At 45.3% G+C, this 113,477-nt stretch overlaps 20 protein-coding genes, 1 long non-coding RNA gene and 1 other non-coding gene across 35 annotated transcripts; 11 read left to right on the forward strand and 11 right to left on the reverse strand.

Moving 5' to 3' along the window:
- Nucleotides 1–2,556: 2,556 nt before the first annotated feature.
- Nucleotides 2,557–4,497, forward strand: LOC100836324. The gene is made up of 2 exons (XM_003565804.4): nucleotides 2,557–3,070; nucleotides 3,165–4,497. Exons 1-2 carry the CDS (start codon nucleotides 2,646–2,648, stop codon nucleotides 4,366–4,368), a joined length of 1,629 nt encoding a protein of 542 aa, XP_003565852.1. The 5' UTR covers nucleotides 2,557–2,645; the 3' UTR covers nucleotides 4,369–4,497.
- Nucleotides 4,498–7,242: 2,745 nt separating this feature from the next.
- LOC104582582 (mitochondrial import receptor subunit TOM7-1) lies at nucleotides 7,243–8,097 on the forward strand. The gene has a single exon (XM_010232685.3). The coding sequence runs from the start codon at nucleotides 7,428–7,430 to the stop codon at nucleotides 7,674–7,676; it is 249 nt and encodes an 82-aa protein (XP_010230987.1). The 5' UTR covers nucleotides 7,243–7,427; the 3' UTR covers nucleotides 7,677–8,097.
- A 1,022-nt stretch (nucleotides 8,098–9,119) lies between these two features.
- On the forward strand, nucleotides 9,120–15,520 carry LOC100826848. 2 transcript variants are annotated; one of them, XM_010232686.3, is made up of 16 exons: nucleotides 9,120–9,319; nucleotides 9,965–10,370; nucleotides 10,466–10,643; nucleotides 11,070–11,209; nucleotides 11,285–11,505; nucleotides 11,587–12,527; nucleotides 12,607–12,707; nucleotides 12,817–12,961; nucleotides 13,211–13,279; nucleotides 13,355–13,400; nucleotides 13,487–13,851; nucleotides 14,018–14,097; nucleotides 14,224–14,359; nucleotides 14,530–14,686; nucleotides 14,855–14,937; nucleotides 15,038–15,520. In XM_010232686.3, exons 1-16 carry the CDS (start codon nucleotides 9,196–9,198, stop codon nucleotides 15,164–15,166), a joined length of 3,321 nt encoding a protein of 1,106 aa, XP_010230988.1. In that variant the 5' UTR covers nucleotides 9,120–9,195; the 3' UTR covers nucleotides 15,167–15,520. The 2 variants fall into 2 exon arrangements, with proteins under 2 accessions (XP_010230988.1, XP_003567826.1); XM_003567778.4 differs by having other exon boundaries at nucleotides 11,285–12,527.
- Nucleotides 15,521–16,031: 511 nt separating this feature from the next.
- LOC100836630 (F-box protein At2g23160) lies at nucleotides 16,032–17,790 on the reverse strand. Its single transcript, XM_003565805.4, has 2 exons — nucleotides 17,572–17,790; nucleotides 16,032–17,385 (listed from the first exon to the last, which is right to left on the reverse strand). The coding sequence occupies exon 2, from the start codon at nucleotides 17,356–17,358 to the stop codon at nucleotides 16,249–16,251; it is 1,110 nt and encodes a 369-aa protein (XP_003565853.2). The 5' UTR covers nucleotides 17,359–17,385; nucleotides 17,572–17,790; the 3' UTR covers nucleotides 16,032–16,248.
- A 2,165-nt stretch (nucleotides 17,791–19,955) lies between these two features.
- Nucleotides 19,956–21,452, forward strand: LOC100836943 (WRKY transcription factor 22). Its single transcript, XM_024460131.1, has 3 exons — nucleotides 19,956–20,467; nucleotides 20,549–20,692; nucleotides 20,923–21,452. Exons 1-3 carry the CDS (start codon nucleotides 20,052–20,054, stop codon nucleotides 21,290–21,292), a joined length of 930 nt encoding a protein of 309 aa, XP_024315899.1. The 5' UTR covers nucleotides 19,956–20,051; the 3' UTR covers nucleotides 21,293–21,452.
- Nucleotides 21,453–23,302: 1,850 nt separating this feature from the next.
- On the reverse strand, nucleotides 23,303–24,259 carry LOC100827152 (late embryogenesis abundant protein Lea14-A). The gene is made up of 2 exons (XM_003567779.4): nucleotides 23,864–24,259; nucleotides 23,303–23,770 (listed from the first exon to the last, which is right to left on the reverse strand). Exons 1-2 carry the CDS (start codon nucleotides 24,067–24,069, stop codon nucleotides 23,467–23,469), a joined length of 510 nt encoding a protein of 169 aa, XP_003567827.1. The 5' UTR covers nucleotides 24,070–24,259; the 3' UTR covers nucleotides 23,303–23,466.
- A 4,769-nt stretch (nucleotides 24,260–29,028) lies between these two features.
- LOC100837247 lies at nucleotides 29,029–30,152 on the forward strand. The gene has a single exon (XM_003565807.4). It carries the CDS (start codon nucleotides 29,127–29,129, stop codon nucleotides 29,868–29,870), a length of 744 nt encoding a protein of 247 aa, XP_003565855.1. The 5' UTR covers nucleotides 29,029–29,126; the 3' UTR covers nucleotides 29,871–30,152.
- An 8,614-nt stretch (nucleotides 30,153–38,766) lies between these two features.
- LOC100838166 lies at nucleotides 38,767–40,050 on the reverse strand. The gene has a single exon (XM_003565809.2). It carries the CDS (start codon nucleotides 39,890–39,892, stop codon nucleotides 38,894–38,896), a length of 999 nt encoding a protein of 332 aa, XP_003565857.1. The 5' UTR covers nucleotides 39,893–40,050; the 3' UTR covers nucleotides 38,767–38,893.
- Nucleotides 40,051–40,270: 220 nt separating this feature from the next.
- LOC100838462 lies at nucleotides 40,271–41,435 on the reverse strand. The gene has a single exon (XM_003565810.4). The coding sequence runs from the start codon at nucleotides 41,392–41,394 to the stop codon at nucleotides 40,417–40,419; it is 978 nt and encodes a 325-aa protein (XP_003565858.1). The 5' UTR covers nucleotides 41,395–41,435; the 3' UTR covers nucleotides 40,271–40,416.
- Nucleotides 41,436–44,965: 3,530 nt separating this feature from the next.
- Nucleotides 44,966–46,046, forward strand: LOC100838773. The gene has a single exon (XM_003565811.2). It carries the CDS (start codon nucleotides 45,016–45,018, stop codon nucleotides 45,958–45,960), a length of 945 nt encoding a protein of 314 aa, XP_003565859.1. The 5' UTR covers nucleotides 44,966–45,015; the 3' UTR covers nucleotides 45,961–46,046.
- Nucleotides 46,047–53,450: 7,404 nt separating this feature from the next.
- LOC112270927 lies at nucleotides 53,451–55,202 on the reverse strand. Its single transcript, XM_024459606.1, has one exon. The coding sequence runs from the start codon at nucleotides 54,670–54,672 to the stop codon at nucleotides 54,004–54,006; it is 669 nt and encodes a 222-aa protein (XP_024315374.1). The 5' UTR covers nucleotides 54,673–55,202; the 3' UTR covers nucleotides 53,451–54,003.
- A 1,088-nt stretch (nucleotides 55,203–56,290) lies between these two features.
- LOC100827466 (4-hydroxy-tetrahydrodipicolinate synthase 1, chloroplastic) lies at nucleotides 56,291–59,471 on the reverse strand. The gene is made up of 3 exons (XM_003567780.4): nucleotides 59,243–59,471; nucleotides 58,337–58,417; nucleotides 56,291–57,438 (listed from the first exon to the last, which is right to left on the reverse strand). Exons 1-3 carry the CDS (start codon nucleotides 59,335–59,337, stop codon nucleotides 56,511–56,513), a joined length of 1,104 nt encoding a protein of 367 aa, XP_003567828.1. The 5' UTR covers nucleotides 59,338–59,471; the 3' UTR covers nucleotides 56,291–56,510.
- Nucleotides 59,472–59,760: 289 nt separating this feature from the next.
- On the forward strand, nucleotides 59,761–60,569 carry LOC104582583. Its single transcript, XR_730371.3, has 2 exons — nucleotides 59,761–59,936; nucleotides 60,073–60,569. It is a non-coding gene; the product is annotated as an uncharacterized LOC104582583 (long non-coding RNA).
- On the forward strand, nucleotides 60,065–60,213 carry LOC112271224. The gene has a single exon (XR_002964218.1). It is a non-coding gene; the product is annotated as a small nucleolar RNA snoR145 (small nucleolar RNA).
- Nucleotides 60,570–60,647: 78 nt separating the features above from the next.
- Nucleotides 60,648–66,372, reverse strand: LOC100827769 (putative cell division cycle ATPase). 6 transcript variants are annotated; one of them, XR_002963356.1, is made up of 17 exons: nucleotides 66,061–66,372; nucleotides 65,516–65,637; nucleotides 65,256–65,344; nucleotides 65,072–65,107; nucleotides 64,686–64,779; nucleotides 64,345–64,387; nucleotides 64,155–64,255; nucleotides 63,764–63,822; nucleotides 63,193–63,689; nucleotides 63,035–63,119; nucleotides 62,862–62,957; nucleotides 62,155–62,720; nucleotides 61,916–62,054; nucleotides 61,749–61,817; nucleotides 61,432–61,638; nucleotides 61,079–61,353; nucleotides 60,648–60,925 (listed from the first exon to the last, which is right to left on the reverse strand). XR_002963356.1 is itself a non-coding variant. In XM_010232687.3 (16 exons), the coding sequence occupies exons 1-16, from the start codon at nucleotides 66,279–66,281 to the stop codon at nucleotides 61,240–61,242; spliced, it is 2,538 nt and encodes an 845-aa protein (XP_010230989.1). In that variant the 5' UTR covers nucleotides 66,282–66,372; the 3' UTR covers nucleotides 60,944–61,239. The 6 variants fall into 6 exon arrangements, 2 of the variants coding, with proteins under 2 accessions (XP_010230989.1, XP_010230990.1); XR_002963357.1 differs by having other exon boundaries at nucleotides 60,648–60,935; XR_002963354.1 differs by having other exon boundaries at nucleotides 61,015–61,353.
- A 9,260-nt stretch (nucleotides 66,373–75,632) lies between these two features.
- Nucleotides 75,633–76,382, reverse strand: LOC104583086. The gene has a single exon (XM_010234805.2). The coding sequence runs from the start codon at nucleotides 76,352–76,354 to the stop codon at nucleotides 75,779–75,781; it is 576 nt and encodes a 191-aa protein (XP_010233107.1). The 5' UTR covers nucleotides 76,355–76,382; the 3' UTR covers nucleotides 75,633–75,778.
- A 1,890-nt stretch (nucleotides 76,383–78,272) lies between these two features.
- Nucleotides 78,273–80,788, forward strand: LOC100839080 (S-type anion channel SLAH2). Of its 2 annotated transcripts, XM_024460135.1 has the most exons (3): nucleotides 78,273–78,857; nucleotides 79,030–80,224; nucleotides 80,651–80,788. In XM_024460135.1, exons 1-2 carry the CDS (start codon nucleotides 78,357–78,359, stop codon nucleotides 80,182–80,184), a joined length of 1,656 nt encoding a protein of 551 aa, XP_024315903.1. In that variant the 5' UTR covers nucleotides 78,273–78,356; the 3' UTR covers nucleotides 80,185–80,224; nucleotides 80,651–80,788. The 2 variants fall into 2 exon arrangements, with proteins under 2 accessions (XP_024315903.1, XP_003565860.1); XM_003565812.4 differs by lacking the exon at nucleotides 80,651–80,788 and having other exon boundaries at nucleotides 79,030–80,333.
- A 98-nt stretch (nucleotides 80,789–80,886) lies between these two features.
- On the forward strand, nucleotides 80,887–83,787 carry LOC100828987 (probable protein ABIL4). 2 transcript variants are annotated; one of them, XM_010232689.3, is made up of 9 exons: nucleotides 80,887–81,382; nucleotides 81,493–81,575; nucleotides 82,231–82,381; nucleotides 82,467–82,566; nucleotides 82,665–82,748; nucleotides 82,848–82,920; nucleotides 83,043–83,095; nucleotides 83,216–83,304; nucleotides 83,441–83,718. In XM_010232689.3, exons 1-9 carry the CDS (start codon nucleotides 81,245–81,247, stop codon nucleotides 83,594–83,596), a joined length of 927 nt encoding a protein of 308 aa, XP_010230991.1. In that variant the 5' UTR covers nucleotides 80,887–81,244; the 3' UTR covers nucleotides 83,597–83,718. The 2 variants fall into 2 exon arrangements, with proteins under 2 accessions (XP_010230991.1, XP_003567834.1); XM_003567786.4 differs by having other exon boundaries at nucleotides 80,894–81,382; nucleotides 83,043–83,080; nucleotides 83,441–83,787.
- A 97-nt stretch (nucleotides 83,788–83,884) lies between these two features.
- Nucleotides 83,885–87,437, reverse strand: LOC100828288 (calcium-dependent protein kinase 15). Of its 2 annotated transcripts, XM_003567783.4 has the most exons (8): nucleotides 86,579–87,433; nucleotides 86,303–86,446; nucleotides 86,059–86,211; nucleotides 85,742–85,857; nucleotides 85,481–85,648; nucleotides 84,992–85,119; nucleotides 84,794–84,893; nucleotides 83,885–84,366 (listed from the first exon to the last, which is right to left on the reverse strand). In XM_003567783.4, exons 1-8 carry the CDS (start codon nucleotides 87,327–87,329, stop codon nucleotides 84,280–84,282), a joined length of 1,647 nt encoding a protein of 548 aa, XP_003567831.1. In that variant the 5' UTR covers nucleotides 87,330–87,433; the 3' UTR covers nucleotides 83,885–84,279. The 2 variants fall into 2 exon arrangements, with proteins under 2 accessions (XP_003567831.1, XP_024315904.1); XM_024460136.1 differs by lacking the exons at nucleotides 83,885–84,366; nucleotides 84,794–84,893 and having other exon boundaries at nucleotides 85,009–85,119; nucleotides 85,446–85,648; nucleotides 86,579–87,437.
- Nucleotides 87,438–89,348: 1,911 nt separating this feature from the next.
- Nucleotides 89,349–98,317, reverse strand: LOC100829287 (zinc finger CCCH domain-containing protein 27). 2 transcript variants are annotated; one of them, XR_730372.3, is made up of 7 exons: nucleotides 98,045–98,317; nucleotides 95,921–96,806; nucleotides 94,076–95,209; nucleotides 93,638–93,958; nucleotides 91,220–91,748; nucleotides 90,930–90,986; nucleotides 89,349–89,807 (listed from the first exon to the last, which is right to left on the reverse strand). XR_730372.3 is itself a non-coding variant. In XM_010232690.3 (6 exons), the coding sequence occupies exons 2-5, from the start codon at nucleotides 96,707–96,709 to the stop codon at nucleotides 91,221–91,223; spliced, it is 2,772 nt and encodes a 923-aa protein (XP_010230992.1). In that variant the 5' UTR covers nucleotides 96,710–96,806; nucleotides 98,045–98,316; the 3' UTR covers nucleotides 89,349–89,807; nucleotide 91,220. The 2 variants fall into 2 exon arrangements, 1 of the variants encoding a protein (XP_010230992.1); XM_010232690.3 differs by lacking the exon at nucleotides 90,930–90,986 and having other exon boundaries at nucleotides 98,045–98,316.
- Nucleotides 98,318–99,796: 1,479 nt separating this feature from the next.
- On the reverse strand, nucleotides 99,797–103,073 carry LOC100839386 (peroxisomal membrane protein PEX14). 2 transcript variants are annotated; one of them, XM_010232691.3, is made up of 9 exons: nucleotides 102,815–103,073; nucleotides 102,020–102,261; nucleotides 101,867–101,912; nucleotides 101,589–101,620; nucleotides 101,442–101,481; nucleotides 101,296–101,357; nucleotides 100,571–100,615; nucleotides 100,427–100,495; nucleotides 99,797–100,220 (listed from the first exon to the last, which is right to left on the reverse strand). In XM_010232691.3, exons 1-9 carry the CDS (start codon nucleotides 102,828–102,830, stop codon nucleotides 100,008–100,010), a joined length of 765 nt encoding a protein of 254 aa, XP_010230993.1. In that variant the 5' UTR covers nucleotides 102,831–103,073; the 3' UTR covers nucleotides 99,797–100,007. The 2 variants fall into 2 exon arrangements, with proteins under 2 accessions (XP_010230993.1, XP_003565861.2); XM_003565813.4 differs by having other exon boundaries at nucleotides 101,442–101,478; nucleotides 102,815–103,069.
- Nucleotides 103,074–103,241: 168 nt separating this feature from the next.
- Nucleotides 103,242–111,089, forward strand: LOC100839992. 3 transcript variants are annotated; one of them, XM_010232692.3, is made up of 14 exons: nucleotides 103,242–103,634; nucleotides 103,909–104,075; nucleotides 104,170–104,200; nucleotides 104,312–104,362; nucleotides 104,462–104,545; nucleotides 104,727–104,818; nucleotides 104,999–105,079; nucleotides 105,858–105,988; nucleotides 106,791–106,832; nucleotides 107,900–107,967; nucleotides 108,051–108,141; nucleotides 109,794–109,875; nucleotides 110,515–110,638; nucleotides 110,731–111,089. In XM_010232692.3, the coding sequence occupies exons 1-13, from the start codon at nucleotides 103,525–103,527 to the stop codon at nucleotides 110,595–110,597; spliced, it is 1,113 nt and encodes a 370-aa protein (XP_010230994.1). In that variant the 5' UTR covers nucleotides 103,242–103,524; the 3' UTR covers nucleotides 110,598–110,638; nucleotides 110,731–111,089. The 3 variants fall into 3 exon arrangements, with proteins under 3 accessions (XP_010230994.1, XP_024315906.1, XP_010230995.1); XM_024460138.1 differs by having other exon boundaries at nucleotides 103,909–104,065; nucleotides 104,160–104,200; XM_010232693.3 differs by having other exon boundaries at nucleotides 103,909–104,053; nucleotides 104,160–104,200.
- Nucleotides 111,090–113,477: the final 2,388 nt, after the last annotated feature.

The following is a 113,477-nucleotide window of genomic DNA, read 5'->3' on the forward strand; positions in this document are numbered from 1 at the left end:
GTGTGAGTGGTGTGTTTCTTACGAAATTGTAAGGACATGCGTTTACCACGCACCATATTCATTGCAGCGCTGCTCAACCTCTCCTTTTCGCTAGAAAGTACTCCCATCGTAATTAAACCTTCTTTTTTATGTCGTCGTCATGTCAATATCTTTTGGACGGTACACCAGCGCCACGTAGTATACAGACGAGTATTTGATTTATTTATATGTTACTATCACACACGTGGATGGCTAGCTTGCCAAACTCTGTGATCCATTTTGCACATGCATGCGAGCCACGCGTGCACGTCTAGACGGCCAGCTAGCTAGCAGCCGATCAGACGCCAATGCACCGCGCCGGCCGGTCGCTTTCTCCCGTTCAGCCGGCCGGGCGAGAACAGACTACTCCATCGGCTCCATCCGTCCCCTGTCAACTCACTTTTTATCCGTGTTCTGCTACGAAATTAAGAATTTGTGTAATGCATGGGTTGTTTAAATATGTGCCGTCCATATTTTTAAATATTTCTGATAAATAAGAACTATGTTAAATATTATATTTTTTAAAATACATCTTGAAAGTCATGAAACCAATCAAGCATTGTCAAGCGATCGTGATACGTATAAATTGAGTGGCAATTATATGATTCCGTAGTTATCTCATAGATGGCAATTATAGATTGAGCTTACGAACTTTGCTACTCTTGTTGGAGTAAACTCGCGACCACCAACTTAGATTTTATAAGTGTAAAGATATTTAAACGTTTTTTAGACATAGATACATCAATATTTGGACAAATTTGAGTCACTTAATATGAAACGGAAAGATATATGCGCGTGCGCGATGAGTGAGAGCATCGCGTACACACATATACTTCCTCCCTCACATATTAAGTGACTCAAATTTGCCCAAATATGGATGTATCTATGTCTAAAATGCATCTAGATACATGTTATAAAAAGTCATTTAGGGCCTGGGACCCACGTCTGGATAGGCAACAAAAATCTACAAAACCTGAAAACAAAGAACGAATCTCGAACAAGAGAATGAACGGTCGATTAAATAGTTACCGGCTCCGGTAAATTAGAATTTTACTCAACATAGGGCAGCCTTTACTTCGATCCAGCTGCTGTTAGAATAATCTTGTTGTATGAGTCCGTTTAGGACTGGCCCGTCCTGAGTTTGAGTAGTAGCACTAGTACTAGTCTAATTAGCTTTGCACATTAAGTTCTAGTCCTATTAGGATTAGGTGATTTTGGGTGTATATATAGATGCACCAGGGTCAGCTTTTGTAACGTGGGATTTGAGATATTGAGAAGAAATAAAAAGAGAGGCACGACAGGTGCCTCTGGCCAAATAAATTCCCGATCGTGTGCGTCTTCATGTGACTGATCTTTCAAACCCAACATTTGGTATCAGAGCGAGGTCAAGATTTGAAGACGCGCTTGCTCCGGGAAGGCGATGTGCTAGCGCCTCGGGGCGGGCAATCAGCAGCGGAGCGGTGTCCGCGGATAAGAGCGGGCAAACGGTGGTAGTGCGCGAAGAGGTGTTGAGCGGATTGGATCGGGCAATCGGTGGCTGTGCAGTGGAGCGACGTTTAGCAGATCAGATAGGACTATCGTCGCAGTGGACCGATCTCCTAGTAACGGGAGATCATCCTGATTGTAGGAAAGTACTCGACATCGGGTCAAGCTGCGTATGTACGTCCAGGTCAGTGTCTGTGAGTCGTGGTTGTGTCCAAGTGCTCGTCTATGTGGGACTCTGTTGCAGTGGAAGTGCATCATGGTCGAAGGGCTGTCCGGTGAGGTGTATCAGTGAGGGCGAAGTCTGTTTGTCTCAACGAGAAGACGAAAGCTCAAGCGTATAGTGGGGCGGTGTACCAGCGAAGGTGAGTCTCTTCAATGAGGACATGTCTCTACTTGGAGCTATGGGTTTAGCTAGCATGTATTGCGCTAGGTGTGGGCGGTGTAGTCCATGCGGGAGCTAGCGTGACTGGAAGTCTGGATCATACATTGAGTGTAGTCAACAAGTCGTGAAGCTGCGGAGAGTCAAGTTCAGGGGGAGCACGAGGAGACGGCAAGTCAAGATTAGGGGGAGATTGTTAGAATAATCTTGTTGTATGACTCCGTTTAGGACTGGCCCGTCCTGAGTTCGAGTAGTAGCACTAGTATGAGTCTAATTAGTTTTGCACATTAAGTTCTAGTCCTATTAGGATTAGGTGATTTTGGGTGTATATATAGATGCACTAAGGTCAGCTTTTGTAACATGGGATTTGTGATATTGAGAAAAAATAAAAAGAGAGGCACGACAGGTGACTCTGACCAAATAAATTTCCGATCGTGTACATCTTCATGTGACTGATCTTTGGGCAAACGTATCAGCTGCCTGGCACATGCACATGCGGCACGCAGCTAGGGCGTTAGTGGCCTTTAATATATGTTTGGTACGGTAGATACTCCATATTAATTTTTTGGATTGGAGTCGTTGTCATGATCCGTTGTCTACCTACTTAATAGGAAGCGCTTTATTTCCCTTTAATAGCATATGTTAGGTACGGTAGATATATCTATAAATAGCAAAGGAAATGAATCTCGAGCAGAAGCAAGCGCAACAATAGCAAGCAAGCTAGAGCCTGTCCATCGAAGCTGCAGGGAGATCGTTCGAGAGAATGTCGTCGGAAGCAGCAGCAGAGCAGCAGCTTCCCAGTTGCATCGCCCTTCGGTCAAAAAGCAACGGTAAGTTCCTGCGGTATGTGCACGGGCACGGGGAGGAGAAATACAGGCAGCTGGAGCTCAGCGGCGAGGACGCCCTCAGCCTCTTCACCCGGTTCGACGTGGAGCCGTCCCGGCTGCACGACGGCCTCGTGCACATCCGATGTCGCTACAACCGCAAGTACTGGGTAGCTCGCCGTCACGACGACGACGGGTGGATCGTCGTTGCCGGCGCCGACGAGCCGGAGGAGGACCTGTCCAAGCCGTCTTGCACCCTGATTAAGGCTGTCCCTGTCGTCTCTTCAGATGATGGTGGCCGCGCCCGCGCTGCTGCTGACGCCGGTGATCAGCCTCGTGATCAATCCGTGACGATGACCTTCAGGTTAATTTCCGAATAGTTGGACACATATGAATGATAGAGAAGGCCGGATATATGATATACAGTAGGCACATTTAAGCTTTTTTTTGGCATGCAGGATGGTTCTCGCCGGCAGGCTGCAGCAGGCCGCAGCTGCAGGAAAGGACGACGATGGCAGCGGGCGCATGTCGTTGAGCGGCACTGGTACCGTGGGCTCGTGCTTGTGCGTTGGACGCCAGCAGCAGCAGCAGGTCGACGACGACGACGACGGCTTCATCATCTTCAACCTGTCCAACAGCAAGAGGTTGCTGCCTAGAGTCGTGGCGTTCAAGGGCAGCAACGGCAAGTACCTGGCCGCGCGCACGATCCAAGGCCGCAACCACCTCGTCTTCGCGTCCGACGACGTCGGGGACGCGGCCGTGGCGCACGAGGTCGTCTACGTCGCCAACGACATCCACGGCCGCTTCCGCGTCCGTAACAGGAACCTGTCCAGGCTCTGGATCCGACCCCTCAACATGAACTGGATTATTCTGGCCGCCGGCGCCGGCAGCAGCAACGACGATGACCTGTTCGAGCTTCTCCAGGTGGGCGACGACTCGTTCGCGCTGAGGAGCACCAGAACCATATTTACCCCTGGGGGCGGCCCCATGGCTTTCAGCGACAATTTCTGCATCAACCAGACATCGCCGGCGGCGGCCTTGATGAACGCTCTGGAGGCCGCCAGCAGCACCCTCCCCAGGGAAGCTCTGGTGAAGGTGGAGGCGGCGGTGATGCACCGCGAGATCAGCGACATGGTCTACTTCCTCGACGAGGCCAGGGTGTACGACAGGATGCCGGTGACGATGGCCATGGCCGACGCCGTCAACGACACCTCCGCACCGACCACTAAGAGGCTCACCATATCCTTCGAGGAGACGGAGACCACCCAGTGGGACGCCACCCTCGAGCTCACCCTCGGCTACACGGCCACCATGAAGGTCGGGTTCCCCAAGCTCGGCCTCGGCGCCCAAGCGGAACTCTCCGCCGAGTTCTTCGGGTCCTACAACTGGGGCGAGACCGTCGTCACCACGGTGAAGAAGGCGGTCGAGTACGAGGTCACCGTGCCTCCCAGGACAAAGGTCTCCGTCCGGGTCATGGCCACCAAGGCCACCTGCGACGTCCCCTTTGGTTACATACAGAAGGACACCTTCACCGACGGAAGAGTTGAAACACGTCGAAAGCAGGATGGCATCTTCACCGGCGTCAACAGCTACAACTTCCAGTTCCATGCCACGGAGATGCCCCTGGAGCAAAGGCTTATAATGCAGCAGCACGCCTCTTGATCGGCCGGATTAATTAATTACTGCATCGTATTTATCAATTATTGCTTAAGTACGTAATAACGGTTCTGCTATTCAGCAGCTAGCCGCCTGAGAAATAAAGTTCCAGCAGTCGATTTTGTTTTTCCGGCATATGATTCTCCTAGCTCCCGTGCTTTAAAATTAACACGCGAGATTAGCGCACACACAAGAACACACACAGACTCACGGCAACGCATGAACCTCTGCCTCTTCTCTTATTCTCTAGTAAATTCAGCTGATTACAAGTCTTAAGTAGAGAGGAAACACACTACTACTGCCCTGATCCGGACTTGTTCACGTCCCCTGTTTATTCTGCTACGTGAGTCATGTGTGTTACAAATCTATCGATCTTGTGTGCTTTGCTTGCGCGTGCGTTGCGTGGGAGAGTACTGTTCGGTGTTAAAGCAGTTCGTCCTACCTGACGATACGGATGATCCGATATACGCGTGCTGCTTGCTTGCTTTAATTTAACACGGGTAACAGTTTCTCACGTGCGTATTTTGTCTCATGCCCTTTTCATGGGGGAGGGATCATATCTATCGTATCTACGGGGGACGACGCATCACGTGGGCACACAAACGCAACTCTGCTTATCTGCGTGGATTGCATTTGGAGTAATTAAGAGGATTTTAAGTACTGTACTGTTTAGTTCGAAACTAACTACTCCCTCAGTCCCATCTCAAGTGATTTTTTATTACACTAGCATGGTGGCCACACCTGATGATAATTGTTGTATTAATTTTTTTGTATGTGTGCTGATGACTTTTTTTTCTTTATACCTTTTTAATTCCATGCCATACTGGTAGTCCCCTGTTCGGTTTAATAAGGCCCGCATGAGATTTTATGCGGGACTTTGGTGACACATTAGATATCGTTATATTCTTTTTGAAAAACTCTATTAACGGTATAAAGTTTATACACATACAATTTTTTTTTATAATTGTTTGTCAAAGTTCAGCGCAAAATTCAATGCAGTCCCTATAAATCCGGATGGAGGGAGTATAATTCACTATTGGTATGTCCAATATGAATCTGTTTGTCGTATTTTAAATTTTGAAATCAAAGACATGAGATTTGTATAACTGAGGGTCACAGCGTGCCAAAAGCCAAATTTGTCACATATGTCCAATTTAGCATTGATGCCAAAGGTTAGTAGATGATGCCAAACTTGCACGTAGATAGGACTCACAAAAGAATGAAAAAATTACTCAGTTCTCATATCTCTTCTTTCCCATTAGATCCTCCAATCCAAACTCCGCCATGCCCCACTGCACCACTTCCGCGTGCGCCCCTGCACCTCCTACGCGCGCCCTCTGCACGTCCTCCGCTCCTCCCGCGCATGCCCTACACCGCCTCTGCCAGGGCCCCTACGCCGTGCATGCCCAACAACGCCTCCGCACCCCTCTGCGCACACCCTTGCGCTGCCTCCCCTGCGCAGCGCCACTGTGGAGGCTCTAAGGGATATAGTTGTGAAATCTCTCCCGTCAGCCTCTCATTCCCCAAATCCCACCCTTCATTGTCACTCTGTTGCTGCTCTGCTTGGCGCCGTGTTTCACAGTGCCGAATAAGGTGTTAATCGATCTCCGCCCGTGGTGGGTGATAATCGATATGCTGATCAATCTGGTGTTAATCGATCTCTTCCGGAGAACTCACGTGGATCTCATATCTAACGGCTGAAAATAATTGGTTGATGTGGATCAATGTGGAGGCTCCTCTCGGAATCCCTCATATGGGAGTGTCTATTTCTCAGTCGCCTAAGAAATAGTTATTTATCCGTCGACAATCATAACCATCCAATGAAGATTTTCTTATCCATCGGAGCTACATCAATCTTACACGAATCTCAATGACTGATTCAAAAAGGTTGTTATCATCGACTGGGAAATAGTTATTTTTCAGTCGTCTAAGAAATAGCAAAACCGCCCTCATATTACTTTTAGTTTTTCATGCTCATGTATGAGTATTTATGTGACCAATGTAAATGATAGAGTGATTCTAATAGAAAAGATTAGTGTGATGGATGCTAATATGATAGATCGATTAGAATTATGGGTTTTAATTCCCTCTTTTCTCTCTCTGTTTAATCTTCAATTTCATGGTGTACGTGTATTAAAGGAAGCAGCGTTTTGCTAATTAAAAGAAAGGATCGAAGGAATGCATGCAGCAGTAGGCCTAACCACATGCACGTGATAGCCACCGCTCACAGTGGACTTGCCTGCAGCCATGCGTGATTAACAAACTCATCTAGTACGTGTATAATTGGCATGCGACGGAAGCAACCGGACGGCAGTGGAGCGACGCGCCTGTTCGCCGAAGGGATGCGTCTGCCGGCCGAAGGATGCGTCGGTCGTGTCTCGTGTGGCACTCAGTTTGTTAAGCTAACGTGCCATATTGGGAGTCGTGTTTTGTTTTAGAGATTCATCCGAACGTAACGTGAAACGAACGATTTGTATGGCTGTATCTCTCATATTGCTTTTAGTATATAATAGATGTATTTGTTCATATTTTAGTATATAGATACGTCCATATTTAAGTAAATTTGAGTCAAGAATTTAGAATCAGAAAGAGTATAAATTAATTTTATGGTGTGCTAATTCCAACTACGTTGGGAAAGAATGGCCGAAGTTGCCGCACTCGTTTACTCCTTCATTGGTAACAAAACACTCCAAAACTGGTGAATTCACAAATTAACATGCATGCACGCCGCTTAAAGAAAGAACAAAGAAACTCGTATTTTTGTTTTTGAGCGAAAGAACAAAGAAACTCAGAAACTTGACACTAGCATCTGGCACAAGCCCAGCCCATATAGTTTTCGGTTTTTGGACAGGAGCCCAACACCCACAGAAGACTACCCAGACACCCATTAGCCCACCAACACTGCACTTCCCGGCCCAAAACAACACCCGCTCGGCCGCAGCAGCGGCAGGCACAGATCAAACGCCCCAACTGCTCCTCCTCCCTTCCCCGAGAAGCTCTTCTTGCTTGCTAGCAGTAGGGTTTTGCGATTCGCGCGGCGGCGAGCGGCGACCCCAGCAAAAGCCATGGCGCAGCCACCCCGCTCGTCCCCGAGGCCGAAGACGAGGTTCACAGTCGTGAGGAGGCGCGAGGCCGCGGCGGCTCCGGAGGAGGCAGCGGAGAGGCGTTCGGCGGCGAGGAGGGAGTGGGCCGCGTGGGCGATGAAGGCGGCCAAGGTGTCGGCGCACTACGGCTTCATCCCGCTCGTCATCTTCGTCGGCGTCCGGAGCTCCAACCCCAGGCCCTCCCTCGCGCAGCTCCTCACCCCCTTCTGATCCTATCGCCTCCCGTTCCCCGTAGCGTCTGCTTTGTGGAGTAGCTTTCAGGAGTCTAGCGGCCAGACTTTGTGGATTTTGGGCTGCATCATCGGCGCACTTCGATCACTTGAAGGTTATCGCTCGCACGCACTTGGTGGTTTGGTTGCTGCTGCTAGCTCCTGTGGTAATTTCTGCGCTGTTCTGTTTTTGCTGGGGATCGATATACCTACCTACCTACCTGGACCGTCGTATGATTGATTCTCTGTTCATGATGAACGTGTGATGTCTGTGTTGTTAGATTTGTGGATTTTGTCACCGGCATGCCAAAATGTGAAATGTGTGATCTTTGCAACTCCGTGTTGATGATGTGATGCCGTTGTGGATCTTGAGCAGGACAGCGTATGTTCCGTGTCAATTTTTACTGAGCGACCGATCGATATATGACTGTTGGTAATTCCCTGAGAAATGTCGGGGGTAAAAATCTCTGTTTTCTTCCATGTTTCATGCATCCACTGTTCTTGCATTTGTTCCAGGATGTGCTCTCATCAGTGGGCAAGTATTCAGGTCGAGGCTTCACTGCCGGTGTTCCAGAATTGTAAGAAATTTGACAGTTCTATATTGCTACGGTTGGAGTGAAATTTTCGTTAGCACGCTTTGATTGATCAATAGGTCGATCTTCTGTTGCTGTTTCTGCGGCATAAACAGATTGAACAGGACATTTGCTGAACAGATTTTCCTTAATAAATCAACGAGTGTATAGTCGTGACTGGAACGTCGTCCGAATTTCCCGTATATTTCTCGTGTGTATGCGAGTTCTTCTCTGCCCAGACGATGACGACAGGTGAAATCTAATTTCATTTGGTAGAGCTGGTCTCGTTTTCCTGAACGAGACAGCGTGATCGATCCGGCGTTTCGTTTTTCAAGGACGGAATAGTGCTCCTTTCGGGGAAAATAAACCATTAAAGAATATCTGTTGGACGATGTGATGTCCTGCATATTAAACATGTAACTAAATAAAAATCTGTGAAAAAAATTAATAACATGAAAATCTATTATAGAAAATTCATAGGTGGCTTAACAAATGTGTAGATGTACTTATCTAGCTTGCCAATTGAGACTTGCTACATTTATTTCTTAGGAATAACATTAGAAAGCACCCAAACAGCCCTTAATAAGTGGCAAAAATGAGAGAGAACATTAGTGGCAAAGCTGACATCTGTTTTTTTTTGTCATTTTCTTACTGGCATATTTAATTTAGTGGCAAAGCTGTGGTTAATTTACAGCTTCCGGCAGTAGAAAATTCGAAATGAACACCGCCAGCTCACTCCAGATGGGTCCCAGAGCGCAGTGACCTGGTCGAGACTAAAATACCGCAAAAAATACTTACAGTAATAAAAACATAAAATACAGTTGCCCGGAAAAAGCCAGCGCTCGACCGGCCGTCCCCTTCACAAACAAAGAGAGGCCGCTGCCGCCGTCGAGTCCTGTCCCCTCCTCCTCTCCCGCACCTCGCCGCCGGCCGCGGCCGCGGCGGCGGATGGCGACGCCGGGAGGCGCGGCGCCGAGGGCTGCCTACACGGCCCGCGACCTCGCGGAGGAGGCGAAGAAGCGCGCCGTGCTGCTCCTCGTCTTCGCCTTCGGTCTCGCCTTCCTCATGTCCCGTGAGTCCTTCTCCCAAACCCTAGCGCCGCTACTTTCCCCACCGCTTGGCTCGCTCGCCGGTCCGGTAATTTATGTCGATGCATCGGTCGGTCGCCCGTCAGTGCTGTGATTAGGTTTTTACGCTCGCTACTCCCTGATACGGGTGCGCTAATTTTGGCATCGTTTTCTGACCCTTTGTGGACTAGTGATGCTAGTTTGTTCCATTCGTGTTGTGATTTGTTGCATTAGGCAGTTGTAGACTGGTAATTAGCTCTGAGTAGGTTGTTTGTTTCCATGTTAGATGGTTTGTGCTTTCGTTGGGACATCAGAAATTCTGCTGCTATCTCACGGTGATTGAAATTTGTAGTGGAATTGTAGAACATAGAGTATATCAATCGATTTTCATAGCTCAATCATACCCTAGACTGCTTGATGTAGTCTAGATACAAGGAAGACAGGAGCTAGGCATGTATGTTCGATGGAAAATTCACATACAGCCAGCAATTTTTTTTATGTTTCTGTGGATGTTAACAGAAGAAGAGGCTAAGTGCTGAGGCAGATTTATATCAGTCACAACATCCTTATTTTTTTGAATCCTGCATTCTATTAAAACAATGCTGTCCCACCCATGATCCTGCTAAAATGACTGATTTTCTCCATTTCAGTGACAAGCTCTTCAGTTTGGATTAACTTCCCGTTTGCCACGGCTTTGATGATTTTATTTCGCTACATGTCACTTGACTACGACTTCCGTAGAAAGAGCTCAACAACTACAGACCATGTTGTCAGTCGTCCGCTTGTCAAAACAAAAAGTATTGAATTGAATAAGCCTTCCCTTGCTCAGAAGAATGGAAGTCCAGGCTGGAAGAGCAAGGTGAACTCGCCTCCAGTAGAAGCAGCATTTGAACAGTTCACAAGGCATCTCGTCACAGAGTGGGTAACAGATCTTTGGTACTCCCGCGTAACACCTGATAAGGACGGCCCGGAGGAACTCATCAGTGTAGTAAATTCTGTCCTTGGGGAGATTTCAAATCGGGCAAGAAATGTTAACCTCATCACTCTACTAACCAGGTTTTTGAAAGTTTGTTTTATCACATGAAATGCATGAACAGCATACCTTTTTAGAACATCGGATGTCTTAGGAAGACCTTATCTACCTTATGCAGGGATCTTGTTGATCTCGTATGCAATAATTTGGAGCTTTATCATTCCTGTGAAGCTAAGATTGGAAAAGAGAAGTTTGTTAGCCTTCCAACAGAGTGTCGTGACGCTGAACTGAAACTGGCCCTTATAGCCGAAGGCAAGTTGCATCCAGCCTTATTTTCAGCCAGTGCTGAATACAAGGTAAGGCATCATTTTTTTTGCTTTTGCGAACAAAGAAAGGCATTATTGATGTTGAACTTTTTGGTTCTTGCTTAATGTTCATTTGTTATGTATGCACTTGTACCTCACCCTCTTGGATCTGAGCATGGGATGAATTAATTGCTGCTAGGTAAACACATATTTAACAATAAATATCTGAATAATAAATACTGCTTGTATAAACTGTTCGTGAGATATGGCGTTTCAACTCCTTTTGTTCCCATTGTTTATTTATAACTTTGACGACACACATTAGCTCATAATCCATGTGTTAATTTAACACTTGCATGTCATTGTTGGTGAATTGAACATCACAATAATATTTTTGGCTTCATGCATTGTATCTTCGTAACCATTAAATTTAATCTGTTCATCTGATGTATACAATATATTTATTTCTACTTCCAGGTCTTACGAAGTCTTTCAGATGGTTTGATCTCAATCACAGTAAAGCCTGAAAATCTACAGTGTTCGTTCTTCCGCTCTACCGCACGAGAGCTTCTTGCATGTGCAGTTTTGAGGCCTGTCATAAACTTAGCAAATCCAAGGTATTAACATAGTGCGCTTGTTCTACTGCAAATGGTATTTTCTATTGCAATCACATCGAGATGTATGATTCGCAGGTTTATAAATGAAAGGATTGAATCTTTGGCTCTTTCTCGTGCCAATAAGGCAGATAATGGAGTTGCTGGATCCTTGGAGGATGTTGCATTGGTTAAGCAGAGGGAGCCTCCTATGCCATCTGTGGATGAACTTTCTGCACTAGCAGATCACTCAAGTCCTGGGGTTGAACTTGTGAGATTTAGTCAGGGTCAGTCCAAGACTGCTTCAGACGTGCAACTCGGTAAAACTAAAAATCTGTCTAGTGCCAATCCAAAATCCCCCAATTATCATTTGATCAACAATTCGCATCCTCTTGAATCAGGCAGTTCAACTTCCGATTCCCACATCTATTCAGATACCAGTATTTCTGTACATCCCCAAAATCGTGACGGGATAACTACAGAGAATTACGAAGGAGAGTCGGCACAAACATTGGACATCATCTCCCACCGAAAAAGTCGAGTTGTAGCACCTGAGCACCTTGAGAATATGTGGACTAAAGGGAAGAATTACAATTTAGAAAACGCAGAACATGTTGTGAAAGCACCTGTCAGGTCTTCTCTAGTCACCACTAAATCAACACAGCAATCAGCTCCCTTCAGCACTTCAATTCGTCATCATCCTACTATTCCACAAAAGCAAACAGCCTTGTCCAATTCTGAGGACCATCATTTGAAAAGCTCAACTACTCCATATTCAAATGGCACTAATCACCTGCCAACAAGTTTTTCTGGAGAAATGGCTGAGCATGCCAGCCAAGAAGATGTTGCAATGGACAGTGAGAGTTCATATGGCACTGAGGAGGATGAAAATAACAATGTTACTGGCCTGGACTCTCCTGTAACCAGAGTTTGGGATAGCAAAAGTAAAGGAAATGGCACCTCGTCCCATATACATCATCCTCTTGAATCTTCTGGTTTCCATAGAGCAAAGACAAATAGAAGTCATTTGGGCAAGTTGAAAATGTCGAGAACTTCCTCAGGAAGGAAAAGGTCAAGGTCAAATTCCCAAAAGACCCCCTTTTGGCAAGAGGCAGATAGATCACCTTTCTTGGTGGGAGGTGATTTAGGCACACTAAGTACATCAGCAAATGGTTCAAGGACAGATGGACTGTATGATGATACTGAGGTGGAAAGCATGGCCAGGATATTTAGTGGTGCAAATGCTTCATCTTTGTCATTGGGATCAATTGACTCTTCTTATTCATCTAATTATTCTAGCACTAATGTGCTGGAAGACTCTTATCTGAAGTTAAGATGTGAGGTAACACATTTTCTATTTAATGTTCTTTGATTCTCTTAACTACTGGTGGTACAAATCTTTACTGGATTTCCTCATTCAGGTGGTAGGAGCCAGCATTGTAAAAAGTGGATCTGGCATGTTTGCTGTGTATTCTGTTTCCGTAACCGATGCCAACGGTAATAGTTGGTCTATCAAGAGGAGGTGACTACCTTTTGTGTTACTTATGTGAGCCACAGTAGAAATGATGCTTACTTATTATTCAGATGCTAATATTGCTTTCTGTTTCTCCCTGTGGTTTTGTGTACTTTAGGTTTCGTCATTTTGAAGAGCTACATCGGCGTCTGAAAGAATATCCTCAGTACAGTCTTCACTTGCCTCCAAAGCATTTCCTATCATCAGGGTTAGAGGTTCCTGTTGTTCGAGAGAGGTGCAAGTTGCTTGACATATATCTAAAGGTGTATTTTCGTTGCTATTTGTATTTGAATACACTCAAGTTAATTGTCACTCTCACCATAAGCTAGCATTAAGATGTCCAATCAAGAAACGATGTCAATGTACTTAGAGTGGTTGGAGTAATACATTTTAATATCAGTTTCACTAGAGACTAAAATAGGTTTTAAAATTTCTAAATAAAATATTCGGTACCCCAAGAAACTAACAAAACTCATATGAACATATGATAACTCTGCCTGTTAATTCTACAGAAGCTTCTTCAGATTCCCACTGTTTCAAGCTGTATCGAAGTCTGGGATTTTCTAAGTGTTGATTCACAGGTTTGTTCTTCTAAATCTTATCATGTTCAACTTTTTTGAAGATGCTAATAATAAAGTGAAATTTCCTTGTTACAGACATACACTTTCTCAGATTCTCTCTCAGTTATCCAGGCACTATCAGGTGAGCAATCCCCCTTTCTAGTCGAGTAACTAGTGCTTCTAAGTTCCTAAAGCGCTACCTAAAGCCTGCTTGCTGATATCATGCAGTCAATTTAGATGTAAGATCAAATGACAAGGGTGCAAGACCATTGAATTCTTCCAAAGCTTTGAATGGAAATTTGGCCTCTACAAGACAATTAAGTGGATGCCAACATGATACAGTGGATAAGGATAAGGACTTTGCTGTTGACGGTTTGAGATTGAGGAAAGGAAGTGCGGAACACAATTTAGGACCTAATGTTAGCAACACGAGTACCAATATTTATCAAGACGACTCTGGAAGTGATCCTGAACAAAATGATCACTCATTTACGATAAATCCAGGAAATCATAAGAAAATGTTGCCAAGTCAAACTGATTATACATCTCAAATTGAATCTGATGGGTACTCAGTGTCAGGGAATCCTAGTGAAGTAAGTCCTAAATATTTCTACAATTTTTTACCATCAAGTTGTTGTCTTCTTTAACTTTATTTCTTGTGCTGTTCTCACTCATTTTTGAACATTTTTTTTGTTTTACTTTAAATGTATGCGATGCAGCAGCTGCCTGACTAACAACTTTATACCTACTTTAATGCAGTGGATGACCCCAAATCTTAGTGCTCCAATATTTCATCTGGTTGATGTAGTTTTTCAGCTCCAAGATGGTGGCTGGATTAGGTGAGTTAATTCTACACACATGACTATCATTTCTAATATTTAGCATCTGTAACCTTAGGGACATGTAGAGTAAATCCGCGTGAAATCATCTCTAATAACCTTGATTTTTTTGTTTTTGTTTTGTAGACGGCAAGCATTTTGGGTCGCGAAGCAAATACTGCAATTGGGAATGGGAGACACATTTGATGACTGGCTTGTTGAGAAAATCCAGTTACTTAGAAAGGGGAGAATAATTGCCTTTTTAGTCAAGCGTGTTGAACAAGTAAGTCCCGGTGTCATTTTTAGCAAAGCAGGTGCCAAGTGCTAACAACAAACAAATGTACAAAGGGAACTTGATGCAATTAGCTGATTAGATAAATTCTTCTCATAAACTTTTAGGTCATGGCTGCCCCCCTAATTTAGGCTCCATGTTTTCTATTTCACCATGTACAGATACTTTGGCCAGATGGAATTTTCATGACAAAGCATCCAAATAGAAAACCAGCTGCACCTTCTGCTGCCCAGAATACTGGCATGGCAAACTATCTGACTGAAGAACAACGATTAGAAGCTGCTCACCGTGCAGATTTTGTCCGTGAATTGATAATAGGTGAACTTTGTACTTGCTTTCCCTTCTTTCTTTCTTCCTTTTGCTTATGTTCTACTAGAGGCATGATGATTCTCTGCTATCAAACTCATCACCTGTGATTTTTAGTTAGCATGGTCTTTGGAATTCTTCTTTTAGCTTTGGTTTTTACTGCTTAATTTATCTGCACAGATAAAGCTCCATCTGCGCTCGTGAGTCTGGTTGGTCGAAAGGAGTACGAAAGATGTGCTCAGGATATTTACTTCTTTCTTCAGGTATATATTCTTTGGGAATCCATTCCATATCGAATGCAAATTAACCTTAGTAGCAACTGTATGATGCTTAACTGATGTGTACAATTGGTTTTCCATGCAGTCCCCAGTTTGTTTGAAGCAGCTGGCATTTGAACTTCTAGAGCTCCTTGTCCTTGCTGGATTTCCAGAGTTGGGTGACATCGTGAGGAAGTGGCATGAAGACAAAGAGCAGTTCTCCGCTCTGGAATGAATTTTTGTGTGTGTTCTTATGAATGAGTCTTGTCGAGCCGCAGTGCTGATCCATTTCACTGTAAATAAGGCGATTTCGACTTCCAAGAGTGCTGCTGGTTTTGACATTCCAGTTTTGATTGAGACGGCGTTATGATGAAGTGTGAATAGAGTAGCTAGCAACATAGTGCAGCCTGAAAAGAAAGAGAGATTGATACAGTTCTTTTTTTCCCTGTAGTTGCTGTAGGTGTAGGATAGCTGCACCTTTTCCTACCGTTTGTAAATTTTTGGTTATATCCGACTCATACGACTATTCATGATGATGAATGAAGATATATTAAGGGTGCCATCTCATGGGTGGAGGAGTTCCTCAGTTCCCGTTTGATAGCAACACATCTGTGTACAAAATTTTGATTTTTGATGCACTGCTGCTGCCTGCCGCTGGCGAAAGAATACTTGGAGTCGGAGGAGCCGGAAGGTGATCCGAATCAGAAACGAAGTTCTGCTCATGCTTCCGCTTACATGTTTTGACAAAACATTTGAGGTTCCTAAATGTGTGTTTGGATAAAAGACGTATCAGTTCGAACGGTGTACCAAAACGAAATTAAGGAGTCTTAACAAAAATGTAAATATCCCATTTTGTTAACCACATATGTCGCAAGATTCATGGGCTTAATACTATCTTCCAGTTTCAGAAATTCGAAATGTACCTCTGAATTTCTTACAACTTCGGTTTTCAGCAAGGGCTCTACGATTATTTGACCATGGTGAAACCCTTTGACGCCTTCAACATTTGGCAAAACTGACCTAGTAGCCTATTACCCGTATGTAGCAATGGAAGACAGTTGCAGTCTATGCAATGCCATTTTGACAGTTCCGGCTAAATATGCAAACCCAACAAGACATTGTCTAGCAAAACCAGCAACATATAGAGACAAGTACTGACACCAGAAAGTTGATTGAAAACAGAAAACTGGGCAGATATCTAAGCACTCCAATTCAGAGATAACAGGATCCAAATTAAGCTGTTCCTCCATACCAATAAGTATCAACTCAAGATTCACTTTCTTATTAAAGACACCAATGTGTATTTGTATGACATTGTTATGTCTCGTTTTCCAAAGCTGGTAACTCAGAGTAGAAAGGCACACACGGCAGATATGGAGGCAGGGAGTCATGTCCAAGGTTGCGGATCACTCGAACCTGCTGACGATCCATATCATAGGACATCAACGTCCCATCCCATCCCACACTGAAGAAGAGCAGGTTACATTCTGGATGCATTGCAACCCAATCCACCAGTTGAAGGTCTGTAGTCCCAAATATGCGTGAAGCTTCAACACTATGCTTCAACACCCAGTCATCGCCGCCGTAGTCCTCGAGGATGTAAACTGCCAGCCGAGTGACAGAATCGAATTCCCTGAAGTTGACATAATGCAAGCGGCCCTGTGACTGCTGGATGAACCCATCCTGATCCTGGAGAAGACTGAGATGGATCTTCCTCCATGTCTTAAGCTCCGTGTCCACCGTGAGCACAGCAGGCTGATCGGTGAGGATATGCAGAGAGCCGTTAAGGAAGACGGTTCTTGACAGGCGAGACTCGAGCAGAGCGTCGTCGCTCCATTCGACCTCCTTGTGAACCCATTCTCTGGTTTCAGAGGAATACACCCGGACTCCGGTGATGACCGGGTCATCTTCCTCGTACTCCACGAGCTCAAACACATGGAATCTCGACGACGACACGGCCGGGTCGAAGCCCAGGCGTGCGGCGTAGAGGTTGTCGGCATTGCCCGAGGGTGGCACGGTGGTGAACTTCTCCGTGGCAGGGTTGCACAGGACGTAATGGAAATCGTCCGTGGATTCCCAGAGACGGCAGAGGAGGAGGCCGTTGCAGCAGTCCATGATCCTGATGTCTTGGAATTCCGGCAGGAAGGAGAAATTAGAGGGGAAGATCGGGTAGCGTTCCTCCTGGGGGGATGCATTGGTGAAGGCCAGAGCTGGGAGCAGGCCGCTGAGGCTGGTGTAGAGGAAGCCGGCCAGGGTCTGGGGGAGCTTCTTGCGGTGCTCCGGGTGGGAGATGAGGTTCTCCCAGGCCTTGGAGACGCACTTGAAGCGGCAAAGCGGCTTCACTGGGACGCGCGAGAGGATCTCCACGATGAGGTCCTCCGTGAGGCTTGCCGCCGAGCACCTCTGTGCCCTCTCCATCGCTGCCATCCGGTTTTTAAGGATCAGAGCAAAAATCTGCAGCACAAAGATGGAGGAGAGACGAATAGATCAGTTGATCGAGACGACATTGGATCCAGCTTTCATCTACCTAAAGAAAAGAAAAGAAACTGCTGCATGATATGAGTTCACTCAGGCATTCGGTCGAGCACCTGGTGTGCAGTGGGTGAAGCGGAGGGAGCCTCCTCCGGATCGGAGCTTTACCTGGAAAAGGCGAGGGGGTGAAGCGAAGGGCGATCGGGGAGACGAGCGCCGACCGAATTGTCCCGCCGCTTCTCTTCTCCAGCGCCGCCGAGGTTGCGCCGTTAGGTTGTTGTTGCAGATTGCAGGTCTGGCTCCCCAACAGATTTTTCCTAAAAATTCTGAGCTTTCCCAACAGATTGTACCCAGATGATCTGGAGCTTCTCACGCGCGTATGTGTACCTATAGTGCACAGCAACGGCAGAATTAGCGAACAAGTTAACCAGAGATCGATCCGTGTACCATTGGTAGATCAGATCGGTACCATTGATTTGGAGACCAACGATCTAGATTAAGCAGTGTTAAGTCGTGCATTTGAAACAAAATGTTAAACGGTGGACGGTTTCTGGCTTCGGACACGACACGACCGACTCGCGCACGGTACACGTATGTACGGAGTACATCGGTACATGCAACTTCCCGGCCGATCGACCGATGAATACATGGGCTCGGACGTACGTGTATCTCGTGTAGTACGTACGGTACGGTGGGTCTCAAGTCTCAACAACCACCTCTCTCGTTTGACATTTTGTAAAGTCAAACGATACTAGATACGATAGTAAATTAGTAGTGCTACTAACAAATTGATACAGGTCCGAGCTTAATTAATTAGATAGCTCGTTGAGAAGCTCAAACTGTCGATGGCCTTTTCTTTTCGGCTGCAGCCTGCACCTTAATTTATGTGACAAGCTACTGTTACATAAAGCACTGAAAAACTATTCTGTTCATTTCTTTTCAGATTATGAAAATACAGCTTGTTGTCTGATTTATGTATGAAAAGACTACGCTGCCTTGAAATTGAATTGTTACGTGTTTGGTTGTTAATATGCGTATATTTTGGACTGTTTTACCACATAAATGACAATTAAAATAAAACACTGAGTTGGACGGTTATTAACTTTCACTTCTTCGATGCACACGTAAGGAAAACTCTATGAGCTACAACATCCTATGTAGCTTTGCCAAAAAAATTTCTTTTTTCCTTGCTGCCTAATATAACCACAACAAGCAAAATGACCAAAAAAAAGTAGCCAAAATCTCATTCTACAGCATGCAAAACAATACACACAATTCCTATTTACCCATAAATTCATCATTCCAGATCCATCATATTATCCATATCCACCATCCCACACCATGAAAATCTCACACATACAGTGAAAGGCTAAACTATGGTAACAGTACAAAAAAACAATGGCTACTTTATCCATGAATCTATCAACCCCACCATGCAAATCCATCAATTAATTGCCAAGATTTGCTCACCTTGTCCCGGCCAACGTGGTCAAGTTTTGGAAGCAGCAATGGCCGATGATGAGCTCTAGGACGGCCTAACCTGACCTTGCTCCTAGCGGACTCGCGGCGAGATGGCGAGGTCTGCTGTTGCAGGGGAGATGGGGAAGGCGGTGGGCAGGATGGCGAGGGCGGTGGCTGCAGGGGAGATGGGGAAGCCCGTGACAGATCTCGGGGAGATGGTGCAGGTGAGATGGGGAAGACCGCCGGCGGTGGGGAGGAGGCGAGGCAGGGGAGAAGCGACAACGGCAATGGAGAGAGCCCAATCCCGTTGTTGTTGCACGCGACGGGGTCGGGTCTAGCCATTTTTTTCATGAGATCTTGGTGGTGACATTTTGGCCGTAAAAACGGTTCCCCGTGGGGGCAAGTCCGAAACTGTTCGTAGCAACTTTTTTACACGTGATTTCGGTTGGCTTCTGGTCGATGGAACCTTCTTTTCAGCTTCAGCGGCATGACACATAGAAGCTGGCCCAAAAGCTCAAAAGAAGGGGGCCAATCGGATGATGCTACCTGAGCGCTTAAACTAGTCTAACCACAACTGCACAAGGCATAATCCAAAGGTTTATTCCCTGCTCGACGCACACAACACCAGCCAGGTCTTGTACCTACAGCAGAGCTTCTCAGTTGACATTTGGCACAAAGTCAAAACCATAAAAAAAGAAGAAGAAAGCGCTGGTCAAGTGACAGTTGACAGCTAGCTAGCTGCACACCTACACATACAGATACAGCATCTGATCTGATAAAAAGCAACACGTGAAGACGGCGTTATCAAATCACATAGGAGTATCAAATTAGCCCCCGATTAGTTACGTGTAAGATCCTGATGCGATCTTGGCGTGCATATCTTTATATCCACAACTGTCCAAGTCGATCCGGGGCTAAAATCAGGGCAGTGAACTGATCAATCAATCGTCTGACGCACTTCGTGCGCACCGGCGCCGTTCTGTTTGACTTTCTGCTGCCCAGCCGCTCTGTCGATGATCAAGTGCCGCAATGCAAGCAGCACTATAAATACAACACAGAAACGCCGCAATGAAAGCCCATGCCAAAGTCAACCGCACATGCATATATGTTCTTGACAGTTGACACACGCTCTCTCAGCTAGCTAGCGCGCGCCTCGATCGATCTGCGCCTCTACCTGATATCGATCCATGGACTCCGACGATTGGGGTCTTGGGGCGATCGTGAGGAGCTGCGCCGGCGCCGGCGTCGACGCAGAGGCTACTACCCCGGCACCCGTGGCTAGCCGCGGCCGTGGTGTGGCATCCATGGAGCTCGTCGGCCGACCGGTGAGCGCGCCGGCGCCGTCCATGACCACGGCTTCGTCGTCGTCGTTGCACGACGTGCTGGAGTACCTGGACTTGCACCACGAGCAGCAGCTGCCACGGGCGCCATTCTCCATCACGCCATCCACGGCCATGTCCCGCGAGCAGCGGGCGCCGTCCGAGCTCGTCTCCTTATTCTCGGCCGCCTCGACATCGTCCGGTCAGCTGACGCCGGCGACGAAGAAGCCGCAGCAAGGCGGTGGAAGGAAGCCTGGCGGGCGCGCTCACCGGCCTAAAAGAAGGTAAGAAATGAGCTCTTGATCTAGCTAGCTTGGTTAACTTAAGTCGATTTGCGTGTTGATCCCCATGGCGTCTGGGTGCAGCAAGATTAGCAGGAAGAGCCAAGTGAAGAAGGTGGTGCGCGAGGTGCCGTTGGTGGCCGACGGCGTCATCTCCGGCGACGCCGACGACCTGTGGGCGTGGCGCAAGTACGGACAGAAGCCCATCAAGGGATCCCCGTACCCTCGGTAATTAACCCTGCTAACTTTGTCCGGTTTTCACATTGAGTTCTCCAGCAACCAAGAGAAATAACCCCCAAAAGATGATAATTTCTTGACCAGATGGCTATGTCGTCATCGTTAATCAAGAGATAACTATTTCTAAGTCAAACTAGAAATAATCGCTAGCTACCTTCTACGGTAGTATTGTAAATGTTGTGTACATGCGTATGGCTGATCGACTGCTTGCACAAACACAGAGGGTACTACAAGTGCAGCAGCCTCAAGGCGTGCGCGGCGCGGAAGCTGGTGGAGCGCAGCCCGGACAAGCCCGAGGTGCTCATCGTCACCTACATTGCTGACCACTGCCACGCCGTGCCCACGCTTGTCAACGCACTCGCCGGCACCACCGTGTGCCAATCAACGTCCGACGAGGCGACAGGGGCGGCGAGGCGTGAGGACAGCGTCGACGGCTCGTCCTCCGTGGCGGCGGACGAAGCGTCTTCGGAGCTCAGGTCACCCGTGGAGATGGAGCTGGACGATTTCTTTGGCCTCTTCGACGAAGATCTTGACAGCTTCTTCGGGGACGGCGATGGCGACGATGTGCTCGGGAGGCGGGTTTCGTTGTAGTGTTGCCAAGTTAATTAGGACATGTTCTAATTCATGGTACTTTCTCCGACCGGTATTACTTATCTTAAATTTGTCCAGATATGGATGTATGTATGTGTAAAAAACGTTTAGATACTTGTAATATTTTGACAAGTAATTTCGGCCGAAGAAAATAATAAAATTGCACTACCTAAAGTTTATTACAAGGGACTGACTACCTCTCGGTCGACTGAAAAACATTGTTTCTCAGTCGACGGGCTGAGAGAAACATTGTTTCTCAGTCGACGGCCACTCAGCCAGCCATGCGTGTGATTAAGCTCCCCCTCCCCTTTGCAGCCAGCCGTGCATGTGTGATTAAACTCCTCTCTGCTTTTAGTCAGCCATGCATTCATGTGTGTTTGTGTTTTTTGGAGTTTGAGATCACAACAAAAATCATTCGTCCTTGTAGTAACATAAAGCAAGACCCCATTCATATGCTTATCATGCGTATTGCTATAAATTTTAAAACGGTGCTAAAAACTTGAAATTTAAAAATGACCGATCCCGACAAATCAAACTTGTACAGCACAACCGACGTCACGGAGAAAGGAAAAAGGCAACAAAAATAATAACAACTAAATTTTAAAAATTGCAGGTAAAACTTTATGTGTGATTCTAAAATTGCAGGTGAAACTTTATGCGCGATTCTAAAAATTACAGGTGAAATATTTATGCGCGATTCTAAAAATTGTAGGTGAAAGTTATGCAGGATTCTAAAAATTGCAGGTGAAGGTTATGCGTGATTCGAAAAATCGCAGATGAACCTTCATGGGCGATTCTAAAAATTGCAGTGAAATTTTATCCGCGATTCTAAAAAAAAATTTACATTGTTGACATGCGAATCACCTGTGGGGTGGACGCTCAATTTTACTACTAAAAAGAAATCTATGAGAACACAAGAAACAAAAAAAAGAAACAAAAAAACGACAGAAAATGGCCATCCAAACACTCGAACTTGTGACCTATAGTTAGACCGACATGAACCGCCAAATCAACCAGCTGACATTGTATAGATTCAGTTGTTGCATTTTTTATCATGGTCAGCCTCGTTAGCTACAGAACGAATCAAACACATGATCAAACGGCCTAGACCCTCGACCGAGAAATTTCTCAAGCGACTGAGTACTAGCAAATCCGTTATTACAAACGGTTCACTCTCCCGATCGTTTGACATTTTGTAAAGTCAAATGATAGTTAATATACAAATGCATGGATGCCGGATTGATCAGAGCGAAGGAGAGGAGGAAGCATATATAGTTAACTCGTTGCGATATCATTGCATGACGATGATGCTAGCTTCTGCGCTTAACTCAAATGATAGTTAACTCGTACTCAAGGAGTATATCCCAGGTTTATTCGATCCATATACATACACTTGACTTGATGGCACCAGCCAGGTCGATCGTCATGTATACTTATAGCTAGACAGTTTCTCGGTTGACATTTCGTGCAAAGTCAAAATCAAGAATAAAAACAACTTAGTTAAGCGCCGGTCAATCAAAGTAACACCTGCCTGGCAAACATGACATCTGGATAGAAGTTTTGATTTATTTTTTAAGGCGATACATTGTCACGTGTCAAATCCTGACGCGATGTTTTGTTTAAAACCCTGACGGCATTGGGCTGGGCCAGATTATTAGCGGGCTGTTCGAGACGACCAGTTCCTATCTCTCTTTGTTTTGGAACAGTTCCGTATGCCCACCTCTTTGTTTGCCCTATGCCGGCCCATGGTCGGGCAATTTGGCCCACGGAAGGAAAGATTTGTTTTTTCTGACCAAACTCACGGAAGGAAAGCTTAGTTCCAAAAATATAAATTCCTCTCCAATTTTTTGCCCAAAAATATAAAACAAATCCTGAGGATTATTTTTCGTTTGCCTAGTTTTCCTGAATATGAATTTGCAGCTGAATTAACATGCTTCAAAAGGCAAGGAGATCGACCTCCTCCCAGCCAGATCGAGCAACACCATTCATTTCTGATCACCAGAGACCGCGTTGACAATTCGGGAAACTCAAAATCACATTCGCACGCTAATTATTATTGGTGACCATGCAGTACAGGGATCCATCCAGCTCAAAGCTGAGCAGCAGAGCAGCAATCAAGCAAAACAGAGAGATCAGCTAGGCTGGTACACGGTGCCAAACAGAGCCCGGCTGATTTACTCCTTGTCCTTGGCCTTCTTGTCGTCCTCGTCGTCCTTGCCTCCGCCGCCGAAGAAGTCGGAGAAGGTGGGCATCTTGAGCTCGCCGGCGGTGGATAGCGGGATGGTGAAGTTGCCGATGATGGGGAGGTCGATGGTGAGCCCGACCTGGAGCTCGTAGTCGATGTCCCAGTCCCTGCCCAGGTCCTTCATGATCGAGATGAGGAAGTCGTAGGGCACCTTGGCCGGCACCTCCAGCTTCGTCACCTCCCCTCCCTCCTCTATCCAACCCGGGTCCGGGATCGTCCCCGACGCCACAACCCTGCAATCAAATCAACCATGTCCAGAATTCAGAATCAGATCGAGCTTCTCTTGACCAGATCGGAGGAAGAAGAAGAGGAAGATGAGCACTTACTTGCCGCCGCACTTGAGGGTGAAGGTGATGTCGCAGATGGGGATGCGGTGGGAGTAAGGGTTGGTGACGTTGATGTTGCTGTGGACGGTGAGGGCCTCGCGGCTGACGCCCTTGAAGGAGACGCTGTCCAGCGACGCCTCCGGTTTCGGCATGTGCGCGATCTTGTCCGCCACGAACCCCTTGGCCTTGTCTATCAGGCTCGCCATGGCTTCAGCTTCAGAGCTCAAAATCGAGATATGGGGTTTTTGGTTTCAGGGGATTTTGCTGGAAGCGGACGCGGCGTGTTCTTGTGTTTATAGGAGGCAGAGAGCAGAGAGCAGCGAGCAGAGGCGCGTGCGTGGAGACGTGGGAACCACGTGCTGCGGCGCGTGGGATCCGAGTGGTTTTTCTGGAGTTTTGGTAAGTGCAAGTTGGCGATATTCGTGGGTTTCTATAAGTCAGCCACAGTGAGCTGTGCCTTTGAAGTTTCTGGATGTGGACGGCGCGTGGATTGACGGAGTAAAATAGGAAAGGGAAAGGGGAGGAAGAAGAAGCTTCGGAGCGGGGATTCCACGCGGTGCGATTCCCGGGAACGGACGGTGCGGCTGGATCGGCATCTCTTATTTCCCGTTCTTATCTTTGTGTTGTTTGCCGACGTGTAGTACGTACTCCACGACAGTCGGCGGCAGCACAGCAGCAGCGCTCTGCCGGCCGATCGCATCGCGCCGACGGACCGGGGCTCTCGTAAAATGCTCCCGGCTCTCCCGTTAGTGGATCTCGATGCTCGGCCGTACTGTATTGAAAGTGTGTCGGGCCAACGTGAGAACTTGACTTTCCGTTCCAACTTGAAACGATTCTTGTGGTAAAAAAAATGAAACCGGAAACGATTCTCAGCCAGTACGGTATTGAAAGTCTAAGGACCAGCAAGAACCCGTGCAACGTGGTCAAAAGAAGTGATTTTACAAACCGATGATCGATAAGTTTACAACGAAGTTGGCTCGATGTCAAGTGCAATTCATCTCCAAATCTGTATGTCTTGTTCCGGTAAATGTCGTGCACTCTGCGCTCTTAACCTGTATTGGTTATCCAGCAGATTGATAGGATCCCTCGAGCTTTCCTCTGGTCCGAACCTGACAAAACTCAAGGTGCCAAGTGTTTGGTCTCCTGGAAGCGGATTTGCGCCCCTGAACTTTTCCCTTGCCTCCAACTCCAAGGAACCGCACTTAGCTGGCCACGGAAGCACTGAAAAAATACTACTGGTGTGCTGCTCCTGCTTTTTCCGTTCCACGAAACATCTTGTATACATATTTCTGCACTTGATTTAGTTTTGTTGATCTGATTTGATGTCAGACATTAGAAATGACAACTCATATCGGATCAGTACTAAATGGATGTGAACTGTTATTGGTCGGTTGCAGGAGCCAAGAAAGCTATATTATGAAACAAACGAGAAAAAAATCTAAGTGAATTGTTTCGTGGAACAGACGGAGCACTAGATACTAACCTTTCTAAGACCCACCCGCAAGAACTCTCTTGAAGCCTCGTGTTGGGCGATACTAAAACAGTCCCTTTTCACCCATGGTGCGATGCCATCCCCTCAAACCCCTCAAAACCTCGCTGCCACAACTCTTCGAGCACTGCAGGGAGTGGGTTGTCAACTTGTCATGATTCATGAGGAGTTACTTCATCAGAACTATGTCTCTGCTATCAAGGATTAATGTCTTGGTTGAGTTCCTCTCTCTCTAAGGACTAGACTAAAAGGGTTCCAACTCGTCCATTGGGTTCATACACCGCTGAAAGTGCCTACCTTTAACAATTTAATGGTCGAGTCTATGCCCTCGAATTCAAGCTGATCAGGAGCTGTAAAGTCTCCATCCTCAATGAAAAGTTCAACGCGAGGAGCATCATCGTGATCGAATCCGAAGGAGAAAACAACAATCATACTAGTCATCCCTTCGGCTCCATCATCAAAGCATAAATTCTATTTTAGACAGCAAATTTGAAATGCGGCCTTTGAACATTCGAGTTTGAATTTTTGTTCAACCATATCTTGTACTTTTACTTCAAATTTGAATAGTTGTTCAATTATGCCTTATGTTTTTATTCAAATTAGAATTTGAAATGGTGCTTGATTATGTGTGCTCCAGTATGTACCTTTGAATTATAATGATGTTAAAATCATGTACTCCATGAAGGTGAAAAGATAGAATAAAAATGAAAAAAAATCTTAAATCGACAAATGGAAGGCTAAAAGAGCAAGGGAGACACCGGATAGGTGAGCAAACGAACTATGCCGGCTGCACTGTTTTTGTTTTATTTAAGCGAGATAATGTGATAATGTTGTTAGCAATGAAATCATACATGCGCCTGCCTTGATTGTTTCAGAGACTACTCTTTTTGCTTGAATGCAAAGATAATGTATGTACTGTCTGCCTACGATGACTCCATGATTCCTCTCTCATACACTGCAAACTTATTTGGTAATGTAAAAAACATTCAAAACATGATGACCGTAGGGTGTAGGCTCGCGTGATATTTATCTAATCTTTGTTCAATTGCCACGTGGGCTCAAACAGGACATGTCTCGCCACATAATTGCAGTGGTACATGATACCAATGAAATAAAAGGGAGATAGAAAAGATAACTTCGCTATCGGAAATATGTTAATCATTACAAATTTAGATCCCAGCAAATTCATCAGACACAACACATTTCCAAAATTACGAATTCTAGCAAAATGCTCAGCAGACACAACATAGATTCCAATATTACAAAATACAATAAACAAATCGTTCATCAAACAGAAAAGTTATAGAAAGAAGTTACATATATATCTTCCACATGGTAGCTTTAGTAACAAGTTTCGACGCGTGAGTGAGTGTAGGAGAATCCATGAGTACATATATTCGCTGCATGATAGCATGTTGCTTTGATAGAAGGGAGTGAGCTGATGGGCGACCTTGGTCAAAAATTCGTGAAAGCTGTTGTGTTCTTGGTTTTATTAATATGACTGTTCATATTGATGATTTTAAATTTCTAAACTTTTTTTTACCTCACTATTATTTAAAAATATTTTTTTAGTTACACAATGTTAATAAAATCATAAAACTCTAGTATGAGTTGGGATCGAAAGAATTGTTTGTCAAAAAGTGCATTAGCTAACTTTGTGTTAGCAATGATGTTAAAACATATGACGCAAGTGTTATCCGGCATGGTTGGGCATAAAGCGCATATATATGGCTTGATGTCCGCTGTCAAATCCTAGGGGTCAGCCTTATAGGTGGTGGAAACTACAAATTTGAGTAAATGGAGGCTAAATTTTCCAGTAAAGTGATGAAATGCGTTAAGATCGGAAATAACACCAATAGTGAAAGCACTTTACTGGACTGAAACTGACGCCAATAAATAAAGCTATGGATCAACAAATGGGATTAAAGACCTCATTAGTCCTAGTCGTAAAAGATGGATAAAATTGCCGCGTGACTCGACGTATGCAGTGTTGTAGCTAACACGTTAACTATCTTGCTTGGCGAGTACGTTCTCAAGAATGAACCTGAAAGGCCTTAAGCTTCACTTATAAAGGTGTCAGACTATGATCCGTTTACCTTTGGCTACACCATATGTTTGATTTGGCAAAGATGGTTGCGACGAGAACAAACACGAATAGTATGTTGTGGCACCAATAGAAGATCTTTGGAATACATAGAAGATTTTTTAAACAAAATGTATCCTTCTTTTCTTTCTTAAAAAATTACACATCATTATTTGATCCAAATTGTGCTTCTGTCACTCAAATATCTAAAGAGGTGATTCTAGAGTACGTATACATGATCTAGCTGATTGAGCCAACGGCGGAGGCAGGGGGCCAGCAGGTGCCCTGACCCCCCTAAGATTCAGAAATTGCTTATAAGCCCCTAATTTATTATTACCACTAGTTGTGTGTTTTAATGTTTTGGCCCCCTTAATAATTCCATTTTTCGCTCTGTCCCCTCTTAATTGACATTGTAATATACTTCCGCTGATCCATAATAAGTGCCTTGAACTTATTACAATTTTGTGCTAAGTTAGCACAAAATCTGAGACATTGTTAATGGATCGTAAGGAGTACAGTCTTTCTCTTGAATGGATCCCAAGAAAGCTTTCAAATAAACTAGTTCTGGCATATTAGAAGTTTTAGAAATTTTTTTTGACAAGTATATCCATTAACTTTCCCTGCTTGCAGTGCCAAAAACTAAAACACAATCAAATCTTACTCCGAAGACTCGAGTAAAAGTTATTACTAATATTTTATCGTCCACTTGTCAATCATGTCCTAATCATCCAATTATATTTATATCTTAAAAAGAATGTGAAAGGGATACCAAAATGCTAGTTATCCTATTTGATAAATCATATACTCAATTGATGAGTCTAAGGGTGTGTTTGGTTGAAGATCCAATTTAGATATTTTTTAGGGAAAAGGCAAACTTTATTCAACTCTCGTCTGTAAAGGAATACATACAATATTCCGGACATCTAAAAGCCAAATATGATGGCCAAACGAGAGCGGAGAAGCCGCTTTAGCTAAGTTATGAGCATCAAAATTAAATGTTCTATTTTCATGAATAAACGCCACCTCCTGAAAATGCTCATTTCTTGTCCCAATGTCCCTGATAATTGCAGCGTAGTAGCCCAGATCCTCCGTCCGAAGGTTCTTGATAACAGAGAGGCAATCCGACGCCACACATACCTTAGTAAGATTCAGGCCCGCAGCCAAAGATAGAGCCTCACCACACGCCATTGCTTCTAGCGTCGTTGGGTCCGTCAAGCGTGGAACGGTAACCGCCGAAGCCCCAAATCCAATTTAGGCAGGTTGGCCCCAACCTGATTTTGTGGTGCAGCCAACCAAATTTCACGTTTGGTTAGGAGGTAACGTGCCAATGATAGGCCTAAAAAAAAACGTGCCAATGATAAAGCTCCCGCTACGCATTTGGGCTGGGCTGACCGCTACTAAAACATCTTGCCTGGCAATTTCGGCCCGAAGGTGCTAGCGTCACTTCAACCCGTCGACCATGAGCCGAGTGGCTGCCCACCGCGCACTGACCGAATTTAAGCTCGACGTACGAAAATGGCGTTCCGACCGCGACCTCCAACTCCCCAACAACCAGATTGGCGCCAAATCAATCTGGCCGCGCGCGACTGACAGAGACCCGCCATAAATACCCACAGCACCCCAACCGCCGCTCGTGCTCTGCAATTGCCAAATGCCATGCCAACTCCCGCACGCCAACACACCCCATCACCATGGCCGATTCCACGCCCAAGAAATCCAGCAGCAAAGCTTCCGATCCCGAGCCCAAGACCAAGAGCAAAGCCAAGACTATCAACGCCGATGACGCGCGCGCAGGCGATTTGATCGCGAAGCCGGCCGGGCAACACCGGCGCCGTGTGCTGCTGCGGCGCGCGTGCTGCGCCCTGGCCGCGGTCACCGCGACGGGCGCCGTGGCGATTCTGGCGCTGTCTCTCACGGTGCTCAAGGTCCGCGACCCGAGCCTGACCATGTCGTCCCTCGCCGTGGACCGCTTCCGCGTCTCCTTCCTCCCGCAGCTGCGGATCAACGCCACGCTCTCCGCGGCGCTCCTCATCGGCAACCCCAACTACGAGTCCATGCGCTTCGGCGCCAGCACCACCGAGATCTTCCTCCTCGACGCCCATGCCGATGCCGATGGCGTCGTGGTCGGCGTGGGCAGCGCGCCCCCGGGGCTGGCATCGGCGCGGGGCGAGAGCGAGGTGCGAGCCGCCGTGGACGTGTTCGTGGACAGGGTGCTCGCGCCAGAGGTGGTCCGAGAGGTCTTGCTGGGCGGCCGCGGCGAGGTGCGGCTGGCGAGCCGCACGGCGGTGGACGGCAGAATCAGCGTGCTCGGCGGGCTCTACGGAAGGCGCACCGTGCGCGTCGCCATGCGCTGCCGCGTCGTGCTGCGCGTGTCGCTGGCCGCCGTCGTCGTCGCCGACGGCTCGCCGTCCTGCGTCGCCGAGTTTGGGCGCTGAGCTTCGTGTTGCGCGATGTGTTGCTGCTGATTAATCTGCTCGTATTTTTTTTAACCATCCATGCCTCCCTCTGGCCTCTGCCTTGCAAGACAACTCTGACGACATCTTCGTTTCACTATTTTACCACATGTTTTATGAAGAATTTTCAGCTGAGTAATGATGAAATTGTGATCCTAGTTTGGAGCGGATTCTTTTAATTTCCTGATTTTGGAAGATGGAAGATGTTAAATGTACACTCCTTTTGACTAAGAGCCAAAGATATCAACGTGGCCGTTGAAACAAGCTAGCCGCCGCAGCGAGATTGACCTGCTTAGCTGACAACTCCACAACAGTGTTTGGTTTGGAAATGAAATCATTTCGTGCTCTCACAATCACCCATAAATCTTAATGGGTCGCCCTGCTGCTCCGTACGTCGTCGACACACATCTTTTGTTAGAATTTTTGGGCTGATCAGCCAAGTCCAAGTTTTAATAAATTCTAAAAAATCTCAAAATCCCGTTCATGAAGTGGGATGAGAGGAATGGGAAGAGAATAGTCACACCTTGCTAGTTTAGAGTGAGTGAGAACAACATATAAGGGATGTTGTTTCTCAACTGTTGAGCAACTGAGCAATCGAAATCCCCACGCACGCTCCTCCTCCGCTCGCCTCGCCACGCCACTCGTTTCGTTGATCGAGTTCGAGCCGGACCTCTTATCTTTTTGTCACGCGCGCGAGGTATTTTTGGAATCTGTTACGGACGCGTGCAGATTTTGTGAAGTCGGTTCAGGTTTCCTAAACCGAACCGACTTATACCTGCGTGACTATATATACAGCCGTCCGTCCCTCCGATCAGTACGTAACACAACCGCGCTAGGGTTTCGCCTGTCTCTCGCTTTTGCGCCGTCGTCGTAGTCTACTCCATCCCGAGCAGGTCTCTGGAACCTTTCGCCTTTGTGATCCTGTACGGGAGAGGGCGAATAAGGTTTTTGGGAAGCACTCCGCGCGAATGCTCGCTTTCCTGCAACCACGAGTCGTCTGCCTTCTCGATTCGGCGGGTCCGCGACGCGCCGCCGTCTTCTTCGTCAACAACTTCGTCAAGCGAATGTAACAGCAACGGCTTTCTCTCCACCGCAACAGTACGTACATTGTGATTCGATTTGTCGTTTAGTTATGATCTGCGAGTTCATATTGCTGTTCGTTGTGCTGTTTAATACTTCTAGTATTTTCGAGATGCATCTGCTAGTTGCTACTGTCATCATGATCTATATTCTGGAATTATTCATTGAATTGTTATTCTCGAAATTGCTTAATTTTCCAACAATCCAAAAATCTTATTGTAAGTAATTTTCTGATTTAACTATGGGTTTAGCCGATGCATTGAAGCCGGATAAATTTTCCGAGATGTACTTCAAGAGATGGCAATTAAAGGCCATGCTCTGGTTGCAGACTCTGAAAGTATTCTGGGTGACAGACGGCAAACCAGAGGGAGATTTATCTGAGGAAACTCAGAAAAAATTTCAAGATGCCAATGTTGCCTTTAGACGATGCATTCTGAGTGTTCTTTCTGTCCGTCTTTATGATGTGTATATGCACATAGAAGACGGGAAGGAGCTGTGGGATGCACGGGATGCTAAATTCGGTGCAACCGATGCAGCCAGTGAATTGTATACCATGGAGTCGCTGAACGAGTACAAGATGGATAACCGTTCTATAGTTGAACATGCGCATGAGATACAGATCATTGTGAGAGATCTCAAACTTCTCAAGTGTGATTTACCCGACAAGTACGTGGCTGGGTGATTTATTGCAAAGTTACCTCCCGCGTGGAGGAACTTCGCCACGTCTCTAAAACACAAGAGACAAGAGATATCAGTTGAACAACTGATAGCGTCCCTTGTTGTTGAAGAGAAAGCTCGGGCTAAGGACACCACTGAGAAGTCTGTTGATTTTCCGTCTAACGCCAGTATGGTACAGAGGAACTTTCACGGCAACGAAAAGAACAAAGGGAAGAAGTCCGCTGTTGTTAACAACAAGCCTGCGCAAACTACTACCTTCAAGAAGAAGAAGAAAGTAAACAAAGGCGAGATGAATTGTTTCACCTGTGGACAGCTCGGCCACTTTTCCAGAGACTGTTCTGATCGTGCAGATCGGAGAGGGAAAACGGGGCAGAAGACTGTCAACAAGTCGTGACCGCTAGCGACACTGACACGTACGGTATTTTACCTACTGTAATTTCAGTGTTTCAATCTCCATGTTGGTGGATTGATACGGGTGCTAATGTTCATGTATGTTCTCACATCTCTTTGTTTAATTATTACCAGCATGGAAGGGATTCAACCGTCTTGATGGGGAACGGGTCGCATGCAGCTGTTCGTGCTGTTGGTACGGTCGATCTGAAGTTTATTTCGGGAAAGATCGTGCGGCTAAGGAACGTAATGCATGTCCCCTCCATGAACAAGAATCTCGTTAGCGGTTCCCTTTTATGTAGAGATGGTTTTAAGGTAGTTTTAGAGTCTAATAAAGTGGTTGTGTCCAAACATGGACAATTTATTGGTAAAGGCTATGAGTGCGGAGACTTGTTCCGTTTTTCCCTTTCTGATTTTAGTGACATGTCAGTAAACCATATGTTTGTTTGGCACTCTCGTTTATGTCATGTTAATTTTGGTTTAATGTCTCGGCTATCCACTATGAGTTTAATTCCTACTTTCACCATTGCCAAAGGTTCTAAGTGCCATAGTTGTGTGCAATCAAAGCAACCTCGAAAGCCCCACACGGCGGCCGAGAAGAGAAATCTGGCACCTCTAGAACTCATGCATTCTGATCTTTGTGAGATGAGTGGTGTGTTGACAAAAGGTGGAAAGATATATTTCATGACGTTAATTGATGATGCTACTAGATTCTGCTATGTTTATTTGTTGCGAACTAAAGATGAGGCTTTAGACTACTTTAAAATCTATAAGGCTGAAGTTGAAAATCAATTGGAGAGAAAGATCAAACGTGTTAGGTCGGATCGTGGTGGCGAGTATTTTTCCAATGTATTTGATAAATTTTGTGCGGAACATGGTATTATTCATGAGAGGACGCCTCCCTATTCTCCCCAATCAAACGGGGTCGCCGAGAGGAAAACCCGCACACTGACTGACTTGATGAATTCCATGTTAGCCACTGCCGGTTTATCTAAGGCATGTGGAGGGGGGGGGGGCGCTACTGACTTCATGTCATGTCCTGAATAAAGTCCCAAACAAAAATAAAGAGAATACTCCCTACGAGGAGTGGATTGGAAGAAAGCCATCATTTTCTTACTTGCGCACTTTGGGATGTTTGGCTAAAGTCAACGTTCCAATTCCCAAGAAACGCAAGCTCGGACCGAAGACAATGGATTGTATCTTTCTAGGCTATGCTCAGCGGAGCGTGGGCTATAGATTCTTAGTAGTTAAATCCGAGGTACCTGATATGCATGTTGATACTATTATGAAATCTCGTGATGCAACATTTTTTGAGAACATTTTTCCTATGAAAGATATGCATAGCATTGCTAGAATTTCTTCTGAAATATTACCTGAGTCTAGCATACCTGAATCTAATACATCTGATAATGAATCTGAACATCCAGAGGATGACGTTGAGAAGGATGACAATGAAGCTCCTTCCAGGAGTAAGAGACGAAGGATTGCAAAATCCTTCGGTGATGACTTCATTGTGTACCTTGTGGAGGATAGTCCCAAAACCATTGCAGAGGCATATGCATCTCCGGATGCAGATGACTGGAAAGAAGCTGTCCAGAGTGAGATGGACTCCATTCTTTCTAATGGGGGTTGGGAGCTATCTGAACGACCCCACGGTTGTAAGCCAGTAGGCTGCAAGTGGGTGTTCAAGAAGAAGCTAAGGCCTGACGGTACTATTGAAAAGTATAAGGCACGGCTTGTGGCGAAAGGCTACACTCAGAAAGAAGGCGAAGATTACTTCGACACCTATTCACCCATTGCTAGACTTACCATCATTCGAGTACTACTATCCCTGGCTGCCTCCTATGGTCTTGTCGTTCATCAAATGGACGTAAAGACAGATTTCCTTAACGGAGAGTTGGAAGAGAAATTTACATGGAACAACCAGATGGATTTGTGGTAAAGGGTGAAGAGAGAAAAGTGTGCAAGTTACTAAAATCTTTGTATGGACTAAAACAAGCACCTAAGCAATGGCACGAGAAGTTTGACAGAACTTTAACTTCTGCAGGCTTTGTCATTAATGAGGCTGATAGATGTGTGTACTATCGCCATGGTGGGGGCGAAAGTGTTATTTTGTGTTTCTACGTGGATGATATTCTGATTTTTGGTACAAACATAAAAGTGATAAATGAGGTCAAGTCGTTTCTATCAAATTGCTTTGATATGAAAAATCTGAGAGAGGCTGATGTTATTCTTAACATTAAGCTGGTTAAGGATGAGAGTGGAATTACTTTGTTGCAATCCCACTATGTTGAGAAGGTCTTGAGTCCCTTCGGTTTTACTGACAGCAAACCTTCACCAACACCTTATGACCCCAGCGTGATACTCAGAAAGAACAATAGAGAAGGGAAAGATCAATTGAGATACTCTCAAATAATCGGTTCCGTTATGTACTTAGCTAGTGCCACGAGGCCTGATATCTCTTTTGCTGTGAGCAAATTTTAAAGTAGTTTCACGTCAAACCCGGCTATAGATCATTGGTGTGCACTAGAAAGGATATTGCGCTATCTAAAAGGTACGATGAGTTATGTAATACATTATTCAGGGCATCCAGCTGTGCTTGAGTGATATTGTGATTCAAACTGGATCTCTGAAGCAGATGATCTCTACACCACAACCGAGTATGCCTTCATACTTGGTGGCGGTGTAGTATCATGGAGATCTTGCAAACAGACCATATTGACGAGGTCAACTATGGAAGCAGAGCTTGCTGCTTTAGATACAGCCACCTTTGAGGCAGAGTGGCTTAGAGATCTTTTGATGGACTTGCAGGTGGTTGAAAAACCAGTGCCGGCTATTCTAATGAACTGTGATAATCAAACGGTTATTACTAAAGTAAACAGTTCAAAGGATAACGCGAAGTCATCAAAACACGTGAGGAGACGTGCGCAGTCTGTCAGGAAATTGAAAAACTTCGGAGTGATAACTGTTACATATATTCAAATAGAGAAAAACCTGGCAGATCCCTTTACCAAGAGACTATCACGTAATGTGATAGAGAGTGCATCGAGGGAGATGGGGTTGAGACCCATGAATGTTGTGCCATAGTGGTAACCCAACCTATGTGATCGGAGATCCCGTGAAGTAGGATCTGAGAAGAACGAAGCTATCGGTATACAGAGGAGAGTATGTTATAACCCTCTCTATGTGAAGATGTGCGACTCTCAAATTACTGTAAGGCACGTTGGCGACATGCCTTAATGTGTTCATTGCGGCTATGAGTAGCGAAAGATGTTGTCCTACAGAGTATTCTTGAAAAAACACACATATATGAGTCAGACTGTCTAACGTCGCAGTCTATGAGATTTGGGTGATTTCTAGTAACTCATGAAGAGACCACGGAGTATGACGCATATGCTCCACCCGCGGGGTAGACTACTGTTAGCCCAGTACTGGTTGACTTTGAGTGAAACTATTTCACGCCAGCTTGCAATTCAAGGCTTAGTCCATTGTGAGTGATGGATGTAACTTAAAGTTCTAGGCAGAAGTTCAACTTAACAGTCTCTGCCGAAACACTAGTATATAAACAAGTAGCGAGAACAGGTAAATCTCTAAATGGGTATTTGAGATCTGGTGGGGGATTGTTACAATTTGGTGGGCCTGATCAGCCCAAGCCCAAGTTTTAATAAATTCTGAAAAATCTCAAAGGCCCATTCATGAAGTGGGATGAGGGGAGTGGGAAGAGAATAGTCCCACCTTGCTAGTTTAGAGTGAGTGAGACCAACATATAAGGAATGTTGTTTCTCACCTATTGAGCAACTGAGCAAGGGAAATCACCACGCACGCTCCTCCTCCTCCTCCTCCGCCTGCCTCGTCACGACGCGCGCGCGCCGCGTTTCGTGGATCGAGCCCGAGCCCGAGCCGTGCCGTTGCGGTGCGGTGCGGTGCCGGGCCTCTTATCACGCGCGCGAGGTATTTTTACAAATCAGTTACGGACGCGTGATCGGTTCAGGTTTCCTAAACCGAACCGACCTATACATGCGTGACTATATATACAGCCGCCCGTCCCTCGGGGGAGCAGGTCTCCGGAACCTTTCACCTTTGCGATCCTGTACGGGAGAGGGCGAATAAGGTTTTTGGGAAGCGCTCCGCACGACTGCTCGCTTCCCTGTAACCACGGGTCGTCTGCCTTCTCAATTCGGCGGGTGCGCGACCGCCGCCATCTTCTTCGTCATCAACTTCGTCAAGCGAACGTAACAGCAACGGCTTCCTCTCCACCGTAACAGTACGTACATTGTGATTCGATCTGTTGTTTAGTTATGATCTGCGAGTTCATATTGCTGTTCGTTGTGCCGTTTAATACTTCTAGTATTTTCGAGATGCATCTGCTAGTTGCTACTGTCGTCATGATCTATATTCTGGAATTATTCATTGAATTGTTATTCTCGAAATTGCTTAATTTTCTATCATCCTTGTGGACCTGCAGGTGTCGGAGGCCATCCTTCACCGACGCGGCCTCCGGCAGGGTGATCCCCTCTCTTCCTTGCTATTCATAATTGTGATGGACTGCCTCAGAGCTTTGATCAATGCTGCGGAGAGGACTACTCTTTTGCTTCCGATTGGTAGACGCCCGTTGACCCGAAGGATCTCCATTTATGCAGACGATGTCATCCTATTTTTTTAATGCTTCGGCTATGGAAGCATCTCATTTCAGTGCTATTCTCAAGCTGTTTGGCAATGCTACGGGGCTTCAAATAAACCTCAGGAAGAGCTCTATGTTCAGTATTAGTTGCAGTCTGGAGGTGGCAGCGGCCCAATTCGCTGATGTGCTCCCATGCTCGGTGGCGACCTTCCCTTGCACTTATGTGGGCATGCCTCTCTCGATCTCGCGCCTGAGACGTTCTAATTTCCAGCCGATCATCGACAAGGTGGCCAAGCGCCTTGCTGGATGGCAGGGCCGCCTCCTATCCACCGTCGGTAAACTCGTTCTCGTCAACTCGGTTCTGTCGGCGCTCCCTACCTTCCAGATGGTGGCGATGGCTCAGCCGGTCTGGGCCTTGAAGCAGATTGATAAACTCCGCTGGGCTTTTCTATGGACGGGCTCAGATAGCTGTCCGGGAGCTAGGTGCCTTGTCGCCTGGTCTAAGGTCTATGTTCCCAAGTCGCTAGGGGTGCTCAGTATCCCGGATCTCGCGATGCATGGCAGAGCTCTTCGCGTGAGGTGGCTATGGAAGTGCTGGGGCGGCGCTGATCCGGAGCGGTTCAATATGTTCAGCAATGATCCCTCCACCTTGGCTCTTTTTCATGTTGGGACCAGATTTGTGATTGGCAATGGGGCTAGATGTTCTTTCTGGCACGATCCTTGGCTTAGTAGCTGCACTCTCAAAAGTCAGTTCTCGCAGCTCTACGCTTTCTCCTCTTGCAAGAAGATTTCTGTCAAGGAGGCCTTAGTGGAGCAGCGTTGGGTCGCGGCAATCAGGCGGGAGCCGGGCCCAAGGGTTCTTGCTGAGTTCGTCGACCTCTGGATTCGTTTGAGAGACGTCCATCTGTCAGATGAGACGGACATGATCCTTTGGAAATTCAATATGTCCGGCACCTACACTGCTTCCTCTACTTATGGTATGCAATTCCATGGCCGTTCCACCCCTAGTATGGGTGCTCTAATTTGGCCGGTGAGGATCCCCCTGAAAGTTCGCTTCTTTGCTTGGACGGCGCTTCAAAATCGTTGTCTCACCGCTGACCGCCTTGCCCGCAAAGGAATTGACCATGATCCGGTTTGCAAGTTCGGTAGAAGCTCGTCGGAGGATGCGCAGCACCTGTTCATCGGTTGCCCGTCCGTGGCGAACCTATGTGATGAGCTGTTGCGGCTGTGGAACCTGCCACCTGAATGGCGTGGTACACGGGATAGTTCGATGGTGGAGCACTGGACTATCTGTGATGATGGCGCTACCTCGTCTGTGGCTAGGGAGCGGCTTGGCGTCTTCTTCATGCTCTTCTGGTGGACGGTTTGGAAGGAAAGAAATGACACGACGTTCAATGCGAAGCGTTCCACCAACTCGTCGATCATCGGCTTCGCCGTTGAGGAGATTGCGGCATGGCGATTCGCCGTGCACAAGGGAGCTAGCCTTATCCCATGATTGAGAAGTTCTGGTTCCACCGAGTTAGACCTCACGAGTAATTCCTTTTGTTGCCGGTCTTTACCGATCTCTGTATATACCTCTTTGTTATTTGCCGTTTATGGACTGTTGAGACTTTTATATATCCTCCTTGCTTAATCAATGAATCACAACCGTGTTGCTTTTCGTAAAAAAAAAAAAGTTGATTCGTCTCATTTGGTTTCCCAAAAAAGAAGAAGGCAAGAACACTTTGTTTATGAGATAGACAGACCGGGCCATGGTTAATGGTCCACGTTGGTTGAACTATGGCCATATCGATCTCCTTCCTCTTAATGGGCCTGATTACCTTTGACCTCAGCTTTGTCCATCGTTTATTTTTATTTATTTTTGAGGGAAAAGACTGTAGGCAAAATGTTGCCTACAGACATATATTAATAAATGGAAAGTATCTGTACAGAAATAATGAAAAATGGGCCAAAGTGCCCAACATCGTTTGATTTTTCATTTTATCTTGAAGCGACCGGCTGGGGATTTCTCGTTACATCTTCAGTACTACGGCCCTCGCCGCCACCACTGTAGTTGAGGCCAAGGGATGGCAGCTCTTAACTACTGAATACTGATACGTGGATTGCAAATTATTCAACCGAAGTGGACCTTTACAAGTCACCCGTGATCGATTCATGAATGTAACCTTGATAAATGAAACCTTATGACTACTCTTGGTGGTTACGAAGCATGCACTTGCAAGGGAAAATTAAAGAATCAGAAGTCTAGATGGTACATTTTGGAAGGCTTAAACCCCTCAGTGGAGTTGAAGAACCTGAGCGTGCGCGCCCACCAGAGGCGGCTCTTGAGCCGGTGCACGGCGACGGTGTCCGGCACGAGCTCATGCCGGTAACAGCTCTTCTCCCTGTCCGGCTTCTCCCCGTCAAGATAGTCATACATCCTCTTCCCCTCCCCATACATGTTCTTCCCCTTTCCCCCAAGCCGGAGCCAATGCCGGAACGCCATGTCCTCCGCCCCCTTGGTGTAATTCCGGGACATCCGCTCCCCGGGCTCCGACGAGATCCACGCCGCCACGTCCCACGACACGACGTACCCCCACCCCACCATGAACTGCCACTCCGGGTTTGGACTCTCGAGGTCACACGGCCACAGGAATCCATGGTACACGTCGTGCCGCCGCCGAGGCTTGCTCCGGAGCGCGTCGGCGAGGGCCGACATGCGGTAGTACGTGTCATCGTCGGCCTTGCCCACGTAGTCGTAGGGCGGATCTTTGTCGGCGAAGAGCTTGGGGACCGCGGAGAAGAAGTCGAAGGTCTTGCCATCGTTCATGTTCTCCGTGCAGTTGAGCACGAGGATGTCGTCGTAGGCGATGATCTCGAGGGCCACTAGCACGGCGTCTTCTTCCTTGGTGACGTTGCAGAAGACGAAGCGGACGTCGACGACAGCGCCGGTGGGTGGCGGCTGGAGCTTGTAGGCGAGCCGGAGGAGAGCGCGCCGCTCGTAGGAGGATGGCACGGTGAGCACGCCCAGGAGCACCCGTAGGTCGACGGCCGGCGTGGCGAGCTTGGCTGGTGTCGTCGTCGTTGTTGTGGCCGGACATGTGTTGCATTGGCATGGAGCGAGCAGTCCTGACTGGAGGTTGAAGCCATTGGGGAAGAGAAGGAAGTATATGAGCGCGAGGAGGAGGAAAGGGACGAGCAAGATAGGGGCGGTGAAGAACGGGAGTTGAGCGAATGGAGAAGAAAGCTTTTTCATGGCTAGCTAGATAACTCGGTCATGGACTCATGGCCTGACCATGCATTCATGCATACGGAACAGGGTTAAGTAGAATCGAGCAATAAGATAGTCTGGTTATGGGGAGCTGGACACCTCGAACAGAGATTTGCGCAGATCGGGAGGATAGTTGACCCGACATTAACTCAACAGGCCGGAGTACCACACAAGTGCCCGGGTTCTCTCAGTTAACCTCATCAGTTTGTATGCTGCATCAGTTGTTCAGTTTAAGCTTCTATAAAAGTTCCATTCTCTGAAGGAATAGAAAATTAACAGCATTCGCGCAAGAACTAAATTAGGATAGTATGTGTTTGGTTGCCGATCGGGACGGGGCGGAGTGGAGACGCGTAGTTCGGCCGATTTCGAAGAACAAGACGGTTCATATTTTCGAGGTGAAAATCAATCCATTGAGCCGTTCCGTTCAGACCCGCTCACGATCCAAACATTTTTTTTTTGAAAAGCTCCAACCCATCCAGCAACCAAACACATAATAAACTTTGGATGAATCACAAATCTAGATGGTACAACTTGGAAGGCTTAAGCCCCATAGTAACATTGAAGAACTTGAGCGTGCGCGCCCACCTGAACCGGTTCTTGAGGTAGTGCACGGCGATGGTGTCCGGCACCAGCGCATGCCGGAAGCAGCTCAACCCATCGGGCCACCGGTAGTCGAGGTAGTCATACATCCGTGCCGGGTCCTCTCCGTACAAGTTCTTCCCCTTGCCGCCCCGCCGGAGCCACCGCCGGAACGTCATGTCCTCCGGCCCCTTGACATCATCGCCCAGCTCCTCCGTCTCCGAGATCCACACCGCCACGTCCCACGACACGATGTACCCCCACCCCGCCATGAACTCGTCCTCCCCGGGCTTCCTCTCAACGTCGCAAGGCAACAGGAAACCATGGTACATGTCCTGCCGCGGCTTGCCGCGCAGCGTGTCGGCGAGGTGGCCCACGCGGTAGTAGATGTCGTCGTCGACCTTGCCCACGTAGTCGTAGGACGGCACTTGATCGGCGAAGAGGCGAGGGACGGCAGAGAAGAAGTCGTAGGTCTTGCCGTCGTTCATGTTCTCCGTGCAGTTGAGCACGAGGATGTCGTCGTAGACGATGATCTCCATTGCCACCAGCACGGCGTCTTCCTCGTTGGTGACGTTGCAGAAGACGAAGCGGACATCGATGGCCGCGCCTGACGGCGGCGGCTGGAGCTTGTAGGCGAGGCGGAGGAGCGCGCGCCGCTCGTAGGAGGACGGCAGGGTGAGCACGCCGAGGAGCACGCGGAAGTCGACGACGGCCGTGTAGGCGTCGGCGCCAATCAGCTGGGCCGACGTGTGGTTGCGTGCAGAGCATGGGTTGAGCCAAGCCTGAAGCCTGTAGTCATTTGGGAAGACAACAAAGTAGATGAGCGCGAGGAGGAAGAAGGGGACGAGGACAATAATGGCGGCCCTGAGGAACGGAGCTTGAACAAATGGAGAAAATGGCTTCGTCATGGCTAGATTGTTACTACTAGCTAACAGCCTAACATGGTACTTATGTTGCATCTATGAGTGTTGGTGCTGAACAACTTAAGTATATATACGGGGTGCTACTCGAACTAAGTCCACAACTCCACATTGATATGAGAGTAAAATAAATCTGTAATTTTGTACTGTAATTGATTTTCTGACTTCTTGCCGGGGTTAGCATTTGAGAGTTGTTTGCACGAGCTTCTAAGGATCGATCGGATCGCCTCCATAAGGCGGAGCCAGCGCTCTGGCAAAGCCTGGGCACCGGACTGAACAAAAATTAAAAATATGCTTTGCGTACAACGTTTCTTGTCTGATTTGCGTACCAGTTTCAGATCTTGCGTCTAGCGTACATGCAGCGGTTAAATCAAACGGCCATGGGCAAGCGTCGTACGAGTGTAGGACACAAGCTAAAACAAAAAAATTACTACCAAGTAATGGATATTCAATGCATATTAAGGAAATATAAATACTCCCTCCGTCCAACAAAGGATGTCTCAACTTTTACTAAATTTGAATGCATGTATGTCAAGCCGCACGTCATCAGGTCACAAGGTAATCTAGAGAGAAATTTTTTAGTCAAGCATACATCTTTCATCGGATTGGGGTTTTTTCTCGCCTCGGAGACGAACGGGCAGGTTCTGGTCGCAAGGAGGGGAGGACTGGGACGAAAGGAGGAGGACAGACCACGAAGAAATCCATCGGCTTTTTTTTTAGAGGAAGAGATCGATCAGCTTCAGGCTGACTTCTATCGATTCGTCGGGAGAGGGCCATGCCCAACTGTCAAAGCCCAAAGGAGAAGAAAAGCCCAGAGCCGCGGTTAGAGGCCCAGAAAGAAAAGGAAGGAGAGTCCTGTGGCCCAGTCCGGACAGAACAGATGGATCTGTTGGACGGTTTGTCGTCTTCGGGGGCACGAAAGGTTCCAGAAGGACTCCTTCGCCATAGCTTGCCGGAGCTCCGACAGGAAGCGGCACGGAGCCCAGGCACGTGCCTGTGGTGCCCCCACGGTGGCTCATTCGCCTCCCTGGTAAATATTTACCTGTAAGAAATCATGTACGGTCGACCGTAAGAGAAGACTCGATCTCAGTGTACGTATATATAGAGATCGGGTCTCTATACTACTCCTTCCGTTCCTAAATACTTGTCATTGTTTTAGTGCAAACTTGCACTAAAACAGCGACAAGTATTTAGAAACGTAGGGAGTATTTCTGTTCCCAACATATACTATTTTTGTTTCCAATCACATGCATGTGCGTGATGTGCAGCTCCTAATTTCACCATTTGAGAGCCATTTTGGATTGTTAATCATGTAAACCAATGCTTATACATGTGGTAGGCTAAAGTAGGAGTTATTTGCACATGTTAGGAAGCTAAGGGGGTTGAATGCAAAGCTTCCCATATACCCTCATCCCCTTGCTCGAAAATAGATCACCCCCTTGCTCGAAAATAGATAGAGAGCTCAATATCTTGTTGTTCTTGAGACTTCTAGTGTTAGGGTGAGAGAAGAGGCATTTGATCCAACAAATCCACCCAAGTTTGTGAGAGATTGTTGGGGATTTGGGGCCTCCCCATCCTTGTTGGCTTCCACCTTGTACTCTTCATTTCATAGTGAAGTCCGTGCTCGCCGACGCCCGTGTTTTTTTCCCGCAAGGGATTTCCACGTAAATTTCTGTGTCTTCCCTTGATTTGATGATTCCCTTGCTGTATGTGTGGTTGTTTACCATCTCTACTTGTTATTGGCATCTATTGCTTAAGTTTGGTGCTATTTGACTGAGTTGACACTTGAGGCAAAGCATACTTGTGTTTTTTGATATATGGATGATTCTATTAGGATATTGATGTTCTAGTAAACTATCCTTGCAGCTGTTAATCTTGTGTGCAGGTTTGAGAACTCGGTGTTTGCAGATTTCATATACCGGTTCAGATTTGTTCTATGCACACAAGGTATTTGTTGAAATGCTTGTGAGGACCAGCTTGCTGTTTCGAAGGTCTTCCGCTGCCCCATTGTGCCCAGAACGTGTCATACTCATGCTGCTGTGCAGTGTAACACACTTATATTTTGTCAACACCAAAGCATCTAGACTAGTACTGAACATATACAGTTCTTCAGCTCATGTTACATACGGCCGGGGAGATGGACACCTCGAATGAACCAAGGATCTTGCATATCGGGAACGAGGACCTGATTGATGGAAAAGAAAATGTTATAAAACCTAGTCTAATTCTTTCGTCAAGTTAGGCCGTCCCATAAGATGACATGTGTTGCATGTGAGATACTGATGTTGCGACAATCGGACAGAGGATATTTGGCTTTTTAACTAAACAGGATTGTGGGAAAGACAACATATCACATAAAAATGTCACCCATTTAACACCGAGTGTTTCCATAGGTTTGTCACAGACCAGACTTACACTCTTTTAATTAAGTTCCCTTGGTACCAGGAATTTCTAAACTACGCCTTGTAAACCTAGAAAAAAAAAGTGATATAATAAACTTGAAAGAACGACACTATTCGGGGCTACGGTTTCAACGGGACACAACCGATGAGGTTTTTATCAGTTTGACACATGATATGGGGTATGTTTTTTCACTTTACCCAAATCTACACAATTAAAGCATTTGACCGTGAATCCTACAACTGGCTAGTTGCACCCACCCACTTGTCCACGTGCGACTCTTCGAGATTCGACCCGACCCAATTCGGCTCTTTTATTTTGTTTCTCCCATCCACCCTGACTAGCCAACACTTCACTCAGTCTGTAGCGTGGAAGAGAATCTCGATGACGTCAAGATACCACATCGTGTAGGCGTCATCGTGCTGATCCCAACGATGAGTGCTCCATCCATGGTGATGCCATCGGTTCTTCGTTGCTCTAGGTTCAGCTGGTGGTCGCAGCGTCTTCCACAGAGGAAGACACGACGACGTATCTGAGAACATGGTGAAATTAATGATAAAAAGGGGTAAGGAATGGAACCTTTCAGTTAAATCGGGTAATGGGGGTGAAAATCCCATTAAATGAGGTAATTTCTGCCAACTTGCTATTTAGAAGTTGCGTGTTTTTTTAGTTAGAGACAAACGAAAGGCAACACGTGAGAGATGAGGGAGTGGAGATGGTAGTCATATCTTAGTCCAAAGGTTTCTGATGCGTCAGTTGAGATTTAAATCTTTTTTCTTAAAAATCAGGCGTCGAGACATAGTCACACTAAAAAAAAAGTAAAGTTCATTGAAAAAAAATACCCTATTTATATTAAAAAAAGAGGGTGTACGATATTAGCTCGACACGAACAGATTCATGCCGGACATTTCCTTCCTCCGGTTCTTTTGTTCAAATCGATCAGCGGAGTCTTCGTTCGAGGTGCCTAGCTCCCTGTCAGAGTTTTTCTTCCGACGAAAATGCAAAGCGGGAGTTAATGCTGCTAGGGTGAGCAGTTGACAAAGTACACACACTTACATTTTACTAGTCCAAAAACCTAGTAGTTAATTACTATACTGGAGTATCCAGATTCGATATCACTCTACTTAAGCCAAAGCTTGCACGGTACGAGGTCAGCCTGAACTCGATCAGAACCAGAGCCGACAGCAAGCCAGTGATCCCCTGATCACGATGCTTTCTTCTCCATTCTCCCATGTACCATTCCTTCTCGTCCCCTTCCTCCTCCTCGCACTCATCTACCTCTCCGTCTCCCCCAACGACCACTTCAGCCTCCGGTCGGCGTTCGCGCCATGCAACACCAACAGCAACGCACCAGCCCAACGACCCGGCGCCGCCGACGTCGACCTGCGCGTGCTCCTCGGCGTGCTCACCCTGCCGTCCTCCTACGAGCGGCGCGCGCTCCTCCGGCTCGCCTACAAGCTCCAGCCGCCGCCCACCGGCGCTACCGTCGACGTCCGCTTCGTCTTCTGCAACGTCGCCAAGGAGGAAGACGCCGTGCTGGTGGCAATGGAGATCATCGCCTATGATGACATCCTCGTGCTCAACTGCACGGAGAACATGAACGACGGCAAGACCTACGACTTCTTCTCCGCCGTCCCCAAGCTCTTCGCCGATCAAGTGCCGTCCTACGACTACGTGGGCAAGGTCGACGACGACATCTACTACCGCGTGTCCCCCCTCGCCGACGCTCTACGGAGCAAAGCTCGCCGCGACGCGTACTACGGGTTCGAGTGGCCGTGTGAGCCGGAGACGAGGCCCGGCGACGAGCGGTTCATGGTGGGGTGGGGCTACTTCGTGTCGTGGGACGTGGCGGCGTGGATCTCGGAGACGGAGGAGCTCCGCGGCGCCGCCAAGGGCGCCGAGGACATGACCTTCTCGCGGTGGCTCCGTCGTGGCGGCAAGGGGAAGAACATGTACGGGGAGAAGCCGTCCAGGATGTACGACTACCTCAACGACGGGTGGGGGGAGAAGGCTGCGTGCTTCCGGCATAACTTCACGGCGGACACCGTCGCCGTGCACAAGCTCAAGGACCGCCGCCAGTGGGCTCGGGCGCTCAAGTTCTTCAACGCCACGCAGGGGCTCAAGCCTTCCAAAATGTACCATCTAGATCTGTGATTGTGATTCTGTACTGTATGCCGTCGATCATTCTGTGGATCGTGAAGACTGATCCAAGTGGAGATTTGATTAATTTTGTTCGTGCACGAATGCCGATATGGCCTGCAAGCATTGACCAAGAGTAAAAATTTCGTTTAGTTAGAGGGCAACAACAGTTAATGCATGTATGGCAGAAAGCATCTTGACTGTGAACGTGATGTGGAATTGTAGAGCGTGCATGCATGTGTGGATCCACTGTCGAGGTGTGTACCTTTTGGGTCAAAATTTTGCTGTGGAGTAGAAATTCATGGAGCCCAAGAAACCTAGCTGGGGCTCTAGGCACAGACGACGCAAGTTCCACCGAATTTGAAATCCGGCCTCCGCTGTGATCTGATCATTAATTGTCATTTCAATAATATTATGTTCGTGTGCATCGATGGATGCAAAGGCCGGAGAAATGTCTTTTAAAAACAATTACATGTGTCTGCCATGGTCGTTTGAGAGACGATCGGGTTCTTGTGCAAGATGCAGGACAAGATCGGGCTCACCGTATAACATTCTTGCTATATCAAAGTTGTCTGGTTTTTAGTTTTCTTTTCTTTTCGAAAGGAAGGTTGAAACCCCGGCCTTTGCAATCAAAATGACACACATAGCCAATTTTTATTAATTTATTCAACAAGCCTGACAATTCAAATACATCGTTCAATGAACCCAAAGCCACCACGCTATATCTACAAACCTGATGATGCGGTGGCTATTATTGGGGGGGGCCGCATGCCCTGACAGCACACCACCGTCTAACATCAAAATCCGGAGGCCACACCAGGGCACAACCGGCCGATAAATCCTCGGCGCGCACAGTATGTGCATGCTCCAAAATCAGCCGCCATCGTCTTCCACTGACCCACCTTCAGGGTAGAAATCGAAACATTGATCTTGTCAGGCCTGACATCGACGACGCGAAGACGCCAGACAGTGCCACCGCACAGCACATGCCCTTCACCGCAAATCTAGCATTCTCCAAACGGCACCCCCAAGGAGGATAGCGCCACGACCAGCGCCGCCGCCGTATCCGAAGATTTTGGACTTTCACCCGAGAAACTAGATCGGAAGTGGTGTGGAAGAACCTCAACAGCACCTCAGGGGAGGGGAGAGACGTCGAAATACATCATCACCATCGTGGTCGGACCGGCCGACCAAGCACTACTACAAAACGGTGCATGTGTGACGAGACATCAGTGACGGGCTTTTCGCGCCCCTCACTGATGACCAACATCAATGATGGTCGCGTCCACGCCCGTCACTGATGAGGGGTCATCAGTGACGGACGCGGTACGCCCATCACTGATGAAGCCTCACCGTACGCCCGTCACTGATGACCAATCATCAGTCACGGGTCCGGGAGGCCCATCACTAATGGTTCAATGCGAAAAATAACAAAATTCAGAAAAACACACATCAGTGGCGGGCCCAGTATCAAGGCCCGCCACTGATGAGCCCTGGAGACCTTTGAAAATTGTAAAAATCATAACTAATTCATAAAAAATCAGAAAAATATGATTCTTTTTGCTAAAGTCTTAGTTTTTCTTGCTTGATATGATGGAATAATAATATAATATGTTAAAATTTGAAAAATGACTTGTGTGGTATAATTTTGTAGTTTCACACAGTTGAGTTTATGGTTTAAGCCAAATGATCAAAGTTTTGTCCATTTTCATGTCCTAATTCATGATAATGTATCCATTTTTTTGCACATAGGTGTATATTACCATGCCAAACAGTGTTGCCAAAGAAATGTACAAATGTTTGGTTGAAAAACATATTCTTGGTTATATCTAAATGCAAAAAGTGAAGTGTTTTGTGAAACAACTACAATTAATATGGTTCAAATAACACCTATCCAATTTTCACATAAATTAGACCATATTCATAAATTTATAGGCCAATTATAAGTTATAAAATACTTGTATTTTATACTAAACAAGAAAATACAAAAAAAATCATGTTCGGGCCATCAGTGCCGGGTCCTATAGCTATGCCCGCCACTAATGCTTACATGGGCCAGCCCAACTTATTTGAGGCCCAGAACCAATCCCATTGCGTATATAATACAACCTAGCCCTAACCCCCACACCTGCCTCTCTATCTCCCGATTTCTCCTCCTTCCTCTCCCCAGTCCACACGCATCCATCTCTCCCTCTCCTTTATTCTCCCTCCTCTCTTCTGTGCGTGCCTCCATCCCGAGCTGTTGCCGCACCGTGCTGGAGGAAGAGGGCGGTTCCCCTCTCTCCCAGCCCGGTTCTCCTCCTCCCTCCCAGAGCGCCCGATTCCCCTCTCTCCCAGTCCGGTTCTCCACCTCCCCGTCTCGATCTCCACCTCCCCGTCGCGGATCCGGGACGGAGGCCACCGGATCCGCCCTATCTTCTCCTCCCGAGCGCGTCCCCCTCCCTCGAGCAACTGTGGTAGAGGCCGCGAAGGACCATGGAGCGGCGGTGCTTGGAGGCCGTCCCTGGTGCCGCCGGATCCAGCGCCCCCGACCCTGCCCGCATCTGGATCTGGCGCCCCCGACCCCGCGCCGCCGGTTAGTCTCTCCCTCTCTCGAATTTCTCTCACTCTCGGTTTTCTCCATTGAGCGAGCAGCGGCGGCGGCGTCTGCAATGAGCGGCGGCATGGGTTAGGTTTGGGCTGCAGTGGGTTGCGTTCGGGACTAGCTAGGATTCTTTTTTTCCTTGTGTTTCATCCAATTTTTGGATCTTGATGTGAAGCAATGCCATATTTCTTGATCTGATTTGTGTCCAAACTAGGGTTCTTGATCTAATTTGTGTCCATGTTGTGTGTTCGATCATCTCTATTCATCGATTCGTTGTTGGCCGGGGAGATCTCCGAGTTTTGGGCTGCCTGCAGATGCCGGCGACGGGGAACAAGCAGGGATGCCTGCTCCTGAGGCATGGGCGTGGCGACGGGAACGTGCGGGCTGGGCCAATGCCCAGTTTTTTTTTTAAATGTGAAAAATGATATCAGTGTCGGTCCCTACAAGGCCCGCCACTGATGTGCATAACATCAGCAACGGGCTGACCGCCCGTCACTGATGTACCCCACATTACTGGCAGGAAGTGAGTGACGGACGGTCTGCCCGTTAGTGATAGCCATTTTTGACCGTTATTGATAAACGTTTTTGTAGCAGTGAAGGGTTTCCCCCATTATGGAGCCAACACCACACCTCCACGGCAGGCGACATCCACCAGCAGCTAGATCCAGCGAGAAGGAGAGCTAACGCGCCCCTGACGGAGTGGATTCACGTCAGCCAGGCACCGCAGCACCCACCGCCGCCAGATCACGCTCCAGCCAAGGTTGCATGCCATGGTGATCCAGCCAGGAGGAGCCGACCCAGCAGGAAACTCCGCCGTTGATGGCCTCCACGAACAAAACGGTGAAAACTCAAGTTTCCTCACTTGCCAACGGTCACCTCGTATGTCGGCAGTTCCTTGTTAATTACTTAGAGTCGTTGGGTAACCTCCGGGTTGAACCAGCAGATGTGAAGGTCAAGTCCTTGGAGAGTAGGGAGCGTTTGAAGGGAGTTCATAAGACTAGTTTACGTTCTAATAGGGGTGTAGATGGCACTGCTGAGTGCCCTAAGCCACCCCAAGAGTTTTCTGAGTTCCAGAATTTTGGTTGTAATGTGGCCTTTAATCGTTAATAAAGCTTCCTATTCCAGCGCAATATATATATATATATAGTTTGACCGGTCCAACTTAAAAAACAGCTTTCTCATTTTCAAATCATTTGAAAATTGAAAGCACAGCCTGTTTACATAAGCTTTGGTCGAATCGACGTTTTGCGGGCTTGCAGCAAGCTTGGTATGCAATCTCGAATCGATCTGTTGCTGCCTCCAAGCTAGCGTTTCTTTTGTTTTTTTTGACCAGTCCTCCAAGCTAGCGTTTGTTGCCCTTGCAGATGGCGTGGTAACGTTAGGCAACACACGCCCATGTTTTTTTTTCAGGGAATAACGGCCCGTGGTTGCGTTAGACTGAGTGGCGGACTAGGCATAGCCTTAGGCAGTAGGCCCAACACAACAGATTTCATGCGGGCCTAGGCCCAAAGTGAAAACTAGAGTTGGGCCTCGGTACCGAAGTAGCGATGCATTGACCTTACCCTTGGCGTGCTCGATTTAAAATCCTCAAAACCTGTAAAACACAATTTCCCCCTAGAAAAATCTAAAACGAAATCTGAACTCCCCTAGCAAAAAAATGTACTACTCACTCCGACCCATATTACTTGTTCAAATTTGCCCAAATACGAATGTATCTATGTTTAAAAAATGTCTAGACACATGTAATATTTCGACAAGAAATATGAGTCGGAGGAAGTACTATTCTTTGCAAAAAAAAATTGTACTATCTACTTATGAACGTCAAATTGTACTATCTTTGGAGAAAGCTTCGATCTTCGACGGCCTCACTGACAGCCAATCTGGTGTTGAGAGACGAGGATCACGGATCAAAGTGTGGCATGCATCTGGTTTTGCTTTTTTTTTTAGATTTGTGTGATCCTGCCGGTGACGTCTTTGTGAATTGTGATGGTGTCTTGACTCCATTCTCGTCCCAACGTAGGTGTTGCGTCCTGCTTCGTGAAGTTGGTGGTTCTTGTGCTTGGTCTTTTCATGTTTTTAGGATTTTTTTTGTCGATTCACAGACGGAGTAACGTTTCACATCTTGTCCTGTAACAGGTGTACGTCCCAAGCATGGTGCACTCAACGATCTCATATATATTCTCAATCCCCCCGGCAACGACGCATCGACAGTTAGACAAGCGTATCTACCATGGATGCCCACAAATCCACATATATAGTTGGCTGAAATCCCAACGACTCGAAGTCTCAAACATGATTCATGAACCGGAGAACAAAAACCATATATAGTGTTGACTGTTGAGAGTCGAGTCGGGTGCAGAGCAACGGTTAGACAAGCGTATCTACAATGGATAGATGCCTCAAATCCACACAATTGGCTGAAATCCCAACGGCTCGTAAGTCTCGAGCTCGATTCATGAACCGGAGAACAAAATTAAGCTCCGTAGTGTTGAGAGCCGAGTTAGGGTGCAAACACATGGGAGTGCAATAATTAATTAAGCATTTGCCCACACACTTATATCCAATGAACAACAAATTAATCGGCAGACACACGAAGAAAAGATGGAATGCATGTATGCATGCTCGACCTCCTTTTTCTCCTGCACAAAAAAAAAGGATACGTAAGCTCGTGGAAAATCAACAATGCACTTTGGGAATGCAAAAGCAACAGAGAAAGAAATGCCATCTTTCGTCGGCACAACCCCGCAAAGGCAAAAAAGAAGAAGTAAAACAAATTCTTGCATGCATGCAAGCTTCTTCTTGGTCCCTCAGCTGCTGCTGCTCGTACGTGGAAGCTAGAGAGCCGTGGACTTTGCATTACATCGTTGCTAAATCTGCAAGTTACCATGTCCAATGCATGCATGTATGTTGTGCCATGGGGATGATTCATATGCAACGGATCGAACCACGATTTTCGCAGAAACAATCTCTCGGCTTTGCAGAGATTAGATCTCCCCTCTCATATCACCTTTATTCCGTTCCCCAACAGTAAACACGAGCATGCATATGTAAACTACATTCTTAAATAGATCTCCATTATATTCCCGGCGCCCCACGAGCCCCCATGCATGAGGCAAGCTCAAGCTAGTGTCCATGCATGCATGCACCTCTGAATCCTCAAAACAAGAAGGGCAGAAGGCAAACAAGCAGAAGGTATGGACATGCATGCATGCTCTTGTTTGGCCAACAGGTTCTAAGTGGCGGCGTGTCCTCCGGGCGCTGGCAAGGATCAAGGACGCACGGCCTCGAGATCCTCGGCGTTTCCGGTCGCCTTGCCGCCGCCGCGATAAGATTAAGATGCATGCAGGGATTCGACTCGATTGGCATCTCGCGGCAGCAGAAATTTCAGACGGGATAAATTGAGTCTCGGTTTTGCTATTTTTTAGACGACCGAGAAATAACTACTTCCTCCGGTCAGAATTATTTGTCGAAATATTAAATGTATGTAAACATTTTTTACACATAGATATATCCGTATTTGGGCAAATTTGAGACAAGTAATACCGATAGGAGGGAGTACTATTTCTTCGATGATAACAACTTTTTGATTCAATCATTGAGATTCGTGTAAGATTAATATAAATCTGATGAATAAGAAAATCTTCATTGGATGTCTACTATTGTCGACTGAGAAATACTCCTAACTACTCCTTTGGATTCTAAATTGTTGTCGAAATATAACATGCATCTAAACTCTTTTTAAGAATAGATACATTCATATTTGAATCAAGAATCCAGGATAGTATTTGTCAGCAGACCGAGAAGTAGACACTCGGTTCACCCTTAAAAGGGAACGGTCAAATGCATGCTGGTACAGTCGTCAACTTGAGAACTGAAGCAGCTACTCCTGTATGCCCTAGAGAGTGCTGTTCCAGGTCGACGAGTCACACATCAACTTGCGCTTTCCCGGCCGTCCGTTCCCTTTTTTTTTCACTGGACGGTTATCATCATGATTGCACCCGCGAGCTTGTGCAGTTTGGTCATCGGTAAAAGGGCTAGAAAACACACTGGAGAGATAGCAACGCGCTTCACTCTTCACAAGGCAGCTCTCGGCGATGATCGATCTCAATTACGCCCTAACCTGACTGACGGACTGACTGATGAGTGACCACTGGTAGTCATTGCCCTGGCCCGTTTCACAATCACTGCGCTGTTAAAATCTGAAACCACAATCACGGTAGCAAGAGTCCTCGGTTCTGCTGCTAATATGCCCAGACGAATGGACTGGGCAGTACGGTACGGCACGTAGTAGTGGTAGTACTACCTTTTGTTGGGCAAAGCTTAACTAAGCCGTGGCTTTCGGGCAGAATTAGGCCGCCCGGGGTAGCTTTACAGATGGAGGAGGAAGGTTGCAAACGGAAAGTTAGTAAAGCGAAACGAAAGTTACGAAACGTACCTACGCGTGGCCATTTTTTCGCCAAAACCACTTTCGCGGCGCCGTCGTCAAAGCTTTCTGCTTTGGTCGTTGGATGCAATGCAAGCAGCAAGCTTCTTCCTTTTTTTCTTCTGGCTGAGACGAAATTACAGACAGGCAGACGAAAGGGTTAAAAAAAAAGGGATTGCAAGTCGCGGAGGAGCGAGCACGCATGCACAGGTTCAAGGAAAAGCAAAGGCTGCAGGCCGGTCCGAAAGGAATGGCATGAGGAATTGAGGACTGGCATCTTTTTTCACCCTCTATATGTCCATAAATAATGCATGGCACAATGGCATGATGTGGATATGGCCAATTAATCTGCTTAATTTGGAGAGAACAAGTTTTAGCCATGAAACGAGACGAGCATTGTTAACGTGCACTGGTACACAGTAATTAACGCACGCTAGTCCGGGTCAGAGTATGGAAAGGGCGAGCAACAGGAATTGGTGAAAGGTAGTGCTAGTCAATTGCCAAGAATGTACCGCCGCCGAACGGCTAATTACGTGTCTGACAAAACAAGCACACAGAGTACAGTAAGCAAGGGGAAACACACCAATTAGAAAGACGCAGATGAGCTGAATTGCTGAAATCCCCGACCCTCTGTTACAATGAGGGATGGATTTTGAGGTGGAGACAAATTAAGAAGCCTAAAAGGAGCTCTTTTAATTTCCCCACGCTAACCAAAAACCTTTCAACTACTAAAACTCAAAAGGACGTGAAACACGTACACACAAACCAACACCCATAAACAAATCACAAACCAAAGATCGCCGTAGCTTAACCGCCGCATGTATGTTCTTGACACACTTTGACGATTTCTTTTCCCTTTTAAAATTCTTCCCATGTTCCTTCTTCTTTAGTGAAGTTCAGAGAGAAGCTTCCTAGTAGTAAGCCTGTAAGCTCGTTCTACCAGACCGACCTTTTCGGCCAGAATGCTGATGAACACAAAGGGAGCAGAGCTGCTTGGAGATTATCTATGCCGCAGCTTCGCACTTCCCCGGATATCAAGATCGCTCCTTGGTTATATTCCTCGGTGGAACGACTCCTTGCAGTGCGCGATGGCGCCGGCGATGCCGTCCTGCGTCTGGAGAGCCGAGTCGTCGCTTCGTGACGCCGGCGCCGGCGCCGAGTGGCACTTGCGCAGGCGGCGGCCGGCATCGACGGTGCGGAAGCGTGTTAGCCGGCGCGAGATGCTGCTGAGGCACCTCCTGATGGCGTCCCCCGACGGCGCCGCTCGCCTGCTCCTGGGCGACTCAACGGCGTCGTCGTCTTCCTCCGTGCGGTCAGGCGTGTCCATGAACAGCCTCAGAGTAAGAGACGACGACGACGACGACCGCGCGCTGGAGCTGGAGCAGGAACTCCGGCGGCGCGGGAAGTGCGCGGCTTTCGACCTGGCCCCGAAGCTGAGCGTGCGCAGGCCAACGAGCTTGCTACGCTTGGGCTCCTGGAACGGCAGGGCGCTGCTGGAGCGGCTCCGCTGGAGGGAGATGACGAAGTCGCAGGATTCGTCGGAGTCGGAGCCGGAGCCGGAGCTGGCTGACGAGGCCCTGACAGAGGATGCCCGGAAGTCGAGGTCGAAGAAGGGCCCCTCGTCCTGGCTCTCATGGCAGCACGCGTCGGCCGCCGAGGCCGAGGCGATGGTCGGCACGGCGCGCCGCGCCGCCAGCAGCCGGAGGACCTGCATATGCATTTCGTGAGCGCGTTTGGGTTCTGGCTCAGTTGTTGGTGTGTGGCTCCCCGGGTTAATGGTGGCAGAGTTGGCTTGTTCAGTTGTTTGCGTTGTTCTGGGCTCTGGGGCGGCTTTTAAACTGGTTCGAGGGAAGCAGCGGGCGCGCGAAAAGAGAGGTTAAAAAGGAATTTGCTCGCGAATTAACAAAGGAGTATTGGTATTTTTTTTCTGTGGTGAGCGGGTCAGGCAGGAGACGAGAGAGGAAACTGTGGTGGAAGCTTGGGATTTAGACTTTTACAAGCGTCGGTCCGTCCCGTGCTGTTTACGTGTGGTGCGAGGGAAATGTTGGGGTGGAACTCGCGGCCGGCAATGCTGCCCCCCCGTTGCTGGCGCTGGCCGGTGCTTGCTTGGCGAGTTGGCGACCATCATTGCCATTGGACACCTGGGTTGCCTGCTGGTTGGTGTTTTGCAATTTGCATGCGTGCGCACTGAAAACTCTGAAATATTCAGTCTTCGCGCACCCACCGTTGACACCGTGTGCAGCGAGCGAGGAACACCACCATACGGCCATACCCGTAGCAGTGCCTCGGCAGAAAGATACAATGTGGATGGTTGGCAGGCAGGCACAAGAATGACTTCTATTTTCTACTTATGTTTCCGGACGAAGAATAGCTAGCTTTTCTGATATACGAGCATGTAAGTACCCTCTAGCACTCCGTATGTGCTCTCCGACGAAATACCACGTGTATGTAAATGTTTTTTTATATGGATACATGCATATTTGACCAAATTTGAACCAGTTAATATAACATGAGAGGGAGGGAATACTGTGGATAAACTATGGTCTGTTGTAGAAAAAAGACAAAGCTATGGAAAAAGACTTCTCTAACACCTGGGAGGGTGCAAGCCAGCCGAGCTACTACACCCAGAAAGAGTCTTTCCTCGTGGGCAGAGAAAGCAAGCGAAGCCAGCAGGCATTCATGGGCAGCCAGCAGGCCAATGCTCATTTGCTCAAGGACAAAGACAACGACGAAGAAGAAGAACTGATTGTACTACTCCGTGTATTGTTCAGTCAGCAGTCAGTCCAACGATTCGAGTACAAACTGATGGAAAGTGTTTGCGCGCACTTGATGAGTCCAAGTCCATGTTTCACGCTCCTGCTTTTACATGCAGCTTTAGTTAATTTCTCGGGGTTGTTGTTAACTACCCCGACTACTTCTGTCCGTGCTTCATCCATCTTCTTCTTCAGTTTACTCTTTCAGGTCCAACATAGCAACAGTGCTCACTAGCCCAGTCAATGATGCAATCATGCAATCATTTCATCTGGGCATCGACAAGGCCGGTCATAGGAAGATTTCCATCAGCTTTATTCTGAGGTTCACATTCCGAGTTCCAGTCCCTTTTTTTTTTTTCACAGTATGCTCCTATCTCAAGAATCGAGCTACTTTACCAAGTTTAGCTGGTTGCTCCTGCATTTGCCTCAGGGGGGATAGCTCTGCCATCATGGACAGATGCAGCATGTGTAGCAGTTTATGAGAAGAGTCCACTTGAGGAGGCGGTACAACACAAGGGGAAAAAAAGGTTCTTCAGTCTCCTGAAGATTCAGAGACACGACCATCCTGATGGTACAGATAGTCTGTATATCCCCAAGACAGCTGTACATCTCTTTTATTCTTAGTTTATTCTCAGTACACCTTGCATCATGGAGTAAAATGCAACAGAAACAAATAGGTTCCAGGATACCTTGCCGTTCTTTCAACGGGCGAACAAATTAATGAAGTGTCAAACAGATAGCCAGACCGTCATACAGTACCACTGCTCGTCAACATACATTCGGACACAACATTGAAGTAGTTTATTTAATACCTACTGATCAACACAAAATCATCATCGTCAAGAACACGCGCCTCTTTCTCTCCGACAAAATTTTCCCGCCCGATGACTTCGACGATCCGGACAAACTCAACCCTCTTCTCAAGAGGCAGAGGAACATATGGTAATCTGAAAACAGGCCTCGCTACGCCGAGCTGAGCCAGGGCAGTGTTGAGACCGATCGGATTAGGCTGGCAAAATAACCAGCTCATCAGAGGCAGCAGCTTCTCATTGAGCATCGCATCCTCCCCTTCATACATGAGGCTGTGCATGAGACCAGGGACAAGGTTGCTAGCTACAGAAATTACTCCAGTGGCGCCGTACTTCCACCTAGAATCATGGCATTCGTCATCATTACCACTCCATATTGTTATACCTTTGTCAGTGTAGCACTTAACCCTCTCATGTCCAACACATTCTTTCACTCCTGCCATGTTTGGGTACCGTGAAATCGCCTCAATGACTGGGGGAGGTATATCCTGGCCAGTCCTGGATGGCACATTGTAAATGATGGTTGGACCCATCAGGAGGACAGCTTTGAAATGGGAGATCAATCCTTCTGTTGAGGTTTTCCCATAGTAAGGATTGACATGGAGAGCTGCATGCATGCCAACAGCAAATCCCTGCTCTGTCGCGTGCACAGCTTCTCTGGTTGAGTTACTTCCTGTGTTGCCTATCACTTTGATATTAGTGCCAAAACAGTTAACAGTATGCCCGATGAGCATGATGTGTTCATCCCAGCTCATTAGGTGACCTTCTCCTGTTGTTCCACCAACTATTACACCTTCAGCACCACCGTCTATTTGCTTGTTTATCAAAGAATCATATGCTTCAAGATCAAATCTTCCATCTGGCAAATAAGGTGTTTTGACTGCTGTGATGAGCCTGAGGCTTTTGATACCGTCTGCTGATGTCCTGCAAATAAGGCAGAAAGGATCAGACCTAAGCAGCACATGTATACCTGCACCAAACAGTACGGTCAATATTAATCATGTGACAAAGTTGCTGAGTAACTATCACAAGGATTGTACCAGTATCATTTTGTTTAGCAGAATGAACCAAGCATATAAAGAAATATACTTTCTCCAGCCAGGACAGTTTAGTTTAACTTCTCCTAGCTACAAGAATTAACTATCTTACAGAGACAAGGGATGATTCCCCAACTAGGTCAGTTTTACATAATTGACTTCATAAAGGAAAATAACAAGAACATCCTATGTTTCTCCAATCATTAAATGATTATTCCTTGGCTACACCTGGACTTAGAATCATTTGCTAGAGTGTACACATACATATAGTGATTTAGTACAAGGTACTACGAGAACTACACAGATGAGTGTTAGTCTAAAAAGGTGAAACTATACATATGAGCATCAGTCTAAGAAGGTGAAAACATGGTCAGCATTTGGTGTGCTAACAAGGCATATGGCCCCAGAGACTGCATCATTAACACAACAGTAGTATGCCAGCTCAAAAGAGGCCAAATTGACTTAATCTTTGTTATCCTAAGAAATAATACATTTCTACTTGGACCTAACTGAACAAATGAAGATTGTAAAAGTCCTACAGACTACAGTAAGGGGACATGGACATGACAAATACTACCTTCCAAGATCTAAAACAGAGGTAATTCAGAAAAGACTTTTTTTGTGTGTGTTATTAACCAAGCTAGTACAATATCAGGTACAGAAGAGTTCACTATAATTAGCTTTAATTCATATGGACCATCATCTGAATAAATAGCTTATGTAGTGCCATCCAAAAAGCGCTACTCCTGCAAACCATTGCTTTGTCTTAGAGGTAAATAAGTTACCGATTTTTCACTTCAGTACTTCGCATCGGAAGATAGTCATCCAGAGTGATGGCTGGCGCTGCAAACTTCCTTCTACTAATCCTGTACAAGCACCTTTTGGTGTTAGTATCCTGCTGCCTTGAGTAACACAGAGTATAGGCATAATGAATGAGTGGAAAACCAGTGCGGAAAAAATATAGCTAAAATTCATGCCCAGTGCCCCAGTCCTCAAACGATGGAAGGAATGATACATGTGTCAAAAAGACTGCAACACTTATTCCTGAATAATCAAGATGGCAAGGTATACATACAGCCAGACATGAAACATATTGTAGGATTTATGAAGGAACATCTTCAATAAAACAAGTACTCCCTCCGATCCATAATAAGTGTCGCTGGTTTAGTACAAAGTTGTACTAAATCTGCGACACTTATTATGGATCGGAGGGAGTACAAAATATAAAAACTAATGAAATATTGGAACCTTACTGAGTTACCTGCCCAACAAATGCATGTGGCTCAGGAAATAGTTTGGCATTGCCTACTACTAGTATTACTTTTGCTAAATTGCTAGTCTATATCTATATTAATACTTTTTTTGACCGGGGTATAATATATTAATATGCTTCATTTGCAGTTTCGCACACACAAAATAAATAAGCCAGCCTTTTTATTCACGCTAAAACTAGTACTTCGTTCCCATGCCAAAAAGGATTCCACATGTCTGTTCCCGACTCAAGCAACATCACACTCATTGTTATCATTAATGTAATTCAATCACGATTATATCCATGGCCCCAAATCGTATATCAATCAGAGGCAGGCAAGCAGCGCCGGAATTCAGAACGTATATGCACTGGGGCACACCCAGAAATCGTGATGGCCAATGGGATTTGATCTAATCGCTGGATTGAAACAACCTCATACCTCAACCGAGGAAGCCCTGGAACCGCGACGCGCGTAACGCGGGGGTGTTTGTGCGACAACCCTAAATCGCCGACGAGGGATTTGAGATCGCACATGACTGGATGAAGGGGAATTCCGGGGGCGAGAGGAGAGGGGCACGAGGCGAAGGCACGCAGGACAGGCAGGAGGAAGGGGATGAGGCTTTAGGCTAGGGTTTAGCGAAACGAAGATTGGGGAAATTTACAGCGATGTAGTACTGTAACATCTTTTTTTTTTTTGAGTGGGCTGTTCCAAACCGGCAGCAGTTCATACTCGAAGCCGGCAGTCAGTGGCCCAGCAGCAGCAGCCCGTCATTGACTCTAAAACCGGCCCAGCAGCAGCAGCCCGTCATTGACTCTAAAATCGCCCCAGCAGCAGCAGCCGTCATGGACTCAAAAATCGGCCCAGTATAAGCAGCCCAAACCCCCATCCATGCTCTTCGTCCTCACCCTCTTCCTCTATTTAAACGATTCAACACACGAACCCTAACCCCCAACCTGCAGCCGCCGCCCGCCTGCCTGATCTTCCTTGGCCCTTGCTTGCTCTTGCAAATCGATCCCTCTGTTTTTCCTAAGTTTTCTTTTTCGCTTCTTGATGATGATGGGTGCGATGAAGAGCTAGTTATCTTGATCCGTCGCCTCTAATGGTGGTGGTATGATGTTCATCTTTACTACTGGTTCGTATTCACCGAGCATCCCTGTTCTTTTTCTCTCCACGTCGCCTCATTAACTCTCCCGCCTTCTTCATTATTTGTTCTGTGTGGAGTTTCGATTTCGAAAAAATGAAAAAATTTATTGGTTGTTTAAGCGAAGATCCCAGCAGAGGGGCGTGATTCTCCGTCGTTGAGGCCTCTCTAACAACAATTAATCTTCGCAGAGGAACGAGACGCCGTGGATTTGTGGATGTGTGATTTATTCTGGTTCTGTCACATCTGTTGCCATGGCTACATCATTGTTTAAGATTTTTGTTTGGATTTTCAAACCTTTTTTGCTTGGTGCTTCTCTGTGAGAGGAACCGGAACCGAGGGACCTATGGATGGACAGCTTTTCACCGTGCTGTGTCTACCAAGTTTGCCTTCGGATAGCATCATGCAAACTGTTCTCAAATCGTCCTGCGTGAACTCCCGTTTTATGCGAGATTGAAACATTTTGCAGACATTCGTTTATGATTATTCAACAGGCGATGCCTTAGCTGAAACTATCCAGTTGTTTGTTTGTTTTTCAGACTTTGTTGCACTACCAGAATCCTGCATTTAGCTGTGACTTTGTGTTGAAGACTCCGAATGAACAGATACGGCCTAATTTACGTATTTCGTTCGTCAAAACTCTGGAACTGAAACCGACAGAGTTCGTTCAATCCAAATATACAGCAGACCAAGGTGTTCATGTTAATGTAAAGATATTTTTTTTTAAAAAGAGGGGCTTTCCCCCTCCGGCTTCCGTTAATGAAACCAAGGTTTCTACAAGATACCAGGTCCGACTAGGCCAGCAAGCTGAACCATATTACAGTTTCAGCCAAAGTATGTCAACAGCAGACAGACTCAGTATTTTTCCCTTTGCGAACAGACTGAAGAAGACAACAGCAGCATCTTTCTCCAGGTCTTCAGCAAACAGCAACTTCCCAGTCAGCCTGCAATCCTCTGAACCGTGTTCCACCTCTAGCAGCCTGAACCAAACTATGATGTTCATGTTAAACTTCCAACTACTACGATATGTTCAATCGAAATATACATATAACAAATCAAGAATAATTACATATAATGATGTGCATCCGAAATTACTTGCCCCTATAAAAGAATTTTACATGTCCAACACCTACAATCCTTCGAAGATACTCTGTCCTGCTCAACGGGACTCCACTTCTCCCCAATTGAATAATCCTTCCAACAGTGTTACTGCTAGCTTCTGCTCTGCTCAGCGGCAACTCCACTTCTCCCCAATTGTTGGTCGCATTTGTATGCCAATATTCGTTCATCTTCTCTACAAGAAGTATGTTAATTGCTGCTTCTTCCTGGAGCCACCTTCACCGTAGAGTTCATTCCATTGCTTCAGCTCGTTCATGACAGCGCCCTCGGCAGCAAAGCTCGCGGCAACCTGCAATGATCGGAAACAATGGTTCAGTGACGTGTTGTTATATTGTTGAATCCTCTGCAAGTCAGGACATCAACTCACTTGATTCTTGGCCTGCTTCAGGTCTTCCATCGTCAGTGGCCTAAGGTCGATGCCTGCCTCCTTGTCACTTTCTGCCTTCGCTTCCGAGTTACCATCCTTGCTTTCTGGATTGTCTTCCTTGCTATCTGAATTTTCCTCCTTGCTCTCTGGATTGTCAGAAGCGTCTACGGCAGTAGTTTTCTGTTTTGCCTCCTTTTCCCTTCTTTCCTGAAGCACCAAGTATTATATCATTACATAATTGAACTACTGATAATTTTAATTCGTCGTATCTTCAGTAGATTGCAGAATCCTAAGAAGCAAAACAGTAATGTACTTACCAGCTCCTTTAATCGTTCTTTCTTGAGGAGCTCCCTAACCGGGCGGTAAGCAGCTGTTACACAAAGATTCTGGGGAAACAAGAGCAAAGAACTATTGTCAGTGATCCTATCAGATTATGAGCCATGGTAGCTATCTACTTACTCAGATTCAAAACAAATGCACAAACCTTAAGATCACTGCCGCTGTACCCTTCGGTCATGGTTGCAAGCTCCTTGAATTCAATGTCTTTATCAACTTTCTCTTTTGACAACAATGTCCTTAGAATCAACTCTCTGCTCTCCTGAGTTGGAAGGCCAACCATGATTCTGTTCAGTGTGACAAATAGGAGCAAATAATTAGCATCTCATCATGCAACAACCACACTACATCTATTCTGCCCAAACATAGTGCTGCATCTTGACAGACCTGCGCTCGAATCTCCTAATGATGGCTTCGTCAAGGTCAAATGGCCTGTTTGTCGCTGCAAGAACAAGAATCCTTTCACCTGACTTGGACAATATACCATCCCAATGACTCATGAACTCATTCTTGATCTTCCTCATTGCCTCATGTTCCCCGCATCGTGCGCGTTGTCCCAACATACTATCTACCTCATCTACAAAAATAATAGTAGGAGCAACCTTCGCAGCCAAACTGAACAACGCTCGGACATTTTTCTCATCCTCCCCAAACCATTTGGATGTGATGGTGGACATTGAAACATTAATGAAGCTGGCACCCGCGTCATTTGCTATAGCCTTAGCAAGCATTGTCTTGCCAGTTCCAGGTGGCCCAAATAGTAATATTCCCCGGCAAGGCTTCAGAAGTCCTCCTTTGAAAAGATCTGGCCGTCGAAGAGGAAGCATTACTAGCTCTTGAAGGGATTCTTTGATATCAGCCAGGGCTCCGATGTCATCAAATGTCACTCCTATTTCATTGGCTGGTATAACCTCTGGCCTGATACGCTTTTCAAACTCATTGTCTGGTATTTCCTGCAAAGAGAGGAATACATCATGTATATTAACTTCTGCCTTAGCAATGTTCACAAATAAGAGACCAGGGTTTCTCCACCTGATTTTCTTCTTCTAAAAATGTAGTGTAATAAAAGGAATAAACATCTGAATACTACTTACTGGTTTTGGTGGTGGAGCGTCGCCATCTTTAACTGGCATTGTGCCTGATTTATCAGTCTCGCTGTTCTTAGATCCAGCAGCACCTTTCAAACCATCCTGTGCAAAACATAGCATTGAAGTTAGCCTCACTGATCAATAGCTACACTATTGAAGTAACTGTACAAGATAAATACCTTTGATTCATCGTTTGCTTCCATTTTCAGGGTGTCTTTCCCACCGTGCCCGCTTTCTTGGAAAATGCTTAATCCATGGGACAAACTGTAAAGTAATTTTGTTTAGAAAATCAGAAGAAAAACTATTTGATACTGATTATAAAGATAAATGGGCGAACCTCTTAGAAGATAGGAGGAGTTTTCCATTTTTGTATTCTGGATCCTTGTTATGAATCAAATGGTAAGAGACTGCTGACACAATAATTTCCTCTATGTAATTGCTGAGAACCATAGTATCTGCTTGGCATATTGAGCTCAAATCATCACAGTCTAGATCGTTGGCTGAGAGTACCTCTACGATATGATTTCTGTTGTCTTGAATTTGGATTTTCTTTGCATCTTCGTCCATTTGAATTTTCCAACCATTGAGATGGATCTCGTCTTCTGGAGGTTTAATATCGACATGATAAGGGAACATGCCACTAACTCTCTCGTCCACATCATTATACTCAGCGCCAGAATTTAGTAACCGGGAACCAAGTATCAACACTTGCCCAGATAATTTGCTTAACATTTTTTGGAATATAGAGTACGTTCTTTGTGATCTATGAAGGAAGTGATCAACATCCCTTATGTAAAGAATAATTGGATCACTTTCAGCCACAGAAATCATGACCTGCAAAATTGGTAACAAGATAAGTAAATCATGACTACCAAAACCAATCAAGTTCAGTCAAGAAGTATAATTACCTTGTAAAGTGACTGTATCAATACTTTCTCATCGAAACACCAGCTATTGGCTCGCCTAGCTGAAATCACATCAACAAAAAAGGTGAAAGGCCATAAGGGTTTTCTTGTTCTAGTTCTCTACTCCCTATGCATAGAAAAACGACATGTCTAATATAAAAGAATTAAAAACACATCGAATAAAGTAGAAATGCCATTTGTAAGCAGCACTTCCATTCTTGCGCTAGCACAAACTCATGTACATAATGTCACAAGAAAATGTGGATGCCTTACAGCCTGATACTACCAGAAATTAGTAACTATTATGTACAAGATGTCTACACACTGAACTTTGCACATGAAAGAATCAGAATGACTAAAGCAATCGAATAAAGAAATGGAAAAACAAGTTCACCTGAATGTCCAGAACATTGTGAGGCAAGATCACTCGTATCAGAGGGCATTGAAACATTTTTCCGAATTGAAGGGTCACTGCTAGCAATGACGTCAGAGCCTCTGAAAAACATGAACAATAGGTAAATGATTATATAGAACAGATAATAGAATATAGTCAATTTCCATATTTGATAAATAAAAAAGGTTACCTAGCTCTGAAGTCTGCACTGCTCGTCTGACGACGCAATGATTCTGCATAAATGTTCCATCCACAACAGGAAAGAAACAAGTCAAAATCTCGAAAATTTGAGCAACAACTCATGCTTGGTTGGAATATATAAGACCCTTTTTGAAAATATGGAAACTTGGTACGTGCGAAAATGGACTAAATAAAGTGCGCATAACAGCAGCTTTCATCTAAAGTTACATGCTGAAGAGTAAAGAAACGTCGAGCAGCCCTTTTTCTGAACAAAAGCGAAAACGGATATCAAACAAAGTAAATTGCACTCATGCAACGAAGAGGAAGATGAAATTGTAATGTTTTTGGTACCTCTAGGCTCATCCTTCTTAGGGAACATTGCAAAAGATCCAATGAAATCAGACACCCTCCCAAAGGTTGTCTCGGACATGGACTGGTTCTGAACCTGTAGAAAAACAGTTTCAGAGAATAAATAGAAGCAAGTGATGACAAATCCACGAATATCATTTCTTAAATAAGATATGCAATGGTTATTTTCATGCAGACAAAATTGCAGGATCGAAATTTCTTGTTCTTTCTTTATCAGCCAGTGTAGACAAGTTGATGCTGAGACCAATCAGGAACCCAGTCTCCCAGTTGCCTCAAACAAAATCTCTAGGTCCCCCAATCAGGACCACAGAGAGTCTGGCATATTGGAATCAACTGTTCCGAAACAAGAGGCAGCCTGAACAACTCACCAAGGTTTTAGTGGAGCTCCCATATTTGCTCTGAATCTGCAAACAACATTCAGCAACCAAAACGAAGTTCAGAAACAGAGCACGAGAAACAGCGAACCAAAAGCAAGTATTCGAAGTCTGATTGAAACCCTAATACGTCGAACCAAAATTAAACATCTAAAGTCTGCAGCAGTTCCCAACTGACCCGAAGCGAGAAGTCCGTGATGTCGAGGATCAGCAGCCGGGTCTTGTAGTAGTGCGACAGAGCCCTCGCAAGCGACTGCAGGTAAGGTTCTGCAAAATCAAGCGACAGTTAAAACAGGATGTCCAATTATTCTCTATATCATTACAGAGCCAACTCCCCGAGGTTCCATTTCTCATTCAGGATGTCCATTTGTAATGTCCAAGCAAAGGACAGAATCATGAATTAGAAGGCTAACGAATTGAACGAACGAACGAACGAACCTGTGGGGCCAGAGAGCAGTATCGCGCGGCTGGCGGCGGAGAGGTTCCGGATGTGCTTGGACAAATCCGCTTGCTTCAGGTGCACGAAAGCCGCGCTGATGAGGACTTCCTTGGTCTGCTCGCTGCAAACATCATGAACAATTCAACATTTTCTCATCAGTCTCCCTCAATCCGTATCGGTAGAAATTGAACAACGAACGGGACTGCACAGGGAGGGCAGAGTTGCAGAAAATTGTGCTTGAATTAAGACAGACGTACAGCATCCTGTGGATTAAACCAATCTCCATTAGCCTTTTGATTTTTGTAGAACATGGCCACTAATGATGATGGGAGCTCTGTAAGCTTCTGCATCAACTAGTACAGCACAGTAGTACAGTACAGAGTTCAGACTAACTAAGTGACTTCGGTGCCGAATTAAACCATCAAATCAGGAACAAGGAAGCATCCAACCCATTCCCATATCCTCGAAATTCCGCAACGAACTCCAGCTCAGTTTAATCCAATCAAATCAAATCAAAGCCTAGAACCCGAGCGAGCGGACCAACCTGAGGTAGCAATGGAGATGGTGGAACTCCTTGAAGTTGATGCCGCTCTCGCTGCCGTCGACCACCAGCCGCCGCAGCTCCGCCTCCACCTCCGCTGGACCCGCGCCGCCGCCGCCACCCTCGGCGCAGTTCGCCGGCTTCGACCACCTTGCCGACGCGAGCCCCAGCCCCACCCCGACGCCGACGCCGACGGCCGACGCGAGCAGGCTCCTCTGCTCCATGTATGCGAGCGACCGAGCACAGCTTTGCGTTTGAAATCGAGGAAGACGAAGCGAGGAAGCCGAGAAGGAGATGTGGGGCGGGGAAATGAGCCATGGGGGAAGGGTTGGTGGGGGTTTATATAGGGGGCAGAGGACAGGGGTGGCATACTGGCATGGCGGCGATCAAACCGGCGAACATGGGGTTTGGGACTTTGGGGTACACGGGAAAGAGGCTTTTCAGACCATTCTTGTTTTTTCTTCCTTTTCACCCCTCTCATTTTAAAAATTGATTGCAATATGTATCATTAGATAAATTAAAAGAGATTTAATTTCCAAAATGATAAATATTATTAAGAGATATTTTTTTGCACAGAACTATATATAGTCCCTCTTTTTCTTAATACAATGTGTCTTAATTACGTTTTGATAAGTCAAAGCTCGAACATATAGTTATTTTTTAATTCTTCCTTCGATCCATATTAGTTGTCGAAATATTACATGTATGTAGACGCTTTTTAGACATAGATACATCAATATTTCAACAAATTTGAGACAAATAATATGGATCGGAGGGAATATGTGATTTATATGACAAGAAATTGATTGCAATATGTATCATTAGAGTCCTCTTTAAAAAGTACTTGCATATGTATGATTCCATAGCATACATAACATTTATCGATGGAGTGATATATTCTTAGTCAAAGTCTTATATTAAAACCCCGATACGCTCTATATTGACAAAAAGACGGGGCACTCCTTCTGCAGTAATGTTAACATTCTGTCGATACTAATACGGCGCACCGACATTTCAAACTACTCTAGTCCACTTGCATTCGAACGTTATACTTATATTTAGAAGAAAAAAAAATAGATGGCCATGTTTTTGCTAAGGGGATTGCGTGCATGCAGAGGAATTGGTATTTGGAGATGGAAGCAGATATATTCTCCTAAAAATTAGAATCTAAAAACTTCCACTTTGAGTGTGCTTTGGGGAAGTCACGCACTTTGGAGTTTGGATAGCAACTTGGTGCCGGTATTGCGTCCATGGCATGTGAATCGTCTTGATTGGAGCATCTCTTGTGTACCCAAATTTGGCAATTGCCTCCACGTATACACATACTTTAGCGTCCACTTGGTAAATAGGTGAAATTTACTCTTTACGACAAATATGTATGCGGCCTTATATTTCAGGGAGTTCTTCCCACACTCTGAAACCCAGGATTTCCGATGTAAGAAGAAGGAAATTTACAAACATTGTGATCGATCCATCGAGCTGCTTGTTTGTTTTGTCCGGCCCGTATATATATGAACGTTATAATTAAAAAATTCTGGCCACTAGTGATCGATTTAAGGCGCACACACACAAGTGGTCGGCGTCGTGGAGCGCGTTGGGGGCCCGGGCCGGGCTGGAGTCCGACGTGGATCCGACACGGCGTGTTGCCATCGACCGGCACATCACACATTCCATCCACAGAAAGATAAAGGAATAGCATTAACTAACTTTGCAACATGTACAGCTCAGTTTGGTCAAAGAATTACTATATACTAGCTAAATGCCCGTGTTTTGCTACGAGATTAAGAATTGTGACTCATATTTTTTAAATTTCTGATAAATAATAATTATCTCAACATATTATTTTTGATTTTTTTATCTTGATTAATTGTCGTCAGAACCAATCAAGAATAGTCAAAAGCTCGTGATACGTATAAAATGGGTCGCAATTAGATGAATCAATAGCCATTAAAGGGTAGTCTTGTTGGAGTGAACTCACCACCACCAACTCAGATCTTTATAAGTGTAAAGACATACTCCCTCCGACCGGTATTACCTGTCTCAAATTTGTCCAAATACGAATGTATCTATGTGGAAAAAGCGTCTAGATACATGTAATATTTCGATAAGTAATTCCGACCGGAGGGAGTATTTCTTTTTGAAAGAAGAATTATATTATTTGTACACTGCCGGAAACCGCGTAGGAGCCGAGTGTGCCACAAGTTTGCCGAGGGTGCATTAGTTATATGTGGATCATTAGAATTGTTAGGTACTCCATTAGCTCGTTAAACCTAGTGCATGTGGCACTGAAGAGATTATATGGTACTACCTGCAGCTAGCTTAGCCATCGATCCTACATGGCGTAACGACCGTCGTTCATGTCCACATCCGAACAAGCCATGCAGCAATAGCTAGCTCCAAATGGAAAAAGACATACTAATGCGTGCATTCCATAAGCCATAAATTACTTGTCATTGTTGCTTTTTTTCCAATGGAACAGACTTGTATGCATCTGTCCCCTTCCATATGCAATATATATCTAGTTGATTATTGGCCACTATGTTAGGTCAAGTGCTTTATAAAGCCTTTAACAACAAATGGCGCCCTTGTCCACAAGCGTCAGGCATCTAATGAAGTACAGATCGTTAGGTTTTATTCTGCCACCTAGCTACAAACGTATACACCCATCTCTGGATACATATTCCTTTCCAAGTACATATATGTACAACGTCCCGTTGTTAATTAAACACGTTCTATTATTGGAATTTCTAGTTTTATATATTTTCCTATGTGTACCAGACAGGACAATCGATGTATATTGTAGTATGGAGTACTACATATATAACAATTAACCTGGCTTCTATTTGCAAGACTAAAGGACGGTGCAAAATCAAAACCATTCTGGCATACAATACGATCGATTGATACTTGGGAGAGAGAGGTGTGATGTGCTGGGTTTAAACAACCAAAGGTATGGTAGAAGTTTGCGAACGTGCAAAAGCTAAAAGCCAAAACGTACTACAGCAAATGTTGGATTGGATCCAACTCTCCATATACAAAACCCCATGTCAGTGTGTAGCTGTTGCTATCTTCTGGCATAGTATAATCTTTTTTTTTTGTTTCAGACATTGCATGTACATGTCTCCGGTCATTTTTAATTAATTAACCGTACATTTTTCACTCACATGCATGCATGTAGAATTTCACACGCATATGCTTCGCCTAGAGGCAACTGATAATTGGTGCCACCGATGTGGCAAAAGCGACCCCCAATATCTTTACAAGCCAAATGAGCACCAATTGTAACATGGGCCTTGTGAAAGGTGAAAAGTTACAAGAGAAAGCTGCCTATATATGCACTAGCTTAGCCAGCATGAAAATTATACTACCAAGAGCCTTTTTGTGCGATGAATTAGCGACCAAGTCATCTCCAGGCAGAGCTAGCATTATTCGTCAGTGGCGGTTTGCTTTATCTACAAAAGCTAGCTAGCGGCCGGCCCGGGCCTGTATATGTGTAAACCTTTTTGTCTCTAAAAACAAAAACCTAGTCACATCTCAGTGTCAGTGTGCAACTTTCTCTCTGGCCTTTTTTTTTACAAGTCGGTAGTGTCCCTGTCCTGCTTTTTTGTTTTTGCATGTCGGTAGTGTCCCTTGCATGGTTCCTTCTGTTTCCTACTCAAAACCTTTTCCAATTGTGTTGCTTTCAGAATAGGATCGATATGTATGTAAAAATATTCTTGCACCTTGAAACGCTGCAAAAATAAATATAACGTTCTTTACTCCAAGCGGATCCACCTTTTGACTCCTTGTAGCTAGCTAGCTAGTGCATGCATGGATGCTAGCTAGCTGCACGATCGAATTCAAAGTTTACTTGGGGCGAAAGAGAAAGACTCGATCGATCACTATACTATTACTATACCCATGCTACAAGTTGGCAAATATACTTCAGTACTAGCCATTTGTTTCAGAAACTTCCTTCCCTTGGTTCCAAGTTTTATGTATTGACTTTGCCGACTCCCACAATTGGTTGCACGCACAGTTGAACAAGTTGCACAGTATGCTTAGTTCTTGGAGTATGTGATCGATGGATGGATATTGCTGGTCCTGCATGCATGCATTGGATTTATATCAATCTCGTCAAAAAAATTAAAAAAAATCCGGCCACATCCCACATGGGATCCATGCGTGCAGCAGCTGACAAACAACTTTTCTAGGCGGAGGATGCGATGCGATCGATCCGAATCCTTTAATTCCTGGGTTGATCTGTTCGTTCGTTCGTCCATGTTATGTGTCGACGAGCAGCTCGCGTGTCCCGGCCGGCCTCGGACACCAGAGAGACTGATAACCCAGGACACATACAGAGACCAGCTAGGTACGTACTAGCTCCAGTGGTCTTTTACAGGCTCCATTGTTTTTCTTTCCGTGCGTACGTGCGTGCATGTTACTTACTACTGGCCATGCATATGCCTTCTGGCAGTACGGCAGCGCACGATCGAGCTTAAATAATCCCAAGATTGAGGATAAGGTCGATCGATCGATCAGAATCTGCTGTGCTGGCTGGGCTGGCATTGCTTGCTTGCTGGGAATCTTCTCCTGACACCCCCGGCTGCATGTCTGCATCTGCCTCGAACACCAGGATTGCATGCAGGAATATACTCTCTGTTGATTTGCAGGCCGGGCTTAATTAACTATGTGCTCGGCATGATGTACGGATTTCGCTGGCTGATCGATCAATTTAGTAGTACGTACCCTAGCTAGCCGATCGAGTTTTCTTTTATCGAATTCATGTACTGTGACCTTCTTATAAACTACGGTTTTCCTATTTTTAAGACGAATGAGAATTAACTATTTATAAGTCGACGCTAACAATCGATCGAATAATTGAGATGATTTGTGCAACATCCATCCAGCTATAAAAGATGAGAAATTTTTAATCGGTCGACTGAGTAGTGAGGAGTAGACACTCCCAACTCCACGTCAATTGATTCTAGTGTTTCTACGGTACAGTAATGCTTGGCTAATGGCTAGCATCCCACGAAGAGTTAGGTCCGTTTGCATGATTCTCATTTTCTTCCTTTTGGTGCATGTGTGAAGCCTTTCTTTGGAAGGAAGTTAAAAGGCTAAACAAGGCTAGATAGCTTTGGCTTTTAATTTTGACATGGGAACAAGAAGCTAAGTTTACAAAGCAGCGGCGAGGAAGCAAAGGCTCGATCCATGCATGAGTTTAGGTGAACAACCACGCACCGCTAGCCATTCCTTCGCCATTAGATTAGCTTATTAGTGGACATCCTATTTGGCATGCATAAAGGCCCTTTAATTTTGCCGCCCTGGAATACAACTAGGACAACATAATAATGGAAAGAAGAGAGAGAAAACTCCAAGCTCGACACAGGGGCCAGGGTTCTGCAGCCGTACGTGTCAGTGTCAAAGGATGCAAGATACTTCTCTTTTATTCCAGAGCTACAGCTGATCCGGTTGATTCCCGTTGATTGATCATGTGGTGTTAGTAGTAGGTATAGGTAGGTCCACACTCCACTGTTTGTTTGAGGGAGCTAGAAGCCTAGAAGCATGCATGCAAGTTGCGCTCTCTGCTCCCATGATCATCGGCGCATGCATGCATTTCTCGCCGGCCGCCATGGGAAAAAGGCTGCCATTAAACTCGGGGCCAGCCCTCGATCATTGGTCGCGCGAAGCGTTTCTTTGTAGTCCAACCATCCATAATTCTCGTCAAAATGTCACATGCGTATCTAGACGCTTTTTAGAAATAGATACATTCATTTTTGACAAATTTGAGACAAGAATTATGAAACGGAAGGAGTACATGACTCTTTTTTTTCGGTAAAGTTTTCCACCCACCAGGGTTCAAATCCTGATGCTCACAATTATGTTTTATGGCTCGTTTGGTTGCCCCAATTCCTGCCGTGATCCTCGTCTTTTCCCTGGGTGGTAAACCCGCGCGCAAATTCGACCCGGGGAAGCCCACGCACGCATTTGGACACCATCCCGGGGGAGAAAAACCGGCCCAATCCCCACTGATTCCACGTGGAAAATATCCATGCCTCGCGAGGTTGGGAAGGAATCCCTCGCTCGCCTCTCTCTCGCGTAGAGATGCAAGTTTCTGACCCTCAGGGTACCCATTGACCCTACTTAGTTCAACCAAAATGAACTAAAGTTTTAAAATGACATAACTTTTTGAAAAACTAGTTCATTTGTTGGAACTAAGGAGGGTCAAAGGGTACCCTGAGGGTCACCATGTTGCACCCCTACTCTCGCGACCGATCGAGATGCGCCGGCCCGCTGCAAGATCTCCTCCTCATCCGCCCACCTCGCGACCTCTCTTTCTCTCTAGATTCTTCCCTGACGAGCCCTCCCGAGCTAGCTGCCATTCTCCTTCTCCCTCCCGTGCTCTCCACAGTCCACATCCTCTCTCCCGTCGCCCCGTTGATCCTAGGTCTTGGATCTCCACCACTGGTGCCGCTAGGTTCTCGTCTGACACCTGCTAGTGCCAATTGATGTGCGTGGCTTCGAGATCACTACGGGAAAACCTCTTGTTGCCGACGGTTTTCCATCGGGCCTCCGGCACAGGACACGCTATACCGTGGGGCAAGCTAAAAGCCCACGGCAAAGGACAGGCCGCCGGCAAATAGACAGAAAGGACACCAGCAACGGGAAGCCCATGGCAAAAATAATAAAAAGCCCACGGTAAAGACAGGCCCACGGCAAAGGGACCCTGCGCGTGGGCCCGCGTGCGCGGTTAACGGCGTGCGAGACGACGAAGTTAAGGCAAAACGCTTTGCCGGAGTCTTGGCCTACGGCAAAGAAATATTTTCTTTATTTTTCCTCGCGGCCGAGAATTCAAAGCAAATTCCATCGCGCGCGGAATTGGAAAAAAAAAAGGAAACGTCTTTGCCGGAGTCCTGCCTTCGGCAAACGCACCATAACGGGCACAGCCCAGCGCACCGGCCGCTTAATGGGCCTGCCTCGGCCGCGTGCGGCCCCTGCGCTCTCCACCATAGTACAAATAGGCGGGGTTGGACATTTAGTCCCACCTCGCTCGTTTAAGGCGGTACCGACCAGCATATATACTATCGCCCCCCAAACGTGTTGAATCCGTTCTTATATGGGAGCCGCACCGCTCTCTGCTTACGCTGTCCTTTGGGCCCGCTACGGGTCTCTTGCGTGTGGGTCCTGTTAGCTTTAGAGGGCGTTCAACTGCCCCGTGGGCCCGACCTGGCCGTGTCGTTTCCCGGGTACGCCTGGTTGAGCCTCAGTCAGGCCGGGCGGGCACCTTTTTTTTTTTGTTATGCTCCACCCCTCATGTAGCGCCTAAAGCGTGGGCCTGGTACCAGAGAGCTGGTGCTGCTAGGTTCTCGTCTGACACCTGCTAGTGCCAACTGATGTGCGTGGCTTCGAGATCGATCTCATCATGTTTGTGTTTTTGTACGCAAATATCTCTGTGTTAATTGCTCTCTCTATCAAAATTTTGATCTTCTAGGGATTGAAATAAGGGCTGTGATTGGAGTGTTTTCAGTTTTGCTCCTCTAATTTTCGGAGCGGAATTGTTCATCCAGATTTCAGGAATTCACTATGATTTTTATTCAAAACGTAGTTCTTGCCTGGAGCTCTCTCCCCTTCTCCCTGGTTACCAAACGAACATTCCCGGCCGAGAATTCCTCCCCCATCGGAGAAGAGGATCCCTGGTGCTCCTCACAATCCCTTTGTGGGAGTTTACACCCTTGTATTTTTGTCCCTTGTTGCCAAACGAGACCTTAGGGGTTTGGGTTTCACCTAGAGTCTTTCCATAAAAAAAAATATACAGGCCGGGGCGGAGACAGGAGCAGTGCTACCTGTGCTGTAGCACCGGCCTAGCAAAGATGTTATGGACAGAAATATTGATTAGTAGTTCAAAAGTAGAGTAATTTGAGAGAACCATAATTTCTGTGACGATCGTCTCAACAAGACACAGTTTTTGCTAATTTGTTCGCAAGTATAGCACCACCCGTACAACACCAAGCCCCCCAAGAAATTACATTTTACTTAATAGTAGTTACTAATTAGCTTATTAAAAATTACTTAAAAATAGTTCGTCCTATTCTCCTATTTTTAAAAATTACTTAAAAATATATTGGGATTGATATACACAATGGATACCGACATGCATGCAGGATTGATCGCTAGCAGCTGGGAGATCAAGCTTGCCAGTGGGCGGCGCACACGGTTCCCCGGGCGATCGAGTTTGGCCAATGGGAACTAACTCAAGCTGTACATATATATTTTTCCGGGTTATGGCTGCTGCTGTGGCTCCCATTGTAAACAGCACGTGGGCGACCGGCGACGCAACTTGCTCGCAGGACTAGAGTTTACAAGGCTAAACCGTACAGCCTTGCATGCATGGACCACGCTTAATTATCGCTTAATCGATCTATTTTCTAGCTGAGCTAGCTAGCTAGGCAGGGGTCCTCTAGCTCATGGATCATGGATGTAAGTGTGTCTTAGGTTGTGTGGTCGATTGGCCATGCGATGCAAAAAAAAAAAAGCGTGCTTTAACCAACTGGATGGATCATGCAAATAATTGGAGGCGTGCATGCATATATAGAAAGGGAATATAATTCGACTTTCAAATGAGCGACACCAAGTAAAAAGACAAGGGCAACCACAACTAAACCTGCTGTGGGCCTACACATCAACCCGAAGACTTCGTGGGCTCGCCATCTTCGGCCCAGGTTCGGCCTCCTTTGAATAGTACGTATCAGCACTTGAAGGCCCAGCACTGAAGCCCCGCAAAGAGCGTCTTCAACTCCATTGTAGAATTTGGCTTTCAAGAATTCGATCCAACGACTTGTACTGTTCTCTTACGTACTTTGCTGCCCGTCTCCTTAATTCCTACGGAACTGACTTAATCTAAAGTAAGTGAGATGTGATTTAAAAAAATTATAATGTATGATTAAACCTGGAATATATATGTTGCCCAACGAAGAGTCGAAAAGGACATTCCGTACAATATGGACTTGACATGTGCAGTGACACATACACATGGTATATGAGTGATTTTACCAGGTGATTTGGAGAATCAATCTGACTCTACCTGCTTGTATCCACAAAGAGGTTTCTAGTCGATCATGCTCACACTAACATACTTTTTTCTACAGCAAATTAATCAACTAGAACATGAGTAGGGGTAGGCATGCGCGGGTGCAAAAAAGCGAGTACCCTCCAACATTCTTTAGTTCAACTAAATGAACTAGAATTACTCCTTCCGATTCATAATAAGTGTCTTGAGTCTACTACAAAGTTATATTAACATTGCACTAAATTCAAAGCACTTATTATGGATCTGGAGAGTAGTTTATTTAGTTGAACCAAAGAGAGTTAGATGGTACTCGCCTGATTTTTTGAACTAACGAGGGTTATAAGTTACCCTGAGGGTCACGTTTTGCACCTCTTAGGCATGTAAAACCGAGAGTCATAAATGATCTTATATTCTTATATGACCACTAGAAATCCCATCTTAAACTGCAAAACCAAACATTCTACTTGGCCCTTACCTATCGGACCATTTAATATTGTAATCACTATCGCTATTTAAAAAAATTCTCGATACGTAAAATTAGTGGATTCTTGAAAAAAAATGCTTAAATTTCAGTTGCGCATCAGAGTCATTAAATTAAAATCTCTGAGTGACATATGTACTCTCTCATTTCCCACGTGTTGCCGACTGCCAACCATGTCGACTAATCTTTAACTAAAACTCAGGCGACCTCTCAATACGGTGTCCTTCTACTACCTTCTCCTTCTTTGTCATGAAAAGGTCCTGGACGACGCCCAAAGCCTTCATCACACCATTAAATTTCTCCCACGTGGCTTGTTCATCAGCCGATCTCTCCGTCGCCGCCGGGCAGTCATCCCCACACACCCTCTTGAACCCCTCAATGAACGGCAGGACGCCCGCCTCGTCGCCGGGCTTGATCGCCGCCGGGAGCTCCCCCATCTCCTTGGCCACCTTATCGATATCTCCGGCGCAGTCCGCGAGGCACTTGGAGGGTGGGCTCTTCTTCGTCTTGTTTGCTGCCGCCGCGAATTCGCCGGCCTCCTTGGCGATCTTCGCCGCGACTTGGAGGGACATCTCGGGGACGCCGTCCACCTCCGGCGTCCGGACGTCGAGGTTGTCGTGCAGCAAGTCCAGGCATGGCTGTGGCTGCATCGCGTTCGCACATGCGAGGTTGATGGCGCTGTCGGTAGGGCCTGATTGGACCAGGACGGGGCTGATCATCAGGCCTAGAGAAGCCAGGAGAGCTAGAGACAGAGTGTGAGGCTGCATGGCCCTTGATGGACGATCTAGCGGCGTAAGTTTTCTTTCTTCAGGCAAGCAAGCTGATCGTCGTCTCGCATTCATAGTTTAGCGGGGAAGGAATTTGTGGCTAATTAAGCTGTGGCCATGGATCAACTTGTTCTGTCTACCCTACGTATGGTTGACTGGTTTGCCGTGGATTTCGGGCTCCTGTATAGCCAGTTTTCTAACAACGGAAATAATTGGGTACGGTGAGCTTCTTTTAGTATATTGAAGGAGTATGAAAAGAGCACATGCCTGTATGTACGGATGTTCAAGGTCAGCTGGTTTCCAAGTCAGCTGCGTGAGGCGCAGCCAAGGCCAAAAAAACTATACTTGTGTGTGCTCCAACATATGTACGGACGTACGGATGTTCAAGTCAGCTGGTTTTCGGCCGAATACTACTTCATGCACCGTGATCTCATGAGAAGATGTAATTCCTCTGTGCCACTGACCAACAAAATGATGTCTCAATTTTGACTCAATTTAATGCATCTATACATTGAGTCATGTATAGATACATCTAAATTTAGACAAACTTGAAACATCTTGTGTTGGACGATTTGGACTTTTGCATGCTGTGCTGCATACATGCTAGCTAGCCTTGAGTTACATGCAACTGCATCTACGCACATGCATGCATGTATTTACACACGTCAACGTGAGTCAGTACTCAGTACGTACGGCTACGTACCATGCATCTGTATATATAGGTGTTCACGTCACAGGCACTACAAATCGATCAAGAACGTGCAACCACCACGCACGTTGCTTAATTCTAGCTCCATTATCGTGAATCCACTCGCAGATGACAACTTTAATGTTGAATTTTTTTAAAGAGTGCGGTGCTTTAATTAAGAGTGCTGTAGATAGTAGTACGTAGTACGCACTTGCACGACGATTTGTAATCATCCATTGATCAGCCAGCTGGGTCAGTCACGGTATGCCATCTACAACACGTACGTACCGCGCGTCGAGAAAAATGGAGGTAGTCAGGGGCTACAGATGAATGCCCCGTACATCTTGTATTAAGAGTTAGTGGGAGACACTTTTTATACATTGCCATCAGAAGGAGTAATACACTGAAAGAATTAAGGAAGCACGTGCGTCAATACATGCACGGAGTCCCTTGCTGGCCGGCCCCGTGCGTGCGCCGATGGCGCGCATGCAGCCAAGGATAAAATCTCTTCAATTTAAAAGCACACGATCAACGTCGTACGTACAATTAGTCCCCTTTCGGACTTCAATTCAATCGTGGAGTACATGCATACGGCCATATGATGCATGCAGTTTATAAATTTTAGATTTTCAACGCAGATACAGACTAGTGCTATTTTTTTTTCCTTCTTGGAACATTCCATCCCTTTTAGCACGAACACGCGTGCCATTTTTTCCACCAACTTTCGAGAAAGAACTTGATCGTGCATCTAGGGACTACCTTTAACTTTATCATCCTTTACGAGGTAGTGGTCAAGTCAAAAGGCCAGCCAAATCGAATGTAGGAAGCAATTGGACCAACCCAATCCATCCACATATATCAGCAGCACAAGAAAATTCTGTCTCTTTGTCGACGCGTCGAATTTTGACAAGAGGCACACACGGAGGAATATGATTGGCACGCATGCTGACAGGGCAGGGCCGGGGCTTGCTCCTTTTTCTTTTCTTTTTCTTTTTTGAAAATCGTGGCTTGCTTTTTTTGGGGCCGGGGGTTGCGGTGCATCGAACCTTCCCCCGGCCGTGTCCTTGCACGTCCTTCCATATTCCCGCGCCGGCGACGCTGACTCGACCGCCGGCGGCCGCTTTCGCGTGATCCATCAGCCGTGGGCTACTCGTCTCTCTACACAGTGAACTCCATAACTCATTCCCCTTCCTTTGATCTGTGCGTGTATATAAAGGCACTAAGCTGCATGCGATACGGTCGAATGCACACTAATTAGCTAAGCTAGAGAACGTACGTCCTGCTTGATTTGCTTTCTCGATTGGCTTGCCGGCCATGGCGACGTCCAGCAGCAGCAGCAGGGAGAGGGAGACGCCATGCTCCGTGTCGCTAAGCGTGCCGTCGGGGCTTCATCTGGCCATGCCATTGCCATTGCCGCCGAGCGAGACGAAACTCGAGGTGCACGGCGGCGGGGCGCCGCCGCAGCAGCTGCTGAAGTTGCAGGCTAGACATCACTCGCAGCCGGCCCTGACGACGGCGACCAAGGCGGCCGGCCAGGTGCCGATGCCGATGCCGCGGAGCGAGAGCACGCGGGAGCAGTGGCGGGACCGCCGGTTTGACCACTTCAAGACCTTCTCCGGCCGCCTCGAGCGCCAGCTCTCCGCCCTCCGTGGCCTGCCGGTTCAGCACCAGCCGCCGCCGAACGACGATGTCGAACACGCCGCCGTCGACGACTCCAAGATCTCCGAGGAGGACACCGACGGCGACGGCGATGACGTCCCCACCGCCGACCGCTTCTTCGCCGCCCTTCAAGGCCTTGAGCTTGACACCCTCCGCGTACGTACATACATACATTCAGTTCTTGACTATTGAGTTTTTCATGCACCGAACCAGTTCACCAGAAAAACTCAAACGGATAGGATGAAAATGACAATTCACTTATACTTTAACATTGCCAAAACCATCGTCATCATCTCTAACGACGTCGATCATCCATCCATGCATGCAGGCGACAGAGGTGGCGGCGCTGCCGGAAGACGAGCCATGGCCGTTACTTCTGCGGTTCCCAATAACCGCCTTCGGGATGTGCCTCGGGGTGAGCAGCCAAGCCATGTTATGGAAGACTCTCCATTCCGAGCCCTCCATGGAGTTCCTCCACGTGCCCCCAATCATCAACCACCTCCTGTGGTGGGCCTCCGTCTCCTTGATGGCCGCTGTCTCCCTCGTCTACCTCCTCAAGGCCGTCTTCTACTTTGAGGCTGTCCGTCGTGAGTTCCACCACCCGGTCCGTGCCAACTTCTTCTTCGCGCCATGGATCGCCTGTCTCTTCCTTGCCAAGGGCGTCCCTACCGACGAGATCGACCATGCCGTCTGGTACATCCTCATGACGCCCATCTTCATCCTCGACCTCAAGGTGTATGGGCAATGGATGTCCAGCGGCGAGAAGCGGTTGTCTAAGGTGGCCAACCCGACGAACCACCTCGCCGTTGTCGGCAACTTCGTTGGCGCGCTGCTTGGCGCCAGGATGGGGCTCCGGGAGCCGCCGATGTTCTTCTTTGCCGTCGGGCTCGCGCACTACCTCGTCCTCTTCGTGACTCTCTACCAGCGGTTACCCACTAACGTGCAGCTCCCCAAGGAGCTCCACCCGGTCTTCTTCCTCTTCGTGGCGGCGCCTAGCGTGGCGTCCATGGCATGGGCCAGGATCACCGGTGAGTTCAGCCATGGCTCCAAGCTCGCCTACTTCGTCTCGCTCTTCCTCTACGCGTCCCTGGCGGTGCGGGTCAACCTCTTTCGGGGGTTCCGCTTCTCGCTGGCATGGTGGGCCTACACGTTCCCGGTGACCAGCGCCGCGATGGCGACGGTGTTGTACGCGTCGGCCGTGGACAACGTGGCCACGAGGGCGATGGCGGTGGGGCTGTCCGTGGTTGCCACGACCACCGTGGCTGCCGTGCTGGCGACCACCGTGTACCATGGCTTCGTGCGTGGGGACCTCTTCCCTAACGACGTGTCCATCGCCATTACCAGGAGGAAGCCTAGGTTTAGCAAGATCCTCACGCATATCCGGACCTCCGGATCCGATGTCAAGGAGCTTGTTCTCTCCATCTCCAGCTCTAATCCCAAGCATGGCGTCTACTCCGATGACTCCGGAGAGCAGCGCCGGTGATCGATCCCCCGGTCGGTCGGTCGATGATGGCAAAAGAGTGGTAAGATTGCTTGGTGATCAGTGTTGATTCATGCTTTACTTGTACAGAGTTTCTTTTTAATTTTCGGATCCAATTTTTATAGAGAGAAAAATATATGTTTCGAAGAACTTATCGAAAAAGTACGCAAATAGTATCTCAATTTTTTTCGTATATTTTTTTGTCCCTAAACGTTAAAACCGTACATTAACAGCCCTCACCGTGTTTGAAGCGGTTCCGGTGTGAAGGTGTCGTGGTTCTGAAAAACTTTCTAAAAAAGAAATTCTTGTATACGTACGCTAGCCACTCACTTGTACTTGGGTACTACTCCTACAACGGAAACAGAGGCGCATTCACTGTGGGCACCTGCCGGCTACCGTTCATTCACCGCGCAGCGACAGTCTCATTGATTGCTTTTCGCTCTCACACTCACACACGCTCCTGGCTCAGGAATCGGCAGGCAACAACTCTACGCCGTACGCACGCACGCTCAGCTCAACTCAACGCGGCCGCGGCGGAATTATGCTCGAACAGTCAAAACCATGACCGATTACCGCAGAACCCACGCCATCCCGTGAAGATTCACCGATCAAGGCCATTTCGCTACCGCTAGCATAACTCTCGTCGTGTTTTGTTATTCACTCGGCGCGCTGGCTGGAATCAGACATCTTCCGGAATCCGGAGTGAGGACAATGAGAAGGCAAAGCAGAGAGATCCCCCACCGTACACCAGCACCACTACTTCCAGTCGGGACAAACAAACGAAAAGAACCAATCAAGAACCACTGATTCCAATCTCCACCCACCAGAATGCCAGCTTGTTACTATCACGCCATCATCTCACTCTCACCTGCTGCTGAAAACCCCAATTAAGCCAAAACCACACATCGATCCGCGCCGTTGGCAGTTGTTGTTGGCGTCGCGTCCTCTCCACTCCACTCTCCACTGAAGCAGCAGCAGTAAGGAGTAGGGACCTTCCTTGCTTGCTTGCTCGCCTAGCTACCTTCTTCCCCACCGCCCAGCCAACCGGAGAAGCAGAAGGAGAATGCAGCAGGAGCAGCCGACGCGGCGGCGGGGCCCGGCGGGCGGCAGCGGCGACGGCGGTGGGGGATGGGCGGGGGTCACCACCACTGTCGACGAGGCCTCCATGGAGAGGAGCAAGAGCTTCATCAAGGCTCTGCAGGTGCCCAGATCCCGCAAGCCCGCTTCTTGTGCTTTGATTAGTGTCTAGCTCATTAATCTGCTTGTGGATCCGGGCGGTTCTTGATGCATTGGTTTGCTGGGTGGTTGCAGGAGCTCAAGAACCTGCGGCCTCAGCTCTACTCCGCCTCCGAGTACTGCGAGAAGTCCTACCTCCATACCGAGCAGAAGCAGATGTGAGTCGCCCATTGCTCTGCTCCTCCTCCATCGGTGCTAATTAACCCTCTTTGCAACTCCTCCACAATCCATTTGCGTTTACTGTGTTTCTCAGCTGACTCCCAATTATTCCACATACATTGGCATTTACATGAAGATTGCTACATTGGCATTTACATGAAGATTGCTAGTAGATACCTATCTGCTGGCTAAATTTTGTTATCTGGGAATAGTGGCTGAATTGAATTGTAAGTGTCGGTGCTACATGCACAACAGCACATGCAATTAAGTATGATAGGTATAGGAAGACAACAACAAGTGTAAGGAAGGGAATTGACGTTGAGATGTGACTAGAGAACAAATGTTATCTGGAATATTTGGTTTTATCTGGAATTTTTGGAACCATCTAACAGCAGCAACCTATGTACTGCCATCTGTTTTCTAAACGACACCCTATGTACTGTCGATTGGATTTATTCTAGGGGTTCGCCAACCTTGTGTGTTCCACTTCATTTGGCAGTGCATAAGTAAACTCTGAATCATAGTGCAAGAGGAAATTGTCTGAATTTTTTTGGTGAATGAACAGTATACTGATTCAGAATGCGCATTGAGATTTTTTGCTTTGTCTGGAATTTCTGCTGATATTTTGAACCTGAACATGCCAATTGACATCAGGGTACTGGACAACTTGAAAGATTATGCGGTACGGGCCGTTGTGAATGCTGTTGACCACCTAGGTACGGTCGCCTACAAATTGACGGACCTGTTTGAGCAGCAAGCTTCCGAGATCTCCACCTTTGAGCTGAAGGTTGCACGCTTGAACCAGGTACCATTGTCTATTGACAAGGCACGCAGAATATGCCGGTGGAAATATACAGCTGAACTGACACTACTCTATTGACCACCTATAGCAAATCTTTACCTGCCAAATCTATGTGGATAAAGAAGGCGTCAGGCAGCAGCAAATGATGACAGCAAACATGAAACACCACAAGCACTACATCCTACCATGTGAGGACTGCAGAACCCCTAGGAGCTTACCTACTATCTGAATTTTTAGTTTCAGTGAAAAGCTCGATTTAACTTGAGAATTTTTCTGTGGAAGCTAGCTACTAGCTATAAAAGAACCCAGGCTGTTGCACACCTGGGAACCAGCACTAATCAGGAATCAAAGCCTAGACCTTACCCTTCAGGTGCTTATTATTCCACATTGCAAATTTTATTTGTGGCACTCAGCAATACTCATACTCAACATACTAAACAAGAAAAAACCTTTCACTTTTGGTGCACAGCAAAAACACTATCCTGGCATCTTGCATCAGACAATAGCGCTTTGGCAAATGGAGCTCATAAATCAACATTTGCGTAAGTCTGTCATCCCCATTTTGTTCAACTTTGTCTAAACAATGTCTTCTTTCATCTGCAGAATACAATGGACCCCTGTGTTTTTTCTGATTTAACTTCCCTACTCTCTGCTTTTTGTGCAGCCTGGGTGACACGATTTCGTCTAAAATTTCATCGGATGGTATGTGCCTTCTTGGTAATTCACCATACTGCTATTTGAGTTATCGGATGGTTTTCACCAATTAAGTGCACATGTTTATTGACTGTTGTTTTGAACTGTCAGCTGCATGTTTCATCTGGACTACTGATGTTGCAGGTATGGAGATGCCAGCTTCTCCCATGCGCAGGCCTCTGCAATTGGATCGGAATACCAAGTCCGATGTTACACAGAAAGTTGGTGCAAAGGTAAGTTACTAAATCTGAACATGATGTAGACCTAATGTGAAATCATAAGTTAAAAGTGCATCGTTGCTGCAACATGGTCTATTATCATTGATTTAGTAAAACATGTTTCTGATGGTACCACTGTAATCATTTTCAGGATCAGTCAGGTGTAAAGCACATGACAACATTTAGTTCTTTTGATAGACCTAAAGGGCGTGAAATACAAAAGGCTCCTATAGGCACTAAGAGCATGCTAACTGCTCTGTTTATCAAGCACAAGTCAACAAAAATGAAAAAGATGTCAGCTCGATGATCCTCTCTTGTTCATGCAAATTGATGTCACTGTATGTAAAGTATGTCAGAATTTAAAACATGTCATCTTGGTGATGACCTGGATGTAATGATTTCATATCATCAGACACCTGATTTTTTTTATGCCCTCCCCGTGCAATTCTGCCACCAGAAGCTTTGGCATCCAATATCAAATAAAATGCAGTTGTGTTCTGCCTCTTGAAGATGATGCGAATAATCTCTCATATATGTATAACCAACCTTCATTCTGAGCCTGCTGCGAATGGGGCATTTGAAGGTACATGTTATATTACAAGGGCAGAAGCATTTTGCGCTATATTCATTAGAAAACATGATCTTGCCTTATATGATCATTTGGGAGTGCTTTACAAAGCCTTTTCTTTTACACAAATGATCAAGTGAAAGGGACACAACACCAGAAGGCACACCCCACACGTTTACACAAGATGAAGTGGTATAACATGGAAGCTCATAAAGTGCCACCCAACTTAGAGCACACGCTGCAGTAGTCATCCATGACTGATAGTCAGTCCGAGCATAAGGAATCGCCTGCAAATACCTGACCGCATTCCGCGCTTGAGTATTTATGAATGGCTTCGCTCATTCAGTTACATGGATCTTGAATAGTCATTGTCTCGGTAAGACTCGCAGAAATCTTAAGCTTCACATCAACCACAGAAAGACTTAAAACAAGCGGCGTCGATTTGGAACAATCTCTGGGCTATTGTTTTTCATCATGGCAACAAACTCTTGGTAGTTTATTTTCCCATCCTAAATTGTAAAACAGGAAATGACATAGTGAGTAAACCAGTTGTGCTTCAAAAAGAAAAATGTTTTATGGATAGCTAAAGCTTGCAAAAAATGAATAACTTCGTCGGTGAACATAAACAAGTGAGATCTTGATAACAAAGCAGTCAGTCAAGGTGCTTCGCACCAAGAAAATGATTTTGCATTTTATCCCCATGAAAACATTAATGTTTTTGTTTGCATCAACAATCTTAAATCGATGATGTACTTTCCAGCATATTCTGAAAATAGACATACACTAACATCTCTAAGATGATCGTTTTAATTTACCCTACTTTTCCATCAAAACAATGGGTTCAATATTCTACATTTCCCTGACACCGATAATGCACCATCAAATTTATGCTGAGGCACCAATTGAGTTATTTAGGCACTTGTTGGCATCACTTACATGATCTGTATCCACTTCAGCAATGATTTCCTTGATTGTTGCCTCATCACCCATATCATACTTCTTCAAGGCTTCTTCCAACTCATCAACTGTTATGTAGCTGTGCAAAAAACAAGAAGCAAGCAACTGGCTAGTTAATGCAATGCCATAATTGGCAGATTAATTTAGGAATTGTTAGAAGTGAAAAAGTGAACGTACCCACTGTGGTCCTTGTCAAAATATTCAAATGCTTTAAATATGTGATCCTCCTTCTCTAGTCTATTCATGTGCATCGTTGCCGATATGAATTCAACATAATCAATGGTCCCATTTCCATCAACATCAGCCTGTTCAGGAATGTAACATAATGAACAAGGAGCTGAAACAGAAAGTGCTGTACTTGTCAAACCAGTTCCAGCAGAATGTGAGTAAGTCGATTTCAACTAAGGTCGTTATACCAACTAAAGGCATATGGTATCTTTCCCTTTCTTCCTTTTTAGATATAAGTACACATCCATTTCTACCATCTAGTGCACTGTCAGAATTAATGCAGAGCAGAGAGAAATATGTAACTTTCTTTTGTTCCTAGCATTACTGATTAGTATACTCGTGTCATGCCATGCCAATAAGGTAAGTGTGCAGCGACAGGAAGAAGAAACTGCTAAGAATTAACCATTAAGTGTATGAGATGACGAGGTATGAACATACTGCCTCCATCAACTGTCTTATTTCTGATTCAGTAATTTTGGTACCGAGCTTTGGTAATCCAGCCCGTAGTTCTTCAAGAGTAATTGTCCCGCTGTTGTCAGTATCCAGGGATTTGAACATTTGTTTTAAGCCCACGATCTCTTCTTCTGACAAGCTTTCTGCAACAATCTGATTATGACAGAAAAAATGACAATATTTATCATGTATTGCAGACCGTCAGGAAAGAAAAATAAGAGCTTCAAGTTCAGATAAATTGAGTACCTTCAAGGCAACCTTCTTAAGTTTGTTCATTGCTCTGAACTGCTTCATTCTACTGATCACTGTAATATCAAGTGGTTTATCTGGGGCCTCTCCGTCCTCTCTAATCCATGGATGGTCTGCGTGCTTAATGGTTTAGATTGAGACACCATACACACAATACACATTTGTATTGTAGAGACAGAAAAAACGTCTTTAACAATAAAACCAGGCATTGCACAATCATCCACATGAGTAAATCCATCAACAACCAAGATTGCCCATGAACGGGAGAGGTGAGTTTTAAAATAAATAAATAAATAAATAAATAAGAGACTTACTCAAAATTTCAGCAGCAGTGAGGCGCTCCTTGGGGTCCTGCCGCAGCATCCTCCTGACCAAGTCTTTAGCCCCGTGTGAAATTGATGGCCAGGGATCAGATGAGAAATCAATATGACCTTGCAGAACAGCATCGAATATACCATCCTCATTCTCTGGGTAAAACCAAGGGAGAAAGGGTTCATGTTAGGATAATGTCAACAAAATCCAATTGACAAATTAAAGCCAGCCGCGAAAGTATGGCACCTGCCCAGAAAGGAGGGACACCGGAGAGGAGAATGTAGAGGATGACTCCAGCACTCCATATGTCCGCCTCAGCTCCATATCGCCGCTTTAGCACCTCCGGAGCCACATAGTAGGCGCTCCCAACGAGATCCCTGAACTGCTCCCCTGTATTTCAACCATCTCCCAATTTCAGTTCGAGCACAACATGAGCTCCCTCAGTTACTAAAAATCAGACAACATGAGCTCCCAATTTCAGTTCGAGCACAACATGAGCCTAAGGAAGCAGCAAGCAATTACCGGGCTTGAAGAAGACGGAGAGACCAAAATCAGTAGCCTTAAGCGGCGAGTCCTCCCGCTTATTCAGAAACAAAAAGTTCTCCGGCTTGAGGTCCCGATGCATGACCCCCATGGAATGGCAGCAGTGGACGACATTAACCACCTCCCTGCAGACCGCCGCCGCGGCGCTCTCGGAGTAGTGTCCCCGGGCGATGATGCGGTCGAAGAGCTCCCCGCCCTCGCAGAGCTCCATGACGAGGTTGACCGAGTGGCGGTCCTCGTGGGCGCCCTTGAGCTCGACGATGCTGCGGTGGCCCGTGAGGTGGTGCATGATCTGCACCTCGCGGCGGACGTCGTCGGCGTCGTCCCCGCGGGACAGCTTCCGGGCGGAGATCGACTTGCAGGCGTAGCGCGCGCCGGTGGACTTGTGGGTTGCTAGGTAGGTGACCCCGAACTGGCCCCGGCCCAGCTCCCGGCCGAACGTGTAGGTCGCGCGCACGTCCGACAGCGGGCGGCCCAGGACCCGGCCCGTGTCCTCCGCCGCCGCCGCCGCATGGTGCTGCTGCTGGTGTTGTTGTTGATGTTGCGGCGGAGGGCGTTGCGGGGGTGGGTGGTGGTGGTGGCGGGGCTGATGCCGCGGAGGGGGTTGTGGTGGTTGGTGGTGATGCTTGGGCTTGGGCTTGGGTCGTGGCTTGTGGTGGGACTGGGAGTCGTCGCTGGATTGGGATTGGGAGGGGGATTGGTGGCGGTGGCGGGAGGCGCGGGCGCCCATGGCGGCGGCGGTGGGATTGGGTTTGGGAGGCGGCGGAGTGGAGTAGGGAAGAAGAAGGAAGCGTCCATGGTTTTGCCTTGCGCTGTCCTTTTGGGGCGCGCGTCTGGATACGGCCTCCTCGTGGATTTGTGCGCGTGGAGGCGGACGAGTCGTCGGGTCGGGTCACCGTGGGGTGGCTCCGGGCCGCGTCGGGCGATAGCGACCCGGGCTTGACGGCAGTTTCAAAAGGTGTTATAATTGTGACTTCGTGGAGTGGGTCGACGCGTTCCTTCTTGCTTCTTTTTTTTTTTACCAGAGAAGGTTCCTTCTTCCTTGAGTTGTGTACCACCGCCGGGCACTGGAAAGGATTAAGGCTTCTATTGCAGCGCTGGGGACGTATAATTTTTGTTGACCGTTGATTTTTTCTGAAATTTGACAAGCTCAAGCTTATATGAGAAAAATAATAATATGAAATAACATGGTGTCAAACCAAAATACTACTCCCTTCATTTCACAAGACAACTCATAGTCTCGTGTACTCGTAGATTTTTCTCATTTGTTCCACAATAAAACTCATTTTTCTCTTGTTATCTGTACCCGGCCAATAACCATTTACTATTAATCTAATATGAGTGGCTAGGCACGAGAAACGAGAGCTGTTTTGATCTAAATGCACAAAATCTACATGAGGTGTATTTTGGAATGAAGAAAGTATGAAAATGTATTTCACAATGGATCAAATGGTCATCATTTGACACCATAGTTGTTGATGATTTTTGCTATATGTTTAGTCAAACTTTGACAGTTGACAAAAGTTATACGCCATATATTTTGGAAAGGAGATAGTACGTGCGATACATAACCATCTTCAAAAGAAAAGGATTTGAATTCATAAATTGATCAAAAGGTCATGTTCGGTATATTACAGCAAATCCTGGTGTCCCTAGGGGAAAAAATAGCATTTGGAGGACAAAACCTTGGCCATGACCAGCTTAATTCCAGCTTTGCGCAGAAGGATAGATAAATATACGGGAGACCGGCGGAGCTCGTGTTTGTAGGATTGTTGTTGCGAGCTTAAAAAAAAAGTTAATAACGAATTCCGGTTTGGGAACTAAACATAAATTGACGACCTTCTATTGCAGTCCTCGCAGTAGCATCCATAAACGTATATCTACAAGATGTTTGCCATGATCTGTTTCACCCTCTTGGAGATGCTACTAACTTCTTCGCCATTCCTCTTGCGTGCAGCCCTCTGTCCTCGATCAACTCCTCTTCTTCTACGTCCAACTCAACGAGGGAACCAATGAACATACCCACGCCGCAATAGATAGTAAACATAAGGGGGAAATGTCCGAAAAAATCGACGAATACTTTCTTCGCTATCCTCCACCACAACCTGCAAGAGGTCAGTCAGATGAGACATACTAATATTGTAAAAAAGAGAAGAGAAAGAGAGAGCACATATTGTGTTTAAGATGATCATACAATGCGCGGAGAATGCGTATAGCGTCGGCTTGCCCGGGAAGATCATCCTGGGGCAGCTTTTTTTTTTTGAGCGAAACATCCTGGGGCAGCTTTTTTTTTTTGAGTGAAACATCCTGGGGCAGCTGAACGATTTGGCGCTGTGTTGGGCCGGTCCAGTAATAGTAGAGAAAATGGCAGGCGGCCTTGTGTTGGGCCGGCCCAATGAGGTAGAGACTCTTGACGTTCAGGTTCTTCTTTTCTACGTTCATGAGTGGTCGATCTTCGCTCAAAAAAATGAGTGGTCGATCACCTTGACGTTTTTCCTGTTCATCTTTTCTGGTGTTCATCAGTCAAGTCAATGCTATTCCAAGTGCCAACCGAAAATAACTCGTCGTCTGTTGGGCGAACATGCTCGCATTAGGCGTGCGTGCCTGCAAATTTCTGCCGATCTTCTGTTCTGTGGTTGATAATCAGAAACTAGAGGAAAACGTGACATTGGACAGAAGCCATTTGTCCAAGCCATGATCGGTCTCACGACACAAAGAAAAATGACTTGGAAATCAGCAGGTGCGATACTGTAGATAATAAACATGATAGTGCAGCGGAAGTAGATATACTAAGGTCGCAAAAATTCCATCAAGGTATTGTGTTGTTTCAATATGCACAATAACATCTTTTAGCACAGGGATCCTAAGGTGCCAATGGTGATCAGAGGTTTGCTGGGACAGATCGAATCCACACGGAGCTTGTTTCAGCAAGAAGTCTATAAGATGCAGAGCTAGTTTCGCATCGTCGCGAGCCGGTTTCAGCAGGATGCTACTCACGATGTCCAAGCTGAGACTTGTATACAGTAATTAAACGCTGGCAACATTTTCTCACAAGTTGATATTGGACAATGAGTTTTCCAATATGTCGGCGAAATGCCCAGTATGCCTTTCCATTTTATCGCTTTTAACAGTTTTGGCCCCAAATTAGTTGTCCAGGTTTTCAGGGGGGCTTACGGTCAGGAGTGTCATCAATTCTTCACTCCATCACCTGTGAGAATGACATTGTAGGGTTAAACAGACAAAATAATAGTGGGTAGCAAACAATGAAATAAGCATAAGAAAATAGAACCACTTTTCATATTCTGTACGCTTGGCCAAAAGAAAAAGTTCACCTAACCATACAATGCTACGTCAGATTAGACTCGTTGAAGGTAACATATTAGCGAGCGTATAAGAGCTAACAGGAAGAAGTTTACAAAACAATCTGCTTAGATAAAAGAAAATTAGAATTAAGAAAAAAGAATATGTGGCCCGGAGACAAAAACACAATTGTACAAAACTAGCAAGGCTAATCAGCAGTGACATCCATGTCTAGGCTGGTGCAGCCACAAGTTCTCACACGTCAAGGGGATTGACTGCATCTATTTGGCAGACAAGTGGACATTTTGAATCGACTACATACAAGCCATTGGCATGCCTGAATACTTAGAAGTTAAACCCCATATAAGGAGTTTTAAGAATGATTATCGACACTGGACAAGCTAAACAATGAGACGTGCAAAGGTTTGCTTAACAAGCCCAGCACTCTACTCTGACAAGATTCTCATATCAACCTGTATATTCTGACTTATCAACCATCTAAATTAACACATTTTGTCTACTGCGAAGAACTGTTGTAGGGTTGTAGTAAACTAAAATCGTCCGTAAGTAACCTAACAACACTTAATCAGGACCTTCAATAACAAAATCAGGCGCGAATTAATCTGCTACAATATATACTCAATGATGGAACATATCATCCATCATCAAGTTACACACTATTTCTGTAATATTCACTTCCATGCCACATCATAAAAATTCTGTATCAAACTTATGATAAACCTTCCTATGGTACCTACTGAGTTCCCTGTCTTGTTTCCAGACAATAAATACACCAACTTTCCATGAACACTGCTGATGAGCGTGAGAAAACAGATTTTTTTTAAAAAAAATGAAGATGGAACCAGTTCCTGCTATAGCCAAATTTCTCTTAGTTGGCTTCAAATTACATATTTACACACAATTTGAATTAGACTCCATGCAGTACACACACTACATAATAATTGTTCATCAAGTTGTCCCAAAATTCATAATTCAGCTTTAGAAAAAATAAATCATGTTGCTATTGTACCTCCAAGGAAACTAGAAATTAGAGGTAACCGGCTGGTTCCCACCAGTTTTTAAGACCCTGCATATGATCCAATCTACTAGTTGTTAATTTGTTATGTTAATCAAAAGTGTATGTCATAACTATTCTAACGACTAGCAGTATAGTTGGCATCCGCGATTTCCTTCGCCTCAACTATATAATAAGTAGGCACAATGAATTATTTGGATAACTTAACAAACAAATATACATAAATATAAATCTCAAACCCTGCCAAAGACCATAACTCTTTTCCACAATAAAGTGCAGCATACCTCACTGTGGAACGTCAGAATTCTTAGAGACAGCATTCCTTGTGGCATCTTCAGAAGGGCACTCAACATTTGATGATAAAGAGGAACTAGAAGATGATGCCTTGGAAATTCCAACAGGAAATGTCTTCGAACTTTCTTCAGTTGGGACGGATTCACTATGAGGAATAGTTGTCGGACCAGATGTGACAGTGGATGAGATTTTTCCAACAGGAATTGGGGACTCGGATGCCATGTTTCGAGTTTGGCCTGAGATGCCAGAGGTCTTGACAGAAATTGAAGTTTTGTGGGTTCTCGATTGGTTATTTGAGCCAGGAGAGGCCGTCAACCACATAAACCGTAGCATATGCCCTTTACAAGATTTGCCACCAATAAATGCTTTCTCAGCAGATTGCCGCGTTGTGTATGTCACACAAGCCGAGCAACTCAGAGAAGGTTTTAAGGTCATATCATGGTTATGGGCTTCAGTGTCTTCCAGAACAACAGATGAAAGCTCCCCAAATGATGCAAAATGATCTTTCAAGACAGATTCCTGTAAAACAGAAGTAGCTGAGGACATCAGCAATAGAAGAAACAGCTCTTAACCAAGCACATCAAAGGAAACATGAACGATCAATAAAAGTCAGTATAAAGATACATCAGCCACTCCTTTGAACAGAAAACATTATAAGATCTTTTGTTTGAACATGAAAAGACAAGTTGCATTATGTATAGATTTGTTTTGGGACAGTTTTAACAGAGCATGGCTGAGTAAACATTATAAACTTCACATGCCGCTAAATCTTTCATCTCTACTCTCATGAATTCAACTTCTCACTTAACAATACAAACACACGAGTATACCACATAAATGCATGCAAATTCCTGTTCTAAGAATAAGGAAAGAAATCACCATTTTAGGGAACCTCTGCTTAATATGATTACAGATTTACAATAGAAACATGGTCCTGCTACATTAACATCGAACCATGCCAGCTAATAGGTTTAAGAGTGGTGCATCCAAATATAGAAGCTATTAGAGTCGAAGGGATAGAATTTTAGCAGACAAAAAACAATTACCCCAACAAAGCAACAAACAGTGCATGTGGTGATTCAGGATTACTAGCACTACTTGTTCATAACATAAACAGACACGCACATGTAAATGATAGATGCTGCATAATAAGGTAATACACCAGATTATAAGACACATGCATAACTTTGGATCTTGCAGACATCTCTCACAAGCAACAAATGGCAATGCAGTCACTATACCAAAGCTTCTCTTAATGAAAAGAACTTTCATGCAAGTGAAACTTTGGATCTTGCAGACATCTCTCACAAGCCAATATGTCAAATGGATTGCCGCAACAAAATAGCTACTCATATTAAGCATCTTTTTTGCAAAATCGATGTGTCTAAGATCTAGCCACAGAATAATACCCCCTCCTTCCAAATATACAAGGCCTCTCTCCAGAGACACAGGTATGGTTAACAGGGATTTTGGATTTTAGTTTACGCCAACAGAAGTGTGGGATTTTTGTTTGATTAATGATGTTGGAGGGAACAAAAAACTCTCCTCTCTTCCGCAAAATGCGCTCAACCTTTTCTATCCCCGCTAATAACTGCTCGACTCATAACCTTTCGCATGCATGCACTGCAGTTAAGATGGGGCCAGGATTATCGAAGAGATTAGTGCAGGGACGCGCGTGTGTGGCTGCAAATCAAAGCAACGAGGGAAGGTGGCCTTGTATATTTGGACCAGATTTGGAAAGGGGGCTTGTATATTTGGAAGGAGTATATAATAATAATCTCAGGCACTGATATCATTGTTCAAAATGATGGAATCTGGAATCATAGGATCTTGAAGACACTATACCAAGCATCCATCAAACACTATTGCAATGCAAGTGAAGCCCACATGACAATTATACTCCACAGCGAAATAGAAGCTATTTTGTAGAGGGGATCTCATGAGATTTGGCAGAGAATAATAATAATAATCTCAAGCACAGATATAGCAGTTAACAACAGATATAATTTAATTATGGCAACTACTACATTAAGAGCCACTGCTCATGCCTGAATAACTCAAAGATCGCAACAAAGAAACTGACAGTAACCTATTAATATTAAGATAGCACAATATAAACATCTACCCATATTTTCGAGATGTGAGTTGTGAGATTCAAATGATCTAATCTCAAAACATAGGCAGAGAAGAGATGCAAATGATAACATCAAAACAATGCAAAGGCAGATCTCCTTGAATGTTAAAGATGGCAGAAATTAAGCAATAGCAGGTACACTACCTATACATATAATTTTAGTGTTTAGTTTCTACTGTGAAAGGAAAACATGGAACTGTGCTATACCGATAACAGCATCTTTTTCAGTGTTAAGAATATCAAGATGGAAGGACAGGTTAGGTAGTCGACTTACATTTGCAATTTCAGGTGGCAAAGGTGGAAGGATTCTAAACGATGTGGTCCTGTTGTCAAGCTTAAACCTATTCTGTGGCGGTGCTAACAGAGGAGACATCTGCTTCACAGCTACAACTGATTTCTGTGTGGATGTTGGAGCATATTTTGGGGAAGATGAAGCCAACTCCCCAGAAATTTTCTTTTCCAGTGTACCAGCAACCGCTTGTGGCCCTTCTGTCCTAGCGTTCATGGACCTTCCATCTCCCACTTTCCTCACAGCATTGGACAAAACTTCTTTTCCGCCAGCCGCTGCCTGTTTTGCTGAATTTGCCGAACTTTTCTGCATCAGTAAAAACCAGCACATAATGAAAAATTGGTTCAGCTAACAACATAAATTATATATATATATATAGTTAAGAAAATGAATTCAAATTACTATCAGGGAAAATATTAGTACTTGGTTCACATATGTCTCTAACTGGCGGCGTAACTCATCACGCTTCTGAGCTAACATGTCTTGCTTCTTACGAAGTTCTTCCAGCATTTCCAGACTTTCTTGCCTTTTGGGAGCAGGAGGCACCGATGTCATATTGTTTGCAGGCAACGGTTTATGACCTGTACCAGGACCTGATGCTTCAGTAGAAGATCTAGAAGTGGCACTTGGAGCTGTAGATTGAAGATTTTTTCCTCTGTTGGATGAAGATGGTTGAGGTACAGCAGAACTGGTCAGCAGAGATTTAGCAGATATTCTACTCTCTCCTTCGTCAGTAATCCTATCTCTGTTGGCCCACCAAAGCTTTATAAAACGGTTGCCCATCACAGCGTCTGGAGCTTTTAGGGCAGCTTCAGCTTCTACCCTTTTAGAGAACTGGATGAAAGCTTTTTCACTGTTGGATGGAATATAGATATCTATTACTTGACCAAATTTCTGAAAGTGTGAAAGAAGGGCATCCCATCTGTTGCTTTCTTGAGGAATGCCATTTACATAAAGTGTGCGAGATGCTTTGTTAGAGGAGGCTTGATTACTTTGCCGGCCCACATCTCCAAATATTCTTGAATTGGATTGACCATTAGTATCCTTAGTAGAAGCAGGGTTTACTTGGACTGTGCTGGGTGCCATGTCATCATAATAGTCACTTTTTTGGTTTTCAGTGGCACTTGTCGAAATAGTATTAGCTGTTTTACCAGGTCCTGATTTTCTCTTTGATGCTATTCTGCCCCAAACGGAAGACTTTGAATTCTCGGCTGCGAAACCCTGGTTTGCATGCTTCCACCCAGCTTCATGGCTCGAGGTTTCAGCATTCCAAACTCCATCATTAGTATGTGCAAAACCAGCAGAAGATGCTTCAGGCTGTTCATTGTTCCACAGAGGCTGATCAGGATCATATACATCAGCGTCAGCAACAGCTGAAGTAGTGCCTCCATTTAGCTTTAATGCATCATCTGTCACACCAGATTTGATATCTTTTGCAGGAACACCTTTACTGCCTCCTAGGTTTGTTAAGTTAACATGAGCAGTTCCTGCTTCATTTTGGATTCCCAGTCCTGGAGCATTTGGAACTGAGACCGGAAGATTGAACTGTGATAGACTCTGCAAAGTATTTAAGAAACTACTCTATTAAACCTCAATGTTTTGAGCTAAGCACAAAACTCTAACTAGTAGTGCTCGGCTACAGGAACATTGCCTCATATTGCATAAACACAGTACAACAACGTTTTTGTTTTAGAAAGAAATAGCATGACCTAAAAAAAAGAAGCTAAATAAACGACCAGAAAAAAAATCTAAATGGTATGCTGCAGTTTGATCAAAGTGAGATCTGAAATCGTCCTAGAGTTGATAGTACTCATACTTATCCACATGAACCTTGCCTCATATATTGCATAATAACAGTATAAGGTTTAACTTTTATAAAAATAGTAATAATCGAACTAAAGTTAAATGACAACCAGAAAAATGCAACGCTGCAGCAGAGAAGACAGTCCAAGCAAGCAAAAGTTACATCACAGTGAGATCTAAATTCAGCACTCTTGGCGCTACCCATTATGACTTTTTACAGGGTAATGTGAAAAATGTTAATTGCACGTCAGATAATCAGTGCTAACAGCACTCAGACTCGGAGAACAGCTTTCGAGTTTTGAAGCTACAGTTATACAATATAGCATAGCAGCGGTCCTCACGACTAAGAAAATGCAAGTAATAGATCATCATATTGAATGCTGCGACTGAGATTTCCAATCACGTAGAAGGATAAACTGAAGTGCATGATAAAATGCAGAATATTATGTGAAGAAATGGACCAACCTGCATGTCTTCAACAACAATTCTATTTACACCATGCTCCATTGGGCACATATCCCCTCTCAAGCAAAATCCACGCTCCTCGAAGTCTCTACAACGTTGACGAGGCATGCCAAGATCAATTAAAGGAGATATTGCAGGCTGAATAGGGCCCTGCATTCCAAGTGGGTGAATTGGATCCAGCATTCGACTAGGCATTCCAGGCATAAATCCATATGGACCCCATGAACCATTCTGACCACTGCCGCTACTCGGCAACGGAGCGCGCATAAATAAGCTAGGATGTGTTGGTGGTCCTTGTGAGGCCATCTGTGATGCAAAATCAATCATGTCAAGTGTGTTAAATCTTGGGTCATGCTGAGTCCAGGGCGCACCATTACGTCCTCTTCCACGTGACATAGGAGGGCGAGCAGCAGAGGAAGCTGAATGGAAGGACTGGTTCCCTCTAGCTCCCCGACTGTGAGCTCCTGGTCCAGGACGCCTCTTGAATTTTGGTAAAAAGTTCTGTGCATCCCCACGTGAATCAGCTCCACCAGAAGGTTGTCCATTACCAGAAACCATGGCCCTTCTTTTGAAAGGCCTCCCTGCAGCCTGCTCCTCGGTATCCTCATCAAAAGATTGAGGTATAGCCTCTCTTCTTCGGTGCTTGTGATTACGATCATCGTCATCATCGTCGCTAACTTCAAAGTGTTCAGTATCTTCAGAATTTGTGGAATTGTTACTTTCTTCCTTGGGTGATGGAACTTCTATTTTGTCAGCATTCAATGCTGGAGATGTAGTCTCTTTGTGCATCTTCAAGATTAACAAATCCACAGAAATAGTAAACTTTGCAGCTAGATTTCATCAACTGCTTTGATCATCTTCAAGAAGCATAAAGTTTAGATCATTCCTATTGTAAAAACACACGAGTCAGAACACGGAACCAAAGATGAGCAATGTCATGATGAATAACAAAATATAGTGCTAGAACACAGAGAGTAGTAGCATATGGCTCTTCCTTTTGAATCACAATACACAATGATCGATGGTGACTGCACTTTTACAACCATAGGTTGAGAGTATACAAAAACATTACGCTCCATGAATTGGGCATTGCTTAAAAATACAGACTTATGATAATAGGAAGAAACACCTTATTGGAAATGAGAGTAGGATAGGAAAAAAAGTGCACAATTACAACACTGCTAGCCCGTATTTGACAACGGACGCATCATTACTTCAAACCTCTCATCTAGATTATAGAGCAGGATAGGAAAAGGTGCAAATTACAACAAAGCCGGTCCGTATTAGACAACAGATGTCATTACTTCAAAGCTCTTGTCTAGATTGTTTCATTCGCAGTCCAATCAAATCGAACCCAATACCATGTTACCAAGAACGAATATTAAGCATACGATCAAGAAAGTATTGTGCACACAGCAATTACTCATTTCGATTTCCACTATGGTTGGTTGCACGCCAGAAAAATACATAAAGTGGCAAGGGGTCAAACAGCCAGCAAACACGGGACCTTTTTCACGACACGACAACGAACAAAGGGACCTAAGAGAATAATTAAAGGTTTCCAACCACAACCCCATATTCGGCTCAAAACGGATGCGCGGACAAACAAACCTACGTAAGCACTGGGCGACAAAGAAACGGGAAAATCCAGAACATATGTTTGGACGAATAGCCTTAGGGCATGCTCTTCATTGCACACCTCATGTTCATTCATCAATGCCACTGCAATCCAAGCCTCCAACAATCAGGGGCGGCGTTAACTAGTTTATATACGCTACTATAAAATACGTCCAATAATAATTCGGAAAGAATTTCAACCCAGCTGCCCACTGCTTACTCTCCTCATTTTATCCCCCAAAATCCCATTCATCCAGCCCGCCCCAACATGCAAAAAGGCACAACCGGCTGCTAGGATTCCAGGAACACCAATCGGAACGGAAATCAACCAGAGGCAAGCAGCCGCGCGTGCCAGGAGCGGATCTAGAACATGTGCATCCAGAAATTGTGAAGGTCAGTGGGATTTATCTATTTGGGGCTATGCGCGTGTGGTTGGGAGGTGAGGGCTGGGGAGCACGAGGTGAGGTGAGGTAGGGGAAAGGGGATGGGGCTTGACTTGCGACTTACAACGGCTGGGGGAGAGCGCTGCCGTCGAGGAAGAAGACGGAGCGACGCAGCCGGCCGGGGTTAGCTCCGTCGAGGGATAGAGCCGACTGGGGTGGTGGGCGACGTCGAGGGAGAGACGGAGGGGCGCCGCAGCCGGGCGGGGGTTAGCGCCTTCGAGGACGGGGCGGAGAGACGCGGCAGGCCGGGGTTAGCGCCGTCGAGGGGGAGAGCCGACCGGGGTTGAGCGCCGTCGAGGGAGAGAGCCGCCGACCGGGGTGACTTGGTTACGTTCGGATCATTAGCTAATCTAGCTCAGCCAGGCCAGTTGGTTCAACTGGACCATTCGAGGTATGGCCCATAGAAGTAAGAAAGCCCATTCAAGGTATGGCCCATATGAGTTGCACGTTGTCTGGTTGCCTGCAGCAAGCCCACGAGGGTACTCGAAAAAAATAAAACAGAGCATACATCTGTTCTTTTGCCGAGAAATATCGAGATGTGAACAGGGCAACTAGAAAAATTGGCTACAAAGATTTTTAGTGCAACATCTGGTCTTTTTTTTTAACTCAGCACAATATGTTGGATAAATGAAGTCAGATCATTGTTTTAAAAAAAATAAGCGGTCCTTGGTGAATCCTGACTCGACAGCTCGAGGAGTGTCCTTTGGTACATGTATATAATGCAACATGAAATATCATGTTCAAATTTTACCAACTACTTATATTAGCAGTACGAGTTTAGTTAGATGTAAAAGTGACATTATTGAATTTGTATGAAAAATATATTGTAGTGGTATAACTTTTATACGCATATACAAAGTATTTTTAATCTAGTAGGAGTAGTTAGCAAAAGTTTGTTACGGAGTACTATAAAAAAATCACTTTGGTCTTGCATATCGGAAGAAAAGAGTACTTCGCAGGCTCAGCTACATGGGTCCATGATGTGAGTTTTTTTTCTTCCATTCGCTTTGCGGACGCAAGCAAATCGATCTGGATCTCCACCGTCGGCAAGATCATTTTAGCCCCGACTCGCTCGAATTATTTGTTGGGTTGTTAACCAAGGCACAGGCAAGACTTTTCCTAGGAATTTTGGATGACTTTTCTCACCGTGTTGAGTTTCCAACTCCCTGTCTTAGGGCAAGTCCAACAGTTCTCATAAAAATATCTCTTCTATATCTTAAAATAGGGATTCTACTAAAAATATTTTCTCCTAAAAATTACCCAACTCCAGCAGTTCTCCTAAAAGATCTCCCATAATTTATATTTTAAGAATTTTGTGTAACAACCATTTTCTTTTTTTTTCGCGCTGGATTTCCCCCCTCTCCCTCTATTTCTTCCCCACCGAGTTGTCTCTTTTTCCTCCTTTCTTCCCTACCGATTTGTCAGCCTCCTTTCTTCCCCACCGATTTGTCAGCCGTCCCTGCTCCTTCTCCCCAAATCCCGGTAAGCTAGCCCGCCGCTGCCCCCATCTGGCCGCCGCCCGCAAGGCAGAGCCGTTCCCATCTGGCTGCCGCCGCCGCGTGCTGGCCGCCGTCACCCACATCTGCCATCCCAAATCGAAGCAAGAAACAGAGAAAGGAGAATGAAGGCAGGCACGTGGTGGCAGGAGGGAGGCATTCGTTGCTCCTCGCGTGGATAGGGGGGAGGGATCGGGCTCCCCGATCTGTAGGGGAGAAAGAGCTTTGGATCAAGGATGCCGAAATATTGGGAAGGCTTTAGGGGAACTGCTGGACGTTGTTTTTGAGCTTTTTCCCCCTAAATTTGGTATCGGGGAGGCTTTACGAGAACTGCTAGACTTGCTCTTACACCAACAAATAGACTTGTAGTAAACTCAAGTACAAAGTAGGAGTAGCTGGTAATTCCGAAAGACCACCGTGAAAAATGTAATGATGTAGTACTGGAATCTGAAGCCTGTTTGGCCAGCAACTGGTGGCTGAGATGGCTTCATCATGTCTGATCCCATCAGCGTGTATATGGTGCTTTCACGGTTACTGCTTTGGCGAGGCGGCATCGTCTGTGGGAGCTTCAGAGCCCGTAACCGGCTCTACCATCAGTGACAAGTCACCGTGATTGGAGCTGCTGTTTGATCCTGTGGCCTGGTCAGTGCTATCGTTATGAACTTCCGACCTTAACTCGATGGAGTCGCTTGGGTGAGCTTTCAGATCCCAGCTGGGACTTTCTTGACCTTGCTTTTCCCATGGCTGTCCAAAAGCAACACAAGTGTGAGCTGGCGCTAGTTCTGAAGCAAATCATGGGCATCATGTACATGAAGATACTATAAATTCAACGTTAGATGATGCTTATGTCTACTATGTGCATAAATATGTTGTGTTCTCCAACATGATGAGACTAAAAGATTCTAATCCATATTGTTAAAAGTTTGGTTAGCCAGTATTCAAGCACAAACCTTTGGCTTGGGTGCCATACGGGGTTCGGAGATTGGTTGATCAGGGTTTGGAGGTTCATCATTAATATCCTGTGTCACAACAGAACAATAAGGTTACAGAGTCCTCTTGTTGCAGCAATAATAGGAGACGGATATTAAGACTACCTGGATATCATCTGGCCGCTCTCCCCTTTGTATCATTTCCATCACCTGTCAAGTGTTAAGTCCAATATGACAATTTAGAGCTAACTTCTGGTTCAATATCAAAATTTGATCCAGCATTACATTTTTTTTCTCGTACTCACAACACTAAATTCAGAAATTACAAACTATTCAGACTGAATTAAGTTTGATAGAAAAAAAGACTGAATTAAGTTGTCATTTTGCCCTACAATCTCAATGAGAGAAACATAATAAGATGAGCCAGATAGCATAAATCCCATAACATGGTGTACCCAAAGAAGCATGGTTATAATATCCAACACGCATTAATGAATGAATTAATTTTCCATGCCTTACTTTTTGTAGTTCGATAGAAGGAAGAAACATCTATGGTGCATGCCTACAAAGGATGGCTGCAATTGAACCCAGGTTATGGAGCAAGGCCACTTCCAGGTAAGGTAAAGGTAGTTCAGATTTCTGCATGACATCTTACCAGCACAAACAAATGTAACTTACACTAAACTGACGGATAAACAAAATCATGAATAATGCAACACGGAACAGTCGGCAACAATCTACTTTCAGAAAATCCATAGATAATCATCAAAGGCAACCATGAAAGGAAAAGCAGCAGTATGCAGGGATTCAAAGATAGAAGTTGCAGCTGTTCTATGCTCATGCTAGCGTGAGTGCGTGACAGAGAAAAAAATATGCTTGAGATATCTCACCTCCATATATGATTTTGGGTGACGGGGCAACACCGGAGTCACAGTTTCAGGGTTAGGAGTCTCTATATAAGTAGGAAGATCAAAAAAACAAGACTAAGAAGAAAAAAAGTCAATATTTTAATCTCAAAAGGGCTGCAATGGAAAACCTGAAACATCCACACGCTCTGTGTCAATTTCAGCTTCCTGCTTTAGCGAAGAAAAATAGCTAATTTAAATTCTGAACATAAACACCAGCAATGCCTGATCAAGAGTTCGCTGGAACTTATAACAAATATTTGTAATTTTTATCTTACCCGAGTAGTTGTGCAAGAATGGTCAGATACCCCTGATAACAGGAAACACAAGGAAATGCGATTAGACATGTCTTGATGAGGCCATTTAAGCAACACTTAACATAAAACTGAAAGGAGGAAGTTAAGTGGAATGGTCATTTTTTACACATAATTTACACAGAATAACAACAGAGAAACAATCAACAATCTCTAAAGAACCATGATGTCATCAATTTAGAATTAAGCTCAAAAGGCCACCATAAAATTACTAATAAATGGACTACTCAGTCCTCACGTACCCTGAGGTGTGCATGTATCTGAATTTACAGAATTCGAAGGCAGGCTCTGTAAATTACAGAAATAAAATTAAAGAAGTGAACAAAGCCAAAATAAGCAGGGAACTACTCTGAAAATTGTAGTCGGGTACATACTGAACAAGCAAAGAAACTTACTAGTAAACGCCGAAATGCTTCATCGATTTCATCCACAGAGAGGCCCTTGTTTTCCAGGAAAGAACGCCTCTGGACATTAGAAGAGGCTACAACTTTTGGGTGTTTTAGAAAAACAATAGCACTCTGAACCAGTTCTTCCCTCATCGGTTCAGAGTCTGTTACAACAGTCGCTTCACCTTTTATGTCTTCCTGCTCCTTTGTGTGTTGCAAACTATTATGAACAGATTTTGAGCTACCTTGACCTAAAACAAAGACGAAATTAAGTTCAACGATGCTTCGACTTCTCTGTCAACCATTAATTATACAATAGGCATTACTGATATAACCGGAAGAAGGAAGTAAGTACATTGGACAATAGGACAGTCCAGTGTTCTGTGCCTGGTGTATAGAAACATGGGTATCTATCTATGCATAGAAAATGCTACAGAGTACCTAAAATTAGCCCGATACGATTTGCACTAGTCGATCCTTCTAACACGGATGTCTGATTTAGTAAAGCAACACTATTAAGCCCCAAACATATTACAAATCAGGTCGATGCATCAGCAACCTAGACAAGCAGGAATCGATGGGCAGTGCCCTAGTGCCAGTGAACCTAACACTAAGAGCAACTAAAACCCGTCCCCGTATGCTTCACTATTCCGAAATTTGGCAAACATACCCCAAACAAAGGGCTCCAAGCCGTTCCCCATACTTAACTACAGCTTTCCTACTCGAGCCTCTGTGTTCCCCCAATCTATGGACGCCCTAGCAATCCCCATCCGCCAACTGCCGCGGGAAGAGGGTTCATCTCACCTTCTCTTTCCGCCATCTTCTTCCACCTCCTTCGTGCCCCCGCACCGTGCTCTCGCTCTGGAGGTCGACGATCAGGTTCTCCACGCCGCGCCTGAGTTCGATCTCCGCGACGGACGAAGGGAGACCAGGGGGTCGGGGGAGGCAGTAAAGGGACGAAGATGGCGTTGGGTGGGGAGTGGGGAGGGGGAGATGGAAGCTCGAGGTCTGGCCGGTGAGGGGAAGCGAGCTGCCGGTGGCGGGGGGCGTCTGGTGGTGCTGGGAACTGAAGGGGGGAAGGAATCGAACTGACCAGCAGGAAAACGGGAGGAGGACGATTCTGCGTGTAACTGACACGTGGACCACCTAATCCTGGAGCAGGCTTTGACGGGCCGGTATGGGCCGGACCGAGCTGAAGCATATCAAATCCGTCTGATAGCTGCCCGTTAGGCTGTTACACATTTAATCGGCCCATGGTTGTCGGCTTAACTAGAAGCCTTGTTTAGCAAGAAAGAAAGAGGGAGAGCGAGAGACAAGAAAGCGCGAAGGAAGAAGGCAAGAAGCCACCGGAGGGCGGACGGGGTTTTGGATAGCTGCCGATCGAGCTTCCATCTTTGAGCGATTAGACGCGGCCGCTTGATTGGTTCAACCGGAGAGGGAGGAGAGAGATCGATCGACCGGTCGCCGAGGGGAGGGACCAAGGAGGAGGCGAGACCACGAGAGCGGCGGGGTGGATGGGGATTTCCGGGAGCAAACCACATGAAGAGTGGAAGCCGGAGCCGAAGCCGGAGAAGGTGGTGGTGCCGCCCCTCTTCGACGCCCCTCACAACGCCGCCCGCACCAGGTCAACTTCCTGAAAATCCTTCTCCCCGGCTAGGGCTTGTCTCCCCTCTTCTGAATGCTACTGCTCGCGATCGATAAGTACTATCTAGCGTTGATACATATATACATCTTGCGTAATCACATTCATCTCCCTCGGCTCGATTGGGTTTAGATTCGATCTCTGTCGATTTGGATAGGAAGGAATGCTCTGCTTCGGCAGGAAGGGTTGCATATGGATGTCTAGTTCTCTGAATCGTAGAGCGCTGAAGCGACTGATTGATCGGGGTGTTCTGCAGGATGCTAGTGCCAGGGTACGAGCAAGCGTTTGGGAAGCCCGTGCTCCGCGGCCTGTTCGAGGACTATTTCGACCTAGCTGGGAGTGTAAAAGCAGGTGTCGTATTGAAGCTGCTGGAGGATCCTCATTTCGACTTGAGTGCAAATGTATCCAGTCCAGTTAAGCATGGTTTTGTTTTGTTCCTCTTGTAATATTTCCAGATTGTTTACATGCAAGGACATTTCGTTTTCTTCCCTAACTGAATTTCACTAGATGTCTCCAGCTGGCGGGGAGGCTCAGCTTAGGCTGCAGAGGTGGTTGTTGCATAGTTTACCAAAGCTACATCTCCTGTCCTCTTTATGGCATCCTTCGTTATACTGTCTCTAAAGTCTAAACACAACATGACATGACTGAAATTTTTGCAGTGAGGATAACCCCGATACCTTTGTGGACTTTCTTGTGTCAACTTCAAAACTGTAAGCGTGTTTACTGTTTGATGGCCTAAATCATCACCAAATCTAGTTTTATTAAGTAGGTGCATTTATAGCTCTGATTTGTCTTATGATCTGTACCAGCAAGATGAAGCTGAGGTCAAGCGTTTATTCTCCTATGTATGGTATTGGTGCCTTTGGGGCACTCCCCTTGCATCCGGAGAATAGGTAGGCTGTAATATCTTCTGCTGTTCATTATCATGCATGGAGCTGTCGCATACCTTTACGATGTTCAGCTACTTTGTAGCATTAAGAAACATCTTCATTAACAAGATGTTCCTGTTACTGATGTCTAAATATGAATATAAAAACATAAGTGGAAAATTAAGGCTTTCTTTTTGTTTCGCAGCATGGGTTCAGAAGAGTATGGCATCCTGGGTTTACGATATGATTCAGAGAATCTATCAATTGGGGCAACTTTTGTGCCATCTACCTGCAACTGTAAGTGATTACTTATAATTCAAGTCAGGATTTCTTAAATCTTGAAGAATGAAATTAAATAGAATCGACCCAAGTGGATGCCCATCTTAAATTTTAATTGAATCATTTACTTATGCTGTTCTCTAATATTTTCTTATATCCAGTAATATTATAATATACATATATTATCTTTCTTTGCAGCATCCAATGAGGTACCCTATGGTGCATGGTTAGTTGGAAGAATAGGTGGTTTAAGTGCAGGGGCACAATATAAGCCACTTGGTGAGTGTTATTTTTTTTAGAATATGGCTTAGTGAGTGTTACTAAACCTTCTTATCCCCAGAACATTTTTTTTCCCTCGTACTACCCATAAAATTTTGAGGCTGTCGGATATTCTCTTCTGCTGTGTAGATTTTAGAATCCTCTTTTCTATACAATTGGGTGCTCCGTGCCTACATTGATTTACTTAGCATGGAAAACACCATACACATGTGTTGCTGAGAGGTGCTTTCAAATAAAAGGTCTATACAATTTAGCTTTTCGTTTTTGGCTATTGATTTGCAGAGAACGGAAATGTCCAATGCCAACCTTAATCTATAAAGTTTAGTGTGAAAGATAAGTAATAGGGCTTATCGTCCAGTTCCTCTCTGCCATTTTGGTTTCAGATCTAACAGACCCACATTCGCAAGAAAACAACAAATGCATAATAGGAATACTACAGATAAGAATAGTGAGCAGTCATATACATTATTGTATTCCCCTTCATGTTCTTACAAGCAAAAAAATCTGTGATGCTCTAGGATTGTCATTCTATTGAATTCAACTGTTTTTTTTAAAGATCCGTAGATCTGATTCCATCACCAGAAGATAGCATCATAGCAGACTAACACAAGGTTCACCCACCCACATAGTTCAAGAACGTACTTGCCGCACAAAGCTAGAATTCATAAATTGATAACAATTTTACAGACATTTTGTTTTTGTCATGTACTATCAGTTTTGGGTGTGCCAAAAAGTTGATTATCTTGTGTGTTCAATTATTCATATAATACCCCAACAGGTGGAAGCAATCATCGTATGCCTTTTGAGGACTTGAACAACTGGAATTTCGCGGTCAGTTATGGTTTGGGCTCAACTAGCCTTTTGAGTCCTTCATTCAACTTTTCCCTAGAGCTCTTGAGAGATACGCAGGTTTGTTATAGTTCTGTTTCTTGTTATTCTATAAGAAAGCTTCACACTTTTTTGTCACCTTGAATTGCTAAGGTAATTTGACAAGGTTATGTACATTGTACTGGTGCTGAACTGCTGATGAATATTAGATGCGTGAATAGATGTGGTTTTATTCTGATTCCCATGCATTATAAGATGTTACTTTCCCCGTCCCAGAGTATAAGGCATATAAATTTTGTTGACCGTTAAACTCTCTAAAATTTGACCAAGCTTACAGCAGAAGATATTAACATCTACTGTTCCAAATCAATACACTTTGAAAACATATTTCATGATAGACTAGTGATCTTGGTTTGCATTGTAGATGTTGATTTTTTAATATACATAAAATCGGTAGGACTCTAGAAAGTTTGATAGTCAACAAAATTTATACGCCTTGTATTTTGGAATGGACTGAATATCATTTACTTCTTCTCAATGTATGTACTGAGCTCTGTATTTGCCAATGGAATACTCATATATACTTGAGTACATCCATGGTGAAATATGTTACAAAAATGATTGTTGTTTGCTTTATTTTTAAAATTCTTAGATTTTCAGTAAGAAATAAAAAAATTCAGTGATAGTGAAAGATGTCTTATATGTATTCTTTTCTCTTTGTGGGTAACAAGTAACGATCAACTAATTTTTACTAAAAAAGCATTGGATTCTAAATGAAAACTTTGACATCATGTCTAGTATGTAATAACATTTCCTTTGTTGAATCTCATATGTAATAATACTTCCTTTGTCGAATCGAATCTCATACTTTATTGATTTGCAGCTGATCGCATCATTTTATCGGCACCAGGTTGTCCAAAGAAAGGTGAGGGGAGTTTTTTTTTTGACACAGACTGTTTTTATTCTATTATTGGACAGGGGTGGACATCCAGTTCTATTTTATTTCATGATCCATATGGTCCGTTTCTCATTTTCTCAACTTCTACAACTACTAGTATAGGGTCCATGTGTTGCTACAGAACTTAACAAAAGTGCGGTTGAGACAAACTTTCAGAAAAAGTTGTAATATCATATTGTGTTATGACTTATGTGTAATATCACATTATGATACGTGCTGAATTCTGGGAGGGATGATTTGGTGGGCAATAAAACTGATAAGGACAACATATTGTATTGCCTCTTGGGCGATGGACCGTGGCATTGTGTGAAGTAAACCAAGGGGAAGGTGGTTGGTCTCATATGTAAGGAGGTGAGAAGGGAAGGTGACGGACCACCGTCTTACCAATTGCCTTCTTTATAGTAGTAAAGGTATTTTATACTTGTAGGATTTCGCCCATCTATTTATCTCATCAATTTACAATATAAGTTCGTTAAGGATTAGCTTATGTCTTCTTAGAATCTATCTTTTCCTAGTTGGATATATTAATCGGAAAACATGCACATATATTATTGTGTGTCTGCCTGGTAATTCTCGTCCTTTTGGCTAGTTGAATGTGTAAGTGCTAGCACTTCAAGTGCATCGTAGCAGTGGTGCGTGCCGTGTATGTGCTGTAAAGAAAATGGTTGCAATATTTGATATGAGGATGTGATACAGTTTTTATTCTCCGGAAAAATGTTGAACACATACTAAATTTGATTATATCATTATACGGAGTAGATATTTATGTTTTCCAAAAGTCATATGACATTTGGCATGCTAGTGGAATGTGGAGTAGTCGTGACATAATGCACACAAATAATGAAATTAGGGGATGTCGCGATCAACCAGCAAGCTACAGTTCCTCACAAAAAAAAAACCAGCAAGCTACAGTTAGCAGAAATTGCTTTTCTGAAATTAATTGAGTGCCAGTACGATTTTTTAAAATTAGGCATCTCATTTTAACACAAGAATTGTTAAATTGTGACCGAATCTGCACTGTGTGTGTCCATCAGGTGAAGTTGTGGGGCGAGGGAGATAAAATCACAAACTACATTGATTTTGGGCTTGAGCTAGAAACAAGGTAAGCCTCAAATGAAGTCATATTTTCGCAGCTTTTCATCAATTCAATTTGAGTAGCTTAATTCCATCTTGTATGATCTTTAGGGTGGATAAGGACAAACCAACAGACAATGCTGACAATTCCTCATTGCAGTTAGCTGCCAACTGGCAGGCTAATAAGAACTTCCTAATAAAGGTCAGTTACACATCTTTATTAATTATGCCTTCATAGTATCCTGGTTAAATAGTGGACGCTGTGCACATCCTCCCGTGTTGATCTCGTTAGGATCACACAAATTCGTTCTAAATCATGTGGTAATTGAACTATATATTTGTGAAATTATTGCAAAAAGTTCTTGCGAATAATTAGTTTCTACCACATAGTTCAATACCTTTTGTTACGGGAGAGATATCATGGTCAAGTGTGCAAATTATACGTCGATTTCAAGAGAGGGGGTTACCTTCCATTTTATATTAATAGAAACCAAAGATACCTTAATACAGACCACATGACTGCTTAACCGCTACAAAGGGCTATTTGCGAATACATTTAAAACAGGAATCCTTCCAAATTGCTCAGATCCCAGAAAATTTCTGCTAACCCCAACTGTCACTAGACGCCTAGTCTCTCCTGTAAATTTGTGCAGCCAGCCATCGCAGAGTTTGGAAACCTCCATAGGCAAACCAGGGAAACTAAAAGCGCACTTCATAACATTCCAAACAAAACAGGCAAAGAGTCTCCTCACCAACCTCTATGCTGCAAATTATCTTTAGTCAGAATACTTCCGCGAATTACCAGCCACAAAAATATCTTAATTTTCAGAGGAACTTTGATTTTCCACAAGACCTTCTGTGGAAAATAAGCATTATTCCACATACTAACATCATTATCAAAGGCATGTCAGGCCAAGCATCTCTTCCTTGCTGGCCAGGATCAAGGAGAAAGCAAGACTTTGGGTGAGAGCAAACTTCATCTTTCCTTTGAAATGAAGCACAAGGCTCTTCCATTTTCTTGAGCAAAAAATATCGTTATCAAAGTAGATTTCATATAAAATAGGATATTGAATATTAAGAGGTACATAACCTAACCGCCAATCCTTTCAGAATCTTATGCCCCTCCCATTTCCAATATTTTTATAATAACTACTGAAGAAGCTATCCTTAATTTGTAGTAGACCAGACCAAAACAAGGAGTTCTATGTTTATTCCAGAAATACATTTGTCTTATAGCATACTCCCTCCATTCCTAAATGTAAGAAGTCCTAGCTTTATCCTGAGTCAAACTTTTAAACTTTGACCGAATTTGTAGAAAAATCTAGCAACAAATATGACTCAAAATTAGTTTTATTAAATCCATCATGATATATATATGTTTTTTCATACTATAATTATTTCATATTCAAAATGTTTATGCATTTTTTATAAACTTGGTAAAACTTTAAGAAGTTTGACTTAGGACAAATCTAGGACTTCTTACATTTAGGGATGGAGGTAGTACTTACTATTTGAGAGCAGCACCTGCCATAAGCCAGGGTTCTCAAATTTACAAATCCATTTGCCCAGGGGTGAGCCTGATTCATTATCTCCAAATTTAGAACTCCTAGCCTGATTACATATTTTTTCCAGGCAACCGAATGAGATTTCCTAATCCCTCAATCTTGTTATAACATTTTAGCTCGAAAAAAATCAAACATTTTCCCACCCCCCACGGCACAGGTAATGAATGATATCATATAAAGTGTGCATATGATGCACCGAAATTTGGGAGTGCGATGTAATTCCTTGTACCCAGATTGACGTATTTATGTATTCCATTGTTGCTAATATTCAGGTTTCCTTTCTAAATAGGGAAAGCTAGGTCCCTCCAAATCTTCTGTAGCTTTGGCGTTCACGTCTTGGTGGAAACCTATGTTTACATTTAGCGTCACAGGTTTGAAAACCTTCAAATTCCTTGATATAATTTATGTTCGCATGAAAAGCATCTTTTACTTCCTGTCAGACAAAAAAAAAAGGCTTCCCCACTATTGCACATAACAATCGGGTCTTATTTGAATATATACATACATATGGTAAGGGTCCTCCCTTCTGTGTTTCTTGAAAAAAAATGCTAAAACATAAATTCTCTCGGATCAACGAATAACGGTTTATCAATTGTTTTTGGTGTTTCCATGAGAATAATTCATTATTTATTTGCTCTAGCTATGTTGCTTTCTTTAGAATTGCTACAACCTCTCAGATCGGTTAGTGAATGTTTTTAAACTTAGCACTCTGGATATCCCGAATTGAAGATCTCATCTTGTTGTTTATTCTGCCAATTTGTTACAGTTCCCTATCATTGGGATGCTTCTTTCTACGTTTGAAAAGTGAAAACTGTACATTGCTGCATTTTAGTGAAGTAGACAGAGTCAACACATAGTAATATCAATTATAGTGATGTTATACATACAGAAAGTCTCACTACATAGACCTTTCTACATGACAAGACCCTTTTTTTAACTGTAAATGGTCTGAACTCTGAAGTACTCACTGATGGCTATCACAAGTTCATAACAATGATTCCTGTATACAGCCGTGAATGATCATTCCAAGGATACCAGAGCATATGGATTTGGAATTCATGTCAACGATCTTGTTAAGGAGCCCATGTTCTGATGTTGAGCTGTTCGCAATGCAATGTGCATCACGACCTACAAGTAAATCCTCTGCTCATGAGCCTACCCAAGTCAATTGTCAATAATGCTGTACTACCAATAACACTTTGTTTGTTAATCTTAATTGAATGCAGTTGTGCGGTTTTGACACTAGATAAGATTGACTGGCCGGGCACCAAATGTTTTTGCGGGAGCACGGGAAGAAGCGTGCATGTTCAGAACAACCATTGATTTGGAGAAACTACATACTATGACCATTTCGCACCAGCATTACGTATTGGCAAAATATTTCTGGACAGTGGGGCAACTGCGGCTCAGCTAAAATGATTTACTTTGCCCATTTATAGGCTACAGCCATTTTCTTGGCTTTAGATTACAGCTAGTTAATTAGCGATTCAACATGATGATCACATCCAACAACATGTCAGCAAAGTCAGTTTTGTCTTCTAACTAAATGAATATCTGGAACATGCTTCGTGATCTGTGAGCTTAATACGCGATTGTAGTATGAAGTCATTAGGCTAGTCATAGTGCAAATAACTTGGACAGTAACATAGATCACAATTAGACATTTTGATGACATGACATGGCAATAAATGAAAAAAAAAAAGGTGGTAACTAGATATTTTATCATAACATCACACAAATCAAGACAAGATGAGTCCACAAGACAATTAATGACATAATGCATGACACCACACGTAAGTTACTAACGCAAGATGTTCTTTGGGACCATGGTTCGGCTGCATCAGGGGTTGGATGCCGTCCAGCTGTCGCTTGCGGATCCGCGCTAATGTATCCCATTGCTAATCCCGCCCAGATTAGTGATAATCGTGTTACAGGAAGGCTGAACCGGCCGACATGGTGGCTGCTGCTGCAGACGCAGCAGAGTAAACTATTAGACGACTGCTTTGTACATGAATTTTTACCGACTTTGATATAAAACAAAACTGCAGGACACTTCCCTTTTTTTTAACATGCGGACAGTGGATGTATTTGTGCCTAATCTAGTCAGAACCTAATTCTTAAGTATTTTAAACTTTCAAAAATACGAATTATCTTTCCCATTCTTTTTTTTCAATCTACAAACACACGGTCACAGTACACAATCCAGAGTCAAACCTTGTGTCTACAACACCACATTCAGCGGATTTGAGAAGGCAGTATAATCCATACATCAAAATCAGACACATTACAAAATGAAAAAAAGAAAGGAACTGTGATCGATTAGGCATCTGAAAATGGGACCGCAAACAAATCAAGGAATTTATACCTATCTAAAAAATACGGACCGTTCTCTTCACCGTCGTCTGTCAAACTTTCCAAAAAATTGTGGCCCCCCAAGATTTCATGTATATTAGGCCTACTAAGCCGGCTGACCCGTTTCCTGCACCGAATTGGACTGGAACTCCACAAGGGATTCCATCACCAGTGGGATCGTTACGAGAGTCGGGCAACAACTCCGAATCTGAGTACGGACCGTTCCCTTCACCGTCATCCATCAAACTTCCCAAAAAAAATGTGGGCCCCCCAAGATTGCATGTATAACCAAATTGGACTGGAACTCCGCGATGGAATCCATCACCAGCGGGATCGTTACGAGAGTCGGGCAACAATTCCGAATCTGAGTACAGACCGTTCTCTTCACCGTCGTCTGTCAAACTTCCCAAAAAAAATTATGGGCCCCCCAAGATTGCATGTATATTAGGGCTACTAAGCCGGCTAGCCCGTTTCCTGCACCGAATTGGACTGGAACTCCGCGAGGGAATCCATCGCCAGCGGGATCGTTACAAGAGTCGGGTAACAACTCCGAATCAGACAAGAAAAAAAGGGATATTTGGTGATCGTTAAAGAAGAGCAAAGAGAGGTTTTGATGCATGTTTTTGAATGTATCATTTATTTTGTTGTTCTGTTGCAACGCACAGTCATTTCAGCCAGTGAAGAACAAAAATTTGTAAGGTGCTGGGCGGGGGCCACAGATGTAAAAATCAATTGGGCTATGGCAGGAGCAGCAGTGCGTGTCAGCAAAAACGGCTCAGGAATTCAAAATATATTATGTACCGCCTGGGGCACTACGCTAAGCGGCCGGGGATTAGATGAACGGGCGCACATCACAAGTCTCTTGTTACTAATCACTATGGAGGCAGTAAGTTAGACTAGTAACATATGCATGTTACTATTCTAAGTTACTCCCCACTATGATCAGCCTTAATCAAGCCACGGAACTAACACATATTGAGTAGGGATCAAATACATTGTGCACGAGTTAATGGAATTTAGAGGACATTTAATAGTTGCGGTACATCACAGAAATTGTATCAAATTTCTATCCACGCCTTAATGGTTGTACTGCATCGAAGATGACATGGAATTTGGGTGCTTGGAATCTTTTATTCATGAAAATTGTATGGAACTTTTTTTGGTTCATCGGTTTCACTCCTGTGGTTGAAATTTGTTCTAATATTAATCCCATCCAGTTAACTATGGATCAATGCTAATGTGAAGAATCGGGTTATCACAATGTTTATTATGATATAAAAGTAACAAAAATGTGCATATATGATACCGATTTTTTTTGAAACATTTTAAAATTAGAAACTACATAATGATTAGGAATTTGGAGTATATTTCCCGCACACAAAAAAAAGGTCAAATGCTCAAGATCTTTCCACCCCGGACATCTCCTCAAGGCCCTATTTATTTGGGCTTCTGTTTCAGCTTTTGGTGCTTTTAGCAATCTCAAAAGCACTTCTCTCATTTACACATGAAGCTGAGAAGCACCTCCGGACGTGCTTTTGGTGCTTCTAGCTGAGAAGCCCGTCTGGAGGTGCTTCTCAGCTTCATGTGTAAACGGAAGAAGTGCTTTTGAGATTGCTAGAAG

This window comes from Brachypodium distachyon, chromosome 2 (assembly GCF_000005505.3).
Source record: "Brachypodium distachyon strain Bd21 chromosome 2, Brachypodium_distachyon_v3.0, whole genome shotgun sequence".
NCBI classification, from domain to species: domain Eukaryota; kingdom Viridiplantae; phylum Streptophyta; class Magnoliopsida; order Poales; family Poaceae; genus Brachypodium; species Brachypodium distachyon.

Excerpts from the sequence above, each read along its gene's own strand:
- LOC100836324 (XM_003565804.4), top strand. The coding sequence starts at position 2,646 with ATGTCGTCGGAAGCAGCAGCAGAGCAGCAGCTTCCCAGTTGCATCGCC. Across the intron at positions 3,071-3,164 it reads TCCGTGACGATGACCTTCAG|GATGGTTCTCGCCGGCAGGC; the intron begins GTTAATTTCCGA and ends TTTGGCATGCAG.
- LOC104582582 (XM_010232685.3), top strand. The coding sequence starts at position 7,428 with ATGGCGCAGCCACCCCGCTCGTCCCCGAGGCCGAAGACGAGGTTCACA.
- LOC100826848 (XM_003567778.4), top strand. The coding sequence starts at position 9,196 with ATGGCGACGCCGGGAGGCGCGGCGCCGAGGGCTGCCTACACGGCCCGC. Across the intron at positions 10,371-10,465 it reads CTCATCACTCTACTAACCAG|GGATCTTGTTGATCTCGTAT; the intron begins GTTTTTGAAAGT and ends TACCTTATGCAG. Across the intron at positions 12,962-13,210 it reads TGCTTGACATATATCTAAAG|AAGCTTCTTCAGATTCCCAC; the intron begins GTGTATTTTCGT and ends TTAATTCTACAG.
- LOC100836630 (XM_003565805.4), bottom strand. The coding sequence starts at position 17,358 with ATGGCAGCGATGGAGAGGGCACAGAGGTGCTCGGCGGCAAGCCTCACG.
- LOC100836943 (XM_024460131.1), top strand. The coding sequence starts at position 20,052 with ATGGACTCCGACGATTGGGGTCTTGGGGCGATCGTGAGGAGCTGCGCC. Across the intron at positions 20,468-20,548 it reads GCTCACCGGCCTAAAAGAAG|CAAGATTAGCAGGAAGAGCC; the intron begins GTAAGAAATGAG and ends GTCTGGGTGCAG. Across the intron at positions 20,693-20,922 it reads AAGGGATCCCCGTACCCTCG|AGGGTACTACAAGTGCAGCA; the intron begins GTAATTAACCCT and ends GCACAAACACAG.
- LOC100827152 (XM_003567779.4), bottom strand. The coding sequence starts at position 24,069 with ATGGCGAGCCTGATAGACAAGGCCAAGGGGTTCGTGGCGGACAAGATC. Across the intron at positions 23,771-23,863 it reads ACCCTCAAGTGCGGCGGCAA|GGTTGTGGCGTCGGGGACGA; the intron begins GTAAGTGCTCAT and ends ATTTGATTGCAG.
- LOC100837247 (XM_003565807.4), top strand. The coding sequence starts at position 29,127 with ATGGCCGATTCCACGCCCAAGAAATCCAGCAGCAAAGCTTCCGATCCC.
- LOC100838166 (XM_003565809.2), bottom strand. The coding sequence starts at position 39,892 with ATGAAAAAGCTTTCTTCTCCATTCGCTCAACTCCCGTTCTTCACCGCC.
- LOC100838462 (XM_003565810.4), bottom strand. The coding sequence starts at position 41,394 with ATGACGAAGCCATTTTCTCCATTTGTTCAAGCTCCGTTCCTCAGGGCC.
- LOC100838773 (XM_003565811.2), top strand. The coding sequence starts at position 45,016 with ATGCTTTCTTCTCCATTCTCCCATGTACCATTCCTTCTCGTCCCCTTC.
- LOC112270927 (XM_024459606.1), bottom strand. The coding sequence starts at position 54,672 with ATGCATATGCAGGTCCTCCGGCTGCTGGCGGCGCGGCGCGCCGTGCCG.
- LOC100827466 (XM_003567780.4), bottom strand. The coding sequence starts at position 59,337 with ATGTGCGATCTCAAATCCCTCGTCGGCGATTTAGGGTTGTCGCACAAA. Across the intron at positions 58,418-59,242 it reads CCAGGGCTTCCTCGGTTGAG|GATTAGTAGAAGGAAGTTTG; the intron begins GTATGAGGTTGT and ends GTGCTTGTACAG. Across the intron at positions 57,439-58,336 it reads AGTACTGAAGTGAAAAATCG|GACATCAGCAGACGGTATCA; the intron begins GTAACTTATTTA and ends CCTTATTTGCAG.
- LOC100827769 (XM_010232687.3), bottom strand. The coding sequence starts at position 66,281 with ATGGAGCAGAGGAGCCTGCTCGCGTCGGCCGTCGGCGTCGGCGTCGGG. Across the intron at positions 65,345-65,515 it reads ACTGCTCTCTGGCCCCACAG|AACCTTACCTGCAGTCGCTT; the intron begins GTTCGTTCGTTC and ends TTGATTTTGCAG. Across the intron at positions 64,256-64,344 it reads AGTGCAGACTTCAGAGCTAG|AGGCTCTGACGTCATTGCTA; the intron begins GTAACCTTTTTT and ends CATGTTTTTCAG.
- LOC104583086 (XM_010234805.2), bottom strand. The coding sequence starts at position 76,354 with ATGCAGCCTCACACTCTGTCTCTAGCTCTCCTGGCTTCTCTAGGCCTG.
- LOC100839080 (XM_024460135.1), top strand. The coding sequence starts at position 78,357 with ATGGCGACGTCCAGCAGCAGCAGCAGGGAGAGGGAGACGCCATGCTCC. Across the intron at positions 78,858-79,029 it reads TTGAGCTTGACACCCTCCGC|GCGACAGAGGTGGCGGCGCT; the intron begins GTACGTACATAC and ends CCATGCATGCAG.
- LOC100828987 (XM_010232689.3), top strand. The coding sequence starts at position 81,245 with ATGCAGCAGGAGCAGCCGACGCGGCGGCGGGGCCCGGCGGGCGGCAGC. Across the intron at positions 81,576-82,230 it reads CATACCGAGCAGAAGCAGAT|GGTACTGGACAACTTGAAAG; the intron begins GTGAGTCGCCCA and ends AATTGACATCAG. Across the intron at positions 82,382-82,466 it reads AGGTTGCACGCTTGAACCAG|CAAATCTTTACCTGCCAAAT; the intron begins GTACCATTGTCT and ends GACCACCTATAG.
- LOC100828288 (XM_003567783.4), bottom strand. The coding sequence starts at position 87,329 with ATGGGCGCCCGCGCCTCCCGCCACCGCCACCAATCCCCCTCCCAATCC. Across the intron at positions 86,447-86,578 it reads CTCCGTCTTCTTCAAGCCCG|GGGAGCAGTTCAGGGATCTC; the intron begins GTAATTGCTTGC and ends GTTGAAATACAG. Across the intron at positions 85,120-85,480 it reads TAAGACAGTTGATGGAGGCA|GCTGATGTTGATGGAAATGG; the intron begins GTATGTTCATAC and ends ATTCCTGAACAG.
- LOC100829287 (XM_010232690.3), bottom strand. The coding sequence starts at position 96,709 with ATGCACAAAGAGACTACATCTCCAGCATTGAATGCTGACAAAATAGAA. Across the intron at positions 93,959-94,075 it reads TAGAGACATATGTGAACCAA|AAAAGTTCGGCAAATTCAGC; the intron begins GTACTAATATTT and ends TTACTGATGCAG. Across the intron at positions 91,749-93,637 it reads TGCCACCTGAAATTGCAAAT|GAATCTGTCTTGAAAGATCA; the intron begins GTAAGTCGACTA and ends TCTGTTTTACAG.
- LOC100839386 (XM_010232691.3), bottom strand. Across the intron at positions 101,482-101,588 it reads ATTCTTGCACAACTACTCGG|CAGGAAGCTGAAATTGACAC; the intron begins GTAAGATAAAAA and ends TCTTCGCTAAAG. Across the intron at positions 100,616-101,295 it reads ACCCAAAATCATATATGGAG|GTGATGGAAATGATACAAAG; the intron begins GTGAGATATCTC and ends AACACTTGACAG.
- LOC100839992 (XM_010232692.3), top strand. The coding sequence starts at position 103,525 with ATGGGGATTTCCGGGAGCAAACCACATGAAGAGTGGAAGCCGGAGCCG. Across the intron at positions 105,080-105,857 it reads GGCACAATATAAGCCACTTG|GTGGAAGCAATCATCGTATG; the intron begins GTGAGTGTTATT and ends ATACCCCAACAG. Across the intron at positions 107,968-108,050 it reads GGGCTTGAGCTAGAAACAAG|GGTGGATAAGGACAAACCAA; the intron begins GTAAGCCTCAAA and ends TATGATCTTTAG.